This window comes from Pipistrellus hanaki, assembly GCF_964339955.1.
Source record: "Pipistrellus hanaki genome assembly, chromosome: 1".
Classification (NCBI taxonomy): Eukaryota; Metazoa; Chordata; class Mammalia; order Chiroptera; family Vespertilionidae; genus Pipistrellus; species Pipistrellus hanaki.
Window position 1 is genome coordinate 142,002,939 of NC_140503.1, and position 125,592 is coordinate 142,128,530.

Sequence of the window (125,592 nt, forward strand, 5' to 3'; positions counted from 1 at the left end):
AGGGCTTTTGACTTTGTTTCCCCCGTATTTCTTTTAGAACAGAGGCTATCCGTGTGTAACATAGCTCCAAGTCCACATTTCTAGGACACTACACTCGCACCAGGTGTGTAACTTCAAGGGGAGTTGTGTATATGGCCACCAACCAAAAAAAACTGTTTTCTCTCCAATCTTTTCAGTATTGCTGTATAGACATATTGCAGTAGAATATTCTTTTTTTAAAATTTTTCTTCTCTAAGGCATAGCATGATTGGATATGTAAAATGGATTTAATGTTTTACGCTTCCTGGCTCCTTTCACCAGCCCCGATAGAATTTACCGTGACCATTGGCCATGCTCTGTGACTTACTAAACCCTTTAAATGATAGTTTTTAAAACTGCTTCCTAGAAAATTCTCACCTCTGGGACGTAGTTATCAGTAGGCGAGGTTTTAGGTGCTCATTTAGATCATTGTTGAGGTCTTTACTTATCAGTGTCCAGCAGCATGCAATTCCCCCTAAGGAAAAGAAGGATCTTTGCCTGATGGTTGCTGTACCATAGAGCTAAAGGCTGATTCTGTAGAGCTTTCCTTATTTTCAATTTAAGGGTGATGGAGACACATTTCTTCCTGCTCCCTGTTTACTGTTCTGAGGTTTTACAGATGGTTACTGTATTGGGTATAATAATTTTGCCTGGATTTTTAACTGAAGGGGTTTGACAGTCAAGGAACAACATGTAATGTGTTTTTCAACTTCAACTTAGCTTATACTATAACGTTCACAAAACATCGTAAGTCCTGTCGTTGTATAAAACGCATCAAAGAGACGGGTGGAGGCTGGAGAATTTTTGAGGTTGGATTCAGATTTGCGACTTCAAGGGTCCCTTTGAGCTGGCGGTCCGAGGTGCCAAAGACTGCCAGCTCCTCTCTCCCTCCACTGGCCTCACTCTCTTGGGTCCCTTTGCCTTCTCTTCCTCCTCCTCCTCCTCCTCCTCTTCGGGTTGTTTTTGCGTCCTCCTCAAGAGGTTCCCGCACATTGTGGCGTGTATCTCCGAAAATCCACGGAAGATCTGGCGTAACTCTCTAGGTGAGGCTGTCATGGAAGAAATCTTGTTTAAAAAGCGATAATGCGGGCCCTTTTCTTCTTTTTTTTTTTTTTCTTTTTCTTTTTTTTCTTCCTGGTCCTATTATTCTAGGTAAGTATGTGCTTCCTAAGCCTTGGACATTATATTTAGGAGAGCCACAACTCTCTTCCTTGTCCTTCTTGCTTCCATTCTCTCTTATTACGGTTGAGCAATGTCTGTTATATTTCCCTTCTCCTCTGTCCCCATTCCCGCCTCATCCGCTGGCCAGAGCATCTATCAATGTGGTGTCGATCACAGCGGCGGCGGCTTCTCTTTCATCTTCCTCCCCTTGCAGGGCGGCGGGCGGGCGGGTTGTGGGGCGGAAGAGAGTAGGCGGAAAGGAGGTGGGGGTGAGGCTGGCAGAGGAGGGGGGGTAGACGAGAGAAGAGATACTTAAGATGATGAAGTTAAACCACTCGGGCAGTTTCTTGTCAATTTCACGCGGGCAGAGCGTGCCTCTCAGTGGGTTATAAGAAGCACCCGGTCCCTCCTTCCCTCGCCAAGTTGCCTGATCCTTCCCTCCAGGAGCGCGCGCGCGCTCGCGCACACACACACACACACACACACACATCTCACACACACACACACACACACACACACACACTCACACACATACACCCCCAAACTAGGACTGGTCCTACAGGCTCTGGGAAAAGGAAAGGAAAAAAAAAGTCCTCAATCACCACCTCCAACTCGCGGTCCCCCTCCTCCCGCCCGCCCAGCGGGCAGCCAAGGAGAGCTGGAGGCGGGGGAAGAGGGGGAGGAGAAGCGACGCAAATGGGTAGCTTTTCAGCGCCGGCGAGGCGCGGGAGGAGGAGAGGCGGCGGGAGGCGCGGCCGCTCACCTGCGGGGCCGAGCGCGGGGGAGGGACCCGGGCCGCACGCACGCACTCGGGCCGGAGGGCCGGGACGCGCCGCAGCCTCGCACGCGGTCCAGCTCGGGGGGCTCCCCTCCCCTTGGCCAGGAGAGCCCGAGGGGCGCCGCTCCTTCCTTTGACAGAGCTGCCCCGAGGAGGCGTGGAGAGCGGCGAGCGAGACCGCCGGCGAGCCAGGCTGAGAAATTCGAGCCGGGAACAAAGAGGGGTCGGGCTCTGCGTGTGCGTGTGTGTGAGCGTCGGCTCCGGCTTCGGGCAGAAGCTTTTGGGTTCGAGAGGACCCCGCTGGGACTTCCCGAGACCCCGCCGTGCCCTCCGCCGCCGCCGACTCCCGGCACTAGGCGCACAAACTTTATTCTTGGCAAACTTCTTTCTTTTCCTCTTATCCTCCCCCTCCTCCTCCCCCTTCTGCTCCCTCCCTCCCTCCCTCCTCCTCCTCCTCCAGCAGATTAAACGCGCCTGGAGAAGGAACATTCAAGCCAAAGAGAAGGAAATTAGAAGCTCCAAAGCGGACATCTCCAACCCGGCTGGCTCTTTATTTTTACTTTTTTTTGAAACCCTCCAGGAAGTGGACATTTCGTTATTTTTTGATTCTCCTGGCACCTTCTCCGCTGAGGCAAACGGAGGAGCCTTTTTGTGTCCGGCTCTCCTCTTTTCTCGGAGGAAAACCAGCTCCCCATTCGGCATCCGGGGGAGCCAGAGTGAAAAGGTCTGCGTGGAGGCGCGCCCGTCGGACCCCGCTCCGCGCTTTGGAGAGCCGTGCCCGCGCCGGAGCCCGCGTCCTGGGCGCTCGTCCGCCGGGGGCGTGGGGCGGCCGCCCGGGCAGCCCAGCCTAGAGCGCCCGCCGCCCCCAGAGGCGCCAGCGGCGGCGGCCTCGCTGCCCGGGGCCCGGAGACTTGGCGGAGCGGGAAGGCGCGGGCGGCCGCGGGACTGCGGGCCTCCGGCCCCGCGTTTGCCGGCCCCGCTTCCGCCCCACTCCCTTACCTCGAGCATCCTTCCACCCCTCCCCCGCCCCCCCCCCCGTCGTTGACCCCCTCTCTTCCTGCTGTCGCCTCGGGTGCTCCCCCGGCAGAGCGGAGATTACCGAGCGGTCGGGATGCCCCAACTCTCCGGGGCCGGCGGCGGCGGGGGGGACCCGGAACTCTGCGCCACGGACGAGATGATCCCCTTCAAGGACGAGGGCGACCCCCAGAAGGAGAAGATCTTCGCGGAGATCAGTCACCCCGAGGAGGAAGGCGACTTAGCCGACATCAAGTCCTCCTTGGTCAACGAGTCCGAAATCATCCCGGCCGGCAACGGGCACGAGGTCAGTGGGCCGCCGCCCGCCCGGGCGCCCAGAGGTGTGGCGGGGCGCCGGGAGACGGTCCCTCGTGGGTCCCTCGTGCTCGCTGGGTGCTGGGTGAGCCCCCGGCCAGCCTTCCTCCTTTGTGTGTATGTGTGTGTGTGTGTGTGTGTGTGAGAGAGAGAGAGAGAGAGAGAGAGAGAGAGAGAGAGAGAGAGAGAGAGAGTGTTTGTGTGTGAGTGAGTGCGCGCGCGTGTCGGGCGGGAGACGGCGGTCCTGCGGGGACACTTACTCCGGGTGGATGATCCACTGGGGTTCGGTGGCCGAACCGCTGGTTTGCGGGAGGAGGAGCTGGCCTTGGGCACGTTGGTTCGGCCTTCGGGCTCTTGGTTGGCGCGGAGAGGAGGGTGCGATGCTGCAAAGCGAGGATGTCTGAGCTCAGAGTTCTCCGTAGGACGGAAAGCTGAGCGCGCCCGCTATCTCGGTGCATCTCTCTGCACAAGTGCGTTAAACCGCCGAAGGCTCTGGCGGAGAGGAGCAGAGCCGCAGGCGGAGAGGAAGGGGAGGCGGGCGTGGGCCGGAGGCCGGGGACCGGGGGCCAGGGACTGGGGACGGGTGCTGGGAGGTGTGAGGGGGGTGGTGGCGGCCCAACTGCCGCCGAGTTGGGCTCGCGGAGCCCCCGGGGCGGGTGGCGGGGGCGGTGCGGGGCTGGGTCCTGTTGCCCCGAGCCCTGGGCGCGCGGAACCGAGCGGCACCCCTTGCAGTACCTCCCGCGACACCGGTTTTCTCCAACCCCCATCATCACTTAGAAAAACAAAAACCCAAGACGCTTCTCGTTGGGGTTCGTTTGGGCCCCCGATCAGGCCTTCAATCTTCACCGAAGACAGGCGAGTGAGAGTGGAGGTGCGGCGGAAGCCAGGGCGCCCGCCCCGGGGACGGCGGTGGAGAGCGCTTTATCTATCAGATCTCCGGGCCTTCGCCGCCGGTAACCCGAGCAGAGTAAATAGAGCCACGTGGGTGCCTGCGGGAGAAAGCCCGGAGCAGGGACCCCGCGGAAGGGCTATTTCAGGCCAGCGCGAAAAGCTTCAGCTTTCAGGGGGGTGGGGTGGGCGGATGGACCCTGACACCCGACACCCCGCTGGCCACCCTGGTTCAACAGCTGGGAAACGCTTTGGAGGAAATCCGGTAGAAAAGTTCTGACACTCAGATGATTTCACCAACGATTTTTTCCCCTCCACAGAAACTTGGAGGTTATACCCTTTTCCCTTAAATGGCATCCTTCTGCCCCCAAAGAGAAAGCGTGTGGTTTTGGGGGCGGGGGCATGTTGGGGTTTTAAACACACGGGCTTTAAGAACACCTCAGAGTTATTACCTTCTTTATCCCAATGGCAGGGGTGAGTACTCATGTTGAAGGCTGGGGGCTGAGGTCTGAGGAGAATATATAAGATATTCTTATTCTCTGAATCTTTCATCCCATTATGCCAATTTGAATGGGACCTCGTGGTGGAGGGGAGGGAGTTGGGGTGCTCCCACCCCCATTTAAGTGGTTTGTGACTGTGTATATATGGAGGGGGAAGAAGTCATTGGTGGGGGACACACATCCAAAGAACCAAATAACACCTAAAAACACTCAGGCTAAACTCTCTTATTGTAGAGAGCCTCTGTTTCTTCCTACCCATTTTGCTGTCCGTCCTTTTTCCATAAATAAATTTGCCACCATTTCACGTTTTTTTTTTTTTGTTTTTTTTTTCTGCTGCATTTGAAGCCCAGAATCCAGGTTTTAGGGCTCTGTCAGTGTTTGTCTGGTGGTAAATGGGCATGGGGCAGTCCCAAGGAAGATGGTGAAGGGGGTGATACCACTGATTTGCACGTGGTTGAGCCTGGGTGGATGGTGGTTACCAGAACTGATATTAGCGGGGCTCCCTTTTAGATGTCTATAACCCGACTCTCAAGTCTTCCTTTCTTTAACCACAGAGCAGTTCACTTTTCTCTGGTAAGCTCGCACTCAGCCGGCCATGGTAGGCGATATGGAGTGGAGCTCCTGGTGGTGCCAGCTTGGGACCACGGCCTTAAGCCCCCATCTGCGAGAGGTTGGCTTGCCTTTATTTAAAATGTCATTTTCAGCTGTAAAGTGACATTTCAGCGAGCTTTTAATCAGCTCTGATGGAAATCAACGGTGGTTGAAGAAGCTATCAAAACGATCAACCCCATTAACTCACTTCTATCATATTAGGCATCCCAGCAGCCTTGATGCATTTTAGCAAACATCAGTCAGAACAGCATTTGGATCTTTCCCACATTTACTATGCTGGTATTGTTTTTCCTCTGATTACTTACACTCTTTGTAGTCGTCCTCGGTAGATAATAATGATTCCGAAATATGTGTTGAAAAGAAAAAGATTTCCCAAAACTCAATCCTAGCCTCCACCTCTTAGATGGATAAAACAGGTGATTGAGCTGCACCAGTGGAGGCACACTTATATGTCAGTGTTGTCACAAACTCTAAGGTGACTTTTCTTTCTTTTGGGGATGGGGATTCATGCTGTTAGGTGGCCAGACAAGCACAAACCTCACAGGAACCCTACCATGACAAGGCCAGAGAACACCCGGATGACGGTAAGACCTAACTCTGCTTCTTTCAACTTTATCCTTTAGCAAGTGCAGTTTGTGGATGTGGGTATGTTTTGCTATTTTGAGTTGAAAAACAACAACAAAAAACAACAACCCAGGATCAGATGCGACAAGACTTTGCCCACTATTTTAACAGAATGGGAAAGAAAACCCAGGAAACTCAATGCTTACCTTTAAGGTGTATTTATGGAATTTTAAAACTGCCTTTGAATGAGTTAGGGCACTGTGGATTTCATTTGGCTTCTAAATTCATTGTGGAAGAGGAAATAATGAGTTTGCCTCTTTTCTTCATTTTACCTAAAGTGGTAATTGGCCCTTTAGCAATTCCCCCCCCTCCCCCCCGAATTTTTATAGTGACAATCTACACCAACTTATTTACCAACATGAATAGTTTCAAGTGGATTTTCATTTGTTAAATTGCTGTTTCTATTTACAGTGAGAAGGCAGGCAGAGAATGCATGGACTAAAAATATGGCTCAGTGGAGCAGAATCTAAGTTGCAAAAATATAAAACTTTCATTTGTAAAATTAGGAACTATGCATATGAAACATGACAGTCAGGCTTCCTCCCTATATCTGATTCTTGCCCAAAATTTAAGAATTGTATATATTTTTTAGATTTGAGGAGAACTCCATGTGACTTTAAAAGAATTAAGGCATCTATAAGGTTTCCTTTTTGGACAGTCGGCTTTTCTGTTCTCCTTTAATTATTTACAATTGGCCTGACCAGAAGGAAGTGTTTGTATGTATAATATGTCAACCCAGAGGAGAAGGGAAGAGAACTATAATATCAGGCTTCCTTCTGAGCTACAAAGTAGTTACACAGATTAAAGGGAAGAAATGTATATACTGAACACATGCAAATTACTTTGGCAAAATGATGGAAGTGTAGCACATAAAATTAAGTCTCCTGGAGTTAATCCTTCATAAATTGGGGTTGTTGTCCATATACTAGTTACAACTCCCTCCTTCCGTAAAACCTAGAAATTTTCTAGAAATCTGGAAGCACAGGTAGGATCTACAAGTTTGCCTATAAGATGGACTATAACTTTAAATGTATAAATGTATATGCGTGTGAATGGCTAAATGGCCTAATATGTTTATATTGTAGCTTTAGATTTGTGTGTGTTCTTTCATGTGTTTCTATTTCTTAGTCCAGTTTGTTAGTATTAGAACAAATTAAGTTAGATGGATAACACTTATTTTTGTAAAAACACCCGTCAGTAGTGGAAGTAAATTGAACCACATGTTTTTTAAAACATCTGGTTCACTGCTAATTTCATTTAAGAGAATAAATACTGTCAATCTAAAATAGAGCATAATAATTCAGTTACAATATTTTGTAAACAACTCTTATGTAAGGTCCCATTTGTCATAGAACTAGTTGATTTCTCAGATAAAAGACAGTGATATATAAAAAAGGAAGCCAATGCATCATCAATTGTTCTTTGGATTCTCTCAGGAAAGCATCCAGACGGAGGCCTCTACAACAAGGGTCCCTCCTACTCGAGTTATTCCGGGTACATAATGATGCCAAATATGAATAACGACCCATACATGTCCAATGGATCTCTCTCTCCACCCATTCCGAGAACAGTGAGTAACATGCTGATGTTACAAATTATTTTCAGAAGAGCACATGAATTTGTATTTTGGGGGGGGAAAATGTTTTTGTGTGTGTGTGTGTTTTTTTTTAAATACGTTAGAGATGCTTTCATTATATGTGACCAGTCATTGCTAAGACCTGTTATGAGGAATGGCTGCCTTAAAATTGTGCTAATTTTGATGTCTTGCATTTGGAATATTAGCTTTTTATTGGTTAAGATTAATAAATAACAGATTACCAATTGTCATGAAATCAAGTGAAGTCAACAAACTTATAATTTTATGAGTAGTATTGTGTTTTCTGTGCTGATGAGAAGAAAAAAATTGATTTACTCTTTCAGTTAGCCACATGCTGTATCTATCTTGCCCTTAAGCTATGTAGAATCAGAACACTTTGGCTCATTGAAGCTGAATATTCAAAATCCTTAGCTTCTAAAACAGAGTCCTCTTTTTATTGTATTAGCTAATGTTTCTTTTAAAATCAGCTGCACAAGCTATTTTTACTCCACTGTCCATTGTTGCAAATGTATAGCGCCATGAAGAAGTCCAGATCTGTACTTGACAGTGTTTCTCTGTTGCTGAGAAGGGGAAACCTCCCTCATCTCTGTATTAAGAGAGCATGAAAAGGGTAACGTGAGATGTGCTGCTGATTGTGCTCCCCCTGTGGCTTGGGGACTGGTGTTTAGTGCTCCCTCACTGTATTTACCTTCATTCCCTCTCCTTCTCCCTCTCCCACCTAAAAGGGTATGAAAAGCAGTATGCCTGGGTCTTGGAGATTAGAGTTTCAGTCTACCTGGTTCTCCTCGGAGTGAGATCTTGATCATGAAAAGGCATCCTATGGTTTTTGCCTTATTAGCCCAGTTCTTCCACTAAGTGAAAAAAGTCAGTCACAGACATTTGGGGAAAGTACTGTCATTAATCCCTCAGTGAGCAGAATCTGGGATCGAAAAGATTCACCAAAATAGCAGAGAGGAATGACTCAGGGTGAGGAGTATGAGTGTTTACTTTGATTATCCACGGCACCCAATTGTTGACATGATAGGTATGTGAAACAGAACTATTTTATGTAGGCACTGTGATTTAGAAGTTAGTGTCATTCTTCTTCCGTAGATTTCAAAAACACACTTGACCTTTCGAGTAGGGATTAAGATTTTTCTAATTTTTATATCTCGGCTAAAATTGTGACCTTGGGGATCTTGTGATGGTTGAAATAGCAATTTCACATTTTATTTTAAAAGGTTTTTCAAATATTTAATGATAGAGATTCTTGTGTGGTAAATAAGAATCTCCTACCTAAAAAGTGAATGAACGCGTAAAAAACAAATACAGTTTAATATTTAGAGACCACTGCCAAATAAATGCCTCTCTAAGTTTTAAAATTTGTAGGAGACTTTATATTTGTTGAACTGAACATGCAAACATATCAGATATTTCTTTTATAGTTGGGATATTTTGTCTTGTTTGGTTTTTATGAAGGGGTGGGGAATATGATTTAGATAAGGAATAATTGAAGATTTCTGTTGAAATGCTTTTTGGAACAGCAAATAATCTTTCTCACAAATCTAGATTATAGTCTCCGACTTGTTAAACAATAGAAAATAGCCAACAAAACCATCATATTTTTCAGCCACGCACAGTTAATGCTTAATAAGTATCGGTGGGATTTGTTCCATAGGTTAGCTACCTCTCCTTTCAAAATAATCTTTAAAGCCAATATAAGAAGAAAAAAAATCTAATGGTATTTATAAGTGATCCCTATTAATATTGAAAAGTAAGCTTCTCTTCCCCTTTCAATCAGAATTTTCTGCCTTTACCATTTCTCTCCAGCTTTTGCTCTCCCCCTCCATATTAATCATTTTGAAATTTTGAACAGAAAATGGACGGTATTTATTGTTGGTGTACGCATTCAAATTTTGAGGTCAGTACCTCGAACAGCCCTTCGTTGTTTAGGAAAGATTTGTGGCCAGAATAAAGGTTGGTTGGTGTGGCGTGGAAGAGAGGCGTATGGTCAGGAAGCAGTTACTTCACCCTGTTATCTGCTGCTTTGCTTTATTCTGTTACGTTTTAGGACATATCATTTTAGGCTCGCTCTCTTGCAGATATTCCTGCAGTTTGCACAGTTCCAGAAGCTTTTCAGTTTTAACCACAAGGCTATGTCCAATTTTTTTGTTTGTTTAAGGTTCAACCGAAGTGAGTTGCAATCTTGGGTTTTTAATACCTACCAGCTGTTTTTAAGGTGTCTGAGACCCAGAACACTTCAACCGGAAGGCAGCCTCTCTCCTTCACCCTTAACCACACTTCTGCCTCCTCGCTAACTCAGTCCTTAGCAGGGCGAGCTAGCCAGCGTTTGTGTAACTGACACCCACAGCCATAGGTTTTTACCTGGGGTGTCCAGGAGCAGGGAGACCATTTGGGTTTGGGCTTAAGGTGGGCGCAGCCCTTAGGCATCCCAGTGACTTGAATTTGCATTATAAACAGCTGCTTGTTTACTGCACTTTAAGCCTGCAGGTGTTAGAACTAGAAACACATCTGGGGGTGGGGGAAGGCCCAGAGGCCCCTTTCCCCACACAGAAGCTTTCATTTGTAGTAACTGCAGGTAATCCAGAGAAGAGCAGTTTAGGGCCACTGGCACGCAGAGATGTTTCTGCTGGCAGCTCATTCTAACAATTCTGCATGCTTTTCCTCTCCCCCCCACCCCCCCGACAAACACTGACACCGTGTACGATTGCCACGTATGACCTGAGTGTGGTATTATCTGCTCAGAAGAACCACCTTCTCCAATCCAGCCTTTTTTTTTCCTTTTCTTCCTTCAAGAAGGAAAATGTTAATGGCTTAATTATACCCATCCCAAACTGGAATTCTTAGAGGTGTGTCTATACCACAAAGCTTACAAATGGGTGTCTCCCAACATTTCAAATAAGAATTCCTACTTCACAAAACGGACCTAAGGAGAAAGTACCTGCACTGACAACGCATTTGGTGTCAGTGTGAGTTCTGGAAGCACAGTAAACCCTGGCTGCCTTCGCAGAGAGGGCGAGGATGCAGAAGCCTGTTAAATGTGTCCTAGCAAAGAGCCTGGCGAGTGCATTAAAAGCATCCCCTTCTACCCCCCAACCATTCTTTCTCTGAGCCTTATTTATGAAAGTCCCTGTCGGCAAACGGTAAAGGTTAACATTAAAAGAAAAACAGAATAATTCGTTTCCTCCTCGGTGGGGGACCCTGTGCTCCTGAGCCTGAGCACCGTGGGAGCAGCGCCCGGCTGGCCGTGCACACAGCGAAAGTCCCCATTGGCCCAGAGCGCTGCGGTTATTCGTCTGAGGTGTCAGGCTTCCATTTGTCCCTCTCACAGCCCGAATGTTTAACACCTTTGAAGAGAAACATCTCATTTCTCCTCAGCTGCCAGGGGAGGGAGAAGCAGCCGGCTTAGTGCAGGAAACGACAAATGCTGCAGCTGGGTTCTACCAACCACAGCACCTGGCCAGCCGGGCTGCTGGCTGCTGGCTGCTGGCTGCATGCGTGCTTCTTTGTGATCTTCCTGAGGATAGGCTGTAAGGTGGGAAAGGAAGACGTTTGCACTTCATCTTTCTTATTTCTATTATTAGACGACATTGCTATTAAAATGTTTCAGGGGTTTTCTTTTTCTTCCTTACTTAAAACAGTTCATTAGGCTTTGAGTTCTAGTGTGTGGTTTTCACTTTCAGGGAATCAACATTTGGGCTTCTGATGGGCAGAATTATACCTTTTGTATCTTTGTCGTAATCTCCTCCCATGTTTTTATTTGCTTACAAACAGCTATAATTTTATTCTTTTTTTTTTAATCTATCATTGCTGACATCTGAAATTAAGGAACCCAGATGGATATGTCTAATCAGTAAGCTAATACTTAAATCGCTGTACATCACATTCCTGTGCAGCTTTGGAAACAATCACAGAAATAATAATTAATTCAAGGGTCGAAGAGACCATGGCTTGTGTTCTGAGCAAGATTTTTAAGGCAGTGTGTCTTTTAACTTCAGTGCAAGGAGCTACTTTGTGTGATTTACTGACAAATTACTTCAAATTTTCTAATCTAAGTTGTACCCTTTTAGAAGCTAAGTGTAGTAAATTTCCCTCTTTACCTCAAACGCAGGAGACGTCAGCTTTTAGGAAGCACATTCTATCTCAGATCTGCATGTGGATGTCAGAAGAAAGCATGGGAAAATTCCATAGAGCCCCCAGACTCTTCTGTTGGGTTCATTCTCAATTGTTCTGCTACAAAGTTGGGAAAGGATCACAATGAGAATAACTGGGCACTGTTGTTGTCCCCTGTTCAGATACTTAGGTCTCTTATGACAGGCAGTTTACGTATTCCAGCGCCCAGGGAGCCATACCGCAAGGCCCTTCAGGAGCTGGTGTTCTTGCATGACTGGTACCACAGGTGCATGGCCATTATGCAGATGTATTTTTTTTTTTAATGATCCTAGATATTTCTTGTTCGTGAAAACTTGAGAACAACCCAGTTTCACTAAGACAAGGCCACTGAGCCAACCTACAGAAAATCTTGCTCTTTGAAGTAACCCTCTCCCATCCCCCAAGCCGCCTCTGGACTTGCTCTCATCGACCCCATTGTTTTCACCCAGTTGCTCTCTCTTGTGGACAAAGACTCCTGTGTGACTAAACAGCACAGAGATAGGGCCTCCCAAGTGGGTCTGTCTGGACTTGAACTTGTAGCCTCACAAGTGTTCTTCTATAATATCAACTGAGAAAAATTTTCAGCTTTTTAAATCTCTCTCCCCTCTTTAAAACTAATCCTATTAGTTCTTTAGACAGAATGTTTTTGGTTTATGTGATGGGGATTTTATAAAAGCAATTGGATCATTCCATTCCTCTCTGACTCCTTTTGTTTCTCATGTGGGTATTCTAGTTATATGATGAGAACTTTATAAAAAAAAAACTGGTTTGATTTCGAGGTAAATGTGGAATTTAAGGGCATAATATGCCAGCAGTGTCTGTGGGCCAGCAGAAAAGCTCGTCTGTTTTATTTCTGGGCAGAGTAGAGCTCAGCGTTACATAGGTGCTGCTGTCGTGGGAATGAGGTTTGGAAAAAGAAGATATTCATGTAACACTTTCATCTTTAAAGTTATTACCTACGTGGTTAGGCCAAAAATACTATGGCATCTAGAGACTTAGTACTGCTTTGTACTGTCTCCACAGGTCTCACTCATTTGAAAAAGGCAACCATTGGATCTTAGTTAAATAATTAAAAAATATGTCTTAGATTCATGGTCACCTTTTACATATTAATTGTGACCTTATGAAGTCACAATCTGGGAACTGTAGGCTCTGCTATAAGCCCTTAAGTCATTTTAGGCAAATAAATGATTCAGTCTCTAAGATTTAGAGGCATAAAGCCAGGAAGTGACCGAAAGACCAACAACAAAGACCTAGGGGTAAGGTTTGAAATGCACCAAAGGGGGGAGATTGGAAGTTGAACACTAACAGTGAACAGGGATTGCTAACTCCAGAGATTTTGATAGTGTAGCTAATCTAGCCTGGGCTATTTATAGACTAATAACAGAGGCTGTTCAGAGGAATATAGTCTCTGTAAAGCCCTATATTTGCACACAATACCCCTTGTATCTAAATTTGTAAACCTGCTGTAGTTATCTACCTGCTACATATAGACTACTTGCAAAGCTCACTGAGGAATGGTATTCACCTGCATCCCCTGTGTAGTGGGAAATTTGCAAGGGCATTGCAGAGCCAACAAGAGTTTTGGTTACCTGTCTCCTGTCTCCCATCTGAGAAATATAACTGTCAGAGATGCAGCATCACAGAAGGTCTAGAAATGTATCTTATTTTTTGCAGCTAATGTGGGGCAAGTCAACTCTGAAAAACATTTGATTATTAACAGTTGTTTCTAGCTATGCCCACAAGTAATGTATTGTTAATGTTATGTTCACTTTAAAAAAGGGGCCTATTGCTATTTTACTCAGCATAGAGAAAGGTCGAATGAGGGCTGGGTGGAGGGAAGGCTCTATAACATAAAAAAAAAGGAGTGGCTTTATTATAGCTTTAATGTTCTTTATTGTCAGCTTCTCAGTGAAACAATTACCGAAACAAAAAAATTTAAAGCTGACATACTAAAATATTTTTGCAAGTCCTTATATTCTTATTTTGTAATTAAACTATCAACTGTTGACGATAGTTGATTATCTGATCAATTGATCTGAGATGACTGATGAATTATGAGATAGTTATATTCAGCCTGGTACAGAATAGACACTTCAGTAGGTTTGCTGAATAAAGAAATTTTCATGTAGGTTTTTGGGATATTTCCAAAAGATTTCTCTGTATCTAACCAAATGCTGTGTGAAAAGCAAAGTCTAAACGTGCCTGCTACATAATCCTTAGCATTTTATTATTTTCCTTTTTCTCTAATTTTGTTGCATCAATGAAAAGAGCATTAAATAGGTGTCTTCCAGCTCCTCACAGAATGTTAAGTTTCCAAGTAAGAATTGAAAGCTCTCAGCCTCTGAGCTTGCTGCTCATGTAAGAATGGGAGTGGGCCCTCCTATGAGAACTGATCATATCAAGTGCTTATCTCTTACGTAGGTCCAGATAATAGGGAGATGATAGAAATGCTTTTTTGCAGGAAGGTGCTTGAGATGGAAATAGAAAACAACCTTCAATTATATTTTAGTATCATATGGTTAATGCTTTTCACTTCGTTTTTATTCTTCCCCAGATAGAAAAGACTTGCTTTTTTCAGTAACACTTGAGATGTTCTCTGATGTTAAAAATTCTTTGTGCTCCACCGGTCTGGCTCAGTGGTTGAGCATAGACCTGTGAACCAGGAGGTCACTGTTTGATTCCCCCTCAGGGTACATGCCCAGGTTGCAGGCTTGATCCCCAGTAGGGGGCGTGCAGAAGGCAGCCAATCAGTGATTCTCTCTCATCACTGATGTTTTTCTCTCTTCCTATTTGAAACCAATAAAATATATATGTAAGGAAAAAGGTATTTGTGTTCTTTCTAAATGCATGTGGCAGCATCCGTGCTGACTTCCCTAGGCCAGTGTGTGCTGTAAATTGATTATATCCTTCTGCTACGGGGAAGCAAAAATTTTGAGTCTTTATTAGGTGAAAGCTGAGCCTGGTCCCAAGTTTATTACTCTTCCCCAAGAGCCTAAAGAAGTTATTTAACCTCTGTCCATCTATGTTTCCTTATTCACAAAATGGCATATTAATATCTGGCTTGTCCACCTTGTATGGTTGATGTGAAATCCATATAAAGCCTGCAAAAGCACTCCCTTTTCCAGTTAAGGGAGCAAAGCTGGAGTCTCAGGTGGTGTTATCCAGTGCTGGGCATTCTGCAGCCAGGAGAGGTTTTGGCTGTACCCAGGAGGCCACTGAGAAAGGGAGGAAACTTCTGGTTCTTGCTATGCCATCCTGCTGACCTGGAATTGAACACTGAGTGAAGGCCCTACATTAACCTTTAAGAAGTATTTACATAAACAAAAGTTTGGGGACTTGTCTTCACGTCCCTTACAGAGGTGGCTTTCTTCTCTAGGGTTCTGTTTTCCCCTCCTAATTGTTAGGGGAGCACCTGATTTTCCTTTTCAGCATCATAGTCTTCTAGTAAGGGAACGAGGAGCATGAGGGATCAAGTTCCTAAATTTTATATTTGTTATTAATCGCATATCCTTCTAATATTTGAAAATTGCCAGGTAACTCCTAACTCCTAGGATGGGAATAAGAATATGTTTTTGGTTATGCTACCTCCTGTCCTTAACCCTTTAGGAGCTGGGTTCTTCTCCCCACTGCAAAAATTAGAGAGAGAGGAGAGCTCTATAACTGTGAATGTAGAGGACAACAAGCAAGTTATTTTTTTCCCCTCTGAATTTTCTTTTAACTGGAATCTTTCTAGCTTTCCTGGCACCTAAAAGGACCAGGTCCAAGGGAATATGTTGGCTAGGCAGCAAAGAGAAATCAATGCTCTTCTAGCCTCATGGAAAATTCCTTTCCTTTCAAGATTTTTTTCTTTCTCAGTGAAACCCAATTAATGTTAAATATCTTTAAACATGGTGCCAGCTTTCTTGGTACAGAATTCTTCCATCTTAAACACTATATATTATCTCCCTATATAAAACCCTAATATGCAAATAGACCGAATGGTGGAACAACCGAACAACTGGTTGCTATGACGTGCACTGACCAGCAGGGTGTTTGCATGGAACATGGCTGGTGTCGGCCTTCGTGGGATGATGGAGCAGGCGAGTGGGGGTGTCAGACCAAGGTGACGCACTGTTATTGGGGTGAGCCTCTGATGGTTACTGAAAATTCCTTGCTCCCATGTGCCGCAGTCCCACCCACTGCTCGCACCTGGTGCTGGCACCTAGCGCCTGCCCCAGTCACTCGGCGCCCTCAGCAGGTGCGAGCAGTGGCTTCCACTTCCATCACCCTGCAGGGCTTCTCCACCTCCCCCTGCTCCTGAGGGGCGCTTGGGACCAGAAGCTGCCTCTTGCATTCGCTGCTGGCGATGGCTCCACTTGCACCTGCAGCCGGCACTGGCCCCAATCGCTCTGCATCATCAGTGGATCTGAGTAGGGCCATCAGCACGTGGGAGCGGAGGTGGGAGCCGGGCTGCTGGCAGACGGGACCTGAGAGCCGCTGCAGGAAGGGGCCAGGCAGGTGTGCAGAAGATGGGCTGAGACCCGCCCCTGAGCCCACTGCAGTATCACAGACCATGGTTCCTTTCAAGGTGCATGAATTTGTGCACTGGGCCCCCCATTACCTTATAATAATGGTGATCGCACATATCCTCTTGGTGCACTAGTTAAGATGACTTGGGTAAAGAGAAAAGGTATTGTAACCTTATCTCAGGTGTGTTAGACTTTGTCTTGACTCCTAACACATTTTTTTTTTTAAAGTCAGAAACAATTCCCAAAAGGACTGAAGTAAAAATATGTTTACTGTAGTTGGGTTTACCAGTTAACTAGCTAGCAAGGTTAGGAAAAGAATTAAGTCTCCCAAACGTTGCTTGAATTGTCTTTTTGTTCATTTTTTATGTGTACATTAAAATCTTAAATTGAAACTGAAGTTTGTTTTTGTTTTTGAGAGGGAAAACAATTACCTTTTAACTTTTTTTAAACTACTACCTTGTGCCAGATACTGTGCTAGGCAGTTTACGTGGTTATTTTGTTTACTTTCATCTTAACTGAAAGCTGTGGGTGGATGTTATCATCTCCACATTAAGATAAGGGCCCATCCTCAGAGAGAGCAGAAACCTGCCACAATTTAGTGAGTTGTAGAGTTCCTACTTTTCCTTACGGTCTAAAAACTTATTTATTTTCATTAAAAATAACCACAGTTGCCTTCCAGAACATAAAACACTTACTGATGAATCATAATTAAAATGTAAAACAGGAAAGCAATGCTTATGTTGATGACTTTGTTGGAAATTTCTTTTCATTAATGCTAAACTATTTTTAATGAAAATACAATAAAAAGAAATAATTCATTAAAAATAGATAGATGCCCACTAGAAAAAAAAAATAGAAAACTCAGATGAGCATCAGGAATAACGAATATTAAATTCCCAGGATCCCACTGTCAGAGATGAACACTCTTAAAATTCGCTTGTGGCCTTTAGCGTTATTCCTATGCATATGTAGAAATGTACATAAACATACACAATACATGTTAGACACTCATGCAATGAGAGCATTATATGCCATTTTGTAACTTGCTTTCCCCCCATGGATAGCAGCAGTTACCAAACGGTGGTCCGAGGACCTCTGGTGCTCTGTGAGGTCCGAAAGGTTGGCGACCGCTGATACAGTGGATATCGTTTTTACTCTTCTGTAATGTCATCATTTTTAATGATTGCCTAATCAGTCTTTGGGTACCTATTCAGATGACATTACCTTTTCCCTCTCTCTTGGCCAACATTGTACTGAAGTACATTTATTTTTTAACTAAGTCTTTGCACTCATTTTATTTCTTTGTAATAAATTGCTAGAATTATAGAGTCAAAGGCAATGCACCTTTTTTAAGTTGTGTGAACCCAGCATTGCAAGTTAACCTTAAACACATTTACTTATAGTCAGTATTTAAAAGTATGTACTTGATTATGTTTAAGTTTTGAGGCTGATAATTGTTATGCCCTATTCCGATCAAGACTAAGTCCAGCAGCAGGCAAGATGCTGGACAGGTGGAGAGCAGAATGTCAGCTTACTTAAGAAAAGGCTGGATGGGAGTCTGTGGCTTGAACCATGGCATGAATTGGGATTTCCTTTGACTTCCCTTAATTGAACACACCCCCTTCAGCAGAAGCAGCATTGCCTGCCAGAGAACTGGAAATGAGGACAAACCTGTGCCTTGGGCAAGCTAGTCCCAAAAGTGAAAACTAGGAGTCAGTCTGTCCCTGCCCAGGTTCTCTCAATCACCACAGACGGGTAGGTCTCCCGTGTGCAAAGCGAATGAGAAACATCAATGAGAGAGAAACATCGACCAGCTGCCTCCTGCACACTCCCCACTGGGGATGTGCCCGTAATCAAGGTGCATGCCCTTGACCAGAATCGAACCGGGACCCTTCAGTCCGCAGACCGACACTCTATCCACTGAGCCAAACCGGTTTCGGCAATAAATATATTTAAAACAAAAGAAAGCAGTGGGACTTAGACTCAAAGTCCAGCAATTTGGCCCCACCCCGAGCAAACTTTTTCTCCACTCAGCTCTGTCCAGCCCCGTCCTTCATCGAGGCTCCAGCCCTCTGGTCACTTCTAGTCAGACCTCTGGAGGTTTCCTCCCCACGGGTTCTCCTCCACGGACCACAGAATAAAACCCACGTTCTTTAGCACTCTTTTCAACACTTTCCACAATCTGAACCATATACCTTTTAAGACCTGCCTCCTCACTGCCCTACCCTGCAGCTTAGTACGATTCAGCTACATTTCCAGATCTGCACCCTGAACTTTCCCCCCAATCTCTGGCTCCCTGAGATGCCTCGCCAGCACCCCACAATCTCGATCGTCCTAAAAGGCCCAGGCTAAATGGCATGTCCTCCGGGAAGCTGCTCCTGGTGGCATCACCAGTCCTGTGGGTTCCCATAGGACCTTCTTCAGGACTCTGTTCCCAGGTCTGAGATAATGGGTGGTTGTCTCCGAGTCTGTGTTTCTCGCTAGCTGCCGGTTCCTCTAGGATAGGGAGCATGTCTCGCTCGTCTCTATGGCCCAGGACCCGTTATCCCATTATACTACCCTGCATAGAACAGGTGACTCCCCAGGGGTTTGGGGAATAAAGACAGCAGAAATGTTAAAACTTTACTGCTGCAGGCAACAACACCAGATGTCAGTCCGTGTTTAAATAAAGTCTTAAAAATACATCAACTCGCCGAAACCTGTCTGGCTCAGTGGATAGAGCGTTGGCCTGCGGACTAAAAGGTCCCAGGTTCGATTCCAGCCAAGAGCATGTACCTTGGTTGCAGGCACATCCCCAGTAGGGGGTATGCAAGAGGCAGCTGATTGATGTTTCTAACTATCCCTCTCTCGTCCTCTCTGTAAGAAATCAATGAAAATATATTAAAAAAAAATACATCAACTCATACAAAACCCCAAAGCTGACATTGAGCTTAGAAATTACCTGAGCATTAAATACAGAGTCCATGGACTAGACATTGGCTATTAGTTTTGAGTAGTTAGTCCCTGCCAGGATCTGTTCTGAGCCCTTTAACACTAGTATGCATTAGCTAATCTAGTCCTCACAGTAACCTGATGATATCCCTATGATCCCTGTTTTACAGAGGAGGAGACTGAGGCATAAAGAGGGTTGAGAAGCTGAGCCACAGGGGGTATAGGAAGGGAACAGACCGTGAGATGGAAGGTCACATGGAGTAGGCCATTTGCTCAGGTCACACCCCTGGTGAGGAGCGGCACCATAACTGGGGCCCAGACCTTTCTGCAACCTCGGTTTGTGTTGCCATCACTGCCGCTGGCACACAGAAGGTGCTAGATGGTTGCTGAATCAAAGACTCTCTCATCAGTGAGGATTGATTGCTCACTTACAGAGCTTTGTGAGTATAAAGTGGGGTATTAGATAAAATTATACATTTCTTTAATTTTTGGTAGTAGTCACTATTGTGCTGGTGGAGAACACTGAGTCAAAAGTGCCCAGTGAGATGTGGGGGGTGGGCTGGGGTGGGGTGGGGGGGTGTATAGAAGATGGCTTAGTTTCCAGCCTGTTTATGAGGGGGCAGTATTAATGGAAGTAATACATCTAGAAAGAGGGGCACGTTTTAGGACAGCCACTTATTTGTGAGTTTGGCTTAAGAATTATCCTAAATTTTCTCTTTCATGGTAAGAAAACAAACAGAAAAAAACCAACCAATACCTGGAACCAAGCATTTTATATTACGGACATCATTTTGGTCCCTGGTTCATTTAAGTGCCTCACAAGATCACCTAACTGCCCTGACCAGCAGCCTCTGTATGATTTTGGGAAATAGAACTGGGCACTGCCAGAGGCAAGGAGAGTAGTAGTATTAATAATATAGTAGAATAGTATCTAATGGATGAGCTTCAATGTATTCTTTTTTTTATCAAATTATCGCTATAGCGTGGTGAAGTGAATACTACTGTATTTCCGTGTCTCCAGTAAAGACACCGAGGCACAGAGAGGCTGTTTGATTGCTCTGGTCCCAGAGTTCAATAAGTGGTAGAATTTGGATTCAAAGCCAGAGATCCCTGATCTGGGAGTTGGGGTCCAATTCATGAGCTAGTTTCTCCTCAGAAGGGGATTGAGAAGAATCCTTTAGTCAAGGTCGATATCACTCCTTTGAGGATTACACCAGTATCTGCATGTTTCTGTTTTATTCAACGATGTGGATGGCTTAGCTTTAGTGGTGGCTTAATAACAGGGTCTAAGAATACTTAAATATTGTCTCCTGGTTCACTCAACACGCAGCCATGTGATTGCTCAATGTGTTCATGAAAATTCCCCAGAAATACTTGTTCCTTGGGCCTATCAGACACATGTTGGTAAATGTCTGCTTTTTATGGGCATTCCATTGCTTACTTCTACAGGCCCAGTGTCCCCCAGAGTAACCAGTAGAGGATAACCAAGTAGCTGTGTGGTCAAAGGTTTTATGGTTCTTGAATTCTCTTTGGTAAAATGATGTTGAATCCTTATTCCATGACTTGAGGCCTAGTGCACGAAATTCGTGCATGCATGAGGTCCCTCAGGGTGGCCTGCAGAGATCGGGCCCGAGCTTGTGCCGCCAGCCTCGCAGCCCCAGCTGGCACCCCCAGCCTCGAAACCTCTCAGCCCCGCCTGGCTCCCGCCTGGGCATGGTGCCATCCGCTCACTGGCCCCACCCTCCCGCAGCCACTGCTGGTCACTGCCTGCAGGGTGATCTGTTACGGCGATTGGGGCCCCCTGCTAGCATCTGCCTTGGCCTGGTACTGCCTCCACTCACCTGCTCCACGAACCCACTCTCGTAGGGGCCTATTGGGGCCAGCAGTGTCTCCACTGCCACCTGCTGCCAGCACCACATCGGCAATGCCCACCATGTTCCACACTGCCCCTGCTCCCAGTTGGTCTAACTCCTCCAGAGGGGACAATTTGCATATTAGGCTTTTGTTATATAGGACTAGGTCCCCAGTGCATGAATTCATGCACCTTGAAAGGAACTGTGGGCCGGGAGGCTCCTGTGGGCACAGGGGCACATCTTGGCTCATCCTCTAGGCCCCGCCTGGCCCCTCCCACTGTGGCCCCTGGCTTTCTGTCTACTGGTGGCTCTGATCCCACAGCCACGGCTCCCACCTACTGACAGCGCAGTGATTGGGGCCAGCACCAGCAGTGGGTGCAAGAGGCAGCTGCCGGCCCCAATCACCCCTCAGGAGCAGGGGGAGGTAGAGAAGCTGATAGACAATTGGGGCTGGCAGATGCCTCTCACACCTGTTGATGGCACCGAGTAATTGGGACTGGCACTAGGTGCTGGCAGCGGGTGTGAGTACCAGGTGGGACTACAGCATGTGGGAGATAAGAATTTTCAGTAATCACCAGAGGCTCGCCCTGATGACAGCGACTGGCACCCTGCCTCGGTCTAGCTCACCTGCTCCACCATCCTGCCGTGGCCGATGCCCGCCATGTTCTGCACATGCCCCCTGGTGGTCAGTGCAAGTCACTGCAACTGCTTGTTAGGTTGTTCTGCCTTTCAGTCTATTTGCATACTAGGGTTTTATATATATAGATAATTGAGCATTGACAGGCATAAATATGCTGCAGAGGGTGCCCTTTGCACAATAAGCAATGAAAATGTAGTATGTACTTTGTTTTTTAGAGCTATTAGCAGTGATGTTTGTGTATCATGATGTTACTTTAAGTAAGAGAAACTAGTTTAGAATTTTCTGGAATTGTGATCATTCCTGAGAAGTTACAACAGTAAGCTTCATTCAAAAAGTGAAAAAACTTCTTGTTAAAGAGATCTTATTAGGAATACAGTAGGTTCTCGGGTTACATTGGAGATCCGTTCCTATGGCGCGACGTAACATGATTTCCGCTGTAAGTCGGAACCCACCTACATAAGCACTGACATCACTCACATGTACGTCAAAATGATGAAATTTTTTTTTTTTATAAATAAATGGGAGATGGTGATATAATCATGAAACGGCATATGTGGACTGCTTGTAATCTTTTTTTCCTTCTCTAAGAAATGTCTTTGTTTTTTTTGTTTTTTGTTTTTTTTTGGTTGGTTCATTTTTAAAAATTAAATTTTTTTAAAAGCCAGGGGGAAAACTCATTAAAGAACAGGAAAAAAGTACCTGTATGTATTTCTATTATTCAGATATAAGTGTTTCATTTATACACACACACACACTTTCAGATGTTCTTTTTGCATCTGTACTTACAACACAAGCATTTTTATAAATGGGTTTATTAGGATAGTGGTTTACTGTCATTTTTTTTTCATTTTAAACTATATGTGTGTTCATATTTTCATGTGAATAAATATAGGTCTATATCATGTAACAGCTGGCTACTATCCAGTCATAAGAATATTTAAATTTATTGATTTTTATCCTCCATTATGGATGTTAAAGTTTTGTTGTTTGTTTTAAGCAATGCTAAAACGAAACCCTGTTAAAATACATATTTATCTATAGTCTTTTTTTTAGGCTATATAGATTTTTACAGAAGTCTTCTAATAGAAATTGATTGTACACTGAGTGGCCAGATTATTATGATCTCTGAACACATAATAATCTGGCCACTCAGTGTATATCCTATATAATAAAAGCCTAATATGCAAATTGTCCCCTCGACCAGGAGTTCGACCAGCAGGTAGGCCAGCCAACCTCCCACATCCTTTCCCCCTGGCCAGCCTGGCTGGACCCCACCCATGCACAAATTCATGCACTGGGCCTCTAATATATATATATATATGATACATATACACTGAGTGGCCAGATTATTTTGTACTCAGAGACCATAATAATCTGGCCACTCAATGTAGATACGTATTTTTACATTTTTTTATTTGTTTTACATATTTATATTTATCTGAATTGCTTGTTCATATCTTTCTTGATTTATGAAAACATTTTATAAAGCATATTAACCATTTTGATCAACTACTCTTGAAATAAAATAATAGTTCAAAACTATTCTACACCTATATTGTGATTATTTTTCTCTGTTTCTTTATGACACAGTTCAGATCTGCTGGTTATTGTGTAAACAACTAGCTGCTTGTTACAAGAAAATGCTTTTCAGCATTAGCTTGGCTCATTACTCAGATTTTATTTCAGGAGGGGAGATGCTAGTACAGCTTTTTGGACCCTTGTTGGATGGTATAGGAACCAGAAAGGACATTTTAGTATTTCATCTCACTAATCAGAAGTTTTCTTTTGTGTCCCTCTCTGAGCTAACCCTAAAGTTTAAGGTTAAACAACTTTCCTGGTAGAATGAAGACTAACACCAGAGAATGTTTATTTCAGGAACGATTTAATAATTCACCCCATGAGTTTTTGAAGGTTCTTATTTTCAAAGTCATTGTGCTGAGTCCCAGTGTGGGTGTAGGACAATGAAGGCAGAGTCAACACTCTCAGGAGCTTACGGCTTAGGAAGGGAGAGGCACTGCTCAGCACGGAGTGAGCAGAAGCCCTCTCACCAGAACCGACCCGGGTCCAGGGGGCAGAGACCAGCCAGGTCTTCCTGGAGCCGCAGCCGTTACCACAGTCCCGGGCTGTCCTGGTATAATGCGGCCTCTTCCTCTGCCTGCCTTCAGTTCCATGTGGCCCAGTAGAAGTGTGGTGGAGAGGATTAGGGTTACTTCAACATGGTTGTGTAGAAAAGCTCTGTTTGATTGGGCCAAGAAAATTGCCTAATAAATACTTTTTAAATTAAAAGGTCATGTATATTAAGCAATCTAAGACTATTAAAGAAAAGAACTCAGAACTATTTATAGAGCAATTTATTTATTTTAAAAATAGAGTTAGTTCATACATTCATCATAAAACATTTTTTTTTTCTGGTTAGTTTTCTTAAAAAAAAAAAAATCTTTATTGTTGACAGTATCACATATATCCCCTTTTTTTTCCCATTGACCCCTTTATAGCTTGCCCTGTGCCCTGCCCCAGGCATCAACCACCCACCCCACTCCCTCTGAGTTCATGAGTTACGCATATACGCATACAGATTCTTTAGTTGACCCTTCTCCCCAACTCCCCTCTTCCCTCTGAGATTTGACAGTCTGCTCCATGCTTCTACCTCATAAAAATATTTCAAGTGAACAGATTTATGAACATTGGTGCCAAGTGAACTGGTGGTTGGTAAGAAGGAAGACTAGGAGTTACTATCCTATGTTTTATGTTGTTGTTACTTTGTCGTTATTTCCTGAACACAACCGCCAGAAACCCTGCCCTGTAGTAGACATTTGCTCTGTGCACTCAGTGACGCGCTTCGGAGAGCTGGCAGACCTGACTGCCATTAGAATTGTGCAGACAGAACCTCATGCGGGTGGATAGTTCCCACTTGAATGGTATGGCTGAGAACACATACCCGGATCGTGACTGCCAGAGCCGGGGTCCAGGACCAGCCACTCGCTAGGTGTTTTCATGGAAAAATTACTGTTACCTTTCTGTTTCTGTTTCTTTGCTCACAAGCAGTTGGAACATTTTCGTGAGAGTTGGAAACACAGCAGGTAACGACTGCTTTGAAAATCACGTGGCTTAGTTACCATCCCTAGGAAATGCGTGGTCATATCTGTGGCAGGGGATCGCTGGCTGTGAGGAATGAAGTGCCAGGGTGGATGTGTGAGTTGCAGGCCTGAGGATATTTGCTTTCATGTCTTACATACTATTTATCAAAGAATTCTAAGTGAAAAGCAAAGTTAAATAAAGCAAGGTCACATTAACTAGATTTTATGAGGGTTTCTTATATAGCTAATTAGTCAGAGATTGCATTTTTTCAAAAAGAAATGTTTCCTCCCAAGATGGCTGGTTATCAGGAAAGACAGAAGTCTCTGTGTGGCTGCAAGAGAAACATGGCTTAAAACTTGCAAATGAGAAAACAGTTCATAATTCAGGGACATCTCAGATGTTCCCTTTTCTTTTTTAAATATGTTTTATTGATTTTTTACAGAGAAGAAGGGTGAGGGATAGAGAGTTAGAAACATCGACGAGAGAGAGAAACATCGATCAGCTGCCTCTTGCACACCCCCTACTGGGGATGTGCCCACAACCAAGGTACATGCCCTTGACCAGAATCGAACCCAGGACCTTTCTGTCCGCAGGCTGACGCTCTGTCCAATGAGCCAAACCGGTTAGGGCTCAGATGTTTATTTTTCATTACTTTAATAATTTTGTGTGAATTCAATAATGTGTGTATGCAGTGTGAAGTTTGAAAATACTCTTGACTACCTGAAGAAAAACTTTTTATGTTTTAAGTTCTTTTGTTGTTAATTTAATGGTGGGGAAAACACTGACATGGAGTTAGTCAAGTGTCTCTGAACTTCTGCAGCCTCCGTTTTCTTATCTAGAACCTGGTAAAAACAAATGGTTGTTTTGTGAACTGCGGGGAGCACTGGCATGGCCGTGTGCTTGTCTAAAGGCCCTGGGCCTCGTGGTGCCGGCCCTCAGAGCTGCATCAGGGAGGGAAAAGGCCCCGTGCCTCCCAGTGCTGCGAGCATTGGAATTGACCTCAGTGCTTTGGCAAAGGAGGTTTTTCTGCCCTCCCAGCCAACAAGGCAGAAAATGGTCACCATACTGCTCCAGCCTGCTCTGAGAGGGCATCTTGTGCATTAGTAACTTTCTGGGGGCACCGGAAGTGTAGACTTGCATCAGGGAATGTCCGGCCATCCGACTATAGCTTCCCTCACCATAAAAGTCTGCTTTCCGAGGACCGGCCTATCCTAGTCTCTGTTCTTCTCTACCCAGTCTGGTCCTAGGATTCCTTGTCCACAATTCTCATCCAGGTGCTGTATCTTCATGAGTAAAATTCCGTTGTTTTAAAGTGATGAGGTAGCTCCCTGGATAAGGAGTAAGCCACCCAGTAGGTGTTCTCAGGGAAATCACAACCAGGAGGGTCCCCTCTGGCTTTTTTTAATTGGGTGGGAGGAGGAATTCATTCACATATTTACTCACCATTTATTCATTAGTTAACTTGTTTTTTTAAATAACTTAACTGAGACATAATTCACATACCATACAGTTCATAAAGTATACAGACTAATGGGTTTTTGTGTTTTCACAGATGTGTGCGACCATCATCACAGTCAGTTTTAGGACATTTTCGTCCTCTCAGAGTAACTTCGTACCCTTTAGCGATCATCCCTTATCTCCAATGCCCTCATCTCCCATCCCAAGAAACCACTAATCTATTTTTGTCTCATATAGTTCTCTGTTTGAGACATTTTATGAAAATGGAATTATGATTTGTGGTCAATTGTGACTGCTTCTTTCACCTAGCATGATATTTTCAAGTTTCATTCATTTTGTAGCATGTATAAGTACTTCATTCCTTTTTCCCTCTAACTCTTCATAGCTGTTTCTTGCCTCCAAAGCTTATATCATGTTCCAGACACATATATAAGCATTAATACAGTTTAAAAAAAAAAAAAAAAAGGAGTTGCTTTAGTCTATTTTGTGAGGAAGTAAAATGAAAATCAATTGATCTCTTCAGATATATAAATCAGTGGTGAGAATTTTTTTTTTTTATTTCAGGTTCCTATCAGTTATAAATTTTGACCATTGTATAACTATTTAAGAATTATATACCCAAGTTATATAATTATCTAATAACACAGATCACAGTATACACTTGCAGTGTTTCCCAAAGTGTGGTTCGCCTACCCCCAGGGGTATGGGAAGAGTTTGATGGGGGTAAGCGTTGCACCGGAGTTTGGTGGGGATATGCACTGCCCCGTGCTTAGCTGCGCCTAATTCTACGTTCTCATGAGTACGAGGGGTACTCGGCGTTACGAAAATTATAGAAGGGGTACACATATGTCAAAAGTTTGGGAAACTAACTTAGGGCAGTGTTTTACAGTCATTGGTGGAAGCTGCACATTCCTATTTCAAATGAAATTGGTAATTTCTCATTATTTTGTTAGATTTCATTATAGAATTTAGCTCAAATGCAAGCTCTTCAAGAGTTGGTATTAGAAGTAGGATAATTGTGAGCTTTGTCATTTTCCTGATGTTTGCTTGTGATTGCATTGTTAGCATTTTATTCGATCCGCTTGGCATTCTTGCCCCCCTGACATCCAGAGCAAGTGGGGGCCCCGGGTGAGGATGTGTATTAAATATCCTTATGAAGCTTAGAATTCTTAATGTAAAGATGCATGTTGACACTGTACTGTTTTCTTGCTGCACCCCAGTGGCTGGTGCTGGATACTTTCTGTGTGGTGCATTGTAACCCACTACTGCAGATGGATGGGGAGAGTGGAGGGGAGCTATATCCCTGTCGGTTCCAGGGACATGCTTCTGACAGTCTGGCTGCTGCGTGTTTCCCGAGAAGAGTTTTTAGGAGACCAGCAGACTGTGTGCAGCACTCCTGGAAATACTTCTCTTTGGGGCTGGTTGTGCCGGTGCTGCTGTGTAGATGGCTCAGAATCATCTGGGTTTGCTGCACCTCAGTTCTTCATGATGGCAGCTTTCGCCTATGTGATCGTGGAGTGGCTCAGCTACATCATATCATTTGAGGCTGTGCTTCACGCTGACCTTGAGGTTTCTCCCGCCCACCCCCCTGTGGCCCTGCCCTCCGCAGCTGTGTGGGATCCTGCTGCCTCCCTCCCCAGATTAGAATGTCTGTGCCCGGGTGTTGGCTATTTTAAACCAAAAAGGTCACACTGGGTGTGCAAGTGATAGAATCGCCTGAGGAGAAAGCCCTGTGCTATCGGAGACAGCTCTCTGTCTTTCCTGAGCGGGTTGAAAACTGGGCACTGTTCAAATCGTGACGTAGTTTATGGCGCTTGATAGGAGAACTCTTTGCTGGTCTTCAGCGGGACCTGCCCGACAGAAGCCGTCGTTTGATTTGGAGGCTCTTTTGAAACCATCTCTAAGTGTAAGGTGGTTTCTTTCCTGCCAGTTTGTGGCCAGCTTTGTTCTTCCCTGAAGACGAATCCAAAGGAAATGGGTTTAAATTGTTGAAAGGATTTAGATTGGGAGAATTACTTCCAAGGGATGGATTAATAAACACTGGAATGGTTTATCAGAGGAAAGCGTGGAATCTGGTTATTTAAAGGTTTTGAGAATGAGCGCTTGTTTGTGTGAAGCGATTAAATGCCTCACCCGGACCCTGGGCTGCACAGGGCTGTGAGCCCCGTTCCTCACCCAGACTGCCTCTCTCACTCCTCACCTCTGAGCCAGATTGACTTTCTTTTCAGTAAACAGCGTAAGGCCCTCCAGGCCCTCCAAGAGATTATAGTCCACCCTGAAGGGAAAAGTAAATAGGGCAGCATACAGATTATGCTGTATAACGAGTCTCCCGTGTATACCTCAGTGTTGTCACCTCAGTTCTCCGTGATGCCAGCTTTTGCTGAGGGGCAGTCTTAGGAGTGTGTGGAGCCCAAGGCGGCGGAAGCTGCTGAGGTTCCCTGAGTCCGTCTCTGCTCAGCCGCCTAGTGTCTCTCTCAAGGTTGGTGGCTGAGCACACCGCGTGTGCTATTCAGGCAACTAAAACTCTAAACGCCAGCTTCTCCGAGGAGAGACTTCAAGGCGTTGGATGCATTGGGGAGAGTCTAGGAAGGGTCTGACATGTTGGTGAGACAGCCTGTGTCCACATTACTTCAGGTGTGAATGAAAGGCCTGGCATGTTTCCAGTAGCTTTTTGCTTGTTACTTTAATGGAGAAGGCCAGTGATAGAATCATAAAAGGAATGTATTTTTGCTTGATAATCTGAATAAATTGGGGCCTTGGGATGTAGAAAACTGTGATAAGCTTACTAGGAATGGACCCTAGAGAAAAATAAGCTGATCACTGGAACTTATTTCTGGCATTTTCTGAAAATGGTAAAATTAAGGAAAGAGCATACACACACACACACACACACACACACACACACACACATATATATATATATATATATATATATTTTGATTTCAGAGAGGAAGGGAGAGGGAGAGAGAGATAGAAACATCAATGATGAGAGAGAATTATTGATTGGCTGCTTCCTGCACGTTCCCTACTGGGGATCAAGTCCACAACCCAGGCATGTGCCCTAACTGGGAACCGAACCATGACCTCCTGTTTCATAGATGGATGCTTAACCGCTGAGACATATTGGCTGGGAAGAAAAGAGCATTTTACAAGAGAAAAAGATCTAGCCTTTGACATGTTGTAATTCATATTTCCCTGCATAAATTTGCTATTCCAATTCTGAATTAATGTAGTTTGCACACCTTCCCCCAGAACAAACAAAAACCAAACTCGGAATAAGACAAAGATTAAAACTGGAACCCAGTAAACTGAGGTAGACGCACTGCAGAAAGAAAGGGTTTTCTAGATCAGCACCGTTTCAGACAAACTTTTCCAAGAAAATTTATAGTTGGGGCCTTACAACCAGGCCTTTTAATTCAAAATCCTATCAAACAGACAAAGGCAGCTTTTGTTTACTAGTCACTTGGTGTTTCAGAACTGAGAGATTTTGTACAGAATGAAAAGAGGCAAGTTATTTTATAGTCATTTCTTCTATGTCAATAAGTTCCAGAACCTCTTAGACTTGGAAAAGTAAAAGGATAGTTCATTGACTAATATCTACATAAACAATATTAAATCTTTGCCAAGAAAGGGCTTTAATAAATGGGATGCATTCAATTTTGTAAATTTTAAAAAACTCTTCTGCTGTCCCACTCTCTCCTAAGTCTTTGTCATTCATTACACTTGGAATTTCTATATAAAAACTATATAATAATTGGGCCAGAGATTTTCAAAAACAGCAATTTAAGTATCAGAATTGGAATACCAGAGGGTTTTGTGATAGTCAGGGAGTGGAGATTACTGGACATACATAGTACCACGTGTAACCTTAAATACGTGGCAGGGTGATTTATGGTTGACCTGCTTGCTTTCTGTGTTGATTTTAAATGCAGTAATGGGTTACCAAGATGCCTTGATTTTTTTTCAAAAAATCAGAAATACTTTCGCTCTTACTAACTATTTTAGGAAGGAGCAGGATGCCAGTGTTTGATTTGGTTGCTGTGCCGGTAAGAATTGCTCTGCCTTATTCAGTGGCTTCAGGTTTTGAGCCAGGTGCCGAGGTGTAACCATAGCCCGCATACGTGTGCCTGTGTGTCTGGAGCCAGAATCGAAAGCCTCCTCTGACGTTTCTGTTCTTTTCCTCCTGTTAACAAGGAATTGTGCATTTACAGTTTCCTGAAGAACCTGTGATTTATTACAAATTCAAATTTCACCTTCATTTAATTGATTAGAAAGGGAGCAGGTGAGGGGTGGGGCTGTTCGTGAGCAGCTGTGCTGGGTCACCTTGCCTCAGGTGTCCTGGGCAGAGCCCTCAGAGCAGACGAAGGCCTGTTAGGGTCCCTTTCCCAAGTGGAGTCACTTACTCCATCGTTTTTCACTTTGCCCTCCAGGCTTGAAAAAGTGTGTATTTAGCCATCAGTTCGTTTGTGTGGTCTGAGTTATAAAAATGCCCCTGCTGGTTTTTCCATAAGAAAAACATGTTTTTCATTTGTGGAAACTTATATAATTTTTTTTTTTTTTGCTGGCTTTCTTTTGTGCTGCTTTAAATTAAAAGCAAATGTACTCCCCTCCCCTTCATTGTTGCTTCCCCACCCCCATCTTTGCATGTTCCAATTACAGAGTTGTGAAAATAAGTCATCTTTCGGCTTTTGTTACTTTAAAACAGCTATCGGTGATGTCAGAGTCAATACTAAAAGCATTAAGAATGCTGGCAGAATGTAATGCAGCTGCAATCCAACATGATGCTGGAAATGGGGTTGAGAGCATAAAGGCTTTCCATATTCCCAGGGTGCACAACTGCTTGCGGCCTTGGCTTTGATCTCTTCAAAGGCTGCTGCCTCCTCCTAGATGGAGAGACTTGGCTGCCACTCGCTTGCATTGAAAAAAGGCAGAGGTCTCTATTCAGGCAGAAATCAATCACTGTGCAGAAACAATTATGTGTAATTCAACCATCATGAAAACAGGACAAGATTACGGGTTTGTTACCTGAGTGACTGTGTGGAGACAGGGAGCAGAGAACACTGGAGTCCTGCTGACATGCCACATCTCGGTGACAATTATAGACGTATGAATGATGTGGCGGGCGGGGGAGTCCCGATGACAAATGCTGGTCATGCTGTCCAGCAGAGCAGAAAATGAGGTTACAATTGGGAGATGATGTTTGGGTATGTAGCCATATTTCAGCAAGCTGAGCGACTTCAGGGAACAGACCCTCAGAACCTCTCGTGGGCATTTGGGTTGTATGCACACTAGCATATGATTGCGATGTTAGCTGAATTGAGGCACAAGTAGTCCTAATAACTTGATAATTACCCTGGAAGAAAGACAGTGAAGTTCCGGTGATCACACTTGCTTATTTGGAATGCATCCTCCTGACATCAAACTCTGAAAACACACAACCAAATTCCTAACCGATATAAGTGTGTCTGTCTTGGAACAGCTTCTGGTTCAAGAGGAACATTTTTATCTTGAATTTGTTAGTCAGCCTTTAAAAAGTGTGTGTTTTTGTTTGTTTGTTTTTTGGGGGGTTTTTTTGCTTGTTTGTTTTTTCATCTTTACTAAAGCCCTTTGGGGAAACGGTTTTGTCAGTGGTACCATCTTCCCTTGTTTTCAAATGTTGTTTCTCTAACGTGACCTTCTGAAATGTGTTGAAGTTTCCTTTCATTGTGGCTACAAGCAGGGCCTTTTTCTAGGTAGGAAATAACTTTCTGCTCTAAGTAGAAGTATATTTAATCTCAGAGCCCTGGCACGCAAAGCTGTCGAGGCATTTATTTTTATTTTAACTTGCTCTTGTCACCTAACAAAGGCGTAGGAGTAACCTCACCCTCTGCCAGCCAGCCCCGGTAAGGGTTGGGGGGTTGGGAAGGGGGGGGGGGCAAAATAAGATGAAAACCTAGATGGCTGATTATAAAAATGGTATTGCTGCTGCTCAGCTTGCTACCCAGGCCCGGGTTTACCTTTTATGCTGCTCCAGCTTAGACATCAGAGGCGTGAGAGCTGCTTTGAGTTACAGATCTTCAAACAATAAGTCAAAACAAAAAATCAATCCCCTCCGGTCCCTGGGTGCAGTTATCGAAAGATAAAAGAGAAAAATAAAGTTATGCTAAAGCAGATCGAGGAAGGGAGCCGATATGCCAAGGAAACTCGGAGGACAAGTGCAGAGTTGAAGTGGGCCTCGTGTGAGCCGACATCAATGGATTTTTATCTTATCAAAAAGTTTTAGGGTTGCCAGTTCTTTTCAAACTGGATCCAGTCTGCTCCGGGGCTGCCTGGAGCATTGGCTTAATAAAGCTTCCCCCCCTCCCACCCCCAACCCCCTAAACATAGCCACATAGGAATTAGATTGCATTTCACTCAAGGTATAAAACTTGCCACAGACTTCAACACAAATTAGGGGTTTCAATAATCCCTTGATATTTTGAATATAAATTGAGGGGAGTTTTTTTTTTTTTTTTTAATGTTTATTGAAAGCTGTAGATTTACATGAAAAGCAAGGCAAAGCTCTATAGTGTGTGTGCTTTCTTGAAGCCAGATTTCTAAGGAGAGCTGGAAAGCCCCATGAATTCTTTTTGAGGTAAGAGATCTGTGCTTTTCCTCTGTTGCATGTGGGTAATGTCAGATATTTTTGGAGATTAACTCTAAGTATCTATCTGAAGCATTTTGGCCAACATTTGGATATATGAGCCAGTATGTATTTTTGTGAGTCCCAAGTTACAGTAAAAAAAAAAAAAAAAAAAAAAATAGGCTTATATTTTTAGATATCCTTACAGAATAGTGAATCTGTTGCTCATTAATTTTTTAAAATATATTTTTATTGATTTTCCACAGAGAGGAAGGGAGAGGGATAGAGAGATAGAAATGTCGATGAGAGAGAAACATCGACCAGCTGCCTCCTGCACACCCCCTACTGGGGATGTGCCTGCAACCAATGTACATGCCCTTGACCGGAATCGAATCTGGGACCCTTCAGTCCACAGACCGACGCTCTATCCACTGAGCCAAACCGGTTTCGGCGCTCACTAATTTCATAGACATAAACATTTCTGAGATCATCAAATATAGAGTTCCTTCCCTAGCTTTCCTGATGGTCTTCCAACAGATGGCAGCACACATTTCACTCTTCACCCCACCCCCACCCTTGGTCTCTCTTCAGTTTCCTCACCTGACAGAGGAGTGTACCTGAGCCCCTGCCTGGAGCCCGCTCCGCATCTCCTCCCGCCACTGGGAGCTCTGGCTGCCCCTTGCCAGGTCATCAGTTCCCAGATTTTAAGGGAGAAGAGGATAGTTTGCTCAGATAGTTTAGAGAACTAGATGTTCTCCTATTTAAAGAAACATGTTCTATATATAAACTATATTTAGTCATTTGAGTAAAACCATCATCGCTTTCATTTGCATAGTTCAGATGACTCACTGTTTTGAAAATTAAATAAACTCAAATGGAAAACAACCACATACTTTGGGCTGCAACTTCCATTTCCTAGTCTAGAGTTAATGAGCAGAAAAATGTCTGAGCCCTTTCCAAACACCGAAGGCGTAAATGTTTTTTCCGGAACCATTAATGAATGTGCTCTATCGTAAACACTGAAGCTTAGAGTGCGCGCTGCAGGCCGGGGAGAAGCAGCGGGGCGCGGGTTCTTCCTCGTGTCTTATCACTAGGCGATGGCAGGGAGTCGCGGTCTGTATTTTTAGGCCTTTGTCCTCTGACTCTCCTTCAGGCCTGGTTCAGCTAACATTCTCAGTCCAGCCTCTCTCTCACCATTTCCTATCCTTAATCCCATCTTGTCATCCTTCCAGGCTACTTAGAGGATGTTGTTACAAGTGGCTTCAAGTTCACATGCAAGGAAGGGAAGAAGGCAGAAGAGGAAAACGGGGCCAGGGCGGAGAATGCTACCCGTGGGTACCATGCCCCAGCGCGCTCCGTTCTGGTCCAGGTGGAAGACCTGTGAATTCCTGACGTCCCCGCCCTAAATTCTGAGCTCTTACTCTCCTGCAGGCAGCGTTGGCTCCAGAGGGTTGGTTGGAAAGGAGTGGGGTGTCTGGGTGCTAGCCTCCATAATCTCTGGCAGTATCCTCACCCCCAAGTAAACTTCTGTGCGAAGTGAAAGCATTCTTCAAGATAGACTCTCTAATCCCTTTTCCCAACCAGATTGCTTTTTCTTACCGCCTGTTATATAGAAATATCTATGCTAGGATAACTGTCAGCATAGTCACGTGTGTGTGTGTGTGTGTATGTGTATGTGTGCACGCGCACACATGTGTATGTACATGCAATACAGTGTTTAAAGCTCATGAATCAGATTGGCTGTGCGTGAATCCGAGCTCCACCACTAATGATTGTGTGAGATCTTAAGCAAGTTACTTAAGTATTTTAATCCTTATTTCCTTATCTGTATAATGGGAATAATAGTAGTAGCCACCCAAAGCTTTGTGTAAAGGCGGTACAAATGCGAAGCATACTTGACATTTGGGTGCTAATAAATATTCGATGTTATTGTCGTTGTAAGGAAAGAACACCTCTTTTGCCTTCACTTAAAACGTGATTTGCATTTTGTTACTATTTGAGATGTACATTCTTCTCTGCTTGTGCATTGTTGATATTTGAGATTCCTCATGACCTGTTCCCAGAGGAGAGCCCAGGCTATGGAGGGAAATGAAGGGAAGTGCAGAGTCCAGCCTGTCTTAGCTAAGCCTGAATTTCGATTGAAGGTGCAAAATTAGGAGGTTTTGTTGTTGCGATCCTAAAGGTGGAATTTAATATATGGTTAGAAATTCCTTAAACTCTTAGGTTGTAGTAATTTGGAATTTAGGAAAAAAGCATAGTTCATATTTTTTTCCTAGCCTTTTTAATATTCTACAGAAAATACTTATCTCTTTCACAGGAAAAATAAACCTTAATTACATGAATGTTACCTAGTATATTTAGGCATTTTATATGTAGTTGGTGTATTCCAGAGGACAATCTTAAGTCATAATTATAGAGTACATACATGTGAAATTCACTAATATTCAAAATGGTAAAAAACAAAACCATATTTCAAGTATTTTAGTCAAATAAAATCTGGGTTTTGGATCTAACATTTATATTCAGAGTTATGGTGGGTGAGACCAGCAAGGTTCGGGTTACAGGACGATTATGGTCCTTCAGCGTCAAGGCAGGCCCTGGGCAGCCCAGGCTCTGGGGCCTGTCCTTTCCGCACTCAGACCGGTCCCCTGGCCTGCAGCACGCACGGCCTCTGACCCTCCCCTCCTTGGTCCCTGAGGGCAGCGTTTGTTCTCTCATACAAACTCCAAATGGAAATCTTAAGTTGCAATGTGAAGGCAACTTTATGATATTCAAAATATTATTTGAACCTTCTTTTTTAAAGGAACCCTCTTTCTTTGATGATTCTGTTATTGTAAAAAAAAAATTTGAAAGGAACTTAACAGTTTTGCTCCTTTTAGCTTCAAAATTCTGTAATTGGAAGAATATTTCTTTGGGGAGGGCCTCTAAAATGTATTTTAATTAGTGTTAATTAACATCAATTTTAAAGTATTTAAAATAAAAACACTGGTTTTATAACAAGCCAAAAGATACTTATTTTGAGTTAAATAGCTTTATCCTTAGCAGAAATGTCCAGAGAACCTCTTAAATTCCCCCTCCCCCCAGCTTTATTGAGGTATAATTAACAAATAAGTGATGCTTTGGTCAACCTCAGAATTTTAACGTAACACTCAGAGCTCTTATTTATAGCTGTAATTTTCAGTTTCTCCATACCTATATAATAGCTTCATAAAAAGTTTTGGACAGTATCTCCCATTCTACTCTTGGCTATTGGGAGTTAGAACATTACTTCAGAATATAACAAGTATAGCAGGGTAAATAATCACAAACATTTATGCTTTTAAAAGAAAATACAAATCTTATCGGAGGGCACATGACCCTTACTTAATTTGACCCTTCAGGTACTCTAAGAATTTACCATCACACTGTATAAGACATGTAAATCATGACTAGTTCTGCAGCTGTAAGAATCCTAACTGACAACTTTTGGGCATTTGATCCTAAGTATTGTTAGCTTTCCAGATTTGAATGGGATATCCAAATGTAGAATGTTAGTATGTGGCATAACTAGCTAAATTTTTTTTAAAGGAAATTTAAGGAGATGTGCATTATTTCATTAGAAGTATTCAAACTGGCAATTTAACACACTCATGCTTCTATAAACATTAACCCTTTGATTTTAGAATATTTGGTTGAATAGACAGTGCAACTCAAGTATTGAGGGTGTGGGAGAATTTTTGTAGTAGAGGGACAAAGCAGAAATGGTAGAGATGTATAATTTATAAAGTGCTAAACCAGTGGTCAGCAAACTCATTAGTCAACAGACCCAAATATCAACAGTACAATGATTGAAATTTCTTTTGAGAGCCAAATTTTTTAAACTTAAACTATATAGGTAGTACATTGTTATTAACTTAAGTAGGATACGTGGTATTTTGTGAAAGAGCCACACTCAAGGGGCCAAAGAGCCATATCTGGCTGGCGAGCCGAGGTTTGCTGACCACTGTGCTAAACCAACACCACATGGAATTTGAAAGGGAAGAGTTCTTTGGAGAACTTGTAGTGTGCTTGTGCATCTCGGGGGGGGGGGAATGAGCTTGTGTTTCATAATTTTTAAGTTTTAAATATGATATTCTTCTGGGAATCTTCTTTCTCTTGTCTACCATGTTTTGTTTTGTTTTCTACCTGAATTGTAACTCCACATCATCATCTTCCTATAAGAAGTTACACTGCTTCCGGTGAAATGAGATCAGTTGTTGCTCAGTGGGTCTGTTTGTCCACTGATTTTGTGACCTCTTCTTTATGGATGGGTAAGAAAGAAGTCAGACTAAGGAATTTTAAAGGGATGTATTTTATAGTCACACAGACTGTTTGATGTACAGTTGGGCAGGGTGGGGAAGAAGGATATAGGTATGATGAAGCCAAAAAGAAGTTATTCCTCGGTCCATGTGTATTTGAGTGGGAGGAGGGCAAAAGGAATCGCAGGCTCCAGTGGGTTCGCCTCTGGAGGATTCGGAGTGGATAATTACCCACCCGGGAGGGCCTGAGGAGAGCTACATGTCTCTGCTTGCCTGGAAATCTCTCCCCTGCTGCCCGTCTACTGAAATGTCACTCAGCCAGTCTACTTGCTCCCAGTTCCCACTGTTAGAGGTCCTGCAGGCTGTGCAGCGCCCCAGAACTGAACCTAAAGTACGGGAGGGGCTTTAAACGTGGCCTGGCCAAACACCCCATCCGGCTGATGGACACAGCGCTACCTCTCCCCGGTGAGGCCAAACCTCTTCAGGAGTAAGTCCCTCACCACTCACTCGCCCCCACCCCAGGAGGGACCCTGCATTTCAGGGCCATCACTGACAAGTCATGGAATCACTGATCCATATGTATTTGAGGCTGTCATTTGCTTTCCTTCCACACTTTTTTACTCTTCAGATGAAGCAGACATTCGTAGTTCTCCCAAGCCTCCAGTTCTGGAACTTTTGCTGTTCTGTACACCTCCTCCTCCTCCTATGTGCTTGGTTCAATAAAAGCTTGAGGTTTGAACAACCCATTACTTCAGATTGTGTCTGACCACTACAGCATAGGGCTGATCTTGAGGCCTCCCTCCTTCTGAGCATCAGAGGTCTACTAGAATTAATGTAGCTGGAGGATCTGGTTTCAATCACCTCTTGATACCTAGGCTCAAAGTTAATTTTATGCAACTGAAATTTCTGTTTTCCTTCAACATGTTGGTGTATGGAATAAACCATCAACTTGTAAAGTTTTACATTCATCTATATCAAATGGCCCCTTCTCAATGTCACTTGGTCATTTTTAGCCATTTTGGTTTGTTTGGATCCAGTGATACAATATTTTTTATTCTTCCCATTTTCTTGTCCTCTTGGATTTTGAAAAGCGGGCATCTCTTTAAAGGCATTGATTAAGATGTGTGCAGAGGCTGGCCAAGAACGATTCACTGAGCTATTATTCATCAGTAGCCTTTGGGTATATTGGAAAGATCTCTCCGAGACTTTGGGATAAGATAAGAATCCTGGTTTTGCCTTTGGCTTGCTGTGTGACTTTTTCTCATGTAGGAAAGATGACACCTCCTGCTGCACAGGGTAGTTGTAAGGATTGGAGGTCATGTATGTAAATCATCAAACACAGTATGTGGCACATAGTAGTGGTCAACAAGGATTAGTTCTCTTTTTACTCTGTTTTGGAATCATAGAAAGCGTCATTCTTCACCCATGCCTTGGATTAATTAAACCACTGTCTCCCCCCATCAGCTTCACAGGCCTCCTTTCTAAGATTGAGTGCTACTTCCTTTGACGGCTCCTCCCGTGTTCTTACATTTCTGCACTTTTGAACCTTAAATAATGAAATAAGGTTTCTCTGGATGAGTAGTTGACTTTTTTCCTAGTCCTCTTTCATTACACTGGATTACTTTATCAGTTGATAATTTAGAAGAATGGTGAAATATAGGAAGAGGCATAATGGTGAGGAAGAGGGGTGTGATGGAGTTAAAGGACTGCCAGTGTGGAATCACAGAGGACAAAATCATACAGGCCCACAATCCTTTACTCGTAAATTTGGAATTGAAAAATATCTGTAAATTTGGTGTCAGAATCTGACCCTAAGTAATGTGAAGTTGTGTATGGTCTTTATTTCACTACGCATGAATATTTATATGCCTCAGTGCAAAACTGAAAATGTGTTTGATTATAGACTACTGCCTTTGGACCCGACTGAGGGCAATGCATAATATACAGTATGTGTGCCAAAATATTACTTTCCTTTTTTCCCCCAAAAATATTACTTTTCTAAAACCTGAAAAATTAATTTATAAAACATATGGTCCTAAGGGTTTCAGTTAAGAGGTTATGGGGCCTATATCAATGGGTAAGTAGAAGTCTTGGAAAGAAAAATACCAGCCTAGTTTAAGGAAGACTTTCCATACTTCACAATAAATGGGATCATTTGGATTATTTTCCAACACAATGACATCTCAAACACCGAAATCCCTCTTGGTGGGGGTGGGGAGGTGCTATGCACCACCTCGTAAGGATATTGTCAGAAGAGTTTATTGAGTAGGAGACGACCTCCAGACTCTCTTCCCACCCCAGAGTTATTTACGTCAAAGATGGTTTTCCAGCCTTAGATGGATGAGCTCCAGCGGAGGTTTCTCTGGGAGCATGAGTCCCGGCCCACTCCAAGAATTAATTAGGACACAAAAGAAACAGGAGGTGCCATGCCATGCCAGCCAGAGCAGGACCTAATGATAGAGGAGTCTGTAATTGCTTTGCATTGATTACTTATGTCTCAAGAATTACATAGAATGCTAGCATCACTGTAAAGTTTAAATTGTAGATAAAGGTTGTATGATAAACTTCTGTTTCGTGGGGTCGATCTCACCCTCAGTTCTCAGAGTGTGGTCTCCGGATCAGCATCACCTGGGAACTTCTTAGAAATTCTCATTTCTACTCCCATCCCAAGTCTACCGGGAACTCTGTGGGTGAGGTCCAGAAACCTGGTTTTGATTAAGCCCTCCAGGAGATTCTGATGCATGCTGATTCATTAACCATTATAGAGTACTCTTCGTAACACCACACACACACACACAGCATGGCCCATGATGCCTGCCCTCTAGGCCTCAAAGCAGAGTTTGAGATAGGCCCTGATTATTCTATGCCAAGGTATTGTTTTGAAAAGGCCATAAATGAAACTCAAAATGCAGGAGAATTGGGAGGAGTAAGAGGATTCTAACTGGAACCGTGAGAAAGGCTCATTGGGAAGTGTGTGCTTTAAGACACCAATAAGACTTTGGGGTACATTCTGGGCTCAGTGGAAGACAGTTAACTTCTCCATTGGGGACTTAGTTGTTTCTAGAATGTCAATGTCATATAGCACTAATAACGGAGAACTAAGACAGTATTAATAGCCAGAGTATTGCAGTACATATTTCACATACTTTGGATATGAAATCAATTCTTTGGGGGCCCATTGCCTTACCTTATTTCACCTTGCTTGAGTAGCACATCAGTCTAATCCTGTAATGTTTTGGATTCCTGAATCTCTTACCCCATTGCCTAATTAGATCCTCATTCAAGTCATCGAAAACACTGAACTTGGCATTTGAAATTTCCCCCCTGTTTGACCTAAATCCAAACCTCAGTTCAGTGTACTTGCTGAACTAGAAAGAAATAATCCTGAATATTTTGTGTGTGGTTTGTAAAAACAATCTCATTGTTCTGTCATTATACCCTGTATTACACACCCCTCACTTTTTTTTACTGGGAACGTTTTACATTTTAAGCCTTTTATTCAAGATATTGTTTATACTACATGGCAGGCTGCACAAGAGCAGGGTTTTGCCTGATTTTCAGAAGTCTGCCAGAAATTTAAAAAATGTATTTATGTTCCTAAAGGGGCTTTGCCTCACAGAAGCATAGCTGTCACTAGTCCCATATAGTGGCTTGTGCGAGGACATCACACAAAACAAAGGCTCATGGGTTGGTCCCTGTGACCTCTTCGGATGACTTAGGTAATTATGGAGATTGACTTGGATGCTGTTGCTGGAGAGTACAGTGTTTCCAAATGTCTTTCTTTGGACTAAAATTGTTCTAATGATGCATGGAAGTGTGTGTTTTTGTTTGTTTGATTGTTGTTAATCCTTACCTAATGATATATTTTCCATTGATTTTTAGAGAGAGTGGAAGTGGAACAGGGGAAGGGAGGGGGGGAGAGGGGGAGAGAAAGACAGACACGCGCGCGCACACACACACACACACACACACACACACACACAGAGAGAGAGAGAGACAGAGAAACAGAGAGACAGAGAGAGATTGATTTGAGAGAGACACATCCATTGGTTGTTTCCTGTACGTGCCCTGACCAGGGCCGGGGATTGAACCTGCCACCAAGGTATGTGCCCTTGACTGAGAATTGAACCCAGGACCCTTTGGTGAGATGACCAGTGCTCTAAGTATTAAACACACATGCCAGGGGGAAAGTGCTTTTGTAATGGCCTCTTGCATAATTGTGTTGGCATTGCTTTAAGTACTTTTGCGTCGTTTAAATTAGAGAAAACTAAATTTATGTAGCACCATTACCATGTAACAATGTAATATTGTTTAAGTTAAAAAAAAAAAAAAAAAAAAAAGAGTATACCTTACCAATTTTCCTTCTTTGTGGTTAGGGACAAGCCTGAGTTCTAGGAAGCAATTTGGGGAGGGTGGGAAAGGAAACATGTTATTTCTGCTTCACAGCAAATTAACTGGAGAGCCTTTAAATAAACTGTAACGGTTAAAATCATAGGCTGATAACACAGCATCAGAGGGCTGTGCATTCTGGTGCCATTTAGCATCTCATCTGCCAAGCTCTTATTCTCTCATTTAAAGAGAATCATATAAGCGGTCTTAGTAATCGGTTTGGGTCACCTGTACAACAGGCTCTTCCTCCTTTTTTTTTTTTTTTTTTTTTTTTTAAACCTAAATTCCAGCTGCTGTTCTAAAATCCTTGTATAAAGGGAGAAATTTGAAAGACTATTTCAACTCATCCTTAAACTCAAAGGAAATACCATTTTTTGTAAGTGACCATTGGGGCCAATAATGTTAACGGAAGAAAAGAAATGAAAAATGGATCACAATTGAATTACTGTGGTGAGTGTTCACACTGTAAATAGCATTGCTGCCCAGACAAGGGCCATGTTTCTTTCCCAAATAGATGCTGTTTATTGCTGGGACCTCAGACAGGCCAAGAAAATTGTTCAGAGAATGAATACACATGTGATTCTTAGGCTTATACCCTAGATAAGTACCCACCCAAGATTGATACCATATTTTTTTTGTGCCTACACAAAAGATAAAATAAACTAAGTATATTGCTGACTTTATTAAACAATTAGAATGCTGAGATGTGAGCTGAATTAATTTGGAATACTTTGTTGCTGGATAGATTTATGGAGTACTACTGTCAACAGTTTTTGTTGTTGTTTTGTTTGTTTTTTTAAGTAGAATGCCCAGAGCAGACGTTTTGGCCTGTAGCTGGAATTTTCTCAGAATCCAGAAAATTTTACTTGGTTCCCTTTCCTTTTGCTTCTCCCATTATTCATGAAGTGCCATGTTTTTGAGAGCAAAGCATTCAAAATTCATGCAATCCATACATGGTTGGAGCTCCTAACTACCTCTTACCAAAAAAAATTATGACTCTGAGGTTTTGCGAAACTATGATTCAGAGATATTTTTTTCTCCTAAAATTATAATTTTCTTTGGAATTGGAGTGCTCTTAGGATGTTCGAGACAGAGAGTATTCACATTGACCACTGGTTTGGGGGGAAAGTCTTGTATTTTTCTAGATCTTTCTAGTGAGTTAGTTGGTTGACCAGTGGTCGCCAACCTTTCAGACCTCATGGACCACCGGTCGGCCACCGCCGGACTAAACAATTTAGAACTGAGAAGATTTCTGTATAATCAAGAAGGACTTTGAAATGGATGGCTAGGCTTCTGCAAAGGAGTTCACGGAAACTTGATTTTCTGTCTTCCTTTCTTCTTCCCTTGGGGGCAGCGCGTTTGGTAACGCTGGGAGTTGGAGGGAGAATGGAAGCCAAAGCAATGCATTGGCTCAGCCTAGAGGGGGTGGGAGAGGTCCACCTGGCCTTATTTCCCCAAAGGGAAAGCGTTGCCTATGATTTAATAGTTTGGGAAGTGCTTATTGTTTTATCTGTGATAGTATTTATTTGATTATCCAAATAACCATTTCTGATAGGCATTTTTATGGGTTATTTTCCTCTTTTTTATTTGAATATCTATTAAAGCCAACAACAAAGGAAATGAGCTAATTCATACATAGCCTCACCACACTAATAACTCTTTATTATTCACAACCTTTTCTAATACTTGACCATGTACATGTACATTTTGTATTTTTATAATCTGTGTGTGTGTGTGTGTGTGTGTGTGTGTGTATGCTAGTATTTATCCTTTCAATAAATATGGGTGCCATATCTTAAGTATATATTTATTTTCTATTAAAATGAACATATTTCACAATTTAGAAAAGGAGACCTTTAGAGCAGGAGTAGGGAATGTCTGCCCAGCGGGCCATATAAGGCACGTGAATTATGTGGCCTGGCTCTGCCAAGGCCTTAGGGGTAAGTTAATTAAATATTTGACCAAATATAGCAGGCTACTTTAAAAAAAATATATTCACCCAAGGATATATTTTCCATTGATTTTCAGATAGAGAGAATGGAAGGGAGGAAGGAAGGGGAGAAAGAGAGAGAGAAACATTGCCGTGAGAGAAACACATTGATTGCTTGCCTCCTACATGGGTCCCTACTGGGGCTGGGGAACCTGCAACTGTGGTGCATGCCCTTGACCTGGAATCAAACCCACAACTCTTTGATCTGAGGGCCAACACTAATGACTGAGCCAAACCGGTCAGGGCTAGCAGGCTAATTTTTAAGAATGATGCTATAAATGGCCCCTGGCAGAAAAAAGGTTCCACACTCCTGCTTTAAAGTCAGGATGGAGAGCTCCAGAAAAAGGGACACAAGGACAGACACCCAGTCCTGGACCTTATTCTCTTTGTCTGGCCCCCAACACTTGCAACCTTAAATTCCTATTTCCCACAGACCAGCCTTCCCTATCGCACAAGTTATACTCTCTACATCCACAAGTTTGCTGTGACTTCCATGTCCCACTATTAATATTCCTAAAACCTCTGGTTCCTCGCAGTGGCACGAGGGCTACAGTACGTTTTCTGCTTAACGAGGTGAGAGGAGGCCACAGTACATACTCGGCCCAAGGAAGTGAGACGCTGTCAAATCAGAGAGGACCTGTAACTCATCAGGGTAGTTTGACAGGTGGTTTTCAAAGACACGGGGAGAAGGAGAGAGAACATAAAATTTATGACCACACAATAGTAATTTTAATAACTTTTTATCTTCACCGAACCGCAGGGCTTGTTTCTCTCTAGCCACCACACTCTCCAGCTCTCTCCACCTCTGTTTGGAGGTTCAAGTGAGAGTCAGCCTCATTTATATAGCGTCTTCAAACTCAGCGTTCCCTCAGGTTCACAATTTTATAAATGAAATCGGTCATTTTCAGATTTCTTTAATAGCCCCCCCCCCTTCTTAGAGAGCTTTGAAGTAACATACGGAGTCCTCCTGAAGGATAGCCCAGGAATTGACTAGTCAGACAAGAAGCACCCAGTGCCGCCTCCCGCCTCCCCCTGGTGTCATGGCACAGTCCCAGCCTCTGGGCCTTTCCCTCTGCTGGTCTCTCTGCCCAAATGTGTGTGTGTGTGTGTGTGTGTGTGTGTGTGTGTGTGTGTCCCGCAGGCAAACTTGTACTCAGCCACTGACCCAGCTCCTAGTCCCTCTCCCCGGAAGCTCTCCTTAAGTCCTATGTGCCCTTCATTACTCCTGTAGTGTTTGATTCATGCCTCTCTTGGAGCATTTTTCACATTGTATTGAAAGTGATTAATTCACACCTCATTCCTTCCCCTCATTAGACAGGGTACAGATTCTTCAGGACAGGCACTTCCTTTATATGATGAGCCCCTAAAATAGAGCCACATATACACACATTCCCAAAAATGGAGTACATGAGCAGCACTTTCACCTCATTTTTTTTTTTTTTAAAGGATAAACAACCAGGAGATGAGAATGTTGAGAAACTATTAAATTACAGTCCTGATTAATTATTCCAATTGTGATTTATTCTAACTCTGATCCTTTTAACCACTTTTCCTTTGTCTCCTCATACCTGTGTATATACCTAAGACACAGGAAGATCAAAGTCAAACTAATCCGTTTAAGTCCTGCTAAGGGACTTAGATGAAAAATTTTGATTGGGGAAATTGACATAATTAACTAAAATAACTTCCGAACACTTACAAAAAATATCCATATCTTTCATTATTGTAAAAAAAAAAAATCTAGAATTGGCATTTTATATGTATGTATATATAAACTCTATTTCTAAATTAAAGAAACTTATAACTGACATGTTAAGTCCTCAGTGGAAAACAAGAGTTTCAAAACATAACTAAAACCTTTGGGCTTAGTGGTTGAGCGTCAACCTAGGAACCAAGAGGTCATAGTTCAATTCCCAGTTAGGGTACATACTGGATTTTAGCCTTATCCCCAGTAGGGACTGTGCAGGAGGCAGCCGATCAATGATGTTTCTCTCTCGTTGATGTTTCTCTCTCTCTCTCTCTCCCACCCCTGTCCTTTCCTCTCTCTCTAAAAATCAATTAACATATTTAAAACAACAATCACTGAACTGTAACAGGACTATTTCCTGAAACAAACAAAAAGATACCCCAATCCAGTAAAAGTGGTCTCATGTCCATCTAAGTACTTAAACATTTAAAAGTGGCAGATTATTGGGAAGTTTTGGTGGGTTTTGGTAGTAAATATGAGCAATGTTCACACTGTTATGATTAGTAACTTTTTAAATGTAGAACTATAAATAATACAACACAATACATTTGGGATTACCTCAAGGGTAAATCACAGTGGCTTTAATCACCTTTGCGGATTACATGAAATTGAAGTCCCAAGCGAGCCCTGGCTTCTGTTCTCCGATGGTAAAACTGTACACCCAGACTGCTGCATTAAGCTATCTGCTGTGGACCAGTTGTTTCCAAAATTGGACTATTAAACTATTGTGCAAACTCATGTGCTTAAAAAAAAAAAAAAAAAAAGATTCTAAGGTAGTGTGGTATTACACAGCAAACAAATGATTTTTCTGGAAGGCCCATAAGCTGCAAAATTCTACTAATACTAGAGGCCTGCTGCACAAAATTCATGCAAGAGTAGGCCTGCCTTCCCCCAGCTGCCGGCACCGGCTACTCTCTAGCACCTGGGACCTGGGCTTGCCTCACAGCCCCAGCTTTGTCTGAAGGAAGCCAGAGGTCCTCTGGTCTAATTAGCATATCATGCTTTTATTATTATAGATAAACTATCAATAATATGTACATATCTGCTGAACATTTCACTTGTAACAGTGGGAAATCTAAAAATGATAATGTGTGGCCCTGGCCGGGTGGCTCAGTTGGTTGGAGTATTGTCCTGTCCACCAGAAAGTTGCAGGTTCGATTCCTGGAGAGGACACATACAGTGCATACCGGTAAGCTCAGGGCATTAGCCCAGAGAAAAGTAACTGCTAGTTTATGATGGGAAAACACACCGGTGTGTGAGAATCCTAAGTTGAAAAGTGCTACATGCTACATGATTAGAGAATTCATTTCAGATTGAACAAGTCAAAAGTAAAGTTCCCCATAGCATGGCACCATTGGCACTACATTAAAGTATATAGGACAGATCTCATGGTGATGTCTAGAAAGGAGTGTTGTAGAAAACCAGTTTTAGTCCTAGGTCCAAGTTGGACTCTGGACAGACTGCTTAGGGATAAAAGAATGTGGAAATCCAAAAAAAGCTCTGAAATCCGAAACTGTTTTCAGAGCTTATTTGGTGGCCAGTGATTGATGTGAGACTTTGCACAGCCTTCACTCACCACAGCGATGTGCCTGCTGTAGAGTTTTGCTGAAATAATGCTCACGTATCTGATGAAGGGGTGCTGGCCTAGACTCTGAGGGTTACATATTACATAGAATATATCCTATACTACTGCTCATATATGTGGAACATTCTGTAAACTGCAAAACATTTGGCCCCGCTGGTTTCATTCATATAAATGTATGTTGTGGACTAGACCCTCGGTTACTTCATGTAAATTAGAGTAATGATACTATGCTATTTTACTAAGTGCCAGGCAAATCTGTGTTTGAATCTTCCTTTGCCTGTTACTCTGAAAGAATAAATCTGAGTGTGTAGGCTTCTTTGTTTTCACAGGTTCTAAAATACAGTGTTTTATAAGTGTTAAGTCAATGTACTTCCTAAATTGTAGCTTTGATTATTAATTTTAGATTTAAAACTGACATTATGCACCTGACAGTTGATGTGGTCTTCGAATTCTGGCATCATACTTGATGAAATACTCTAACCAGCCCTTCGGCTGAAATAAGCTAAAATTACAGATGTATACTTTACCTATACAAACACTCATATATACTCAAATATGTACACATTCATAATACAGGGTGGGCCAAAAGTAAGTTAACAGTTGTTTGTATGGAAAATAATACAAAATTAAGAAAGAAATCATAATACAAGAATAAACTCTTATTTCATGTACTCAAAACTGTAAACCTATTTTTGAACCACCCTGTAAGGATACATAAACATACACATACATATCTAACCTGTAAAAAACCTTGTTTTCTCTTTCAAAATAAGTATTTTTGAATGCATCATGAGCTGACTAGAAGTGTGGGCTAGTCAGAGCCAGTCAGCAAGTAAAAGTGGGAACCCAGTGATGAAAACAGCCCACGGAAGCTGCCTTTTGTTGAGTGCAGTGAATCAAGCTTCAGTTTACATCTTGCAGGGTGCGCGGGACAGAGTAGAATCTAATAGGAGAAAAACCCAACCCTAGCAGGAAGCTGGGTCGCAAAGACTGAAGACTCTTCAGTGTAAAGGTGAACTAGAAATAAGCTCGCTGTCCCGGGAAAGTTGGCACTGACTAGAGGAGGAGAAACACCCTCCTGGGAACGGAGACAGCAGCTTGCTTTCCCTCAGGTTTGCATCCCCCTTCCACACCATCCAGGTGGGCGCAAAGATTCAGGCCCAGGGCTTTCTCTAAGAGAGTTTGGCAGTGCTTCTCAGCATATGGCAGAAGCGAAGCAGATCCCCTCTGGAAGCACTTAATTCCAATATAGACCTCAAAGAATTTCCATTTATAAACTTAACAAGGGATGAGCAGTCATAACAAAGCAAAAGAAAAAGAAAATCACACACACAGGAAACATGATCCCATGAGCCACTGTCAGCAGAGACAACAGAGTCAGACCCCCGAGCCTTTACATCACTGTTGCCATTTGTGTTACCCAGTGTACTACCTGCGTGTGCTTTTTGAGCACTTCCCTGGTGCACCTGACTGAATTTTTAATTTTATTTAAGTTCAAGTACCTTATAGTTGGTGACTACTATATTAGACTGCACAGTTGTAGGAAATAGAATTATTACACACTTAATTTAATGTTTAAGAAATAGAAAAGGGAATTAAAAAATATGAGTAAGCATAAAGAACCTAGTATTTGAAGATGATGACGCACATCAAGAAATTCTGTGGTACTGAATATTGTGTGGTATTTAAATAAGTGGGTCCTCGGCTGGGGTGCAAAAATATTATTAAAACTTTTCACTGGAATAGTTAAAAAAAAAAAAAAAAAGACACACTTTTGAAAAAGAAAAGGAAAACACTTCAGCAGATTGGAGTTAGCTGAAGGGGGGTATTAATTAAAGTGAGGAAAGATCTGAAGAAACTTTTCTGAAAACATACAGAGAGACCAAAATAAAGGAAAGTTGTGAAAGTTAAAGTATGAAAGAGATATGCACAGATAAACTCAGAATAAGCTGATGGAACTATGATAATATCAAAGGAAAATACCATTCTAAACTGTTATCCTTATAGTAATATAGCTTCAAAATCTATAAGGGAAAAATAGATAGAACCACAGCAAATATAGACAAATCTCCCTTCTATCTAGTAAGAGTTCAACAAATCTCACTAATTGATAAATCACTGGATACTTCCCCTCTCACTCTAAAATAACTATGCTATAGAATATTTGAACAAAACAAATTAACAAGGTAGATCAAATGGATTATGTGGGTTGCTGTTTCCAACAGCTCTACGATGGAAAATGTTGGGCCGGAAGTCAAGCATTACAAACTCCAGTGCATTTAGTTATTATAGGACTACTAAAAGCCCTTTGCACGAAGATTTGTGCAATAGGCCTTCCTTCCCCAGGCAGCCAGCACCGGTTTTCCTCTGGCATCCGGGCCGCAGCAGAGCCAAGCCTTCAGCCTTCAGCCTTTGTTCCATGCCTGTGTATGCAAATCAACCCACCATTTTGTTGGGTTAATTTTCATACTCACTCCTGATTGGCTGATGGGCGTAGCGAAGGTATGATTAATTTGCATCTTTCTCTTTTATTAGTGTAGATTCTCTGATGACAAAGCCATTGATTTAGAAGAAGACAGCTCTATCTTATTAATAAAGAACATTCTTCTAAATGTCTCAAAGGTTGAAGAAAATATTTGGAACTAAATGGTAATAAAACATTTACATGTCAAAACCAATCATTTGAAGCCAAAAGGATAATTAGAAATTTATAGCCTTAAATGCTAATAATAGCAAACAAGAAAGATTAAAGGTGAAGTAAACATGTGGTGGTTGGAGGAGAATGATGGAGGCATGAGAAATGATTGTAGCACAGTGCAGGCAGGGGGCTATCCTCCTTTGCTGCTAGCAGTCATCAGCTCCTATATTTTGGAGGAGCATTTTTAATTTTATTAGAAGTCAGTCTTTCAGGATGTTGGCCAGAAAATGTTATCCAGGTTATTGGGAACAGGTGGTTCAGAGGGTGAGAAAAGGGAAATGGTTACCTTGTAATGCCCAGACTACTAGGGCAGTGGTCGGCAAACTGTGGCTCGAGAGCCACATGCGGGTCTTTGGTCCCTCTAGTGTGGCTCTTCCACAAAATACCACGTGCAGGCATGCATGTACAGTGTGATTGAAACTTTGTGGCCCATGTGCAGAAGTTTGTTTTCAGTTCTCAAAAGAAATTTCAATCGTTGTAGTGTTGATATTTGGCTCTGTTGACTAATGAGTTTGCCGACCACTGTAGTACTAGGGCATGCGTGGTTGCGCTTTCATATCTCTGTTCTGCACCCAGAGCAAAAACAGACCAGCTCCTTTAGTTGAGTGGGTCATTATCAGCAGGTTTGGTTTAGTAGCTAGGTTCTCAAAGTATACTTTTGGAACCCCTGGATCCCTGCGACCCTTTAGGGAGGGTCCATGAGATCAAAACTTCATGATAGTTCAAGAGGCCAAATATATTGACTTTCAATTACAATCCTTACGACTTTTGACGGAAACCTCTCTTTATTTCCTTCCATGATAATTTTTAGGCTACAGAGAGTTTCATTTAAAAATCTTTGTCAGATGTGCCCTGGCCGGTGTGGCTCAGTGGATAGAGCGTCAGCCTGCAGACAGAAGGGTCCCTGGTTCAATTCCGGTCAAGGGCATGTACCTTGGTTGCGGGCACATCCACAGTAGGGAGTGTTCAGGAGGCAGCTGATCGATGTTTCTAGCTCTATCCCTCTCCCTTCCTCTCTGTAAAAAATCAATAAAATATATTTTAAAAAAATAAAATAAAATAAAAATCTTTGTCAGATGAAACAATTTCTCTTAAGGGTATGGTGACCACTTATATAGATTAGATTTAATGTATATTTTTTCTTATACAATTTTTATTTATTAATTTATTAATTTTTATATTTATTTTAATTATTAAGTCTTTTTTGTTTGTTTGTTTTGCCATTTTCACTGTGTTGACATTTGTGTTGGTGATATGAAAGCAATGGTGAATAACAGCAGAAAACAAGGTAGTGTCACCAACTATACTAGTAGTCATTTTTATTGGTGCTGGGTTGAAACATGCTACTTGAAAGAGGTGTTTATAACTTGGTAAAAGTTATTAATTTTGTTAAAAGTGGGCTTGGTGGTGAAATGAGAAGTACTCTGCTGTGTAGTTAATTGCCATGGCTGTCTCAAGGAAAACACTTGTATGATCAAGTTTTTACTTTACAGAATGAGTGACAGATCAAACATGGCTATTCAGAGTTGTTATTTGGTAGACTTTTTATCAAAAGTGAGCCTGTCCCTTGCCGGAAAAGAATTATATTTGTTACCAATGATAAAATTCAGACTTGCAAGCAAAAATTAGATTGTAGGAAATCTTGCTTCCTTCACCATAAGCTTGAGCTTGAATCCTTAAAGCAGGGGTCCTCAAACTTTTTAAAGTGGGGGCCAGATCACGGTCCCTCAGAGAGCTGGAGGGCCGGACTATATGAACTACTAATTCCTACTGTAACACCTTGGCTGCGCTCACTGCCCAAAAAACCTGGCGGGCCGGATCAGACTCCCCTGGGGGCTGCATGTGGCCCGCGGGCCGTAGTTTGAAGACCCCTGCCTTAAAGACTCTTCTGATGAGAGCTTTGGTGATGCTAACAAATGCGATTTTGATTTTGTTAGTATGTTATAATGAAATATGTTAATATTCAGGAGATCTGCATAACTCAGTAAGCCAACATTCTCCAGATGATAGTTACAAAATCATAAATAGGTGAAAAGATTATTCAGGATGCAAGGCACACTAATGGATTTTAATGTAACAGAATAGGAAAAGTACACTGATAACGGTTTCAAATTCCATACTACAGCTAACCTTTAAGAAACCATCATTTGTCCAGTGTTGTATTAAAGGAGAATATTCACAATGATCTAAAAAGGCTATTAAAATAATTCTTTTCCAACTACCTATTTGTATGAGGCTAGATTTTCTACATATACTTGAACCAAAACAACATATCACCACAGATTTTATACAGAAGCAGATGTGAGAATGAAGCTGTTTTCTATTAAGCCAGACGTTAAAGGGATTTTCAAAAATGTTAAACAGTGCCACTTATTTTCCATAAAAATGTGTTATTTATGTTCACATGTGATGTATTTACTATTGTTTTTATAGACAAATTGATATTTTTAAATGTTCTCAGTTTTAATTTCTAATACAGTAAATACCTATAGACAAAATCTTCATAAATAAAAGCTCTTTGGGGTCCTCAATAATTTTTAAGAGTAAAGGTATCTTGAAACCAAAACTGTCTGAGAACTATTAGATTAGTAAGTCAAACTTTTAGGCTCTTTTATAGGAAAGATTTAAAGCTGCCAAGAGCACAAATACATAGTTTTTTATTTGTAATGAAGGCTACTATCGAATGAACCAACATCATTCAACATAAACCCAAATGGGCCACGATGGAAGGACTAAGACCTTTTATTGAGCATCAGAACTTTTTTTTTTTTTTTTTTGTATCACAGAGGGATTTTTTTCTTAAGTGTGGGTAATGCTCGCTGTCATTTTGAACATGACTGTAATATTCTTAAATGACACTTTGAGCAATATAATTCTGAACCCTATCATATATTTAAAGGAGACTCAAATTTCCTGAGTGAAAAATAGATAAGAATCGGTCGTGTCCTCAGCTCTTAATTAAAACAAAACTTCAGTCTGTGCACTCAGAGGAGATCAAGAATAGAAATAAAATCTATTCTAAACGAAAGGGAAGAAAAGTTCCCCCGTTTTAACAGAAACACAGACAAATGATTGAGAAACCCAGAGGCCTGCTTTTCTCCGCAGTATGTGATTTTCGGTAACCTGGCGCTTGGGCTTTCGTCTGAATGTGGGAGTCTGCCTTCACCTCCACACACAGGGCTGTGATCTCAGCCTTTCCCCTTGGCCTTTAGACCTCAGAATTCCACAGGCACAGCTAAGAGAGGCGGGAGCAGGAAAGAGAAGAATCATCTTACCATGTATCGGTACAGCATTCCAGAAGGTGAGAGCTATAAACCAGCGAGTCTGGGGAGCCCACCTCTGTGCATCGTTTGCTTCTGTAATCTACATAGTTGACCTACTGAGAAGGCAGAGACCCTGAGTAATGAAATCCTCTTTTTTCAATTTTATTTTTTGTTTCCTTTGGTTACCTGAATGCATTTGATTCAAACCACATGACATGAAGTGTGGCTTTTCTCACGTGCTTGAAAAACAAAAACAACAGTTTTGCTTCCATCACAAAGAAGCTCAAGAACAGATTAGACTGAAACAGCAAGTGTATGTAAAATCAAAAAACCAGAAAACAGGTCGGTGGGTGTTGTCATACCGTCTCATTAAAGAAAATGAGTCAAGATTGATCTAATTAACTCACACGGATTCAGCACATTTACCCACTGAGGCGGGCGGCAGTGGCCATCTCCTGCCACAGCTGTTTAGATTGCTCACATGAGTCATTCTGAGAAGAGACTCTGCCTTGAAGAAAATAAGTAAACAACTTGAAAAAATCGTCTTCTGCCTGATAATCATCTAAGAGAAGCATTGTAATTATGTACTTGGGAGAGTCCTTGGCCTGAGGCCTTTCCAAACCTGACGTGGGCTCCCAGAGAAACTTAGAAGAAACATCATTGGTCATTCCAGTCATTGGAGCCACAGTGTCTTATCAAGTGTCACCTTCTCGCTAGTTCGGCTACATGGTAGCATTGTGGGTAACAGTGCACTCAGGCCGTATCAAAACGATTCTCACATAAAATATGTGGAGGTTGACTACCAGTAAATCGGTCTGCTGAGCATTTTTATGTCATTGTTTAGCAAACGCAGAAATGTAGTTTTGTAAAAAAAAAAAAAAGGTAACTAGAGAAATAAAAGTATGAATTCTTTGCCACCTTCTAAATTATAAGTGAGTACCAGTAAGCTCATCTTTTAAAAACCAATGCAATGGAAATAAAAATAATGAGGCACTCTTACAATATGCTTGTTCCGGGTCAGGCAGATCTGGATTTGATTCCTGCCCCTGTCTTTCTCGCTATGGGATCTTGGGCAGCTCTTTAGGCTTTCTCAGCCTCGTCCCAAATGGGGATAATTACAGCAATCTCTCAAGGTTGTTGCTGGGATCAAACATTCGTTTAGCATAGTACTTGGTGCTCAGTAAATGTCCCAACTGGTAGTGATGGTAATTGTGGCTGTTATCATTGTTAATATGAAGTTGTATTTCACAAGTACTAATTAAGTCCTGTTATCTTCCTGAGTTGTAACTCGCCTTTAAAATGGGGAGTTGGTAGGTGAGTCTAAGACTCTCTCAGCTGGGCCTTCGGAGTGGAGCAGGAGGTTGGTGCACTGCCCAGTGGAGGGTCCTTCACGCTGGCTCCCCTCTCCTTCCCCTCCCCCACCCCCTGCAGCGCCCCGGCCAGTTAGCGCCAGGCAGGAGAGGCTGCCAGATCAAAGCCCTGAGGAAGGTCAGGCCTTCCTGGAGCTGTGGCTGCCTTTCCCTAATCTACCCAGCCCCCAGGAAGAGGCTTTTTAGAAGCCCCTTTCTGAGCACTGGGCTCTGCTGAACTGGGGAGCAATTTAAGGGAGAAAACCTGTTTGGGGGCGCGTTGCCATCAAAACCTTTAATTGTAATGCTTTTGTTTGTGGGGGGAGGGGTATGTAAAAGGTAAGAATAGGATGGCAGAGGTCAAGTCTTGTCAAAATGTGCTAACAAGTGGTAAATGAAGTTATACCAAACAGTGCAACCATTAAAAATGGTGTCATAAAGCATAATCAATAAGAGAAAATATTCAGTGTAATGAGTGAAAACTAGATTTGTGGGGGTTTTTTATTAAAAAAAATAAATGAATTGGGAAGAAAACGATCTCTGTTAAAGTTTTCTGGGTGGCAAAATCAGGTAATTTTTGTGTAACATTTTTATATTTAATATTATTTTTAATATTTTATATTTAGTTATATTTTTATTTTCTAAATGTTTGACATGAGTTCAGATTTCTAAAGAGGAAAAACAAAGCTTTTTTTTTTTTTAAGAATAAACCGAATTGTCTTTTGGGTGGAAAGCTTAACCTTTTCAGAGAAGAGAGGATGTGTGCGTGTGAGTGGTGTGCAGTGGCGCCTCGCAGTGACTACACCGGGTGCTCACGTGTAGCCACCTCCCGGGCTGTAGACTTGAAGCTGTGGAGATGACACTGCCTTCGTTTGTGAAACACAGTGCTTACCTCGTGCCCTGCTCTGCTCTGCTCTTAGCATTCTATTAGATGGACTCTCTCTGTGAAGACCACGTTTGTGGGAAACTGAGGCACAGGGGAGGTTAGCACCGTCCGTGAGGAGGCAAGCTAAGACGCAGACCCAGAGCCCAGGCTCCACCCACACCCTGCCCTGGGCTGCCCTTCCCCAGGTGGAGTCCACACCTGCTTCCCGGCGAGGGGGACGGGGTGCCATGGCGCCCTCAGTTCTGGGCTCTTTGGACCCTTCTCTCTCCCTTCTCGATTCTCCGTCCTGTCAGCTACGTCCAGCCCATGTGCCCCTGCCCTCCTCACTGGGTCTCAGCCCTACTCCCTCAACCACCTTGGTTACTTCTTTTACCTGAGAGTAAAACTCTGGCCTGGGTGTGAGGGGAGCAGTGAGTCTGTAGGGTCACCGGAATGGAGACCACCATTTCTCTTCCTTTTGTCAGTCAGTGGTTCTACAAACACAGCTTTTCCAGAGCTGCTTCTCAAACCAGGGAGAAAAGCAAGCAGAGGCCAGATGCTCCAACTGGGGGTGTACCTATGCCGTGTGTGTGTGTGTGTGTGTGTGTGTGTGCGTGCGCGCACACCTCTCCACCTCCCTGGGCCTCAGTTCCCTCACTGGAGCAAAGCAAGGACAGAATTCAATGAATGTCAAGGTCTCTCACTGCTCTGACTCAGGTTGTTTTTCTATATATTCCTGGATGTTTCAGAAGCAGAAGTTCGATTGTTACCATGTAGTTGTACACCGGACACTAAACCCTTGTTTCACGTTAACCTCTTCCAGCCTGGTGAGTCCCTCGCTGGGCCCTGCTGTTTTGAGAGCTGTTCTCTGCGCTGTGGCATCAGTCATAGCTTTCTTTTGGTGGAGAGCTCAGAGTTACCTATTCTTGGATCAGCAAAATAATGGGTTTCTAGGAAGACCCATTGTCTCTTCAAAGCAAATCACCTTAAAGTAACTTTTAAATAGACATCTTCTCAGTGTTCTAAAGCAGAGGAATGATATGGGCTCGCCGTGGCCACTGAGAGGAGGCGACTTCCGGCTATTAAACCACATTATGGCCGACTGTCTCCGCTGCCTCGGGTCTCCGGGCGGCTTCCACTTACGCCTGTTCTCACCCTCGGGTGGACATGCATGTTATGTGGTGCCTGTCGCTCTGATGGGTCAGGACAGGTCATGCTCAGTGGATAAAGTCGAGATTTTCACGGCCAGTAGAGATTTTCTGTCTCCAGCAGAGGAACATACCAGTTACACCATTGTGTGCGTATGTGTCTCAATGGGTCTGAATAAGGGGGACCTTTAGTTAGTTGATGCTTATCATCTAAAAAGGATAACAAACGAAGTGCTTTAAACTTAGCCTCTTGGACTTAGAGTGTTCACACAGTCCAAGGCCATTCTCTCCTCCCCTTTCTTCCAGGCAGGCAACGCCCACCCTCTCCAGCCAGGACTGCTGCCTGGGGTGATGCTATCATGGGCACCCCAGCCGCAGGGAGCTCCCGAGGTTCTGTTCACAGGGAAGGTGACAGTTCTGTTGAGACTGCGGACAGCAGTTCTCTCCAACATTGCAGATCTGCTTCCATCTGTTGCACCTCGATAGTGACAAGCTGTGGTCACATGTGGCATGTGCCTCTGAGATTGGTCCTCACTGCCCAGGGTGGAAGCTGTTGTCCTTGTCCCATGGTCTCTGCTCATTCCTAGTCAGTGCTCTCTCCCTAACCATCAAACGCGTTTCTTCAGCTCATGGGGCTTGTCTGCTGAGAGGCACCAACATTATCTCTGCATGTCCCGGAGAATGCTTGTTTTCACTCACGTTGGGCTGTTTGCCCACACTGCGTAACTTTTCACTTTTGTGCCTTTGCTGTCATCTTCAACTTGTCATTTCCCCTTCATTACAGGGCCTGTGGGGTGGTGGTGGTGATGAAGGCCTCTTTCTAGAAGGGCCCCATTGGTATGTCTTAACCATCCTGCCATATTGTTTGACAGCGGTGGTGGTGGTGGTGGTGGTGGTGGTGGTGGTGGTGGTGATGCTGATAATGATGATGTAACATTACCACCTGTATGGCTCTTTGCATAAAAAGTGCTTTTTTGTCTCTATCATTTAGGCAGCTTGGTAGTTCTCCCTGGCTTTTTCTTACACATTCCTCTATGTGACTCTGACAACAGTTTAATTTGCTTACCAAATAGGTTAACTGTAAAGGAGGGAGAAAAATCTCCAAAGGACAATTTTTTGTTTGTTTCTTGTTTTCCTTCCATACTAAATAACTCTGGACTATACAGAAGCACAGGCTTTGAATGCTTGCAACTACTGAGCTGACTAGGCCTACAATGGAAAAATGGATTTTTAGTAACTTAGTAAAACAGGTAAAAAAAAAAATATTGGAGTAATTTTCAACTTCCTGAAATTTCTCTGACATTCTTGCCTTTTAAAACAAACAACAAGAAAAGAGATCCAGTTTGCTTTAGACTTGTTGCCTTTTTTTATTCTTTGCCTTCACATAGTGGTTTTTAATGACTTTAGTGTCCAGAGCTGAACCTTCTACAGCTGCAAGTAGAACAAACCGATTTTTAGCTTGAATCTGTCTCGTCTTTTGTTCAGAGTGCTGGTTGTAAGCAGTGGTGACAGTGGGTAGCCACTGGTAGAATTAGCCACATACGGCTTCGTCCTGCCTGCCCTCACTTGTCGCTCAACATAGATTCCTACAGCTTGCTCATGGCCCGACCTCCCGACTCGGCTATTGCTGTTTTGCAGTTGTGCCCCCTGACATTCTAAGTGCCAGGGAAATCCTGTTGAATTCTTTGAAGAGCAGATTTATAGGTGTCTGTGTTTTGATATTTTGACAGCTCTAGGTGCAGACTTGGGTTCAAGGTGCTTGTGATCTTTGGCAAAAACAGGATGTTTTAGGTGAGCCTGACTGTACAGGTGGTAGGCTTGTGGCAGGGTGGGTACTCCCTGCGCCGGTCCCTATTTCCCCTGCACACCCACAACAACCCGATACCTTCGTGCGCGGGTTAGCATCGGGACTTGGCAGGGGACAGTCAGTCCTGTTCAGCAGGTGCGCCCTTTCCCCTTTCACACAGCTCCCCGATCTCCCACCCAAACCCAAGCAGCTCCCCGTACCCCCCTCTCCCCTGCGCTCGGTCTCAGCAGCACCCAGCCCTGTGGCCCAGCTCCAACTGTGTCCTCTCGCCTTCACCTAAATGTCTTCCATCCCATGTGCTTTCGCTCTGATTTCCACATGGAAAAGTCTGGCTAGTGCACTCGCTGGCTGTGTAGTTCTTCTCCTTTGGTGAGGGACATCACATAGAGAGGAGCGTCTCCATCGGTATCAGTCCTGTAACGCATGGTGTGTTTTTCATAGGAGTGACATCTCAATTTTGGAGACGCGTGGCAGCTCCTGGCTCTCATTCCCGGCTCCTGCCTCTCCTAGTGTTTGTTCCCTTTTCCAAATGGGTGGCTTCTGACTCGGCCTAACAGAGTGTGTTTTATGGGTCTCCATGTGTCTTAAGGCAGAACATTTTATTTTGTGGCGTTAGACCCTGGCTTGCTTCTGCCTTTTCTGACAGGGCTGCTTCTATAGAAGGGTTTAGGCTCAGAATGAGGAGCACAAACTAACGGTGCTCATGCTAAGCCATTCCTACTGGGTACAAAGGACATTTGGTCACTGTGCAGCAGGTGTTGATTTGTTTTCATATTTTACATATTTAACAGACATTATTATGAGCCAGGGACTGATTCGGACACTTAATAATAGTAGTAGCCCATTTAATCCTTAACAGCCTTGTGAACAAGGTATTGTTACTGCGACCCTTGTTTTCAGATGAGGCACAGAAGGAACAGGTAGGTTGCCCAAGGCCATACAGCGAGGAGCAGGCAGTCGGACTCTAGCCATCTGCTTTACCACCGCCCCATGGCTGTGTCCTACATGCGGTGGGGCAGCCACACACAATCCTAGGTACCATTTCAAGAGACCATGCTCCTTGCCTATGGGAAAGCAGCATGAGAATTCTCTATTCAGGGGACTGGGGCACACAGTGAAAACCTGACCCTCTGGCCTAAAAACTGTTTCCCCTGCAGCTTTTCTTGGCTTTTCCTAATGGAGGAGGCTCCTCAGCTCCTCCTCTGATGACACCAAAACCATCCGAGGTTCTAGCTGCCTTACGGCATGCATCCATTCCTGACATGGCAGTGTGGCCCAGGTTGGCTGGTGCTGCCTGTCCAACATTCCAGCACCATTGAACCTTACTAGGTTATTCATGTATCACTGTTTCTTATTGGTCTCCAAACACCCCAGATCTATGCCTACTCTGACCACTGGCTGCTGACTCAAGGGGGCAGAGAGGACAGGGCTTGATCTCATACCAGATGTGGGCCAGTTGTCTACCTCAATCCATCGGCCACTGCTTTGTACTCCAACACCTTTCTCTCTCACCTTGTCTTCCTCTACCTCATCCTTCCTTCACCCTTCCTCTCACTAAACAAGGTGATGGGGATCAACGACAGCCAGGGTTGGGAATGGCTGTGGGGGCTGCAGAAGGGAAAGGGTCTCCTTTTGGAGCTATGTTGTTTTTCTCTTTTCTCTTCCCCTCCAGCAGGAGTGTGGGCTCTGCAGCACGGCCTGGTCTCCGAAGGGTGACTTGGCTGATGGTGCCGACCATTGGGTGGGTCCCCGAGGTACCCTGAGCAGACAGTGCTTTCAACATTAGCTATAGGCCAGTGTGCTGGGAATCAAGATAAAAATACAGCTTTTGTGAAGTCATCAAAGCTTTAGCTATAGTTAGTGGAAAAAAAGGAATGGAAGGAAAGTAGTCAAGTCCGCATGGTTGCACCTCACCGGTAGGTGGTTGTTCTTCATTGACCGTCACAGGGTTCTATACAAATCATCATGATGAATAATCTCTTCTTCCTTTTTCGTTACATGTGTTCCTTTGGTGTGTTTTATTGAAATAGTGGGGCAGGGGAAGACAAGGTATCCATTAGCTCTATATCCTGCTTAGGAAGAAATTAGAGGAAATAATTTGTTCCAATTGCTAGGAACTTCAGCATATAGAAATATGACCCATCTTCCCCCCAATTTTAGTAGATGCTTAGTCTGAACAGATTTCAGAGACCTTAACCTCCTTTGTGTTTTTTTTTTTATTATTATGAAATGTCAGTAGCAGAAGTTCAGTCTCAAAGACTATTATATTCATCCTATTAGCAACCTTCTAGGCAACAGTCAAATGGTTGTATCACCAAGGACAGATTGGAGCTATTACTTGTAGAGATCAGAAACGTCCATACTGTATGATGTGCGTGAGAAATTCTGACTTCAGAGGAATGAGAATAAAATAATGAAAAGTGCTAATTTTAGAAAGTGAAAACATACCCCAAAAGGAAATGATGATAATACTCAGTGACCCCCGTTGCTGTACTCAACATAGCAGACAGAAAAATGTGACACTTAAGCATTGTTTGGAGGATGCTAATTTCCTGCCTGGAAACATGTTTAGCCAACATTGTCACCTGCGTTTCGCCCCCCCTCCCCTCCCCACTGGAGGTGCCTCACCTTGGCTGCACAAACTAGGTGTACCGGTTAATAATGCAGATTTTGTAATCAAAGAAAAACAATAATTTTGAGAGAAACATCAAAAGTGCTTTATTCAAAGTAATGTCCGTCGCTAGCTACACATTTCCCCCATCTTTCAGGTAATTTGTGGATACCGTTCCAATAGAACTTTTCTTGTTTTGAGGCAAACCATTCAGAGACCCAATGTTTCACTTCGTACATTTTGAAGTGCTGCTCAGTGTGTGTGCCATCGATCAGAACAAGTGGTAATCTGAAGGAGCAAGGTCTGGTGAATAGGGCAGGTGGGTTAATACTTCCCAGTCATGATCTTTTAATGTGTCTTTAACTGGTTTTGAAGTGTGTGATGGTGCGTCATCATGAAGCAAAATTACTTTTCCATGTCTTCTGGCCCATTTGGTTGTTTACGATCAAAGAGTGGTTCAAACTGATTATTTGTTGTTGGTAGCTCTCAGTATTAACAATTTCACCTGGTTTTAGAAGCTCATAGTACACCACACCTTCCTGATCCCACCAAAGCAGAGCATTGTGTTCTTCCCAAAGTGGTTTGGCCTTGCAGTCCATGTTGATGGATCAACCCACGATTTTGTGCATTTGGGATTTTCAAAATAAACCTACTTTTCATCATGTCACAATTCAATGCAAAAAAGACTTTTGTGCTGTTGAAGCAACATTTTGCTGATGACTTTTCGGTTATCCATTTGTCTTTTGTTCAGGTGATGTGACACCCATTTTCCTTTCTTTAAAATCTTTCCCATTGCTTATAAACCATCAGAAATTGTTTGCTGAGCAACATTTAATCTTTCTGCAAATTGTTTTTGAGTTTGACATGCATCTTCACCCAAAAAAACTTGTAATTGTTGGTCTTCAAACTTTTTCAGTTGACCTGAACATTCTTTGTCTTTCACATCGAAATCTTTACTTTTAAAGTGTTTAAACCAGCATTCACAAGTATCTTGAGATAAAGAATGTTCACCATAAGCTTCCCAAAGTATATAACTTTTTCTTCAAAATAAAGTAACTAATTAAAAGTTCCTGCAAATGCTTTTTTTTTTTGACATAAAATTGGGCATTTTTAAGTGTAAAATTACCTATGATGTTAGCACCTTCAGCAAATTTGACATTGGAAGTTTTGAAGGTTGCTGTCAATACAACAAAATAGCCAACATATCAAATTGCATATATATATATCAACCTATGTGTAACTCCATTTATTGAAAAAAAATCCAAATTATTGACTGGTACAACCAGTACACAGTGGGAAGGAAAGGCAGTTCTAATTCAAACCCTCATTACTTCCCTTTCACACCCCTCCCCCAGCAGACTTTAAAAGTGATAATTGCTTGAAATGCTGGGAGAAAGTAATTTGTATTGGTAGAGCTCTGGTGAACTTCAAACAAATCTGCGTGCGGTAAGGGTGACTTCTTTTAATCAAGGGGCTGGGCCGATGGGTGTTCCTGTGGACCTGCTGCGGCTGACCGCCTGCCCCCCAACCCCGACCTCCACTCCAGAGCTTGGGACTTGATGATGGAAAATCACCTGTCTGAATTTTTTAAAATTTGTGTACAGCAGGAGGTCATTATTTAGAGCCTCGGGGAATGCCTTAGTATTCGGGACCCTGAATGTTTTGGCCTCCGTTTTCTAGATTAAATTTTACATTAGACAGTAATCATACCTAATGGCCACAGGTCTAAGCACTGCACCAACTTTTATTTTTGTTTAACACTTACCCAGCGCTTACCACGTGCCAGGCAGTTCTGAGTGGCTGACAAATAGGAATGCACGTACTACTCGTGCGGTGCTGCTGTGCGTGTCCCTGTTTTCCAAAGGAGGAGCACGTGGAGATGGAGTGACTCGCCAGAGTCACTCAGCTGGTAGGGGGCAGAAGTGACATTCAAACGCAGGCAACCCAGGCAGTCTGGCCCCGGAGGTCAGGCCTAATCGCCTTCCTGCCCTGGAAGACACTGTCTCCTCTTTGTTTCCAGGGGCGGTTCACAGCCCTCAGCAAGGAAAAGGCATTTAGCTTCGTCTGCTAATCATTGAAACAAACTGAGCGCCCAGGAAGCGCTCAGGCTCACACGCTAAGGAGGAACCGCCTTACAGAGGAGCGGGGATCTCTTCTCTCCCCCGATTTAATTAGTCCTTCCACACAGGTGCTAACTCAGCTCGGCCTAAAGACCACATGCCTCCAGCAGATAAGCAGCTTCTAGCAGATTCAACAAATTACCCTTTGTCTGCCAAGCCCCTTTGCTATCAGAACGACATCCCTGGGTAGAAATGTAAGTTCTTACACATCAAAGTTTGCCTGCTAAGCTGGGCCTCCCACAGGAGGGATCTATTGAATGCGATACTTGGTCTGGGTCCAGCTCTGTATTTCTGGTTGCAGATAGAAAATGAGAAACACACATAAGTCAACTCTAATTATTAGTAAGATCTTCACTCCAGATCCTTTTAATGTAATTAAGAGGGTTAATAGGGGCAGGAGTGGGAGGGAGGAGAGAAACTTGCAGCTCAACCGGAAGGGCTTGTTGGTTTGTTTTCTGTGTGTGTTTTCAAAGCTAATATTTGACTGGAAACCCTAACCCCTGTTGAGTGCACCTTGTAAATAGGGGAACTGAGAAGGTGTGATTTGTGGGTGTTTCCTGGGCGAGCTGTCTGCCTCTCGGGGAAGACCGGGCCAGATGAAGTGGGACACTCAGGCTTTTCTTGGCCACGTGGCTGGCTGTTCCCATGTGGGTGGAAGTGTCTCCAGTGTGAAGGCCATGAGGCCTCTCCCATGTTTTCATATGAGTTCGTATACACATTCGGAAGGGAAAACCCAGTGTTCACGGGCGCCACCGCTTTCATTTGAACAGGAAAAACCGAGGCCAGCCAAGCATGAGAGCTGCACCTCTGAGCCAGGGCAGGCTGCAAGGAGAAAGGGTGAGTGAGTCAAACCCAGACGAAGCTGAAAGTAAGAACGGTGCTGTGACAAACTGATCGCAGATAAGATGATGATAAGCTGAGACCTTTTCCTTACCAGCACAGCGCACGGCTGGTTACACAACTGTCATCTCTGGCACAGCAGCACCAGAGGCTGCTGTGGGAAATCTGAGCCACTGGGAGAGGAAGCCTCATGGCCTGAGGCACTCTGTGACGAAGCCGCGTGTCGGGGCCACGGTCCCTTGCAGCTACACACTGGGCAGAATGAGTGAATCTGGATGGTCAAGTCTTATTGGCGCTCCACCTCTCCCTCCATGGTTTCATGGGTCCCTGGTGCAGGCGACCTGTCCCTTCGCAGCCAGCTCAGCGCTGTGGGTATCTGGCTTTGAATCGTCAGAGCTGTGCTCCCTGAGGATATCCCAGCTCCCACTGAAGGTCTTCACGTGGTCACTGCCCCCACGAGTTGTGTGCTTAATCTCAGGGGGCGTGGCAGTGAGGGGCAGGGAGTGGGAGAGGGAGAGGAGGGCAAGTGGATTCCAGGAGAGTCAGAGGACATAGTCCCCAGTTTGTTTTCCTTCGATGGATCTAACGCACATGTGTCAAACACAAGGCCCGCGGGCCAAATCCAGCCCGCCAGGCCTTGCAATGTGGCCCGCACCGCGCTGTCATCACTGCACTCCGCTGTCAGTTTATGACATTGTCAGTTTATGACTGTTCAGTAAACCATTCGGCCCGCAATTTAGGCTGGATTTTAGATTTTGGCCCCTTCTCTGATTGAGTTCGACACCCCTAATCTAACGTGTGTGTGCAAGTATAACAGAGAGACAGGGACAGAGAGGGGAAGTAATCAGTTAATTGACTGAAACATAGAGGGACATTTGGGGAGAAACCTGAATATTTACCTGGGAGGCTGACTTCAGTGGCTACCAAAATAAAATCCATAGGATGGTTTCTTTCACACAGAAAAGCTCAAGTAGCACAAAAATGTCCCTTTTTTTTTTTTTTTTTTGTAAAATAAAAACTTTTTCTTTTATTATAATTCAAATGCATAATATTCTTGGTAGCACAAGAGACAAAAATCACCTCTAGTCTCACAAGTTAGCATTTCATTGCATATATTTCTAGCCCTTTTGCTGTTTGTATATATTATACAAAATTTCATTTTTTCCTAGAACTAAGGCTGCTAAGTGGTATATGTGCTCTATCTTTTAAAGAAAAAAACTCTTTTCCCTCTTTCTGCCCATAAATTCCATCATGTTTGCCCGCATAGATCACTGACCTCTGCCCTTTTCCCAGGATAGCCTGTATGTTTGTGCAGGATAAAAATGATGGGGGACAGACAGACTTCTTAAAGGCCCAGTCAGCCTTTCCACAATGACCATGTGGGGTGTGGGGTTGGGTGTTTTGTTTTGTTTTAAATATATTTTATTAATTTTTTTTACAGAGAGAAAAAGAGAGTTAGAAACACCGATGAGAGAGAAACATCCATCAGTTGCCTCTTGCACACCCACCACCGGGGATGTGCCCACAACCAATGTACATGCCTTTGACCTGAATCAAACCTGGGACCCTTCAGTCCGCAGGCCGGCACTCTATCCACTGAACCAAACTGGCTAGGGCTTGTTTTGTTTTTAATATATTTTCATTGATTTCAGAGAGGAAGGGAGAGGGAGAGAGAGGTAGAAACATCAATGATGAGAGAGAATCATTGATCAGCTGCCTTTTGCATGCCCCCTACTGGGGATGAGCCCGCAACCTGAGCATGTGCCCTTGACTGGAATCAGATCTGAGACCCTTTAGTCTGCACACCGGCACTCTATACACTGAGCCAAACCAGCTAGGGCGGAGGTTAGGTTTTTTTAATGTTTTCTAGTCAGGCTCAAGTTACCAGCTCTCTGTTGGATTCTGGCCTAGTGTTGCTTTGAATGCTCCATGGTATAGTTAGTTCCTTGCATACATGTCATACCTCCTTGAGCAGATACTAAGTTTCTGGTGAGATGAGATGTTTTTTTTTTTTTAATCTTTGTTCCCATTGTCTTGCTTTCTTGTCTGGCCCTGCTCCTTACATGGTAGACTCTCAATTTAAAATCGATTGATTGGATTGTTTGCCCTCCCTGAGCCAGGTCTGGGCTGACCTCTGAGCATCTGGGCTGGCCTGGTAGAGGTGTGATGTCCCAGGGGAAGTGCTGGACTTGAGGTGGGAGGTCCGAGCCTGACGGCAGACAGCCCGCCCCTGGTGTCCCTGGAGGGCAGCCTCCTCCGGCCACGAAGGGCAGTCACACTCCTGAGCCCCTGGCCCCGTTCAGCTCTCGAATTTCACTTCAATAAACTGCTTTGCATTTGATCACTTTGAAGTGGCGGTTTTTCTCCTCTCAGTAAGAGAAAATGAATATTTCGTCTCAGGCCCAGGAGCCATTTTGCAGGGACCTCTGAGAGGAGGCTAATGAAAGCCCTGACACAGGCCTGACACTGTTGGAGATGGGATGGTTCCGTCACTCTATCCTAAGATTTGACCAGATTCTCTATAGAGAAATGCCATCGAAGCCTTACAAATTTCATTCATAACAGTAAAAACCATGACTTGGAAAACTATGGAAGTTAATTTTAAAACCGTTTAGGAAAATGGAGATGCTTGATGTGAAAACATTATTTTTTTTAATTCTAAGTGAGTGGCCATGAAGGTTTTTGGGGTGGCTATGACATTGAAGTAGATTCTTCGCACGCTTCTAAGTTAAAAAAAAAAAAAAAAAAAAAAGTGCTGTTTTTTTAAATAAAGGAAAAATAAGACCCATAGTCCTTAGCACCCCAGGTGGAAATGTGTAGCTTGTGGGGTATTGAGGACTGGAAGCCTGGCTTGGTGGCTGGGCCCTCGGAACCCTTCAGCGCCTGCCTGGCTCAGAGCCTGCAGGGCGTGCCCCCTCAGCTCCCACCTGAGAGCAGGCTGGGGGGACAGTGCCAGTTCCCAGGAGGCCTGCACACCCCCTGCTCATCCTCCGGCGGGTTGGAGAATACCTGCAAAGGTACGCCTGTTCCCAACTGTCAGTTCCTCGGAAGTGCCCTCAGCGAGTCAGACTGACGCCATCTATGGACCAGCTCCAGAGAGAGGTCCTGGGAGAGGAGGGGCCAAGGGCTAAAGGCAGCCCTAGTACCATCCCTGTGAGCTGGGCCCGGGAACTGTGTCTGGGGGGAAGAGAGAACGCTAGCTCCCAGACATGCCTTTCATATGATAATGTGGTATCATCTGTGTCCCTAACCGTGCATAGTTCGGCAGACTTTTGCTGTGGACGGCACTTTGATTATATATAATTCCAAGTTTAGCCTTCTGAGATTCCCCTGTCATCACTGATGTAAAATTACATGGTTCAGAGATACCATAGACACCAATAAAATTTTACTTCAATTTGCCTTACATATAAAGTAAAATTAGCCTTCATTCAGTTCAAATCTGTTCTTGTGCCCTTTGTTTATTTTTTAAAAATTGAGATGTAATGCCCTAACTGGTTTGGCTCGGTGGATGGATAGAGCGTCAGCCTGTGGACTGAAAGGCCCCAGGTTCAGTTACAGTCAAGGGCATGTACCTTGGTTGTGGGCACATCCCCAGTAGGAGGTGTGCAGAAAGCAGCTGATTGATGTTTCTCTCTCATCGATGTTTTTAACTCTCTCTCTCTCTTCCTCTCTCTAAAAAAATCAATAAAAATATCTAAACAAAAATTGAGAGGTAATTCACATAACATGAAATTCACCATTTAAACTGTACACCTCGGTGGTTTTTAATATTCACTAAGTGGTGGGACTATCAGTGCTGTCTAGTTCCAGTCATCACTCAAAAAAAAAAAAAAAAAAAAAGAAACCATTTACTTATTAACAGTCTGTCCCAATTTTCCCCTCCCCTCAGCCCCTGGCAACCACTCAGCGACTTTGTCTCTAGAATTTGCCTATTCTGGACATGGCATGTAAGTGGAATCATATGTGGTCTTTTGTTTATTCCCAGTTTATTTCGCTTAGTATAGATTTAAAGATTCATTCATGTCCTATCATATATCAGAACTTTATTTTCCTTATGGTTGAATATTATTTCGTTGTATGGATGGATATAAAGGCATACCTCGGAGATATTATGGTTTGGTAACGGCATGGCAATAAAGCGAGTGTTGCAATAAAGTGAGTCAACTTTTGCTGATGGAGGGTCTTGCCTTCAATTTGTAAAAAGATGTAACATCTGTTGATCGACATTTGGGTTGCTTCCACTTTTTGGCTATTATGGACAAATGCTGCCATGAACATTTGTGTATAAGTGTTTATGTGATCATATGCTTTCAGTTCTCTTGGGTATTTACCTAAAAGTGGAATTTCTAGATCATATGATAATTCTATGTTTAACTTTTTGAGGAACTGAAAAGTTATTTTTCTATTTCTTTTAAATATTTTTAAATCCCTAATTATCACCTAATTTAAAAACTTTTAAAGGGAGGTAGGGGTTCAAACAAGGCGACATACTTGGTTAGAGAAAACACGGCTAACTTAATAAGTTGTTGAAAATTTCAGGTTATGGTAAACAAAAGAAAATGTGTTATAACGATTTACACATTGAAATGGGCTTACGTAGGGTTGGTGAAGAGGATGAATTTCCCACAGATTTTTTAAAAGACAATTAAAGTCTGGTAAAGTTTATTTTTTAAGAATTAGCAGCAGCGGCCAACGTTGAAAAGATATCTAGAGCATTGCTGATTAGCTGGAAGAGTGGAGAAATGACCGTTATTAATGAAAACGGGGGAATTAAAGGAAAAGTGAAAAACAGAAGATGATCATTCTTTGTTCTATGGACAGCAATTTTCTAAATAGAATGTAGCTTATGTTCCTCTTAGACCTTGAATTCTTCAGCTTAGCTTGGGAATCGCAGACTTGTGAATAATTTATTGAGTGATTATACTGTCCTCTAGCTGCTATTAAGATGTTATTGCATAACCATTTCTAAAACATACACAAAGGTGAGCCCGTGTGAAGAGGAAGGGAAGGTCCTGTGGTGGTTTCTTGTCTGGTTACACATTTACGGCTTGACGTTACTCACGCCTGCCTCCGAGGCCTTAGTGGCCGTCCCAGGTCAATTTTTGAAACCACTCTAGAGAACGGAGGGGCTGCTGGCCGCTGGACAAGCAGAAAATGGGCAACATCATGGTTTGGTGAAGAAAACAGGATTGAGTAGAGCTTCTTTTACTACTGTGTGATGTTGTTTTTTCCTGAGCATTTTCCCCCCTTATTTAATACGTGGGGATATTAGTGATAGACACCCTGGACTGAAGGGTCCCAGGTTTGATTTCGGTCAAGGGCATGTATCTTGGTTGTGGGCACATCTCCAGTAGGAGGTGTGCAGGAGGCAGCTGATCGATGTTTCTCTCATCAATGTTTCTAACTCTCTATCCCTCTCCCTTCCTCTCTGTGAAAAATCAATAAAATACATTAAAAAATAATAATTACATTATTTTATATATTTTAATCCTCACCCAAGGATGTTCTTCCATTGACATTTAGAGAGAGTGGAAAAGAGGGAGGAAGGGGGAGAGAGAGAGAGAGAGAGAGAGAGAGAGAGAGAGAGAGAGAGAGAAAGGAACATTGATATGAGACACACAGTTTGGTTGCACACGAACCCCCATTGGTGCTACGGATCAAACCTGCAACCCAGGTACATGCCCTTGACCAGGAATTGAACCAACCCTTTGGTCTGCAGGCTGATGCTCATTGAGTGCACCAGCCAGATCAAGCATTTTACACTTTTTGTTGTTGTTGTTTAAAAAAAGCTACATTTGCCCTAGCTAGTTTGGCTCAGTGGATAGAGCATTGGCCTATGGACTGAAGGATCCCAGGTTTGATTCCAGTCACAGGTACATGCCCAGGTTGCGGGCTCATCCCCAGTAAGGGGCATGAAGGAGGCAGCCAATCAATGATTCTCTCTCATCATTGATGTTTCTATCTCTCTCTCCCTCTCCCTTCCTCTCTGGAATCAAATACACACACACACACACACATACATACATACGCACACACACATACATATATATATATATACACAAACATACATATATACACAAATATCACTAATAAAAGAGAAGCATGCAAATTAACCATCACTCCACTATTCCCACCAGCCAATCAGGAGGAATATGCAAATTGGAAGGGAGCAGGCTAAGGGACCTACTGGGATCTAGGGGGATCTATGAAGACTCTAGCCTGAGTCTGCAGTGAACTCACAGTAGGCAGACTCTGGCTGGAAGGAAGGCCTGGGTCCTGGGTGCCAGAGGAAAACCGGTGCTGGAAGCCAAGGGAAGGAAAGCCTATTGCACTTATCTCTTTGTGCAACAAAACTCTAGTATATATATGTGCATGCGTGTGTGTGTGTGTGTGTGTGTGTGTGTGTGTATGTATGTTAAAAACAAAACCTACATTAACTATTACTTTGAAATGGGGAAAGAGTATGCTCATGGATCTTCTACACATCTCTTCTCATTGCTGTGCAGTGGAACTCCTCCTATCCAGCGACTCAACCCAGGGTGTTCAGGCCTAGAGACAAGGAACCAGGCAGAGTAATTAGTGACTGATGGCTGCACATGCCTCCAGTGTCAGCAGGACCCTGGGCATAGATCAGGTCATCCTAGATCATGTGAAATTTCGTACTCTGGAATGATTTCAGACAAAGTTCAAGTTTCATTCCTGATGCTTGTCAAAGAGAAGTAAGGAAAGAAACGTTTGTTTCTTCTAGCGATTTAGCAGGGGATTCGGTGTTTGCCAGTGGTGTGCTGGTGTGTGTTCAATAACCAGTTTGGGGGAAAGTAGCACTGGCTTTTCATATTTGCCCATTTCCGTGGTGCAAATCATCCCACCATGGCCTGTTTCGAGCTACCAACATAATATTAACAGGCTCTCAGCATTCCTGGACAGTTTGTAATCAATCAGCTTTGAGAGCCAGTACAAGCCAGCTCCAGCTCAATTCTGGAAATTAAGGGCAACCTAGATTGTTTTGGGGAAGGACTTATAGATCAGGAATTCAGTATCTACTTTGATTTCATGGGCATATTGTCACCAAAAAGATGCAAAATGAAATTGAGGAAAATAATTTTCTATTCACAATAAATGATACAAAATGGAATTTATCTTTGATTTTAGGTTCACTGAAGTATCCTTTTTTACTAGCAGAGAATAGCTGTTGTCATCTGTGCTATTATAATTTTTATAACTGGCTGTATAACTATTTTATATTAAGAGTCTTTTGAAAGGTCTTTACATTTTGCCTCCTCTTTTTATACCATTAAAACAAATGTTTTTAAGGAACATTTTCAATTCTAGTTTGACTTATTTGGGGACTTTAAAAAGGTGAATCAAAATGTGCAAAATTACGTCCTTGCCAGTGTTTCTAAGTGGTTAGAGCATCAGTCTACAGACAAAGGGTTGAGGGTTCGATTCCTGGTCAAAGGTACGTACATGGGTTGCAGGTTTGATCCCCATCCTGGTTTAGGCATGTGTGAGAGGCAACCAATCAATGTGTCTCTCTCACATGGATGTTTATCTCTCCCTCCTCTCTCTCTCTTTCCCCTTAGCCCCTCCCTTCCACTCTCTCTAAAAATCAATGGAAAAATATCCTCTCTGTTTGGGCGAGGATTAAAAAAAATAAAAAGTGAAAAATTACATAAAACAATTTTTTTGTAATCTTTTTTGTTTGTCATTTAAATTTTCTGCTTTAATTTTCAACTCATTTCAGGATTTTGCTTTTAAATCTAGGACAAAAGGTTCTTTTTCTTTGACTCATCTAAGTATATCCTATGAATAGTGATGTCTGCAGCATCATTTTCACTCAAGATAAGCTCTAGTTATTTTTCAGGTAATAAGCTCTGATGTGAGATGGAAATGATGGTTACCCATCAAGGAATGAGTTAATCATTACTTCTTTGGGTTTTTTTTATTTTAAAAATTCATTCTTATTTTTTAAAATATATTTTTATTGATTTCAGAGAGGAAAGGAGAGGGAGAGAGAGAGAGAGAGAGAAACATCAATGATGGGAGAGAATCATTGATCGGCTACCTCCTGCACACCCCTTACTGGGGATTGAGCCTACAACCTGGCATGTGCCCTGTCCAGGAATTGAACCAGTGACCTCTTCATCCCCAGGTCGACACTCAACCGCTGAGCCACACAGGCCAGGCAACAGGAGCAATCTTACCTATAGATTTTCCATTGTAAAGCCAAGCTGCCTGACAAATTAATACAAGTCACAAATGCAAGTAATATGTTAATTTTAAATTTTTAGTAGCCACATCAAAAAATAAATAAATAAAAACAGGTAAAATTTACTTTAATAATAACTCCATTTAATGCAGTATAGCCAAGATGTTATTTCTTTTTAAAAAATATGTTTTTTATTGCTTTTTAGAGAGAAAGGAAGGAAGAGGGAAGCGGGAGAGAGAGAGAGAAACATCAATGAGAGTGAAACTTTGATCGGGCTGCCTCTTGCATGTCCCCCACTGGGGATTCACCCCACAATCCGGGCATATGCTCTTATCGGGAATCAAACTGGTGACCTTTGGGTCCATGGTTCAACACTCAAACACACCTGCCAGGGTGCCAAGATGTTATTTCAACACGTGATCAATATTAAATATCATTGAAATATCTGATGTTCTTTTTCTTACATTAAATGTTTGAAATCGGTGTATATTTTACACTTAAAGCACGTCTCCATTTGGACGAGCCACATTTCAAACCTGAAAGTGAGTGGCTACCATATTGGACAGTGCAGCTCCATAGAAGGTTTAATGCTCATCTTACATGTAAATGTCGTATTTATTTATACCTTCATAGACATTATTTGAATTTCTTAATAAACTTTAGCTCTCAACTAAAGTTTTAGTCTTAGTAGTTGAATCCAAAATAATTTGTTGCTTCTTTGCTTTTGATTTCTGACTCTTCAGGAAGTCTTATAGAAAAATAAGGATCCCCACAGACTTAACTACTGCTCTTTTCACTTTTTAAAAACAGAGTCTTAAGCAAATAATATTTTACACATATGGCACTTATTAAAATCTTAGATGTCTTGGTGGGACGAAATTGGTACATAATCCTTCTTATTCAACTGTTTTGTAAATGCTTCACACCGGATCTTAAAAATCAATTTTATTTAAACTGAGGCAGATGCACTTCATGGTTCCTTTAAGTGTGACCAGTCCCCTTTCAATAGGAAGTTGTTGGGTTTAAGACTCTTGTCTTTGTCCCTATGGAATTTTGCCCCATGAATTTACAGCCTGAACATATAAATGACTCCTCCACACTCGCCACTTGGGAAGCTGTTGTATTTCCCTGGCCTTGACCCCCATGAAGGCTCCAGCCACCAAGCTTCACCGCCCTGGAGAGGTAGAGTCTTCTAGCTTCCCAGTCTTCCTTTCCCACTGGGCATTCTGAGGGCCGTGGGGAGGAGATCTTCCCGCTCTCTGAGGTGATCTGCTGTGGTGGGAGACTTCCCTTCCCTTCAAAATCGCGCCACTGGGCAGAGGTGGGCAGTGGTAGAGAAAGCCTCTTTAACCAACGTGTGCCCACATCACCGGTCTGCCCAGGCCTGCTGGCTGACGAGGTTCAGGGAGAGGTGGAATTCGCTCACCCCACAGCAGCTCCTCTCTCGGGTTCTGGAGATCCAGGGTGGCCTCCTCCTGTCCGTCCTGTTACATGCTGTCATCCTATAGCCCGGCCCGGGCCTGCTGCCTCTGCGCCGAGCTCTCTGGCTCCTGTGTGTCACTCACCTTCACTGCCTTGTTTACCTTCTCTCCCAGGGACCTACACAAGTAGTGCTTTGGAGAAGCGGACTAAACGCCCGCCCGGGCCTCAATAATAATGAAACATTATGCAGTGATGGCCAAGCTTCTCTCTTGGAACAGGGCAGCAGTTTTTAATCTAATGTTCCTCTTCTGTCCTGGGAAAACCACAACTGCCACCCCTGCCCACCGATGTGTGGTGGTGTTTGTGTATAAAAACACTTGTTCACAACTTTGATCAGATCACAGTGCCTGTAATCTGGAAAAGGTGAGGGACCACTGGGATCTTGTTCTCCCCCATGTCCTTCCCACTACAGGTTTACAAACACATGCACCCCCTGGAACCCGTGCTTCTGCAGCCAGGAGTCCAGCAGGCTCCTGGGCCTTCCTGCCTCCTTAGAGTCTGGCCACCAACCCACCTTCGGCTTTTCACCTACGGCCCATCCATTCACTGGACTTTCTGGACTTGTAATATTTTCTCGCTAGCACTTGTTTTGTGCTTTGGTTTGTTTATCTTGAATGACTCCAGTTCTTTCTTTTGATTTTCAAAAAACAGTCTTAACACGGACAAAGGTATCTTTAACATGAAAAGAAATTGCAGCACCCGGAGGACTAGGGGTGGTCAGTAAAAGTGTTGTGAGATCAATGAGATAATAGGATGGAGTATTGTTATGAAATTATAAGTCATTCTCCCTTTTACTCTGATCTTCTCTCAGCTTCCACCTTAACCCCACTTCCTCTATTTATAGACTCCAGTTACTGGAAAGTGTGTGTGTGTGTGGGGGGGGGGGGGGCGGGGGGTAAGGGTGGGGGGGTCCCTTTTGGCTCCCGGATTGAGTTATTCCCCTTTGTAGCCATTCTTTGCAGAAGTTCACAGTGAAAAGTTCATCTCTTTGGAATAAAACAGATCTGTATTTAACCCAAGTTCAACCATTTATAGGCTAGCCTGTATGGCCTGGGACAACACTTAACCTTTCTAAGTCTTAATTTGTTTTCTTATTTGAAAACGGGGGAATAAATTTGATCACAAATATGAAAGCATCATTTGTTCTTAGAATATAGTAAGTATTCAGGGAATTATCTCTTATCTTTCTCACTCAAGTATCCAGGTTCCAGGTTTTTTGTTTTTGAATATATTTTTATTGATTTTTTTTTTTTAAAGAAAGAAAGGGAGAGGGAGAGAAAAATAGAAACATCACAGTGATGAGAGAGAATCATTGATCAGCTGCCTCCTGCACACCCCCACTAGGGATGGAGCCCACAACTTGGGCATGTGCCCTGACCAGGAATCAAACCATGACCTCTTGGTTTACAGGTCCACACTCAACCACTGAGCCGCACTGGCCGGGCCAGGTTCCAGATTTTAACTATTGTGACCTGTACTTCCACTCTTTTCAATTAATTCCCTTTCTTTGATTTATTTCCCTTTTACCATATTTACTTCCTACAGCCTTTGGTGCACTATTAAAGATGAATGAATATTAAGACAATTATGTGACTCTTTAGTTACCTTCACGGATCAGATAATTAAGTTAAAACTTAAAGTTAGTCATAACCTTGTAATAGATGAGTTGCACTTAAATGTAAAATAATGATTTTTCTAAAAATTTTCTTAAAAGGCAAATGATTGGCCATAATCTAACATGTTGAAAATTTTTCCTCAAAATGAATGGGCCTGGATCCTTTAACTCTGTTTGCAGATTGCCCTTTCAGTTTCTTCAGCCCTGACCTGCAGTTAACTCGGAACTTTCCCTGCATGCCTGCATACTTAGTCCTTGAAGGGGGGGAGGGGATGTGCTAATCCTGACTCTTCCCTTCCCCTCCAAACTGCAAGTAACTCCTGTCAGCTCTGATATGTGAGGAGCACACTCTTGACTTGGTAGCCCCTGGATAAAAGGGAGAAAGAAAGCACAAAACTTCACTTCAGAACTTCATGGTATAATCAGAATAACTGTAACACCAAATACTAATGTCCGCAGTGCCACTTCATTTTTATCTGCCAGAGATAAGTTGGTTTATCTTTTGTAAGGGAGAGGAGGGAAAAAAAATACAGGAAAGGTAAGTGGGTTATCTTTGTCCTAACAGAAGGTGGAAGGCCTTGCAGGAGCTGTTCTCCCTGTTGACTTTTGCAAAAGGAGATAGATTATGGGGTATGCCCGAACGCAGTCACGTGAGCCCTTAAACAGCAGAGAGGCTTCTCCACTGGCCATAGAAGAGGAAGTCAGAGATTCTGAACAGGGAGGATTCAAAACCAGCACCATCGCTGCTGTGAGATGGAGGTGGCTTCTTGTCAGGGAGTGTGAGTGGCCCCACCTCATAACCAGCAAGGAAATGGGCACAAATCAACAGGGGCTACAGAATCAAGAGTGTGTTCCTCACATATTCTGCTAACAACCAGAGTGAGCCTGCAGAGCCTCCGGCAGGAACCCAGCCGGCCTGGGTACCTTGCGATAGATACCTTGAAACAGAGGACCTGGTTACACCAAATGGTGCTGGAATCCTGCTCAGGGGATCTGTGAGATAGTAAACTGTGATGTATTAGGCTGGTCATTTTTATGCAGCAATAGAAAATATAAGAACCACCGAAACCAGTTTGGCTCAGTGGATAGAGCGTCGGTCTGCGGACTGAAAGGTCCCAGGTTCAATTCCGGTCAAGGGCATGTACATTGGTTGAGGACACATCCCCAGTAGGGGGTGTGCAGGAGGCGGCTGGTCGATGATTCTCTCTCATTGAAGTTTCTAACTCTCTAGCCCTCTCCCTTCCTCTCTGTAAAAAATCAATAAAGTATATTTTTTTTTAAAAAGAAAAAAGAAAATACAAGAACCAATCCGTGTTTTTCTGTTAAGGGTATGAATTCTTTCTTAAAAAAAATTGACTTCCTAGTTTTGAAAGCCTCATTTGGGCAACTAGTCCTGCAATAGATATTAAATATCTCATTTTGCCCTGCCCTGCCCTAGATGCTTGGGGATAGTTACCAAGGCATGACCTCTGTCTGATGGGAGAAAACAGAGGCACAAACAGATAGTGACAGCTCAGTGTGCTCAGTGCATAGAGTTGTGTCCAAGGGGCTGTGGTACAGGGCAGATGGTGAGTGGACAGGAGGAATGAGCATTGAAGGGTGCAGATCCATATTCCTGGCTACTGTATGCAAGAATCAAACTCTAATGAAAGAACCCAAGTCCAGGGTTCACAGTGAGTTAAATGAAAGGAGTTTCAAAAATTTTAAATATCATTTAAAAGTATGTGGTATGTATTTTTCTTTGCTTTTCCGATTTCTCTTGACTTGTACATTTAGAATACCAGGAAATAAGGTGTATGGGGGAGATACTAGCTTAGTACATCACAAAAACATTTCATTTTTGTAACCCACAAACCAATTTCTCTCTAAATTCAACATAACTGAAATGTTACTTTTCACTTTATTAGCTTGAATCATCCGCAATCAATAACTGTTTATGTTCTATTACTTTATTATGGGCATCAGTTCTTAAAGAGTATGGTCTGTGGACCCCTGAAGTAGGGAGTCCACAAGGTCAGAACTAGTCTGATGGTAACAGTAACCATTACTTGCTTTTTCATTGTATTGACATTTGCAGTGATGGTGCAAAGCAATGATGGGTAAATGTGCTGGTGCCTTGGCCCCAAATGGTACCGGTAGTCACTGAATTCTGCACCACAACACCCTCCAGGAAAAAGAACATGCCAGTGTCACTTCAGAATATCTTTGATGAAGCAGTAAAAATTATTAGTATTATTGAATCTTGACCTTTGGATGCATAACTGACAGACTATGGTTTCATAGTTTACTTGGCAGATATTTTCTCACAAATGAGCAGAGATTCTCTTTTCAATGAAAACAGCAATTGGCAGCATTTGATGCTAGTGATAAAATTCGAGCTTTCAAGGAAAAATTACAGTTTTAGAAATTTGTGTCCACTGCTTGATAGCTTCTTAAATCTTTTCTGATTAGATCAGCGATGATATAAATTTAGACGCAATTTCTATAATGTATAATGAAATATGTCAATTCACTGAGCCCATATTTACAGATAACTAATGCATAATGTTACAAATGATACATGGGTAAATTCATAGTGCAAGACAGATCAATGGGTGGTAATGTAAGAGTAGGAAAAATATATTGATATGGTTTTTACTGTACACGGCACTGAAAAAACTATTAAAATAGTTCTTTCCTTTCCAACAACATATCTGTGTGAGGTCAGACTTTTTTTCATATTCTTCAACCAAAATAACATCAAAGCAGAGAATTGAATTCACATGAAAGCAGATATAAGAACCCTGTTGTCTTCATTAAACCAGATGCTAAAAAGATTTGTGAAAACTGTAAACCTAAATGCCACTCTTCTTCTTTAATGCTTTTGTTTCAAAATGGTCATTTTTCATATAAATATTTTAATGTTAACGTAACGGGCTTATACTTTTTAAATAATTTAATAAATACCTTTAAACTTTTTATTTTTATGTTGTGAAGGGAGCAGTGTGGGGCAGGACGAGTGGGGACTTGGTATTTATCATTTGAATGTGATAAGTATTTATAAATAAACCATCAAAAACAAAAGCTCATTGGGGTCCTCTAAGATTTTTAAGAGTATTACAGTGTTCTGAGAACAAAAAAAAAGTTTGAGAATTGCTGCTGTAAGAGGTATTTTTTAAACGAATAAACATAGATTGCATTATCGATTAAATTATGATCTAACAGAAGAAGTAAAGCAAGTACATAGAAAACATATGTACATATGAGTCCATAGCAAGTTCTAACCCGGAAAGTTGTGTGTGTTTTAAGATTTCAAGAGTGCCACTTGTGATGAATCTCGAAGGGTGGGAGGGATTGCTTCAAGCAGTGATGAGAGGAAAGTATTGAGGTCACGGACACTTTAGACTAAACATACGTTGGCAGAATAAGGAAGGGGGAGTTTGGTGGGGAATTCACCTGAAAGAAAGCATATTTCTAATGCTAAAACTTACTTTGTTTTAGAGACGAGTGATGTGAATTTTGGGGAACAGAGCAATTTATTTAGGGGCTCTATTTTTCTTTTCTCTTTCCTTTATTCATTTCATAAGGACTTATTGAGCAATATTATGTGCTGGGGCCTGAGTAAGAGGTTTTATTTGCATTGCTCATTAATCTTCAGTTTAATCCTGTGAAGAATTAGGCCACCCATTTTATGTAGGAGGAAACTGAAATTCTGAAAATTCAGTGAATTACCTAAAAACGAGGCATTTAAGTGTTTGGGATTTGAACTGTACCTCCAGTGTCCATGTACTTAAATATTAAATGATTTTACTACTCTCTCTCCCGCTTGGATGTTGGACTACCTGATGGAGTACAAGCTATGGATTTCAGCGTCACCGACTTGAGGAGTCAAATCCTGTCTATGCTACTTAATATCCTGGGTGATCTGGTATAAATTATCTATGTCTCAGAACCTTAGTTTTCTTCTCTATGAAACAGAAATCTTAACACCTAGCTTATGGGGGATTTCAGGATTAAATGAGATACTATATGGACATCATCACTTGTAGAGAACTGGGAAAATTGTGGGTGGGCCACACCCATTCTTAGCAGCTCTCCCAGCAGTCTGTCTGTAGTCCTGCTAGTGACCTCAGTCTTCCCCAAGCGGTCAGTTGTTCTGCCCAGACGCTTTCTGGCAGCGGAGCCCATGGCAGGCCACACTGGCTGGCAGGGTGTTTGGAACAGAGGGGAAGAGGGGAGCTGGGTAGGGAGCAGTGCGGGGCAGGACGAGCAGGGACTTGGTACCAAACCATGCCAGCACAAGTCCTCTGTCAACTAGTTATTACTGAGCTGTGTGTCCAAAAGGACTCGGCCTTCTCACCTATAAATACAGCGACACTGCCCACTGAGGTGGACAAGCGCCAGAGGGTGCAACGTCACGGCCATTAGGACGGGCACTTACTGTGCATCCACCCACATTCCTCCCTTTCCCTGCAACATGCTCCTCCCCTCTAAGGAGAGCATCCCGGGTGTCCGGTGATGGGACACCTTTGCCTCCAGGAATATTTGTCCCTTGTGAACCTTGCAACTTCACCAGTTCCTGCTCCGGAAGTCTTCTGAGCCCAGTGCCCCACCGCTATCTGAAAAAAGAGCTATTGCATCTCAAACAGCACTGATCTTCGATTCGGAAGCCCCCTCAGCTCCCAATCAGGTGTCTAGCTTTGGTGGGTCTTAGGAAAGGCTGCCAGCACTAAACGTTACTTTTGAGGTCTAGTTGGTGCAAGGATCATCACATCCTTTCGCGGTAAATCAGATCTGCTCCTCTTTGGGGGAAGGCTTAGGAAGCCCAGGTTCTCATAGGAGGAGGGAAGGCACGAGGTGAAATTTCAGGGCTTCTACTGTACCAGTACCAGACTTTCTAGGAGTGTAATAAAACCTTGAATACCACCATAACAACCAGATGAAATTCCTCATTTCAGCAGGTTGGTGGAGTGTTAAAATGCCCCTGGATTCAGTGATTGCCGGGAGGGCTCTGGGTGAAATGCACAGCCAGTTGAAATGGTACTCGGGGCCTTATGCACAGTTAGATCCTCTTTGTGCTGTGGGTTTGGTTGATACCTGGAGACGTGCAAAATGGGTTCTATCCAGCAGACCCGCAGGTTTCTCCCCAATTACTCCACTTACCAGCAGGCCCACGCCTTCGCCAGGAGGGAGCTGAGCCACCTTTTAGTCCTTTCCAGAAAGAACCACATACCCAGAGGCCCGAGAGCTTTCATGCCAGCGGGGGAGTGGTCGCTTCTGGGAATGCTGCTGAGGGTGACTCTCCGGATCCCCAAATGGCATGCGCTTCGTGTGGGTGTTTTGGCCGTGATGCCAAAGAGGCCGATGCCTGCCGGGAGCAGCCTGGGTGGCCACCACACAGCTTCCGGGAAGGCTTCCCAGCCGTGGAGAGAGGGTGGCGGAGGCATCTCTGCAGGCCTCACCGCTTCCGCTGAGGCGCCTCTTAGTCCGAGGCGATTCCTGCGCCCGGGACAGAGACCACGCAGTCGTCACGGACGTGCGTCCTGTTAGGTATGGCCCAGATGGTCGGTGCAGAGCCCAAGGTTTTATGACCTTGGCTCTCCCGGGAGGGCGCGTGCTGGACTGGCAGTGAATGTGGCCCTGGGGAAAGTTGCTGACCTTCTTTCTATGCCTCAGTGTACCTGTCTCCAAGGTATGGTGTTAGTTGCTATAATAATGATGTGCTTTGTGGGTAGGATAGCCGGGTGGTGGTGGGTTTTTGAGTTTGGGAAGGGATTGTGAGCTTCCTGCTGAATGAGTGGGAGAGCTATCTTCTGGAGTCCGCCTTTGGTGTTCTGTGCCCCCTTCCTCTCAAGACCCACTCTCTCCATCTTTTCCTTTTCCTTTGCATACCCAACCCATCCCCTGCTTGAGATAAAAGAATGTGTAGTCTAAATGGAATCAAAATAGCAGGGGGTGTGGCCTGACTGCCATGCGAGCTTAGGCCTGAGTGCTTCCGCCTCTGAGCGGCCTCGGCGTTCGGGGGATGACCCAGGCTCCTGGCGATCTCATGAAGGTGGGGCAACTGCCTGCTGTCACCTGGGAAAGGAAACAGGACAAACGTTGGGAGCTCCTGGTGCTTCTCCACGGGAAGCTAAGACTCACCTGATTGTACCTGTGAGTGGAAAAGAAAGCCGTGTGTCCTCCCTCCCTTCCCCGCGGGGAGATGTGTGGGAGCCGGGGGCCAGGGCTGTCTATGGAGTGAGATCCGAGGTGCGCAGAGTAGGAGCTGAAAGGTTGGCCCCCACTGTCTTGTGGTCCTAGGGTTTCCAGGCTCACGGTATCCCCAGTGACCCTGAGCTCCTGGAGTGGTGTAGTGAGCAGCCCTGGGTCGCCCTAAGTGCTGAAAGCAGTCCTGGCTTGCTCACCCATTCCCTGATGACCTCTGTTTCCTGTTTTAGAAAATAGAACCTTGGACTGTTTGGTTTTAAACTGTTGGTTTCTTACCGTGTTAACATAATACAAAGGCATATAATTACTATACTCTCTTATCCCCGGCATTCTTTTCATCTTAGTATTCGATGTCATCCTCTGAGATTTTACTCGTCTTGCTTACGTATTTGTCCGTTGTCTCCAGGCTCCTAGAAAGGAGGCTGCACAAGAACAGCAGCCTCATCTGTGCTGGCCATCAGCGCCCTCATCGCTCCTGGCACATTGCAGGTGCTTAAATACACACATAGGCCCACATACACTGCGCAACCGCACATTATAATGCAATTACATCAAGCTGTCTGTAAAGACTGGGCAGTCTCTTGGTTATTCCTCCTCCTTTCCCTTTGCCCCACCCAAGATGCACCACATGGTGATTTGGAGATCTGAGGCTAGAATTAAGAACGGTTATATTGTCTTTAAAACTTACTCAGAGCAGCCAAAACCGGTTTGGCTCAATGGATAGAGTGTCGGCTTGGGGACTGAAAGGTCCCGGGTTCGATTCCGGTCAAGGGCATGTACCTTGGCTGCGGGCATATCCCCAGTAAAAGGTGTGCAAGAGGCGGCTGATCGATGACTCTCTCTCATCGATGTTTCTAACTCTCTATCTCTCTCCCTTCCTCTCTGTACAAAATCAATAAAATATATTTTAAAAATAAATAAATAAAACTTAGAGCGGCGGTGCCTGGGTTCTTGCCTTGTGCGTGCACATAGTGTCAAAGGACAGTCCCTCATGCTCTCAGGGGAAGCCCACTGTTTAGGGCCGAGGACACTCGATCATGCCGGTGACGTGTAGTGTCGTTTGGTCCTGCTCAGGTGCCCGGTGGAGGTGGTTGGCAGGAGCCAAATATAAAACTTGGGAATTGTGCTCACTCTTACTATGATGATTTCATATTGCTTTCATATTGATTTGGCCACAAAAATGGACATAAGCCTTGTTGGCTATAACACACTACTAGGACGCTATCCATCTTGCAAACTACAATATAAGACAAGGCCAGAGCTTAAATTAAAATCCCTGGCTTCTTATCTCTTTCCCACAGGAAAGCAAATCTGTGTTGAAAACCGTAAAATTAAGAGGAAAGCAAGGATAGCATAATTTAGCAAAAATTCATGGCACTGAATTCTGAGCTATATGACTGGAGGGATAGGTCAGACGTTAAGGAGAGGCTGCCTGCTAATGCGAGTTCCTGAAGATGGTGCTATGGAAATAAGAGAGGCATGCAAAATGCATAAGTGTTTTCAGGAGATTTCTGCAATGCTTATTCTTTTCAACTACCCTAAGAAAATATCTTCCTGGATTGTTTGGCAACTATACTTATGAGACCTTTGAAATGAAAATCAAAGCTCTTATCCTAAAGTATCATTGAAACATATTCGTTTTAGCATTTGGGTGTTGAGATTTTTGTTTCCATTTGAAAAGGGGTTTATAACAATCTCCCCCCATCTCCGCACCCACCCTCCCATCACCCCTTTCCTCCTCTAGATTCTGAACTCCTTGTATGTAAGAAGCTCATCGTTGTATTTGGCAGACTGCATCATTAACACTTGAAAAGCACTGGAACATTTTTTTTTAACCTTTTACACATTTATATGCATAGATGTCTGTGCTGAGGTATGTAGAGAGAAGGCATGTGGCTTTGATAATGGCGCTCTATTTAATAAATGCCAAGGGCTATATGAGCGATGCAAGTGCTGCCATTAGAGAGGAGCTGATAATTATAAAACAGGGAAAATCATATCATGGTCTGAAAAAGGGTGATCCCCCCCCTTGCGTTTTTTTTCCTTCATCAGTTTCTTTTGGGTGGAGGTTATAATGACAGGGTATAGAAAATTACTATTACTGGCTGTAAAGAGAATTTAGTGTTACTAGGATAATTGCTCCTAATTTTCCTGAGGGTAGACCTTCTTGCTGGAGCCACTTACTTTTTATACCTAATTTGTAAAAAACATCAAATGCGAAATGATGCATATGCTAGTGCTACCATCACACACAGGGGTGTCTCAGGGCCCGAAACCAGTCGGATATAGACCGGCATTATAGGCAGTTTATACTGTGCAGGGCAGTTTTCAGGCACTTCCCCCAATTTTTAAATACAGACATTTGCTTTTGGAGAAATGGATTTCAGGTACATTTTAGACTATAGTACAGTAAAAATCTCATGAATTCAAACTATTGATGGTGAAGGCATGTTCTGAAGCAGTGAATTAATAGTTAATATTCATTGTATCTTATCCCTTTTAAAGTCACAAGTTTAATGTTTGCAAATAGAGATCTTTGTGAGACTGGTTTAATTAGTCTATGTGTTTAAAATCAGAAACATTTTGTATGTATATAGTTATGTCAAGTTTATTGTCTTTTGCGGGGGGGGAGGTATAAAGTTTCTGAAAAATCTATCTCCTTAATTAGGTTAAACTGCCTGGGTCTTGCTTATATTACTGATTTACTTAGTGCACTTTCTTGAAGGGGCAAGGAGTTTATTCAACTTTAAGCAAACAAAAAGATCCCAGATTTTAAACTGATGAAGTCCAAATAAATAACCTGTACCTTAAAAAAAATGTTATGTAGCTTTGGGCTTCCAATTTAAATAAATTTATTTTTAAACAAATACAAGATAGAATATATAAGTTGTTAACAATTTAAAGTGATTTTTACAAGCTATATTTCACATTATGCATTTAAACACAAGAATAGAAATTCATTTTATTAATTAAGACTTCTTAGAAACTAGAGATCATGAAGATGAACTGAGTAGTCCTAAAGCATAATGGGTGGTCAGGTTTCATTGACAAAGCGATAACACATTAAAGTGGTATAACATGATTCTTAGAGATGTACACTTATAGAATCATAAATTATATAAATCAATGGAATATCATTACAGCAAATTTGTATTTATTAATTAGGTTGTTTGAAATGTTGCCCTTCAAATTGGCAGTATTTATTTATTTGTTCATTGAATAATTTTTTATTGAGTGCTTTTTTATTGCTAGACATATGTAATGGATAAAGAGCTTATAAAGCATTCATAACTTTTGCTCCAATAACTCCTTGTTGAAATCACTCTGAAGCGATCATGTAAACAAATATGTATAGGATTCATGTCATATGGAATAATAGCACTCAACCTACATCTCCATAGGGGATTTGGTTAAATAACTGATAATCTCCTAGTGGTTGGTAAACTCATTAGTCAACAGAGCCAAATATCAACAGTACAACGATTGAAATTTCTTTGGAGAGCCAAATTTTTTAAACTTCTTCTAACACCACTTCTTCAAAATAGACTCGCCCAGGCCGTGGTATTTTGTGGAGGAGCCACACTCAAGGGGCCAAAGAGCTGCATGTGGCTCAAGAGCCACAGTTTGCCGACCACTGGGCTAGTCAGACATAAGTAGTATTTAGCGCGGACAGATTCTGAAGGTCTAAATGGGTACAGCAGCTGATTTCCGCTCTCCAGGTCTGGCGAGGACTCTCCGGCTATGCTGATGCCCAGTTACTGCTATTGTGTGGCTTTTTCTCTGGGAGAGGGGACAGGAGCCGGGCATCCACGGTTAACTGTTGACCTTGTGGTTCCTTTGCAGTCGAATAAAGTGCCCGTGGTGCAGCCATCCCATGCGGTTCATCCTCTCACCCCCCTCATCACTTACAGCGACGAGCACTTTTCTCCAGGATCACACCCGTCACACATCCCGTCAGACGTCAACTCCAAACAAGGTGAGAGCCTGCCTGCCCAGGCCTGCTGCAGTCAGGCAGGAGCCGTGCCACGCCAGCCTGGGGACCTCACCGGGGCCTTTGTTCCCTGTCACCGGGTGGATCAAAATGGATTGTTAGAGATGGAGAGCATTATGCTGAGTGAAGTAAGCAGGCAGAGAAAGATAAATATTACATGATCTCACTCATTTGTGGAATATAATGAACAACATAAACTGGTGAACAAACTTAGATCCAGAGACAGAGAAATGTCAATCAGAACATCAAACCTCAGGGAAGGTAGGGGAGGGTGGGGGTAAGGGGGAGAGATCAACCAAAGGACTTGTATGCATGCATATAAGCCTAACCAGTGGACAACAGACAACAGGAGTGTAGGGGCATGAATGGGAGGTGGGGGGTAATGGGAGAATAAGGACACATATGTAATACTTTAATCAATAAAGAAATAAAAAAAATTTTAAATGGATTATTAGGAGACAAAAAAGAATTTGTTGTTGCTGCTTTTATTTTTCAGGACAAAAACATGAAGAACCTAGAAGGGTTATTTTCAAAGTGACAGCTCTGAAAGTCTAGACTCCACAATATAAACCAATATGTTATACAAATTTACTAAAAATCCAGTCTTTAAGTCCTCCTACAGTTACTCATTATTTCAGCAGTATTACCCTGTTTCCCCGAAAATAAGACAGTGTCTTATATTAATTTTTTCTCCCAAAGTTGCGCTAGGTCTTATTTTCAGGGGATGTCTTATCTTTCCATGCGCTAGGTCTTATTTTTGGAGGATGTCTTATTTTCGGGGAAACACAGTAGGAGTTGATGGTAGTGTTACAAGAAAAGTTAGAGCCCTAACCAGTTTGGCTCAGTGGACAGAGCTTAGGCCTGCGGACTGAAGGGTCCTGAGTTTGATTCTGGTCAAGGGCACATGCCCTGGTTGTGGACTCGATCCCATGTAGAGGACATTCAGAAGGCAGCCTATCAATGATTTTCTCTCATCACTGATATCTCTCTCTCTCTCTCTCTCTCTCTCTCTCTCTCTCTCTCTCTCTCTCTTCTCTGAAATCAATAAAATATATTTTTTAAAGAAAAGTTAGAAAAGGGACAAAGTAGGAGATTTTTACTTTCAAACATTACCTTTTGAGCCGTTAGTGGTTTCTTTTAGTTTCAGTCATATACCTGTTAGGTTTTATCCTCTTTTTATTATTTACAGCACCAACTTAGACACGAATAATAAAAGTACAAAACCATAACATGAATCTTACTTGCTTCTCTACATTATTGCCAAGTTCCCCTTCTGTATCGCTTACAGAAAAGCACACAGCACAGAGGTCTGAGAAATGGGAATTCCAGTGGGGTGGGGTGCTTGGCTGCGGACACAGAGCGCGGGGTCTCCCGGCCTGCGCGTCTCTCGGACTGAGAGCCAACTCTGAGGTTAAATTTGTTGCTGGGCGGCCTGTGCTCTTTCCATGTATGTCCACACTTGAACCTCAACAGAATCTTTAGGGGTTCCAAATACATCCCACATACCTGAAAGTAATATAATATTGAACATCAACTGTAACTGAAGAGAGAGAAATAAATATTCTGTAAAACCAAGTGAAGGCAGAGAATAGACAGGTGACATTTTTACCATCTTCAGCACCTCACCCCTTTGTCCAGCCCTCTCTTTGTCCTGTAGTGGAAACGACGTTAAGTTTGTGAAAAAGAGTGGAGTTCAGGGGCTGGGAGTTGTGTTGTTGCTGTTTTTCACCACTGTGAGTACTTCTAGGTTACATACCCAGCACCTTCACTTCCTTCCCTGGTTAAAATAGGCAGCTTATTTGAGGACTTAGTTACTACTGGACTTTGACTTGATTGGAGCCCATACCTCTACTTAAAGAAGGTAAGAATCACCTATGCAGAGGTGACCAGGTTTGCCTCAGTTTTGGTCATTTTTGGTCCTTTCTCTATTTCCTGGTACCAGGGACCTCCAAAGATTAAGAAACATCAAGGACAGGTCTATAGATTTATGGAAAAAGGCATTTTAGGAAGAAGGCCAAGTTTCAGAGGGAAGATGAGAAGTATGACCCAGGATTGAAATAATCTAAAGGGCGAGTCGAAGTAGGCAGTTTAGATATCTCGGTCCCAGGGCAGGGCCTGAGCCAGAGACACACGCCCGAGAACCACAAAGGTGTAGGTGACAGGTAAAGGCAATTGTAAGAACTCAAACAAGCTGTTAACAGAAAGAACCCAACAGTGGGTTTTATTAAGTGTTTAACTATTTGTTTAGTTAACAGTTACATGGTGCTTCCTATGTCCTGGCCCCTGTTTTAAGCACTTCAAAATGAGCTTATTTAAAGGAATAATATATATCAGTTTAGTAGATTTTCTCTTTAAGAATTCTAGAGTGTTCAGTTTTTAAAAAATATATATTTTATTGATTTTTTACAGAGAGGAAGGGAGAAGGATAGAGAGCTAAAAACATCGATGAGAGAGAACCATCGACCAGCTGCCTCCTACACACCCCCTACTGGGATTGTGCCCACAACCAATGTGCATGCCATTGACTGGAATCGAACCTGTGACCTTTCAGTCCACAGGCTGACACTCTATCCACTGAGCCAAACCAGTTTCGGCGACAGTTCCATTTTTTAAAAAGACAAGTTTATAAACGGGTATCAATTACATTTCTATTTTATCTTCTGTTCCCATCACTTACTGCTACCCTATCTTGTTTTGCCTTACTAATTATAATTATACCTTTGCTTCACAAACTTTTCTCTTTTTAACAAACTCCAGAACTAGAGAAGGCCCAGAAGTTGTCTGCTTGCAGTTTCTTTGAAAAGTTGCATTATTTTCACATTCTACTCTTTGTGTTGCTTTTAATGTAAAGACCCTCTTTTTTATTACTTTTTGTCCTGGACTTCATGTATCTCAGGGGATATGTAAACTTTGGTTTGAAAAGAATGGATTTACATGATTTCAAATTATATTATTCATTTGAGAGTACATTCTCACTAGGTTTCTTCCTTTTCCTTCTTTTCTCTCCTTCAGTCTGCCTTTTGGCTTTATCATGTAGCTCAATTAGTTAGAACATTAGTTAGGCCAGAGTCACTGATTTCAAAGTCCCCAGGAAGCTGGTTAGCTTTATTAAATAAAAATAAAAGTACAGCAACAACTGAAAACCAAAAGGATGCCATGTGCATATTCTGACACTAGATATAATCATCCAATAAATTAACCTGTTCGTCAGCAGAACCCATTCTCATTCATAAGAAAATAACTTAGGTTGGTTTCCCACTAGGAAGCACGTTAGTTTTTACCTTCCTGTCAGTGTGTTGGTGTGTGGAGTTGTGTGCAGGTGTAGAAACAGGAAAGGAAGATAATAACAATCATTTTGTTCTACTCGTTATTTCTGGTAAAAATATTAAAAAGAAAGAGCGTTTAGGAAATGCTGGGTTTATTTATACCTACTTATATCTTTCTACTCATGGATTTCCTATTAAATAACAACAAAAACATATCACTTATACTGTGTGCCAGGTGTTTTCTGTATTACACATATTAATGTATTTATTCTTCACAACAACCCCTGTTCTATTTTTATTCTGATTTTACAGAATAATGAATCACTTCCTCAAAGATATGTAGTTGAGTGGCAAAATTAATATATCCATATAGTCTAACTCCAAGTTACTTGTAAAAGCTTACAAATGTTTAAGGCCATGCTGTGTATAGCCTGCAGCACACAGTAAGTGTCCAGTAAATAGCAGTTAAATCAAGATATGAAGTCAGCAGTTGGTAGAGGGTCACACACTTCTAGGAATCTTTGGGAGCAGGTTCCTAAAACAACAATAACCTGCTTAGAAAACAGAGATCCATTTTCTGCTCATGTAGTGACCTAGGCCCCACCATGTACTTATGTACCTGCAAAATGGTTGATAATGTTGACCCAGCATGGGGAATCGGTCTGTTTAAACACTTTTTTTCACTTGTTCACTTGTTCAGTCACTCAAAAGTATTTATTGAGAGCCTCCTGTGGAGACAAACCCTGGTTTGATACATTGATTGGCAAAACATGGTTTCTCTTTTCCCAAGCTCTGTTTAAACCCATGCAGGAAATCATTTGCACAAACTAACTATAAAAGAAAATGAAGAACATCTTGAGTACCACGTTAAAAGTACAAATAAAACCTTGTAGATTCAAAGAAGAAAGAGATTTTTCAGAGCTGTAAAAGTTAGAGAATATTCCATGGGAGAGGGGTATTTGAAATCTGAGTAGAATTTTAATAGAAATAGTCAAAAGACTAGCTTAGGAAGTGGCATATAGCAGGGGATAAGTAAATGTTAGTTTTCTCCTTCCTCCTTCAGAGCAGTAAAACGAAGTCCAGCTAGTTTGTATATTGCTCTGCTGAACCACACCTATGCAGAATCGCTGATGTGTTCTCCACACACTCAGAACATGGACTAGCGTGGCAGCAGAGTTTTCAAGCTTGTCTGCTGAGAGGCATGTGATTGCAAGCCAGTTACTTCTCTGTATCCCGGTCACAGGAGCCCAGGACAAGCCATTATTTTGTGTGTGCCCAAACAGTCAGTTCAACTCTCTAACCAAGGATTTTAACTATTAATTAAAGTAGATAATTCGGTAGTCTCTCACCTGAATTTCAAGTGCATATTTTCACAGAGTTCCCAAAGTCCTTGATTGTTCTGGTTTTTCTTTTCAAAACTGAGCGATCCCCCTACAGACCCTGAGGAATGGGGAGATCTGTGAATCTCAGGGCGGGGTGGAGGCCAGTGGCGAGGTTCCCATGATTCTGATTCGCCTGAGGATCACCCCAGCTGCTCAAACTCACCCAAACCAAAGAAGAAAATCCAGATTGTAAAATTGGAGGAGGGGCGTTTCTACTGTGACCAGAAGAGGCAGTACCTCTAGCCAAAAGAGAGAGAGAGAGAGAGAGAGAGAGAGAGAGAGAGAGAGAGAGAGAGAGATTTGAAGAACATTCTTTCAAAAATAGCTACACATGAGATGATCATGTAAAAGCATGTAAGCTCTATTGAGCGGGAGATTAAAGACCTTTCTCCATCCCACCCACTTTCTGTAAGAATTGAGAAATAGTTTGTCCTAACTTCAAAGTCAAATTAATGTCAACTATGAAAGCAACACTTCTTAAGTTATTCCTATATGTTTAAGGCCTTCAGCATCTTTTAAAATTCAAATGAAATTCATAATCAATTTAAACAGTAAAAATGTAGAACATGTTAACAGCATCTCTCCATATGCTCACCTAGCTCCACATACTGGCCAATCAATATATTTACACCCACTGAGTGCATCCTCTAAGTCTTCAACCTGGGAATGTGGGTTTTTATATGGAAATGACTTTATACAGTCAGACTAGCTGTATAAGAAAGAAGTTGTGGTCTTTTTCTATTCAGAATCACTCATTTCCCCCCAAATACATTGAATCTAAGTTTAAAATATTTTGCATTTTTGTGAATGCATCTTACCCCTTCTTTTCTGTACCCAAGGTAAGATATAAACAAAGAGATGTCATTTGGGACTAGGATTAGGTATAATCTGTAGGCGCTTTTTACAGTGATAGGCCAATATGAGCTCCAGGGAGTCCGAGCTCAAGAAACAATTTGGTGGCACTCTCATTTTCTATGGGACACAACTAATCCCGAGCAGGTTGACCTTGGAGCCCAGAGGACTCAACTTGATGAAGAGCTTAGTTGGAGCTGAAGTGGCAGAGACCAAGTGAATCATATCAAGTGTGACCATTATGGGGCTGCAGATGATTCCTAATTAATCTTTGATTCTCTGAGGTATCCCATTTCCCAAATCTGTGTGTCCATAAGGGAGCCAATAAAAATATGAAATTGGCAATTTACCTAATCCTTGAGCACCAGGCAGGCCATCTACTTAGGAAGGCCTGTCATTTTCCATTCTACACAAAAATAATTGTCTACCATTTTCTTAGCCACAGTGAAATAATGTGGGCAAACTAAATAATTTAAAAGTCTTATTTTGATGGCTTTTATTAGCAGTATATTTACTATTTCAGTAATCCCTCAAGATGAACTTATTTTTTAAAAAGTATATTTTTATTGATTTCAGAGAGGAAAGGAAAGGGATAGAAAGAGATAGAAACATCTTCTATATAAATAAAAGACTAATATGCAAAGTGTCCCCTTGGGAGTTCAACCAGGAGACCAGTTGTTTGCTCACTATGACGTGCGCTGACCACCTGGGGGTGGCACTGAACAAAGGAAGGCCCCAGCCAGGAGCTGGCAGCCAGGGAAGGAAGGCCCCAGTCAGCAGCCAGAAGGCCCTGATCAGCCCTGATGGCTGACATGGCCTCGGGACTCTACCCGTGCATGAATTTCATGCATCGGGCCTCTAGTCAATGATGATAGAGAATCATCACAAGCTGCCTCTTGTATGTCCCCCATTGGGGATGGAGCCCACAACCTAGGCATGTGCTCCTGACCAGGAATTTACGATCTGGTTCATAGGTCGACGTTCAACCCCTGAGCCAAGCCGGCCAGACAAGATGTACTATTTTAAAACCTGTTGACTTCTGCTAAGAAGTAATGGCAAAAAGCATTCTATTGCCTTTCCATTGCCGTAAGAGTCAAATGTCCTACAAATCTGAACACTCTACCTCTCCATTCTCTCTAATAGGCATGTCCAGACACCCTCCTGCTCCTGAGATCCCTACCTTTTACCCGCTGTCTCCGGGTGGAGTTGGACAGATCACCCCACCGCTCGGCTGGTAAGAGCCTCCCTGCAAACTGCAGCCAGGCATTTGAACATGTTCTCCTACTTCCCTCTCCCGGCAGCCAGCTTGGGGAATGATAATACCTGTGGAGTTGAGGAAATTTTAAGACAACAAGCAAGGTGCTAGTTTTATGTCATTTCATTTTAAAAGATTGAAAAAACATGCAGGTGTTGAAATCAATTGAACCCATTTGCTTATATGTATAGAAAATGACTGTAGCATTTGCTTTGAAGCCTATAGTTTTATGGATTCTATTTGTGGTTTGGGGCATGTGCTATGTCTGTACAAAGTGCTCAGTGTGGTTTTCTCTTCTGGTTTTTTATGAAAACATATATTTGAAGGAAACAAACACATTGACTATCTATGTACTATCTTCGCTTATAAATGGCAAGTGAGGTAAATGACAAACAGGGAGAAATTTAAAAATATAAAAACATCTTTTGAATTTTAATGTAAGTTTCAGCTTGAGTTCAGAAAAGCAAACAAAAAACAACAAGCAAACAAAACTAATGTTTGGGCTTTTTATTTCCTAGAATTCAATTGGTCTTTGTTATTTATTAAAAAAAAAAAAATCCTTAACTGCTTTCTTGAAAGTTTTCTAAATTGTAAAGGTAAAGGAAAGAAAATATATCTTAGGAAGAAGGAATTTTTTTCTATAGTGTAGCTTATATTTATCATTCCATCGTGAGTACACAACTTTCCCTGCTCCCACTCATCCCTCTCCATTCCTGTCCTCCCCACAGCACTCCGTGGGAACAGTGCTCCAACTTGGGCGAAAGTTTTCTCTCCTCGGTCATTGCCCACCTCCCTACCTTGGCACCTTACAGTATCCCTTCTTCAGCAAGAAGGGGTTTTCCTGCCATGGAAATTTCCACTGACTCTGCAGTATTGGCCCTCTTGCCAATACCTGTTTGCATGTACTAGTAATTGATTATGGGTACATGTTCAGTCCTACACGGTCATTCTGTCTGAACTTAGCTAATTAGGGGCAATCATCCTATGCTGCCTTGTGTCGGTGGCAGCTGAAAATAAGGACTGTGTATGTGAAAATGGGAGGTGTGGGGAAACTGGGAGAGATGGACTTGTCAGAAAGTGGGAAGATAATCCCCGTGAATTGCTCTCCTGCGGCGGGGAGTGCAGTGTCTTTAAATACTTACTCATTTTTATATAAATATGAAACTGTATTTCTTCTTTTTCCTAAAGTTGTCAAGGATTCTGATAGCGAATCCACTAGTCTGCTCTGAAAGCATTATTTCACCGTTCCCGGGGATCTGTGATAGTTAGTAAACATTTGTCAGATGCCTACTCTGTCCAAAGCATTCAATGGGGTTGGTAGAGGGGAAGGGATAAAAGACGGGTAATTCATGGACTAGTTTGTTTTTCATGTGGAAGGTGGGAGCTTTTTTCAAGGGTGGAGGGTTAGGAAGGGAAGCAGCTGGATAACTGAAGAAATGCGCTGGTCCCTAATAAAAATCCTATTTGAATACCTCCCCCTCCTCCCCTCACCAAACTCTGACTGCTGGTTGGTTACTCATGTTTTGTCATTGATGGGTTCCTTTCTTCTGTGACCTCAGGCAAGGTCAGCCTGTATATCCCATCACGGGAGGATTCAGGCAGCCCTACCCATCCTCACTGTCAGTCGACACTTCCATGTCCAGGTAGGTAGAGGTGGACACGGGCGCCCCGGCCGAGCTGCTGCTCCTGCGCTTGCATCTTGTGCGCCGCTGCTTGCCTCCCGGTGGGTCGGCTTGGAGGGTGCACAGCTCAGCCCCGCGTCCGTCTGTGCAGCGTGCCTGGCTCCCACACTAGGTGTCCTAGAGATTCCTGGGTAGGAAGGAGCCTCCCTCTGCGCCCCCACAGCAAGCACCGGCCACACCGCCCGGGGAGGCGCTCGGCCACGCGGGAGACTGTGCCTCCAGAAGACCCCCATGCCACCCGATGGCAGCAGGATGTGAAATGTTCCAAAAGTGGACAACCTAAGAGCTCGTTTTACTCAAAATACGCTGTGGGTATGGAAACCGGGGGGAGATAAGACTGGTTTGGTTCGAGTTCTATCCTTGACTTTCTCCGGGGAAAGTTGTACCATTTAATGTGACAGTGTTTGCAAATGCCCAGACCAGGGGTCTTCAAACTACGGCCGGCGGGCCACATGCAGCCCCCAGGGGAGTCTGATCCTGCCCGCCAGGTTTTTCGGGCAGTGAGCGCAGCCGAGGTGTTACAGTAGGAATTAGTAGTTCATATAGTCCGGCCCTCCAGCTCTCTGAGGGACCGTGATCTGGCCCCCACTTTAAAAAGTTTGAGGACCCCTGGCCCAGACGGTCCAGAGCCTTCCTGGACCCAGGTTGTCAGAAGAGCCCTGGGTTTTGGGGGGGTGGAGCGGGGGGTCCTAGTGTGTGAATCAGGCCCTGTGGGGACGCAGTGCCAGCACAGCCTGGGCGTCTGCACCCCCTGCTCTGCGGGACGCTTGCTTCTGGACAGGGTGGCTTCTGTGCCCGTGCTTGATGTGCACACGCGTGTGGTGTGGCATCTGTGTTCCGTGCCGCTTTCCCCGGGAGCATTGTTGTGCCGGAAGTCAAGCTTTTGGGCCTGTCGCTGGTCGCGGATCTTTACTTTTTATGTAGGTATGAAATTCACAGTTTGTGTGGTGAATTTCAGCTTTTTGAGAAAAAACAAAACAAAAACAAAAACAAACACATTAGTTTTACAAATTGTACATTCAGCTCATTGGAAGGGAATAAATTAATATCCTTCCCCCCAAATATATTTTTATACTTTTTTTTTTTTTAACACTGTAAGAACTATCTGATGACAGGAATTTTTCCCGGGCATCATGTATTCTTGCAAATGGCGCATTTAGCAAAGCATTATCATTCGGTCAACTATTTGTGTTTTTACCATGCTGCCTTAATTTCAAAAAAAAAAAAATTGTTTCTGAAATATTACATATCCAAGCAGAGTTCCTTCTTTCCTTCCCAGACGAAGGAGTGCATTGTACCGGCTGTGATGAAAGACCTGGAATGTTGTTCCTGCCGAATTGTTTACTTTAAAACAGTTTAAAAAGCAAAGATTTCGAAAGCACACGCACATTCACCCAACGTGCTTGTTGAAAGTAGCCTTTATTTGTTTTATTTGTCTTGCATGGCAGTTTCCCTCCTTTGTGTTGGACGGTGGTGGATATTTTAAGATGTTTTTACGCTCCGCAAGCACACTGGGCGGGGCGGGGGGGGGGGGGGGGGCGGGGAGCCTTTGTTCAGCGTGTGTAGTTTTTGCCTTGATGTAGAACTCCATGTATCCCTCCCTCTGATTAAACGCTTCCCTCCATTATGTTACCCGTTTTCCATCAGGCGAGATCTCTTAAGCATTCTTTCTGCGTAGAAAGTTACTCTGGGTGGTAAGGGCAACCTTCTTGAGTTGGGGACTGAAACATACCTTCCTGTCCCTTATCTCCTCAGTTGTTCTCTCCTAGTGTGAGTACAAAAGCCAACCACTCGGGAAGACTCTTACTGTGACGGTTTGATTGGGAACAACGGCAGAGTTTTTTAAACGTGATTTCCTTAGCTTTTATTTAAAAATCTTTGAAAAGCTAAATCTTACTTGTTTTATTTCCAACATAATTGTTCTTAACGAAATTATTTGAGAACTGCTTTGCATGTAAGATGACTCTGTTTCTTTTAATCCTGTGGCCTAGAGCCGTCCCAGGAAAAATGCCAGGTTCTACTGTTTGGTTTTTTTTTTTTTTTTGGGGGGGGGGGGGAGTTGCAATATAGGGAATAATTATAAATATTTTCCACCTGAACACAGAAAGGAAAGGAATTCTCAGCCCATGCAAATGTGCAGTTAATTCTCCTGTGTGTAACTGCCAGTAGCAAGGAGTGGATTGTTGCAAACGCCATCTCGCTTTGGCTGCAGTGGCCCCTCGTGAGTATTGTTTCTTCTCTTTCCTTCCTTCAGGTTTTCCCATCACATGATTCCTGGCCCTCCGGGTCCCCACACAACTGGCATCCCTCACCCAGCCATTGTCACGCCTCAGGTCAAGCAGGAGCACCCCCACACTGACGGGGACCTGATGCACGTGTAAGTGGGCGCCCGAAGGTGCTGCCGCGTACGCCCGTTCCTCCTCCCTGTTGAGCCCAGTGTGCTCAGCCTCCTATGGACTTCTAGCGGGCTTGATTCTCACTGCCACCTAACTGTGATTCTGGGATTGGAAAGGAGCACGGACCTCAGTAGATCCAGGGAACCTCGCCAAAATGGAGTAGTCTTCCGAGCACAGGCACTGGATAAGCTTGAGCTACGCAGCCCCTCCCTGCCTGTTTCAATTGGTTCTGATTGTTGGAGAGCCCGCCCCCCAATGGTACCTGAAAAGGACTGGGAGTCCAGTGCCCGTCCAGAATACGGGCTGTAACAGCATAGAAGTCCAGGGAAAGGAGCCAGCCATACCCAGGATTGTATCAGGCTGTTACAGCAATTTCCTTGAAGAGACTAGGAGTTGAGTTTCTTAATGCAGAGGGTTTGCATACTGGGAGGATGGGGTGGTAGGAAGCACGAGATAGTCCATAAATGCCCTGCAAATGTGGGCAAAGCCAACAAGCACTTGTTTGGGGGGGAGAGCGTGAATGAAACTTCAGCCTCTGTCCCCCAAGTTAAGAACCTGACTTCTGAATGACTACTTACACTGTAGGTTCAGTTTTTCCTGAGGTGACCAAGGAGCTGGGCCTCAGGGCCCTAACTGGAGCAGCCGAACACACCCATTTCCATTTGGTGTTAACACTTGTATTGCTCCCAGAGAACGTTCTCAAACCTGAGGGTACTCACTCACAAAGGGTTGCTCTTCTAAGCTGATGGTGGTCAGGCTTGTGAGAATCAGATGCTGTGTCATCAGACGCTCTGCTCCTGTCCGCCCATCTCTTCCTTCTTCTGCCCACCACCCCCCTCAACACCACGTCCCCCTTTCAGGAAGCCTCAGCACGAACAGAGAAAGGAGCAGGAGCCCAAGAGACCTCACATTAAGAAGCCTCTGAACGCTTTTATGTTATACATGAAAGAAATGAGAGCAAACGTGGTGGCCGAGTGTACTCTGAAAGAAAGTGCAGCCATCAACCAGATCCTAGGCAGAAGGGTAAGTAGTGGGATGGTAAACCCGTGTTTGTGGGACTCGTGGGGCTGCCTCATTAGAGCCTGCCCACAGGCACTTGCCTGTGAGGTGGTCATCGGATGCATAGGGGTCATCACCAGCCTCTGGGAAGGAATCAAGAGAACAAGCTATGGCAATAGCTTTCCTGAGGATTAAATGCTCTAATGCAGTGTTTCTCAGTGTGGTACACGTACCCCCAGGGGTACAGGAAGAGTTTGGTGGGGATATAAGTTTGGGAAACACTGCTCTAGAAAAACAACTTTCTGTTTCTCAAAATGTACATGAGCCAGGTTTCTCAATTGCTCCCCTTTTTCATCATTTTGTCACCTATGCTAAGATACTTTTCTAAAAACATACTGTGTACCAGGCACTAGGCTGTGACTAGGACAGATACTGAGATTTTTATATCCAACCACCAGTTGAAAAGGCTAGTTCATTTTTCCAGGTTTTTTTCTCTGGATTGAAATGCTTTTAGTTAGGGATCTGAAGAGTGGTGGGGGAAAAATTGAATTTTTAAATTCCAATCACATTTTTCTCTGTAATTGCATTATAATTTTAGAAGATGCTTCATCAGAGTTGTTGATGCTCTTCATAGATATGCGGTGGCTTCTTAACTATGCAGGTGTATACTTGTTTTTGAAACCTCAAGAAATTGGTGATTTGCAAATGAGCATTCAACGATGGGGGTCTAGCAACCTTTGGGAAACTTAGAGGATCACGTTTTATCTGTTATTGATGATCATTTTTACCATGTTTGCTACAAACCTAATACATTTTAGCATTCATAAGAGAAAGCATTCAGATTTTAGGCAGAGGGAAGCAGGCTTTCTTGCATTATTGATTCCTGTTGGATGGCAAAAAAATGCAGCTATTTCCAATCTGCAAGACACCAGGGTTTCAGGGTCAGGGTGCAGGGATAGATTATAGCTTTTCGGTGCCCTGCGCACAATACTCTGTGTCCTGTGGATCCTTAAACACTTAATAACAGTAATTACAATGATTTCCCAAGCCGATGAGTGATTTCCATCGTCTTTGAAGAACTCCACCTTAAAAGCTTAAAGACTGATGACCGTTTCCCCTGACCCTTTAAGAGAAGAAATCAGAGGAAAAGAAGAGTTGTTCTTTCGGCTTCTGTAAAACTCTTTGGCTGTGTGTTTTTGTCTTGCTTTGTTTTCCTTTTGTGTGTTGAAGGTCCCCTGTCCTTCCAGCAGGGATCCTTTTCCTGCTCAGGAGACGAGGGAAGGCCATGCCATGGCGGCGTGCTTCCTATTTTTCATGCACGTTTCCCACAATTGCTACTTTCTCGGCTCCCTAAACCATCCCCAGATCAGAGCATGTGTCCTGAGGGATGGTTCTCATTTGGGGTCTCTCTCTGTGTTTGATTTGGACACCTGTTTCTATTTATAGTTTCTGAGCTCTCTGAGTAAGATCAGGTTTTCTCTCCTTTCATGGCTCCCCTCTGCCAGCGCAGTCCCTGCTCCTCCTGAAAGTCCCTGGCTTTGCCATCATGACGTTTTACGCTGGGATGATTGTAATTCTTAAAAGGGAGCTTAAATTCATCCCTGAACAGTTTATGTTTGGGTTTTTATGCATCTTTACTGTCTCTCTAAAGTAGAAATGTTCATGCGTAGGAATTAATCAATTTTCTTCTTATTATTATAAATAATAACACAAATCTTAACTTTAAAATAAGCTTTTTTTTTTTTTTTAAAGGCATTCCAGGCTATTAAAGGAAGTTCATTTATTGCAAATGTATTGTCAGGATTTTAAAATCTTGGAACTGTATAAATTTCCTTAAGTGGATATTTTCTCAACAACTTGGTGAAATCTTGATAATGAAATTTATTTTTTTTAAAAATTAGCTCAGTTTTTCAGTAAGCAAAAGCAATAGAAAAGCATTTTTCGCAAGGTGTGTTTCAGAAATTCCTGTAAAGAAAGATCATCTTTCTAGTTTGTATTAGACTTTATTTTTGTTTTAGTGCAGAACTTTTCTCTGGTGAACGATCTTTCATTGTGAGTAGATTTTGAGCATTAGAAATATCAGCAAACTATTGTACAAGGAACTGAAAAAAAGCAAGTAAATGGTTTAATCTGTGACCTGCTTTTTCTCCTTGCAGCTTGCTCAGTTTTGTTAGCTCGGATTTTTTGTCAACCCTAAGTTTTCAGCTTGAACTGAAAAATACCCGTTGCTTGGGTAGAAGACCCAACTTCCCAAACATGGGAAATAGTTTTACAAAACTTATTTCAGGTTTTCTCAGCAAGTGATAAAGCTGCCATACATTACATAAAATTATATTGATATGCTATGGTAGCATTAGAGAGATATTATTTGTCAAACGAATATACAAATTTACAAGGTAAGACTTCTTTCCTAACTTTAGTCCCTGTTTGCCTCCTTTTGTGTTCTTCTTCAGTAACACTTTGCCTCCTGCGAGTCACATTTACTTCATACCAGAAGTGTAAATATTTTTTTAAATATATTTTATTGATTTTTTTACAGAGAGGAAGGAAGAGGGATAGAGAGCTAGAAACATCAATGAGAGAGAAACATCGACCAGCTGCTTCCTGCACACCCCCTACTGGGGATGTGCCCGCAGCCAACGTACTTGCCCTTGACCGGAATTGAACCTGGGACCCTTGAGTCCGCAGACCGTCGCTTTATCCACTGAGCCAAACCGGTTTCAGCTAGAAGTGTAAATATTAACGATCAGTCTTTTCTCAAAAAACAAACAACCACAGCACAGGAAAAAAAAAATCCAGGCTGCCCTCTTCCCTTGTGCTCAGTTTGTTTGCCTCTCCCTATGGAGGCTCTCACCAGGCCAGCCTAGTGTCTCAGGTTTGGGAACACTGCCCCTAGGCAGATGTCACGTGACTTCTCTTGCCTGGTTTAAGCTGCCAGGGCGGACCCAGACAGGCCTCTTCCTAGGCGCCACTTGACTCGGCGGGTTTACTCTGCTGGTGCAGTGCGCTGGGCCTCAGGTAGCTTTCAGGTGTTTTGTTTGTTTGTTTGTTTGTTTTTGTTTCCTTCTGTCCCCTCCCCAATTTTTTTTTAAGAAAAGCACATTACCTGATTTAGGTTCAGGCCAAGTCCTGCTGTGTGTCCTGCTTCTTAACTTTACACTCTACACTTCTACAGCAATTAAAAAATAAATCATCTACCCTGTCCAGCACAGCAGCCCTGGCTTTTAAGGGGCTTTCAAAGGACATGGACTTAGCTGGCCTGCTGGAGGCTGGCGCGGTGGGTGGGATGTGGCAGAAGGGGTGTCAGGGCTCCTCCTGAGATGGGCTTCTCTTGGCAGACAAGAGCAGCGGCTGTTTGTTTTCCCTAGGAAATCTTCCTAGCCGGCCTTCAGGGGCCGGTCCATGCTGAGGACTGAGACATCGCTTCCTCCTGAGGACTTTCTCATCCACCCTTCTTCCTCCTTTCTCTCCCTAATCCAGCCACACCTGTCATTTCTTTGTTCTTGTATTGTCATTCATAAAGAACAGGGGAATTAAAATCAATATTCAGGGTGGACATGAATGAGAAAGACTGGAAGGACTGAGCTGGGAGAGCAGGAGTGGAGGCTGGGCCAGTGCGAGGTGTGCACGTGGACTGCTGCCTCTGGGCCATCACCTCCTGCCAGTGGGGTCCCCCAAAACTTAGCCAGTCTCCTGGAAGGTTCTGCTGACAGATCCGGGCGCTGAGGAAGTAGGGAATATATTTGAAACTGCCTACTGGGGGCCTAGGGCACGTTGTGGGCAAATATGTGCAGAGTAGTGTGCAAATATTAGCTACTTGAAATCCCAAATGGATGCCTTGTGCTACGTAAAGCTATTTTGCCATATACGTGTATATCAGTGAAAGGCAAATGGGAAGTTTGCAGGGTATCGCAGCTGTATTCTCCAAAGTAGGTGCTGTTGCCTCAAACTCCCTAGATGGCAACGTAAACTTCGATAATGCTCCTTGCCTGCCATCAGGAGGCAGCGAAATGAGCGTGTACAATGTTATCAGTGTTCTCCCTGGAGACCATGAGCGTTCCTGTACGTGTGAGGAGAGGCTGAAGAGGCTGGGGCAGACGGGCTTTGATGTCTTGCTTCACGGACAGGATCATATGGTGATGAAGGTTTCAGGCTCTTCGTGTGACAGTGGGAGAGTGTCCATGCGAAGCGAGGGTGTATCTGTGGGAAAGACATCTGGAAGTTATCACGTTTTGCATAAATAAGTGGTACTCAGGCTCAGATATCAGAATATGCTACCAACGATGAAAAGGGCTAAATTGGGCGTTGAGGTTCAGCCGTGAACGTTCTTTTTAATTTGTATTGGAAAGGAGAAAGGGCGGGTGACAGATCCCGTTACGTTGGGTCCTTGGGTCGGCTTTGATGTGTTTCCTGTGATATCAGAGAACGGGACGGAGAGACCACGGCTGGAGTTCCGGCTCCCGCCACCAGACTCCAGCGGGATGTCTGCGGCTCCCGGTCTCCTGCCATTTACAAAGAAATCGATGTTTTAGTGCTTAATGTTCTTCGGTGTTGAAAACATGAACTCAATACTACTGTGTCTATTTTGCTCACTTCTGTTTGTCTCCCCCGTCCCCCTCTGTTTCAGTGGCACGCCCTCTCCCGCGAAGAGCAGGCTAAGTATTATGAACTGGCGCGAAAGGAAAGGCAGCTTCACATGCAGCTCTATCCAGGCTGGTCTGCGAGAGACAATTATGTAAGGCCGCCCCGCGCCCGCGGCGCTGCTGTCCCTCATCCTCTCTCCCCACGGCTTTCAGGAAGGACGTGTGTCTCCCTGTGTGTCCAATGCTGGTGCTGTGGCCTATGTTTGGAAATGAAGAGACTTCATAACATAATCACAATTTGAAAGCTTTGAGCTGTCACAATTTTTATTTTTATTTTTATTTTTTTTGCTATAAGTGCTAATACATTTTTTAAATGAAACTTTTTAAATAAGTAAGAAAACACCTTATGTTTTCTTTCATACAAAGATAATTAAAAGACCTTATCATTGAAAGGCTGGCAAAAGCAGTTTTCTAAGCCCACAAGCTCACCAGGCCCAGTCTCCCAGCAGCTCCCGAAGGAGACTTCTGGAGTTGAGTTTTCTCCCCTGCCCTGGGCTTCTGGTCCCGGGGCAGTGATTAGAATTAGCGTCTTCTGGGCAGAGCCTCTGCCAGGCTCTTTCAGTGGGAATCCGCTTCCCGCCCAAAGGGTTTCAGCAGTGTCCTCTTCGCACCCGGGCTCCTCTGTCCGGGAGGCGGTCTGCCCGGGAGGGGCAGCTGGCCGACCCTCTCCGGCCCAGGGGGGGGCTGTGCTGTGCTATGAACCTGTATAGAATGGATGAGCATTGCATCTTGAATGTCTTTGAAGTTTCTGGTTCTGACCCTGAAGTAGAGAAGTGAGTTTTTACTTTTCGGAAGAGATAAAAGAAACATCCTCTCCCTCTCGCTCTCTCTTCTGTCCATATGGAGAGATGGGAAGAAAGTTTTAAAGGCAGCCAGTGTCATGTGACTTTACCTTGGAAGATTTTCCTCAGCACAGTTTTTAAAGGAAATTGTTTTTGCAAAACTTGATTTTAGGATTGTCCTGAATGAAGGGGAAACCCATTCATTATGTGTTACATACAATTTAAAGTAAGTCTATTAATTACTAAGGCAAACAGAAGTCTATTAATTACTAAGGCAAAGTAAGTCTATTAATTACTAAGGCAAACAGAAGTCAATCAAGTGATAGCACTTTAACTAAAGGTATTCTTAAAATAACAGTGTAAGAGTAGTCTAAACAGGACTATCTTTATTTAGCTTAGCTTTTAGTGTCAGAATGCTAGTCTGATCTTCACTGAGATCATAGTAAGTATAGCTCAATGATTTACTATTAAAATGCCCTATTATTCTATGGCATTTTAGATTTTATAACTTCAATTTGTGTGCATAGCTTTTATAACTGAGGTTTTCATAAATCAACAACAGTGCACACATTTTCTTAGGTGAGATCAGCCAAGTATTTATTAGAGCTTTTCAATTTAGTGCTTAATAACCTCAGTATTAGATATAATTTTATGAAAAATATTTTTATGCTTGCCATCCATGACTTTTGTTTTTTTGCATAGGTTGACATTAAGGCATCCGAACGATGTAGCTCTTTTTGCTTGCTATAACTGTGGGTTCTCTTGAAACACCTGCTTGTCCTTGAAATGTGGCCTAGGTCAGTGGTTGCCAACCAGTGGTCCTCGGACCACTGAGGTCCATGAGGTCTGAAAGGTTGGCGACCGCTGGTCTCGGTTATTTCACAGAGGCTGCAGCCACATGTTCTAGGTGTGTGCTGGGTGGCTGTGTGGGGAGGGACCGGGGGACACAGCCCAGCGCAGCACCTACCTGTGGTGAGTTAGGTATGGCGGTGAGCTCCGGCTGAGGGAGGGGTGGGGTGAGGGAGAAGCAGTTCCTGGAAGAGATGGCAGGAGAGGTGAGTGTTAAAGGACGAATGGGAGGGAGCAGGAGAGAGTGAGGAAGTCAGTTCCCGACATGAAACAACCTCGCCGCCTTGGGAAAACCATTTGAAAGGGTGATGGGGATGCCAGTGAGCAGCACACTCTCCCGCTGCCTGCTCCCCTCCCAGAGCACTCAGTAGCCTCAGAGGCCACTCTGCTCTTCCTCACACGCCAGTTCCCGCCGGCGGCCTCGGTGTTTGCGAGGATAGTTCAGTCAACTTTCCAAAGTCTTATGGCCTCAGCAGTCAGGCCCTGTGATGTGAAGAAAAACTACCTTGATGTGTATAAACACATGCTTTCATGTATTCACACAATACATTCAAGATGGTCTTACCGTCTTATTTTTTACTGTTAATGTGATTTCATACATATTTTCTCTTCACCCAAGGATGTGTTTATTGATTTGAGAGAGGGCAGGGGGGAGGGGGGTGTAGAGAAAATGAGAATGAATATGAGGCATCTGTATCTCTTCGTTGACTGCCCATCTGTGTTGTTGTATCTCATTCACCCACGTGTTCTCAGTACAGTCTATAGCATGACACCGTGCCTATCTTCTTCCAGGGTAAGAAAAAGAAGAGGAAGAGAGAGAAACTACAGGAATCCACATCAGGTAGGCACCCTGTGACTTTTCCGTAAATCCTCACGCTTCTGACAAACACCTTTAAAGTAGTTTGCATCTTTCTACACACACACACACACACACACACACTGCTTTATTCGGCAACTGTATCTTGCGATACTTCCACTTCGCTTTTCCTCCTGAGATTCTTTAAAGATGTTTTAGGAGACCTTTCTTTTCAATGTGACTTTGTGTGCGGGAACATCTAAAAACTCCTTTCCCCAACCCTGTCACCTGGGATCCTGGGTAACTGTGGTCGTTTGTTTTGCTTTGTTTTTGCTTCTGTTGTCTGTGTTCTCTTTGCCTTATTACTACTTCTGTTCTTCTATTTGCAGAACTCTTTACAGTAAACAATTTTTTATGATGATTCTATACTATGCTACCTTATATCCCCCTGAGAATCTTTTTTTTTTTTTTTTTGTGGTTTAGGTTATTTAAAAATATAAAACATGGTGTGAGGGTTTATCTTTCCTACACATTAATTCCAGGCATCAGTCAGTGAGGTCCTGTTTATTCCCCCTTTTTCTTTCATTAAAAGTAAGGTCACTTGTCCTGCACAAATAAAAACGGCTGGTATAAGAACCATAAAAAAAAAAGTACAGCAAACAGGTCCACATGATGTTGTAGCTACTACATATTTGGAATGTTCAAAAACCTCTTCAATAAAAATTTGTTAAAGACACAATTTTCTGCAGGTACAGGTCCCAGAATGACAGCTGCCTACATCTGAAACATGGTAAGAACGACTCTCTGGCCCCGCTGCTGACGTTCCTTATACACAGAGGCACTTGCTTGCGAACCTCCTTGCTCACTCAGCATTGCTCCCTTAAAGAGGAAACGCCACCAAAATCAAATTAGCGCTTTAAAAAAAAAAATCTGATGGTTTTTATACCGGCTATGTATTTGCAATATATTGTACATTCATCTCATCTCTCCCCTTCTTCCTGCTTTGCTCCTTTAATCTTTCTCCATTCCCTTTTTCCCTTACTCTCTTCTGAGCCATTCCTTACTCTGAGTGGCAAATCTGCCTCCTTAAAAAACAAACAAACAACACAAACCAGCAAGCAGAGTGCGGCCTTCCTCCGGCCTGGGCCTGGGTGAGGAGGCCCGGCCAGTCTGTCTCAGCTCGGCACCATCTGCTCTCTAGGGACTTCCTTTCAATAGAGGTGACACACAGCCAACTTAAAAGTAATTCACTTGTTTCTAGTGAGAAAGATGTACTTGTTTGTTTATCTGTTTATTAAACCTGGCATGGGGACTACTTACTTGATTAATTGTATTCTGCTACCAAGATTGTTCTTTATTGGTAACCATTGCTAGCTCTCCCTCTACTGTTTGCAATTATAACATTTATTTCACTTCTTTTTGCTCCAATATTATTTTTGACCTCATAACCACCAGCCTGGGAAACCTGCCTTGTACATTGATTCGGTCTTGGCTAAGTTTTGAGTCTTTAAAACGTAGTGTGTCTGCATTTCCTCCCAGTGACGCCTCTTCCCGAGGAGCCACCCTGGGTTCTGCTGTCTGTCTAGCAGCCACATCCAGGTGCTGTCCGTTCTGTCTCTTGGGTCTGTCTGGCTTTCCTCTCTCACTCGCCGCTGCCTCAGCCCAGCTCAGGAGCGCAAACTTTCCATCGGATTACTGCGGCAGCCTCTGGGTCCTTTTCCTGCCAGTTCCCAGAGGATTGGCTCAAACACAGACTGATTATGTCACTTCCCGACTGAAACAGTCCGTGCTTTTCACCGCCCGTAGGATCAAGAGCAAACCACTTAGTGCTGCCCCACCTCTCCCCTCTCCTCAGGGTTCAGCCTTCAGTCTCTCTCTCTCTGCCCTCCTGCCCTCCTGCCGGTCCTTATGAGTCCTGTGGCCAGTCCGGGCAGAATTCCTAGCAGTTCCTGGTGGGTGGAGGCTGCTGCACGCACGGCCTTGTGCCTGGAGAGCCGGGCAGACCGTTTGGCTCTTGGCTGGAACCAGGTGATTCTACTTAGTCTTTAGAACTACATTTTGGTGCTGAAATGTCAATGGAGTTTCCCCAAGGAGCCAGCAGAGGTTTGGGTACCAAAGAGATCTGAATTTTTTTTTTAAATATTTTTTATTGATTTTTTACAGAGAGGAAGGGAGAGAGAGAGAGAGCTAGAAACGTCGATGAGAGAAACATCGACCAGCTGCCTCTTGCACAACCCCCACCGGGGATGTGCCCGCAACCAACATACATGCCCCTGACCGGAATCGAACCTGGGACCCTTCAGTCCGCAGACCGACGCTCTACCACTGAGCCAAACCAGTTTCGGCGAGATCTGAATTTTAAATCCACCGTTTGCCTGGGCAATCTATTTCAGCTTTTTTTTTTTTCTTCCTTTTTTGATTCTCACCAAAGGACATGTTTTTATTGATTTTAGAGAGAGAGGAAAGGAGAGAGAGACACACACACATCAATATCAGAGAGAAATATTGGTTGGCTGCCTCCCGAATGTAGCCTGACTGGGGATTGAAGCTTGAAACCTATGTGTGTGCCCTGACCAGGAAGTGACCCTGCAGTCTTTTGGTGCCTGGCATGATGCTCCAACCAACTGAGCCACCCGCCAGGGCTCTCCTTCAGCTTTCTCATCTCCGTTCCCCTCCTCTATGGAATGGGGATGATGGCACCCCCTGCAGTTGTTTCTGTGCCACATGTGCCCGCCTTCCTCCTCCTCCTCCCTCGTGGAGGAGACCGACTCAGGTGCCCTCTCCTCCGTGCAGCTCCCTGACCTCACTCACATTCCCAGGTTCTTCAGAATCCCATCGTCGGAGTTCTGTGATATCAAAACTCTTCCAGCCCTGGCCAGGCAGCCTGGTTAGAGCATTGTCCCCATATGGCAAGGTGGTGGGTTCAATCCCCAGTCAGGGCACATGTGAGAATCAACCAATGAATGCATAAATGAATAGAACAACAAATCTCTCTCCACCTCTCTCTCTCAAAATCACTTAAAACACAACTCTTCTAAACTAATGCGGAGAGCCAGGCTTTTCTCTGCGTGGAAAGAGGGTCATTCCTTCATCTAGGTGTCCAAGCAAAGAATCCAAAAAAATGTCACAGGTGCTCATCTTTCATTCAGCCGAACAGCTGTGGTCCCAGGACCCATTCGGAGGCCTCCCCGCTTGGTGATTAGGGGCAAGGAACAGAAAGATGACTTAGTCACCTGCCCCCGGGGGCTCGTGACATCACAATAGAAGTAATCCCAGCAGCCATCACACACACGAGCTTGTGGGACTTTTTGAACTTTTTTTTTTTTTGGGGGGGGGGGAGCGGTGTGAATGTTGTCCTTGTAAGTGCTGATGCAGGTTGGACAGCAGTCCGCCGTTCTGTGCTCTTCCCCAAAGGGAAGATCCTCCAAGTGCAGGGCGCTGAGGACTGGTGTTCACAGACTCGCTCCACTGTCTGTGTGCATCAAAACCTCTAACGCTGTTTCTTTTTAAAACCATGAAAATGTAATGCTATATTTCAGAGTGTGTACTTGGATTTGTGTCCTTATTGATTAACATCACCTAGTATTTTCCATTAGAAGATTAAGCAGAGTGTATTTTTTGTTCTAGAGTGAGTGTATCCCAAACAACATTTAAAAAAAAAAAAGAAAAGTCATAACTATCTTTGTGCTTCCTTGTCGTTCACTTCTTTCTAAAGTTAAGGTGTCCTCTCTGAGCTGTCCCAGAGGAAAACAAAATAAAGCGGCCCCACCTCCTCCAGCAAAAATTCCCACAGCCACGGGGGGGCTCCAGACGGTGGGGCTCCCCTGGCTGCTGGGTCATCCTTCAGCCTCTGAAGTCACTGTCCCCTCACTGTCCTGCTTCGGAGAGCTGCCCTGCTGGCCCCTTGATAAGAATTACTGAGCAGCCCTGGCTGGTTTGGCTCAGTGGATAGAGCATCGGCCAGTGAACTGAAGGGTCCCGGGTTTGATTCCAGTCAAGGGCACATGCCTGGGTTGTGGGCTCGATCCCGAATAGGGGGCATGCAGGAGGCAGCCAATCAATGATATTCTCTCTCTCTCTCTCTCTCTCTCTCTCTCTCTCTCTCTCTCTCTCTCTCCCTCCCTCCCTCCCTCCTTCCCTCCCTCCCTCTCTCCCTCTCTCCCTCTCTCTCTCTTCCTTCCTCCCTCTCCTTTTCTCTTCCTCTCTGAAATCAATTGTATATGAATTATTGAGCAGAGAGGAGCTGACTTGCATTCATAAAGATCTCAGTAAATTACAAATGATGACACTCTACTCTTCCCCACACCCTCTCTTGTGTTAGGAGTTCAGAGACCGACATGTATAGTAGTTGACTTGTCCCGGCTTCATTCAGCATGTGTTGGGCGCACAGGGGAGGCCAGGCTGTGAGCCTGGGTCAGAGTGGGAGGAGGCGCAGGAGCTCCCCGCTCTCCTGGTGCTGTACCGCCGTGTGGCGGTGGTTGATGAAGGAGTGGGAAAGTATGTGTTATCAAAATGAAACTGGGCGTGGGCTTGATGTCTGCTTTAGGCTGGCAGGTGAGAAAGGGCCTTTCTGAGGATGTAACTCTTGGGGACACCCGGGTGTTACCCCTGAGAAATGGAGGGTGTTGTGTGTATGGTTCTGAAACAGCAGTGGAAAGAGGGAAAGTCAAAGGAAGAGAGTCTTGTGTTGTAGAAGGAGCTTGTACTGGGAGTGAGGCCCGGCCCCTCCCGTCACCCCTGAGTGAGCTGTGGGGCCTGGGGCAGGTCATTGCCAACCAGTGTGCCTCTGGTTCCTCGCGTGGCAGGACTGGGAGCCTCCGACCAGCTTCCTAGTCTGCTCCCCATGGTCTGCACTGCCTCCCAGTGTTAGCAGAGAGACTCGGGTCTCTAATATTCACTCGTCCGCAGTCTCCATCTGTGCCTGGGTGGTTTGTAACTATTACACGCCTGTGTGATCTCGGGTGACTTGTTCCCTCGGTGGCTGTGTTCTGCTCCTGCATAGGTCGCCCTGCCCGCCCCCTTCTCCCCAGGCCAGGGCCTGGGTGCGCTGCCTCTAGGGGTTTGATTCTCCGCTGACCTGATCAAGTGGCTCCATTTGACAGACTGAGTCATGCTAGTGCTGGCTTCACCTTAGATACAAAGGGAAGACAGATAAAATACGTGATTAGAGTCCGTCATGCAGGTGGTGCGATGTGAAAGCTCCCTCGGCTGGTTTTCAGTTCTGAAGGGGCGTAACGGAGTATTAGTAAGTCCCGCTGCTCCTCTCTGCGGTCAGGCAAAGCTGATGGGGCACAGGGCCCAGGCAGGGGAGGTGTGTGACTCCCAACAGGAAGAGTTGAGGGGTTTTTTGTTTGTTTGTTTGTTTTTAATTGATTTCAAAGGAAGCAGAGGGAAAGAAAGATAGAAACATCAATAAGAGAGAATTATTGATTGGCTGCCTCTTACATACCCGCTACTGGGGATTGAGCCTGCAACCCCAGAACGCGCCCAGCCTGGAATTGAACCCTCACCTCCTCGCTCATAGGTCAGTGCTCAACCATTGAGCCACACCGGCTGGGCTGGAAGGTATTTTTTTTTGAGATGGTTTATTTGTCTTATGTACACAGGGAAAGATAGCACTGTTGTGGTGTCCTTAAAGAAAATCTTTCATCCATGTCTGTTGCTCAAACGCTAGAGACTAACATTACTCTAAACTAGTATGGAACCATCAACTCAAAGGAAAATGCCCTGCTAACAAGGAAAAGACTCTCCTCAGCGAACCAAAAGCCCTCTGGAAGCTTTGGTTTCTACTCTTTAAAAGATATGTTTCACTTAAAGCTTTTCCTTTTGTTGATGGGAAATGCCACTGCAGTTGCCTCATGCAGACCAAGATAAAATTAGCCGATGCAGCAGTTCCTCGTACACCCAGCTGTGTCCCTGTTCCCTGTGTTTCCACTTCTGGGTCTTATGAGAAGAGTATTTACTCTGGTGAAATCATGCTGAAACAAAGAATTGGCACTCACCCAGTCCCTATACCTGGCAACCACTTCCAGGACAATTAGAAATGGATCTGTAAAAGACATTCTTCTGGCTTGGAGGTGACTCCCAAGCTGTGTCTTTCCCGAAAGCCAAGTTCATCCTTAGCTTTGGGGCTGTGGGAATGCTGGGAGCGCAGGGCCTCCGGGGATGAGACTGCACCCGTTCTCCTCAGGTCCAACAGGAAGGCAAGTATGAATGCCAATCGTTTGTGTGTTTTTTGTTCTTTCCTTTTTTAAAATACTTTTTTATTGATTTCAGAGAGGATGGGAGAGAGAGAAAGATAGAAACATCAACAATGAGAAAGAATTGTTGATTGGCTGCCCCCTGCACACCCCACACTGGGGATCTAGTCTGACCCGGAATCAAACCGTGACCTCCTAGTTCATAGGTTGACACTCAACCATTGAGCTACACCAGCCAGGCTAATCGTTTGTTTATTCTCTGCATGTATACAGTGAGGACGACCCCTGCGAGTAAAGAACTGCAGTAGGCAGTGGGGGTGCTTGCTCACTGGGCCCTGTCCCTTCCTGGCGTGCTCCCAGCTTAAGAAGATACAGATGTGCAAATGGGTAATTAGGATAATGTGCTTTGTGCTAGGAAGGAGGCGCATGCAGTGCATGATGTAAGAATAAAGAGGACAGGAAGAACATAAATCAGAGTGAGATCGGGGAAGGCTTCCTAGAATAGGCAGCACTTGAGCTGCTCTGTCACAGGGGAATGCTTGGGTTTGATAGAACAGGATCGAGTTGCTGTGAGCATCCAGCGTTTTGGTACATGTTTGATTTGGAACACACAACATCTCAAGAGTTTGTCAGAAGTCAGAGAGTATCATCAAAGACTGAATTTCCCTTCCTGAGCTAATCAAGATTCATAAGGAATTAAAGAAGCAAAGAATTAGAATTTTTTTTAGAGAGGATTATTATTATGAGTTTACTGATTTAAAAAATGTAACTTTACAACTTGGTTAGTCACTTTAGCAGAACCAATACAAACAAACAAACAAAAAAGCCCACCATCTTCAAGTTATATAGATTGAGAAGATATTATAGTGATACTTTAATGTATTTTCCTTGATTATATAACCTCAAAGAACTAGTTTAAAAGTAGAAACATGCTATCTCTAAAAAAGCAAAAAACCTCCGGTTCAGTGCAGACACAGATGCACACAGGTGCTCTGTACAGATAGACCTGCATTTGGCTTTATTGTGTGTACTTGCTAACCTGAGAAATTAAAGTGTTTTTACTTTGACCTTTATTTTTCTGGAGCCAAGAGGTATATAGGGGAGGTAATTTCTAGTCCAGTATAGAATGCAATAGCTATTTGTGCAGTGCTTGGACTTATATGTTTAAAAAAAACTATTCTAGCTTTCTGTTTGATGGTGGTATTTGTGAGCCTGGCGAGGTGGTTAGGGATGGGGAACCTGGGGTCCCTGGGTCCTGTGAGGCCTCCCCACGGAATGGATGGAGACATCTTCAGGGCGGATGATAGGACTGCGAGCCTGGGTCTCTCAGGGCCCTGCCCTGAGACTGGGAAGTACCCTGCCTAGGAGTCAGGGAGTGGACTAAATATTCAGTGGTCTTGCTGAGAAAAACGTTTATTTCAGACGAGTGACCCAATGTACGGATTGGTATACATTGATGGAAATTAATTAGAAAAAATATTTTAATATACGCTTAAGCCCTGAGTGTGACAGGCACTGAGCAGGGGACACGGGTGCTGGGGGCTTTTGGAAGGGGAACCCCAGGGGTGGACACGGCAGCCCTGGCAGTGGTGCTTTGCGGCTCCCGTGGGCCTGAACCAGCGTGTCCTGGGAAAACGTGTGACCTGCTCCGCCTGTCTGCTCCTTCGAATGGAGGCCTTGCCCAGGGCCCCTCTGCTGTTTCCACAGCGGGTGGAGCCTGGCGGCGTGGCATCGCCTTGTAAAGGATGGGCGGTTTGCTCTGCACAGGGAGTGGGCGTCTTGGTGGCAGCAGAGGCTCACGCTCAGCCCCTGCCCTGGGCATGCTCCTGTCTGAGATGGCGGCCTGCCTGTGTATTCCCTCCTCTTCCGTTTGCCCACAAATCCCTGCGAACCTTGTCACAGCTGACACCTGACTACCATGTTCTTTACTAGGGACTCCGTGGAGAGAACATTCAATGAGAAATGTGACATCGGCACGTAAGGGCAGGCCTGGTCACTCCGTCTTGAGTAGAGATGGCAGCCTGGGAACACTGTGTGGCTGCACCACGCTGCATGTGGGCTGCGGGTGTTCAGGTCCTGCCCGTTCTGCAGGATGCCTTCTGCACACGGCTGATGGCGCCTCAAGATCCCAAGGAGCAGAAGGAACCCATGCTAGCGTGAGCAGGGCAGGGAATCTATTTTAAGGATACAGGAGCGTCCAGTGGAAGCCAGACTGTTGGGCTAAGGAGAGTACTGGAGGGTGGGTGGCCTGGGAAAGCTGTCCAAATGTTCTTCCTGCCTCCTGCGTCCGTCCCTCCCTGGCAATTGCTTCATTCTCCCTCCTGCAGATTGACTTCCTGAGTTCTTTGATCCTCAGTCCAGAACTCCCAAGCTTAGGTGTTGTTAGAATCTCAGTCTCCCAAAGAGATGGCGAGTCTTTCCAATCCCAGAAAAGGGGCTCTGGGCAGCCTAGCTCAGCCGTCCCAGATCCATCCTCAGCTGTGGCCGGAGGAGGCGGTCATGCTGCACCGGTGGCTGTGGGGCTCAGTGTTCTAGCCCGGGGTGAGGAGTGGGGAGGAGAGGAGCGCTACGCAGCAACCCACAGGTGTGCATGCAGCTCTGCGGTCAGCTGTGGCCGGCCTGTTAGCTTAGCAGACAAGGCGGTTCTATCTAGACAGCTCTGCGTTCATGAAGACATGGGGAGGGGGTTGCCCACGTGGGGAAAGCTTTTGAAATCTCTGCCGTGATGCAGTATCCTTGCCACCAATTCCTCTTCCTTCTTTCCTGGCCAAAAGAGCTAGAATTGTGTGCGAGTTTCCTTGGGGAACAGAAACGCGGAACCAGACCCTTGGGTCTCAATGTTGATCACATGCCATTAAAATACAGGAGGGAGAGAAGTGTGAGGCCCGTTCATCCCTCTTAAGACACGTAATACTTGGTCTTGTTCATGAAATTGAATAAAGGTCAATGCACAGAAGAGTTGACAGAAAAAAGTGTTTTGGACACTTTTTAAAAAACCAGAACATTCTGGTTCTCACTGAGCCGTCGGGATTTAGAGAGGAAATCAGCCCTCCTGAGTAAGGGGGTTTCTCCGAGAACTCTAGGTTTGCCTTTCACTTAAGTTAACAAAGCATGTAATGTTTAACTCTTTTGGGTGTAGCTCATCTTCTTCAACAGAATACGTGGAAATTAAATACTTCTTAATCCTCCTGTCATTATTCCACAGTGCACATGTGTGACATGCATAGTTCATGCTAATGAGGAATTGGTGCTGTTGGCCAATATTCTTAATGACCCCTGTCAGGTTGGATTTTTAAAAACTCTGCTCTTGCCCTGCCTGGTGGCTCCGTTGGCTGGGGTGGCTTCTGGTACACCAAAAGGCCGTGGGTTTGATTCTCTGCCAGGGCACATACCTAGGTTGCAGGTTCGATCCCCAGTCAGGGTGCGCGCAGGAGGCAACCGATCCAGGTTTCTCTCTCACATCCATGTCTCTATTACCCTCTTTCTCTCTCTCTCAAAATCAATTTAAAAACAAACAGATCCTTGGTTGAGGGTTAAGAAGAAATTGTTTTAAAATCTGATCTTGACAATATTTTGTGCGTTCCTTTTCTGTCTGAGACCCTACCCCTCTTGGACGGTAATGTGCGCCTGCTGACATGATGTGGATCTGGAAGAAGGCGAGGCTTATTTAAATAATAGATAAACGGAAGGTACATGTCCTCCTCCTCCTCTCCCCTCCACCCCCCAAGTTGGCATGTGGAGGTTGCTCTGACGAGAAAGGGGAGTGTGTGCTGTTTGTGTGAGGGAACTTGCTGGCACTGGGGTAGCTGGAGGCCCTGCCGCTTTCTCGCCCTCAGCCGTGCTCTTTAGAACTGAGGCTGCCGGGCTCACTGACAGCCAGGTGAGCGAGGCGGTTCTGCCGAAGCCGTCCGAGCCCCGCAGTGAGCCGCTTTGTTCTTTTTGGCAGAATGAGAGGAAGGTGTGGTGGAGAGAACATGTGCTCAGGGCTCCAACCCTGTTCCTGCCACCTGTCGGGGGGTGACCTCAGGCGTGTTGATTAACCTCCCTTAGCCCCCGTTTCCCTATCTGTGAGCGATGATTACCTGATGCTGTTCATGGCAAGTACTTGCCGGTGCCTGGCACACCCGTGCTTGGCGGGCACTGCTTTTCCTCCCCCCTCACCAGCTCCTTGCAGACCAGGCCGCCTTGGAATCCACAAGGCTGTGCTCCACAGGGAGCCAGGAGGCCCTGGCACTCTCGGGGGTCACCTGGGATCCGCCCCTTGATGGCCGTATGCCTCAGCCTCCCCTTAAGCCACAGCCGGACCGGCTCCGTCATGCTTGCTTCCTGCTCTGAAAGGAGGCACTGCTCGCCTGACATACATGACATTGCGCAAGGCAGAGTTCACGCCCTGAGATCACAGGAGTTTGTCGGTTTGCCCTGAGGCAAGCTGAACGCTCTGACAGTTGGCGTGAGGTGTGCCGCGCGCTGCTGTGAGGCAAACTTTGCAATTAAAACCTGTTCCCTTCACAGGTACCTGCCCCTCTTCACCTCACAGGTACCTCTCCTCAGATTCATGCCGTAACTTCAGAACATTTGCAGGCCCTGTTCCTTGCTAGTCACATTTGGGTGGAGGATGAAGGAAGGATTTTTTTATTCTGATCTTTGAACCTTCTTCATGGTTTCTGAACAAGGACATGATCCTACCTGACACCACGGGGCTGGGGGCGGTCTTCCCTTATTCCCTCCAGCCCCGCTCGGCTGCCCCACGGAGGAGAGCGGCCCTCCACATGCTGCCTCCGCCTGGGGAGCGGGGCCGGGCTGCGGAGCCACCGCTGTGAGCTGGCAAAGCACCAGCTTCATGGATCTCCTGTTAGAGCAGGAATGACCCCCTTTCTCTTCTTCACTTTGGAGTCAAACCTAGAAAGCTCCAACGCCTCAGAGCCAGTGCTGGTTCTCTCTCCAGACAGGCCCATCCTGAAACCTTTGGGCTCTGGTTCCATCTGGCCAGGGGGCCGTTTTTGCCAGACTGGGGTTTGGTCCCGGAGAGAGAGCACCAGGGGATGCAGCTGGGGGAGGCGGTTGCCTCGGGCCTCCTGGGAGCCCCCTGTCCAGAGGCCGGGCCTCGGGAGTGGCTCCCGGCGGAGGGAGGAGCCTGAGCGCTGACACCAGGGCCGCTCCCTTTGAAGTGGGTGCCTAATTGCGGCTTTGATGGCACCGGCTTCGGGGTGGGTTGGGCTGGGCTGTGCTGGGGCTCGCCTGGCTCGCCAGGCCTCGCCGCAGCCCCCAGTGGAGCCTCAGATGTGGGGAGTCTCTCGTCTCCCAGCGTCATGCCTGTGGTTTCTTGAAAAGACTCTTGATTTGACCAGTTTTATATCTGTGAGCCACCCTGCCAGCCCCCCGTAGTCCCACTTGGAGGTGAGACTCTGTCTGCCCCGACAACCCTGTGTGTGTGGAAGCAGCCGGATTCGGACCGCCACACCCGACAGCGAGGCAGTGTCTCTGCCCACGTGTTCAAATATTTGGCCACTGGTAGGAACGTGTCCCAGTGGGGGCGGGCTGCTCTTTGTCCCTTGTACGGAGGATTCCGAAGCCAGCTTTTCCGGAGGAATTGAGAGGGGGCACATAAGGAAATGGTGGCAGGGGGTGTGTGGCTACCTGGGAGAGAAATGGCTTCCCTAGATGCTGAGATTCCCATGGGAAGCGCAGCACGTTATCTCTGGGGAACGGCCCCAGGCAGCAGGCTCCTTCTGATTCTTGTCAGTGCTGCGCTCAGCTCAGAGGGAGGTGGCCCATGGGCGTGAGGTTGGAGGGGAAAGGGCGCCTCGGAGAGCGGAAGTGGGGGTGCTACAGGCTATCGGGTGTCCAGCCCTGCTCAAGGACTAGGACCACAGCAGGGCCGTGCAGGTCTTGACATCATGACCTCACAGTCAGACGGTGGCTGAGATGAGGGATGGACCGTGTTTCCTGCAGCCAGTCTGAGGCCCGGTCCTCTCCCGCTGTGTGGGCCTGGCCCAGGGCCGCCGGCGTCCGCATCCCTTAGAAAACCAGCGGCTGCATGTTCTCCTGTCACATGGAGGGAGAGTGGCATCGCACAGGAGGACAGGCGCTGACCGTGTCCTCAGTGGACAGCAGTCTGTGGCTAACTGCCCTCTGTTTGGTGGTGGCTCTGTCTTCTCAGTAACTACCCAGGTACACAGACATTTCCGCGCAGTTTTGATGAGTCCTTTTGAGGCCAATCGTGCCAGCAGCAGCCAGTGCGCCCGGGTCACCGTGCCCCCGGCTCTGAGCCGGCGCCCTCCCTGCCCCTCAGGCGCCCCCTCTCCTGCCTGCGCAGCCCCGCCCCGGAGCCTCTCCTCCGGGGGCAGCACGTGGCCTGCAGGCCCCCCTCCCCCCCAGGCCAGTGTGCATCCTGACACCATTTCAAAGCTTCCTTCCATTTCTCCTCTAAGCCTCTCTCCGCTCAAACAGCATGAAGAAATTCACTGTTAGAATTAATTTTTTTTTTTTTTTTTTTTTTAAAGAAAACTTGTAAAAAAAAAAAAAGAAAACTTGTGCTGGCAACAAGGACAGCACAAACACGAATACTGAGATTCACCGGAGATGGCCGGGGACCCGGGTCGTCGGACCCAGAGCGGGGAGGGGGCACAAGGCCGCCCCAGGTTCTTCCCGGGTGAAGGAACCAAGCTTCGGGGTGCTTGCACTTTCCCTTCATCCAGGTCTCATCCTGGTACAGTGTTTATTTTATCTTTAGTTGCTTTAGAAAAATCTTAGCTCATTTTAGGGTTTTGGGGATCCTTTGTGAAAGTCATCAGCAGCATATCAAACAACAGTTTCTCAAATACTTGTCACGTGTACATACCAAGGCTGGCAGTTATTGGAGATCTCAGTTATTGGGAAGGAAAAAAAGAGGACTGTAAAGTCTTGGGTGAGAGTGAGAGGCCTATGCGCACGGAGCACATGCCGGTCGGTCGGTCGCAGGGGCCGGCGGTGGGCATGTGCCTGCGCGGGCGGATGGGAGCTGGGGTCAGTCCTGTGCAGGAGAATCACAGGGCGGACCCCCACAGCACACAGAACACCCAACACTGAGAACAGCTCTTCCCCTGATGTGGCCATCGCCCGCCATGACAGTTCACGTTTGTCCGTGATCCAAAGTATTAAATGGATTTTTTTTAAAGTGTATTTCCCATCATAACCTATAACATGTATATACGTACGTGGAACCAAAATAAACACCATTTCAATAAAGTACGCTTGCCTCTCACGTAGTCTGTGGATACGGGGCGACCATGGGGCAGTCCGTGCAGCCATCGCCGAGTCAGCAAAGTGGACTCGTTCCGCGCAGAGATCGTAGGTCACGCGCCGTGTTCAGTAGGCGGTGAAAAGCTTGCCGAGGCCGTAGGCAGAGTCCCGTTAACAGCCTCTCCTGTGTTCCTTCCTGAGGTGGAAAACGAAGCTCATTCCCCACGTGCAAAGCCAAGGCGGCGGCCCCGGGACCCCTCCTGGAGATGGAAGCTTGTTGAAACCCAGACCGTCTCCACGGCCTGCCCTGCCGACCCCAGAGGAGAACCGGCACCACCTTCACCCTGAGGTCACTGCTAGAGACACTGATCCACAGAGACAATCACTGCCGAACCCCCTTCATCTACTGCAAGAGCCACGGTCCGCAATAAAGCGCTAAAGGTTTTTTTTAAAAAGAAGATTTAGCAGCACACAAAACGCCAGCGGGCCCTGGGTCAGCTGAGCCGCTTTCCCCCCCGACCGCGTGTCCGCCGTGCACTTCCCAGAGCATCTTACATCCACACCGGTAACCTCTCGGCCAGGACGGCGGCCTGGCTGCCCCCGCGGGCCTTGGCCGCCCGGACTCGGCAGCCGGCGTGGCCATCGGCGTGCCCGCGGGAACGTGTGGCCGAGTTCTTCCCTCTACATCCCCGTCTTCGCTTCTCTCTCTGCCTTTTTCCCGGAGCTTTTATTTAACAGTGCAAAAGGATCAAGTTTGCTTCCTTTTTTTTTTTTTTTTTAAACTTGAATATTTTTTTAATTTACACTTTTTAGTTTTAATTTTCCTGTATATTTTGCTAGCTATGAGCTTTTAAGTAAAATTCAAAGATCTGGAAACGTTTGAAATAAAAAGGAACTGAAAAGAAGCCACTGTTTTTTTTTTTTGAGCAACATCTTGTCCGGGAAGTGGCCACGTCCACTCTGCTGGTCGCAGTCGGCAGTACTATTCCATTTTATTTTTCTTCGGATCTCCTTTTTGTTTTTGTTTTTGTTTGTTTTTTAATGGTAAACCTTAACAGATACTTTCGGTAGTCCAGTTTGCAGTGAATTTTCATTTCTTTCCTTCTCACCCCTTCTTGTAAAAAGCCCAGCACTTGAATTGTTATTACTTTTAAATGTTCTGTATTTGTATTTGTTTTTATTAGCCAATTAGTGGGATTTTATGCCAGTTGTTAAAACGATCATTGATGTACCCTTTTTTTTTTTTTTTTTTTGTTCAAATAGCAAGGCCCAGCCTTTGTCCCAAACTGTCATCTAACGTTTGTCATTCCAGTTTGCGTTAACGTGCTGAGCATTTTTTAAAAGGAGCTTTGTAATAAAAATTTTTTAAAGTCTAATTTTTTTTAAAGCACGAAGTACCTGATCATCTGGAGTTGGTGATGGTGAACTAACTCCATGGGCCAGGCCACAGCTGCTCTGACCCCGACTGCGGGGCGCTGCTGCTGCTGCAGCTTTCACGGTGCGCCTCCAAGGACTTGTCCGGAGCGGGAAAGGGCCCCTCCGCCTCCTTCCCCGGAGGAGATGGAGTCAGGGCCAAAGGGGAGAAGCGCGTCCCCAGGATGCGGACGGGACTGAGGCCCTGCCCGAGCCCCTCAGAGGTCACCGTGGGCTCCCCCGCAGCTTGTCTGCAGGTGTGCCGCGCTCTCCGCTTCACAGCTCCCTGCTTCTCAGACAGAGTCCCCAGGTCAAGGTGTCCCAGTGCTGGAGGAAGGTTTTAACTCCCTCTCGTCTCCCCAAAGTCCACGTGTCCCCAGTACCGAGTTTGTAGTCTAGAATTCTCCCTTAAGCTTTTGGTACACTGCTAGCCTATAGGTTGGTATATGACTTAGCCAAAAACACACATTTGCGCTTCAAACATCGGTATTTCATGGTTTTCCACGATGGGTCTCCCATCCATTGAGATAGCATTTATACAATTGGTCTAACTTAAGTCTCTAGCTGAAATCCTATCTCTTTTTTTTCAACTTTCAATACAGCTGGGGAACAGCTGGCTACCATACTTGTAATAACCCTCCGCATACTGTACTTGAAGATTGCCATTAAATCACCCCTCAAATTTCTCTTCTCCAGGCTAAGTAATCCCAACTCCTTGAACCTTTCATCATCAGTCCTTTAATCATTTTTATTACTATCCTCTGGAACCTCTCCAATTCCTCTTCATTTAGTCCTAACTTGAACCAGGGAAAAATGTCTATTTTATGTTCAGGGGACCTACTTTTTATAAAGGTTTCATATTTATTTGAAAATTATCTGAGCTTTTTAAATATACACCAATCAAGTAGTTATACCTGAAACCCCACCATGCTTTTTTTCAGGAGTCGACTAGAAAATCCAACAAAATGATGTAAAAGGTGACATTAAGTGTTACTTTTATTGGGGGGGAAGGGTTGTAGCAACATTATTAATCGGCTTTTCTGGATCTTAGAAATAAATCCATGAATAATAAAAGCCTGTCTATTAAGTAGACAGCAAGGAATCAGAGCTGAGAATCAAGCCTTGCCCAAGCCTACTACAGCCCTCTCTATGGATACCCCTCCACAATTTTCACACACAAAAAATAACAATGTTGAAAGAAATGGGTTGTTTGCATCCTCTCTAAGCCAGTGGTTCCTTCCCCAAACCCAGGCCCCTCTTGTTTTTCCATTGAGGATATTTTTCCATCGCTTTTTTAGAGAAAATGGAAGGGAGAGGGAGACACAGAGAAACATCGATCTGAGAGACACATTGATTGGTTACCTCCCCCAACCTCCCCTGAGTCTGCAACCAAGCCACATGCCCTTGACTGGAATAGAACCTGCGATCCTTCAGTCTCCAGGCCAACCTATCCACTGAGCCAAACAGACTAGGGCCCCTCTTCTTTATTTTGCTTTCAGGATAACTTTTCCCAGAGAACTTTGATCTGGATGCACAGTGCTCAAGTCTTGCCCATTCTGCCCAAATCCTGCTTTCTGCCACAGAGGGTTCCGGGGAGGGAGAGCCAAGAGCCCCTGGAGGCACAGACCAAGGGAAGCTGTCCTGGGCGCCTGGCAGAGGGGCTCTCCAGCCTCTGCTCCTGGGCTTGGGTGACTCGGCTTTCTTCCCTGCAGCAGGCTCAGCGCTGACCGCCTGCCTCCAGGAGCACGATGGCCCCCTGTTTTCCAGCCTTTCTCTGAGGCCACAGTTGGCGCACTGGCCTTTCCAAGGCGTGTTTTCTCCTGGTTTAATTTGTTTGACTGCTAGGGTTGCTGGCAATGACCTGTTGAGCTGGAAGGAGCCTTTGAACAGGTATTCCAAGTACAATATTTTCCTTTTTTATATTTTATTGATTTTTCACAGAGAGGAAGGGAGAGGGACAGAGAGCCAGAAACATCGATGAGAGAGATACATCGACCAGCTGCCTCCTGCACACTCCCCAACAGGGTTGTGCCCACAACCAATGTGCATGCTCTTGACCGGAATCGAACTTGGGACCCTTGAGTCCACAGACTGACGCTCTATCCACTGAGCCAAACCGGTTTTGGCCCAAGTACAATATTTTCTTTTCTCTATAGTTTGGTCTAAGGCTGCAACAATATGAAAACCTTTACTCAGGGCCCGGGAGAAATAACATGTCTGTGTGGCTTTCCTTTTAAAGGAGAAAAATCACGAGGGAGCAACACATGTTCTGACAAAAAAAAGGAAGCATATTCCACATGACAGTGGTTGTACAAATACATTTACCATATTTTCCATGGAATGTTATCTTTCATACAGAGAATCTTAGGAGCTGCCTGAACTTCCGGGGATATAAACAGACATACACGCAAAATTTTGAGCTGCTTTTTACTAAGGTAGTTTGCAATTAAGCGAATTAAAACAAATAGAATGATGTGATTCTAAATGCTTAAGTGTATTGGGAGGAAAATAAGATAATTGATTTTGTTGTCTCTCACTTAGTGGACACCCTTTTGGAAATAGCTCAACTTCCACACCTCTCTAATGGGAACACCTATATTCTCCTCCTCTGCTGCCAGGAGTGGTGGTGAGGGAGGCTAGGAGAAGGGCGTACAAGAGCTTCCTTTGAAAATAAACATTACTCACACTAGACAACCCAAGTTAGAACTTTATACATACTAGGTAATAGAGAATTAATAACTTAGAGTAAAACTTGAAGAACTCCAGTGAACACGGGCTACTCACTTCATTGCCCGTCTGAGAAACAATCGAATGTTGTCTTTGATAGGCAGCGCTGGGGGCCACAGCAACTGGTGTAAGAGAAATGCCCGGCACCCTCATCCAGTACATATCACTGAGCACCTGCCAATGGGCTGTGCTGAAGTGGTGGCGCGCCAGAAAAATGTTTGCACGCTTACTGGCCATCCCCTGTGTTAGAATGTACAAGCATTCTGTTGCTGATAGTAATTGGGACTTTAAAAACCAGCTCTATGTTAGGAAGGAGGTGGTGCAGCAGGGAAGGCCTGGTTTGGAGTCACAGAGCCCATTCCCACCACTGCTGTGTGCCAAACACCCACCCCTCTGGGCATACCTCCCTGTGGGCTAAATGAACAGACCAGTGCCCTCTACAAAGGAGAGACTCCTGCCAGATAGGAAATAACTAGTAAGCGAATTTCCCCTTGAATTGCTTTGTAATTTGTTATTAAACACACTTTCTTTGCTTAGTGTAAAAAAAAAAAGTGTGTTTGTACTGCCTATAGCCATAAAACATGTGAACATGTTTCTTCTGTCCATGGCAGCAATTGGTAACCAAGCCTAACCAATCCATCTGGACCAAAGATCAAGGAAATATGGAAAATGGGTAGGGTTTGGATTGTACTGGTCATAGACACTAATGTGTTTACTAAGTACTTTTCTTAATCTGTACTAGCTTGAGATGCTACCAGCTAAATTACTTAAAAATGTTTATTTCCCTTTAATAAGAGAACTTGGTAGGCAATGTATGATTTGCCAGATAGAATAACACTGCTTAATTGAATAGGCAATCACACTGCTTAACTGTTTGACTTTGCAGTCCAGTGGAATTAGTAGATTAGTCACTTCCTCTTCTCCATCTCTAACTTATGAGCCCACCAAAGTAGAATGGAACCCTACCAATCAGCCTGTTTGTTGTTACAGATTCTACCAAAGTTAGGTCAGACACCTGCTGCTCGATTGCAGAAAGGTGTTCGAGTCCAGCTTGCCCTCCACACCAGCTCGGGTCACCCTTAGTGTGCTCCTGGGCTGCCTGCTACAGTCTCCTCCGTCACAAGCTGTGCCTACCCTGGTTCTAAGGTTCCAGTCAGCTGGGCTGTTCTTTGCTGGGTGTCCGGTCCCAGAGAACTGGAACCCATCCAGCAGCCCTCACAAAACCTGGCCCATTTTCATGAGCTTTTTTCCTTTAAAAAAAAAATTATAAATATAAATATAAATATAAATATATATATATATATATATATATATATATATATATATATATATATTGATTTCAGAGAGGGAGAAATAGAAACATCAATGATGAGAGAAAGACTCATTGATCACCTGCTTCCTGCATGCTCCCTACTGAGGATGGAGCCCGCAACCCAGGCATATGCCCTGACCAGGAATCGAACTGTGACCTCCCGGTTTATAGGTGGATGCTCAACCACTGAGTCACACTGACTGGGCTCATGAGCTTTCAATGCCAATGCAACCCTCTTCGTATGTGGCCACTCCAACTTTTACTGACACTTTTGGATGACTGTCTCTATTCTCCTCTTCAGTCTTTCCCCCCTTGTACCATATGGAAGGGGAATTGCAAGTGGTGATCAGAGACCCTGGAGTGCAGAGTCCCAACAAGGCGGTGGTCCCTGGGGAGGGATGGGCTGCCAGCTGCAGGTCAGGGAGTGCGATGTGCTGTCCCTCCCTGACAGCCCAGCACTGGACAGAGCTGTCATTTTAGTAAAAAGATGCTATAAACTAGTTCTCTCCTAGCAAGAGAACCCCCAACACACAGGAGGCTGAATAGGAAAGGCAGGCCAGCAGAGAAAAATTAAAACACAAGCATTAATAACCACCATAGGCCGAGGACTGAAGAACATCATGTCAGCTATTGGCAGAGTCCACAGGAGATGGAGTGCTGAAAGGGCAGTTGGTCCCAGACCAGGATGCACTTGGGTAACTCAGCTTCTGACCACGTCCCTCCCCTGCGCCACCTTTCACCTGACACCAGTTAACAAGAGCTGCTCACCAGAGAGCGTCTGAGGGCAGCTGTCTCTCCACGGGACTCGAACCAGGTTGCTGACGCAGCAGAGAAGACAGCCGTGGTCCCATCCCCCTCCCTCCACTGGACCATTGAGTCTCAAACGCTCTAGTAACCTACCTTCCCAGATGTATCTCCAAACCTGCACAGGGCCCCAGAATGAGGCATTTAGGGGTCAGTCCTTCAAACTACCCCAAACAGAAACCTTAGTTCAAGCATGTCTTCCTCCTCACACTGGTTCTGGCTTCTCAGTTCCCCGCCTTCTGAACCTGAGGGAGTCAACAGCTGCTATTCCAGAGGCTTTCCCTCTGGTCTCTGCCACCTAAACACCGACTGTGTTTTCCTGGTGGGGTACCCCGGGTGGGGCTGAGGCATCTTGCTGAGGCTCGGAAACCCCCATCCAGACACCCAGCGGCTCCATCAAGGAGGCCTGCATCGCCCCACCGCCACGCGAAGGGCTTTGCCTTGACCAAGTACATGATGATGGGATGAAAGTCTAATTTTTCTTCTGTTCATGTTCCATCACTTCCCCAACTACCACGTTGGGAAAATCTTGGGGCCTTTTCTCCTCCACACTTGCGGTTCTCCCAGGGTCTTAAATCACCTACAGTGTGCCAGCCATTCACACAGTGCGGCTTACCCAAGTGGCAGCCACCCCGCAGCTCAGTGGGAGCTTTCCTGTGTGCGCTTCCCTCCTGGTAGCCAACCAGCCCGACCAGCTGCCCAGGGGGCTCAGGGAGACCTTCCCGGGAGGCTGTGGGGGTGGCGCTCCATCACTTATCTTCTTACCAGGCGGCCCTGCAGCTTCACTCCTAAGACTCTCTTTTATAAGACCCGTGGGCCCTTCGCAATAGTCAGCACCCCTCTCCCCCCACCCCCCCGCCCCACGCCCTCCCCCTGTGAAACGTCCAGGCCTTTGTAAGCCTGCGGGCAGTGAAGAACTCTGGCTTCCTTCCAAATTGGGCAGAGGAGGGAGGTGGTCACAACCAGCCTGCCCGCAGCACCAGCTCAGCCTGTGACAGCCCTCGTTTTGTTTGGTCTTCAACAGCCCGTGGACAAGGGGCCGTCGTCTTGCCCACTGTGCCAGGTGCACCCGGAAGACAATCCCTGGGGTTGCTCAGGTTGCGTGGGCTGAGCATTAAAATCCAAGTCTAATTAATTCCGAAGTCCATGGTACTAATCATGTATTCCAGTTAATTCTGCAGCAGCTGCAGATGGTGATTTTAAATAAAACATTGAATTCATGTCAATGATGGGATTTTTCTGTCTTTCAGGAGTTAACAATTCCCACTGTAGAAATAAAAACTATGATAAAAAATATTAAGACTGACCAAAACAGTATGGCTCAGCGATAGAGCATCAGTCTGCGGACTGAAAGGTCCCGGGTTCAATTCTGGTCAAGGGCATGTACGTTGGTTGCGGGCACATCCCCAGTTGGGGATGTGCAAGAGGCAGTTGGTCGATGTTTCTCTCTCATCGACGTTTCTAGCCCTCTATCTCTCTCCCTTCCTCTCTGTAAAAAAATCAATAAAATATATTAAAAAAATATTAAGACTGATTTTTAAAATACAATTTACACGAATAAATGGGTTAAAAACAGCAATGCTCCCATTGCTCAAAGCACATTTTAGGTTACTATTCATGTGTCATCAGTGCCTGTTTACAAGAAAATTGGTCCCACCAAATTAGCCACACCTTGTACTTTTGGTAGACTTAACTGGTTAGTTACTGAAGTTGAAATGTTAAAGGAATTAAAATCAAGGTGGGACAAGACAAAAACTTGTTTCAAATGTGTGAAAGGTGTAACGTGAAAACCACAAGAGAAAGCAGAGTACGTTGTGTAAGCCATGACTAACATGAGTTCTATCCTCTCCGCCAATTAGTGGTTGAGTCTGAAATGAGCTTCTGAAAGTTGGCATGTTAACGAGTCAGAAAACTTACTCTAGAACGCCCAGTGGGGAATCATTTATACCCCCAATTGTATATGTTTGCAGTTCCAGGATCTGGCCATACCTTGCCCCACACTGCACCATGTAACAGGCCCTGAACTGGAAACATATCTTACCACTGATGTCAAAAGCTAGCCAACCATTTCCCCTGAGAAACTGTTATTAATAGTGAATCTTAT

At 44.3% G+C, this 125,592-nt stretch overlaps 1 protein-coding gene across 4 annotated transcripts; it reads left to right on the plus strand.

Annotated features, from left to right (window-relative positions):
• Positions 1 to 1,958: 1,958 nt before the first annotated feature.
• On the plus strand, positions 1,959 to 120,661 carry LEF1 (lymphoid enhancer binding factor 1). 4 transcript variants are annotated; one of them, XM_084872726.1, is made up of 12 exons: positions 1,968 to 3,278; positions 5,804 to 5,870; positions 7,347 to 7,480; positions 84,762 to 84,894; positions 91,553 to 91,643; positions 93,224 to 93,307; positions 95,601 to 95,723; positions 96,603 to 96,765; positions 101,369 to 101,476; positions 103,808 to 103,856; positions 104,561 to 104,601; positions 117,434 to 120,661. In XM_084872726.1, exons 1-11 carry the CDS (start codon positions 3,069 to 3,071, stop codon positions 104,593 to 104,595), a joined length of 1,197 nt encoding a protein of 398 aa, XP_084728852.1. In that variant the 5' UTR covers positions 1,968 to 3,068; the 3' UTR covers positions 104,596 to 104,601; positions 117,434 to 120,661. The 4 variants fall into 4 exon arrangements, with proteins under 4 accessions (XP_084728853.1, XP_084728851.1, XP_084728854.1 ...); XM_084872725.1 differs by lacking the exon at positions 104,561 to 104,601 and having other exon boundaries at positions 1,963 to 3,278; XM_084872728.1 differs by lacking the exon at positions 93,224 to 93,307 and having other exon boundaries at positions 1,964 to 3,278.
• The last annotated feature ends 4,931 nt before the right edge of the window (positions 120,662 to 125,592 follow it).

What these genes read in the sequence shown, in the direction of transcription:
- LEF1 (XM_084872725.1), top strand. Translation starts at nt 3,069, where the DNA reads ATGCCCCAACTCTCCGGGGCCGGCGGCGGCGGGGGGGACCCGGAACTC. An exon ending in CGGCCGGCAACGGGCACGAG is followed by an intron (nt 3,279 to 5,803) that starts GTCAGTGGGCCG and finishes TCATGCTGTTAG; the next exon opens with GTGGCCAGACAAGCACAAAC. An exon ending in GTCGACACTTCCATGTCCAG is followed by an intron (nt 93,308 to 95,600) that starts GTAGGTAGAGGT and finishes TCCTTCCTTCAG; the next exon opens with GTTTTCCCATCACATGATTC.